Below are 140,804 nucleotides of genomic sequence, written 5' to 3'. Positions count from 1 at the left end.
TGCCCCCGTGCTCAGCACTGCTCAGGCCACCCCTGCAGTGCTGTGTCCAGTTCTGGGCTCCTCCATTGCAGAGAGATGTTGAGGTGCTGGAAGGTGTTTGGAGAAGGGCAGCAAGGCTGGGGAGGGGCCTGGAGCACAGCCCTGTGAGGAGAGGCTGAGGGAGCTGGGGGTGTGCAGCCTGCAGCAGAGGAGGCTCAGGGCAGAGCTCATTGCTGCCTGCAGCTGCCTGCAGGGAGGCTGTAGCCAGGTGGGGTTGGGCTCTGCTGCCAGGCAGCCAGCAACAGAAGAAGGGGACACAGCCTGAAGCTGTGCCAGGGCAGGTCTAGGCTGGATGTTGTTAGGAAGCTGTTGTCAGAGAGAGTGATTGGCATTGGAATGGGCTGCCCAGGGAGGTGGTGGAGTGGCTGTGCCTGGAAGTGTTGAAGCCAAGCCTGGCTGGGGCACTTAGTGCCATGGTCTGGTCGGTTGGCCAGGGCTGGGTGCTAGGTTGGGCTGGCTGAGCTTGATTCTATGACTGTAGGCATGCCCCATGGTGCCCAGTGACAGGACAAGGGGCAGGTGGACACAAACTGGAACCCAGAAAGCTGCACCTCAATATGTGGAGAAACTTCTTTGCTGTGAGGGTGTTTGAAGCCTTGGAGGAGACTGCCCAGAGAGGTTATGGAGTCTCCTCCTCTGAAGACTTCCCAACCTGGCTGATTCTATGATTCTAGGAGTCCAATCTCCCTCCTCGAGCCCAACCTTCCTCATCACAGAGCTGTTCCAGTCCCCTGAGCATCTTTGTAGCCCTCTGCTGCACCCTCCCCAGCAAGCCTCTGTCCTTGTCCTGACCACAATGTCAAGCTGCTTGCATTTTAGCACCTAGTTGTTTGGATAGAGCTGGGTGCTACGTTGGACTGGATGATCTAAGAGGTTTCTTCCAACCTGGTTGATTCTATGATCCACTTCCATTTAGGACACTGGGAAAATGCTGAGTGTGCCACATCCCCTTTGACTTTGTTTATAGACTTTGTGGCTCTAAACACAGCCAGAGATACTCAGAGACATTTAGCACCACGCTGCAGGGCTCAGCTTTGTTCCAGCTCATTTGCAGCCAGGTGTCTGCTGGAGTCATTTTCCAAGCTAAACACATCCCCCCCTCCCCACTCCAGCTTCTATTTCTGCAGGGCCACAAGAAGGGAATTTCAGAGAGAGCTACTCCCCAGGGCAAGCTGGTGGGAAAAGTTGTCCTCAACTGGCTCCCACCATTGTATTGTCCAGCAGACTGAAGAGAAACCCCCAACCCCCCCTGCACAAACAGCAAGCACAAACAAATAAGTCTCTTCCTTTCTGTCTTAAAGAAGCAAGCAGCACTGCTGCTGCTGCTGCTCAATCTCCTGAGCAGCAGCAGAAGTGTCTGTGAAGCACAAAGAGAAGCATCTTATCTGTGGTGCTTGCAGCCTGACCTCACCATGAGGCTCCTTTCTCCAAGGAGGAATGGCACAGCACTGTCTCAGGCACACTGTGAAGGGGGCAACCACCTCAGCCCCAGGAAAGCTGTTTTTTGGGTGGCTTTCTGCTGCTTCTCTTAGCATCAGCCTTCTTTCATAAACCAATTCTCTTCCAAGATGCCCCCTTACTAACATGTTGCTCAGATCTGATGGCATTTTATTTCATAGGATCATAGGATCAAGCAGGTTGGGAGAGAGCTCCAAGCTTAGCCAGCCCAACCCAGCACCCAGCCCTGCCCAACCAACCAGACCATGGCACTAAGTGCCCCAGCCAGGCTTGGCTGCAACACCTCCAGCCATGGGCACTCCACCACCTCCCTGGGCAGCCCATTCCAATGCCAATCACTCTCTCTGACAACAACTTCCTCCTAACATCCAGCCTAGACCTCCCCTGGCACAGCTTGTTCTGTTACTGGTTGTCTGGGCAAAGAGCCCAACCTCACCTGGCTACAGCCACCCTTCAGGGGGTGCTGGCAGAGAGGAGCTGCAGAGGAGGCAGCAGTGCCCAGGTGGGCAGCAGAGCCAATGGCATCCTGGGCTGGCTCAGGAGCAGTGTGGGCAGCAGGACAAGGGAGGTTCTTGTGCCCCTGTGCTCAGCACTGCTCAGGCCACCCCTGCAGTGCTGTGCCCAGTTCTGGGCTCCTCCATTGCAGAGAGATGTTGAGGTGCTGGAAGGTGTTTGGAGAAGGGCAGCAAGGCTGGGGAGGGGCCTGGAGCACAGCCCTGTGAGGAGAGGCTGGGGATGTGCAGCCTGGAGGCTCCAGAGCTGGATGCAGCATCTGAACCTAGGGTGTCTAATTATTTAAGACCAGCCAAGACCTAGCAAGCATCAACCCTGCATTAATTGAGTCTAGATCGAGGCAAAGCAGAAAATCCTCCCACCAGAGCTTGCTGTGGTACAAAGGAGAGGCAGACAGAAAAAGGAGCAGTTAATTCTGATTGAACTAAATAAAGCCATGAGAGAGAGAGAGAATTTTGTCACTGAAATACATCCCATAGGCTGCAGTGAATAATTGCATTCAATACTCACATCCCCAGGCATTAATGACATGGATTTGGGCCAAGCTGTCCTCTCTCCCTTCCCCTCTCATTCTCAGCACCAGTGATGATGAAGTTAATCTTCTCAAACTGCTGTGGTTGTCCCAGCTTTAACTCAGCCTGTCTGTAGATGTCAGATGGGAGTCTTGAGTTTTCCTATCATGAGGAGGGAATTATTTCCACCTGGCATCCCTAAAATAATAGCCAACATCTCACATCTCAAAGGCAGAATTAAGCAATGAGCCAAAGGCTGCTAACTTCCCAGGCTGGGTTACTCTCTGAGGGCATTTTGGGATGCTGCTCCATCACTTTAGGATGAGGTGGAAGTGATTTCTTTTAGTCATAGAATTTTTTGGGTTGGAAATGAGCCCAACCATCAACCCAACCCCACCATGGCCATCAAACTCCATTCCAGTGTCACAGAGATCTGTGTTGGTTGGAGATGACCTCTTAAGATCCAGTCCAGCTATCAACCCACCTCATCATGGCCATCAAACTCCATTCTGGTATCACAGAGAACTGTGTTGGTTGGAGAAGACCTCTTAAGATCCAGTCCAGCTACCAACCCAACCCCACCATGGCCATCAAACTCCATTCTAGTATCAAAGAGAACTGTGTTGGTTGGAGAAGACCTCTTAAGATCCAGTCCAGCTACCAACCCAACCCCACCATGGCCATCAAACTCCATTCTGGTATCACAGAGAACTATGTTGGTTGGAGATGACCTCTTAAGATCCAGTCCAGCTATCAACCCACCCCCACCATGGCCATCCAAGTGCCACAGGCACAGGTCTCTTGGACACCTCCAGGGATGGGAACTCCATCACCTCCCTGGGCAGCCTGGCCATAAACACCTCCAGCCATGGGGCTTCAACCACCTCTTCCTGGGCAATCCATTCCAGCCTCTCACCACTCTCATGCCCAACAACTTCCTCCTCAAAAGCAGTTACTTTGAGATATAATTATTTTTAGCTCCTCTACACTCTGACTTTTTATAGCTTCATTCACTCAGCTCTTCAAGGGGGTGGGAGTAGGAAGGTGGGAAGAGTGTAGTAGCAACTCCATACTCATTCGTGGGCTTCCTTCCCCGCTGAGTAAGAGATCTACACACTCAGGCTCTGTCAGTTGAACACATTATGGAGCCATGGAGCAGTTTTGTTCCTTTCAAAAAGCTCCAGTTCTGAAAAACAGGCAAATTAAGTGGTTTGTAAGTAAAAGAAATTGGGGGGGGGGGGGGGGGGGGGGGGGGGAAGGGTTTTATTGTGTTAACTTCATCTTTAAGTTGAGCAAGGGGAAAAGGAGCCAACCAGCTAAAAATAGCTGAAGTGGCTACTGCTGCCTTTTCCTCACAGTATCCCAGAGATGTTCCATATGGGAGGAAGCAGAGCTGATACTTTTCCTTCTTTGAGAGGGAACAAAAAACTAGGAGGAGAAGCTTCTGTTAAAATTAGAAGCATTTGGCCCCTCAGGTCAGAGAACTAAAGTTTGCCAAGAGGATCCTAGAAGCAAACAGGTTGGAAGAGAGCTAAATATATGAATCATAGAATCAGGCAGGTTGGAAGAGAGCTCTAAGCTCCTGCAGCCCAACCTAGCACCCAGCCCTGGCCAACCAACCAGGCCATGGCACTAAGTGCCCCAGCCAGGCTTGGCTTCAACACCTCCAGGGACGGGCACTGCACCACCTCCCTGGGCAGCCCATTCCAATGCCAATCACTCTCTCTGCCAAGAACAAGCAAGAACATGTGGAGACCAAGCAAGGGCATCTAGGGAACAAGCAAGGACATGCAGGGCATAAGCAAGAGCATCTAGGGGACAAGCAAGGGCATGTAGGGAACAAGCAAGGGCACCTAGGGAACAAGAAAGGGCATCCAGGACACAAGCAAGAGCATCTAGGGAACAAGCAAGGGCATGTAGGGAACAAGCAAGGGCATGTAGGGAACAAGCAAAACATCCAGGGAACAAGCCTGTGAGGAGCAGCTGAGGGAGCAGTGTGGAGAAGAAGAGGCTGAGGGCAGACCTCACTGCTCTCTACAGCTCCCTGCCTTTCAGGGAGGTGGGGGTTGGACTCTGCTCCTTAGTCTTAGGTGATAAAAGGAGAGGAAATGGCCTGAAGTTGTGCCAGAGGAGGGTTAGGTTGGAGATGAGGGAAATGTCTTTGCTGCAAGAGTGGTCAGGGATTGGCACAGGGAGGTGTTGGAGTCCCCATCCCTGGAGATGCTCAAGAAACCTGTGGCCATGGCACTCTGGGATGTGTTTTAATGGCCATGGTGGTGTTGGGTTGCTGGCTGGACTGGGTGATCTTGGAGCTCTTTTCCAACTGAAATAATGCTATCACCCTGTGATAGGTGTTGCCCCTTGAGTAAGCTTCTTGCTGATAAAAACCCCCAACCTTTGGCTTCTTTCCCTCTTCCTAACCTCATCTTTTAAACTCCATTTGCCCCCTTTGCCCTCTCAGAAACCTACAGCTGGTGCTGATGCTGCCACCCCTCCTAGAGAAGCTCCTAGATGAAAGCTCAGCATTAGATGCCTGAACAGTAGCCCTCATTTCCCCCCTCCCCCCCTTTAATCTGAGGTTTATTTTCTGCCAGGCTTGTTGTGCAGTGATGATGGAATACCAAACTAAATGGAGATTAATGACACCCCCCCACCCCCTCAGCTGACTGTTAGCATCCAGCATCTCAGTGCTCTGGCATTTCCTTCCACATCAGTTGTTGCTGTAATAGATCTGGAAGAGCTTAGTTGGGCTTTTGTTGTGCCTGGGAAACTTGAGTGGCTCTATGAGTTGTTGCTTTCTTTTCTGGTTGAAGGATTTGTGTCATCTTGCAGCCATCTCCAAAACAAGAGGTTGTGATGAAACAGAGGCTTGGACTCAGAATGGTTTGGTAGGACAGGAAAATTAATCAGGATGAGCTCTTCCTTGGTGGGTGTCCTAAAGAGGTTTCTGTATAAATTAACTCTCTTTGAAGATTGGAAACTGAAGATTGGAAAGTGAATATTGGAAACTGAATATTTGAAACAGAATATTGGAAAGTGAATATTGGAAACTGAAGATTGGAAAGTGAATATTGGAAACTGAATATTTGAAACAGAATATTGGAAAGTGAATATTGGAAAGTGAATATTGGAAACTGAATATTGGAAAGTGAATATTGGAAAGTGAATATTGGAAAGTGAATATTGGAAACTAAATATTGGAAACAGAATATTGGAAAGTGAATATTGGAAAGTGAATATTGGAAACAGAATATTGGAAACAGAATATTGGAAACTGAATATTGGAAACTAAATATTGGAAAGTGAATATTGGAAACTAAATATTGGAAACAGAATATTGGAAAGTGAAGATTGGAAACAGAATATTGGAAAGTGAAGATTGGAAACTGAATATTGGAAAGTGAAGATTGGAAACTGAATATTGGAAAGTAAATATTGAAAACTGAATATTGGAAACTGAAGATTGGAAAGTGAAGTTTGGAAACTGAATATTGGAAACTGAAGACTGGAAAGTGAAGACTGGAAACTGAAGACAGGAAAGTGAAGATTGGAAACTGAAGACTGGAAAGTGAAGATTGGAAAGTGAAGATTGGAAACTGAAGACAGGAAAGTGAAGACTGGAAACTGAAGATTGGAAAGTGAAGAATGGAAACTGAATATTGGAAACTGAATATTGGAAAGTGAATATTGGAAACTGAACATTGGAAACTGAAGACTGGAAAGTGAAGATTGGAAAGTGAAGTTTGGAAAGTGAATATTGGAAACTGAAGATTGGAAACTGAAGATTGGAAAGTGAATATTGGAAACTGAATATTGGAAACTAAAGACTGGAAAGTGAAGACTAGAAAGTGAATATTGGAAAGTGAATATTGGAAACTGAATATTGGAAACTGAAGATTGGAAACTGAAGACAGGAAAATGAAGACTGGAAAGTGAAGACTGGAAAGTGAAGATTGGAAACTGAATATTGGAAACTGAAGATTGGAAAGTGAAGACTGGAAACTGAAGACTGGAAACTGAAGACTGGAAACTGAAGACTGGAAAGTGAAGATTGGAAAGTGAAGACTGGAAACTGAAGACTGGAAAGTGAAGACTGGAAAGTGAAGATTGGAAAGTGAAGATTGGAAAGTGAAGACTGGAAAGTGAAGATTGGAAAGTGAAGATTGGAAAGTGAAGATTGGAAAGTGAAGAATGGAAACTGAATATTGGAAACTGAATATTGGAAACTGAACATTGGAAACTGAAGACTGGAAAGTGAAGATTGGAAAGTGAAGTTTGGAAAGTGAATATTGGAAACTGAAGATTGGAAACTGAAGATTGGAAAGTGAATATTGGAAACTGAATATTGGAAACTAAAGACTGGAAAGTGAAGACTAGAAAGTGAATATTGGAAAGTGAATATTGGAAACTGAAGACTGGAAAGTGAAGATTGGAAAGTGAAGATTGGAAACTGAAGATTGGAAAGTGAAGATTGGAAAGTGAAGATTGGAAACTGAAGACAGGAAAGTGAAGACTGGAAACTGAAGATTGGAAACTGAAGATTGGAAAGTGAAGATTGGAAAGTGAAGATTGGAAACTGCAAGAGTCAGAGAGTCAGGAGCAGTTTGGTCTGGTGGAGCTGCCTCTGCCCAAGGCGGGGGAGTTGGAACTCGATGGTCTTTAAGGTCCACTCCAGCACAAACCATTCTCTGAATCTATGAACCTGGCATGGATTTGTTTACAGAAGGAGTCTCCTCCCTCTCAAAAATGCTTACTGAACTCATCAGCAAAAAAACATCCTAGAATCACAGCATCACAGAATGGCAGGGGCTGGAAGGGAGCTCCAAAGCTTATCCAGTCCACCCCCCCCCCCCCCCCCCCCCCCCCGCCAGAGCAGCATCACCTAAAGCAGATCACACAGCAACACAGCCAGGTGGGGGTTGAATATCTCCAGAGAGGAAGACTCCACAACCCCCCTGGGCAGCCTGTGCCAGGGTTCTGTCACCCTCACAGGGAAAAGATTACTCCTCAGAGGTGAATTCACTTTCAGCTGGGAGATGTAGAATTGCTGCTATGGCTAAGGTCATTTCCCAGGGATTAGGAAAGTTCCACATCAAATAAACCCAGGAAATCTGAGAGTTTTGTGCCACTTGGAAAGCAGCAAACAATTCCACTCAGCTTCTGCTTTCCCTTCCACATCACCCAGCTGGGTGTTTGGTTTCAATTTTCCTGTGGTTTTGTGTGTGTTTGTTTTGTTTTCATTGTCCAGTAACCAATATCCAATGGGAACTGAAATCCAGGGATCAAACTCAGCCATTGAGAGGCAGTGGATTGAAGCTGGAAGAGGAGAGATTTAGACTGGGGATGAGGAAGAAATTCTTTCCAGTGAGGGTAGTGAGACACTGGCACAGGTTGTGGATGAACACCTCCAGAAAGGAACCAAGGGTAGGTTGGATGAGACCTTGGGCAACCTGGGCTGGATGGAGATGTCCCTGCCCATGGCAGAGGGGGTTGTAATTGGATGGTCTTTAAGGTCCCTTCCAACCCAACCCAACCCATTCTATAAATCTATGATTGAAAGCTTAGAATCATAGAAGCAACCAGGTTGGAAGAGACCTCCAAGCTCATCCAGTCCAGCCTAGCACCCAACCAGACCATGGCACTAAGTGCCTCATCCAAATTCTTGAACATCTCCAGGGACAGTGACTCCACCACCTCCCTGGGCAGCCCATTCCAATGCCAATCACTCTCTCTGCCAACAACTTCATAGAATCATAGAATCAAGCAGGTTGGAAGAGAGCTCCAAGCTCAGCCAGCCCAACCTAGCACCCAGCCCCAGCCAATCAACCAGACCATGGTATGAAGTGCCTCAACTAGTCCTTTCTTGACCACCTTCAGGGATGGTGACTCCACAACCTCACAGCACATGAGTAGGTGTGGAGGAACATATTTATCTTGTGAAGATAAACCTTCCTATGCTTTCTTAGTGCCATGGTCTGGTTGATTGGGTAGAGCTGGGTGCCAGGTTGGACTGGATGAACTTGGAGGTCTCTCCCAACCTGGTTGATTCTATGATTCTGCACTGCAATAGGTCAAATTTTCCCTGGAAAGAGTAAGATGCCTGGAAAAAGAAAACAGAGACTGCCCTGACTTAGGTGTTTGCTTCATTGTGTGTCCACTCATTGGTCATGCATGCAGCAGAAGGCTTTGCCATGATGCCACATTCCTTCCAGCTCATCACAGATGGAGAAGCCTTTTCTTTCCCACTCTTCAGAGATGGAGAAGCCTTTTCTTTCCCACTCTTCAGAGATGGACAGGACTTTTCTTTCCCACTCTTCAGAGTGAAGAAGCCTTTTCTTTCCCACTCTTCAGAGATGGACAGGACTTTTCTTTCCCACTCTTCAGAGTGAAGAAGCCTTTTCTTTCCCACTCTTCAGAGTGAAGAAGCCTTTTCTTTCCCACTCTTCAGAGATGGAGAAGCCTTTTCTTTCCCACTCTTCAGAGATGGACAGGACTTTTCTTTCCCACTCTTCAGAGTGAAGAAGCCTTTTCTTTCCCACTCTTTGGAGAGTGAAGAAGCCTTTTCTTTCCCACTCTTCAGAGATGGAGAAGCCTTTTCTTTCCCACTCTTCAGAGATGGACAGGACTTTTCTTTCCCACTCTTCAGAGTGAAGAAGCCTTTTCTTTCCCACTCTTCAGAGTGAAGAAGCCTTTTCTTTCCCACTCTTTAGAGATGGAGAAGCCTTTTCTTTCCCACTCTTTGGAGATGGAGAAGCCTTTTCTTTCCTACTCTTTCGAGATGGAGAAGCCTTTTCTTTCCCACTCTTCAGAGTGAAGAAGCCTTTTCTTTCCCACTCTTTGGAGATGGAGAAGCCTTTTCTTTCCCCACTCTTCAGAGTGAAGAAGCCTTTTCTTTCCCACTCTTCAGAGTGAAGAAGCCTTTTCTTTCCCACTCTTCAGAGTGAAGAAGCCTTTTCTTTCCCACTCTTTGGAGATGGAGAAGCCTTTTCTTTCCCACTCTTCAGAGTGAAGAAGCCTTTTCTTTCCCACTCTTCAGAGTGAAGAAGCCTTTTCTTTCCCACTCTTTGGAGATGGAGAAGCCTTTTCTTTCCCACTCTTTGGAGATGGAGAAGCCTTTTCTTTCCCACTCTTCAGAGTGAAGAAGCCTTTTCTTTCCCACTCTTCAGAGTGAAGAAGCCTTTTCTTTCCCACTCTTTAGAGATGGAGAAGCCTTTTCTTTCCCAGTCTTCAGAGTGAAGAAGCCTTTTCTTTCCCAGTCTTCAGAGATGGAGAAGCCTTTTCTTTCCCACTCTTCAGAGTGAAGAAGCCTTTTCTTTCCCCTCTCCTCAGAGATGGAGAAGCCTTTTCTTTCCCCACTCTTCAGAGTGAAGAAGCCTTTTCTTTCCCCTCTCCTCAGAGATGGAGAAGCCTTTTCTTTCCCCACTCTTCAGAGTGAAGAAGCCTTTTCTTTCCCAGTCTTCAGAGATGGAGAAGCCTTTTCTTTCCCACTCTTCAGAGTGAAGAAGCCTTTTCTTTCCCACTCTTTGGAGATGGAGAAGCCTTTTCTTTCCCCACTCTTCAGAGGTGGAGAAGCCTTTTCTTTCCCCTCTCCTCAGAGATGGAGAAGCCCTTTCTTGTCTCAGTCTCCTTAGTAAATTCTTTGCCAGGCTTTGGAAGAGGCTGCTCAGGGAGTTGGTGGAGTCCCCATCCCTGGAGCCATTCAAGAAACCTGTGGCCATGGCACTTTGGGACGTGGTGTAATGGCCATGGTGGTGCTGGGTTGCTGGTTGGACTGGATGATATCAGAGGTCTTTTCCAGCTGTAATGATTTTATGGTCCCACTTCCCACTCCAGAAAGCACTCAAGTCTTCTCTGACAGGTTAGATTGCTTTCCACCACTGTGCTCCCAGAGCTGTTAAATGGCCCCGGGGGCTGGATCAGGCAGACTCCAGGAATCCCTTCCAACCTGCATTCTTATCCTATGACTTGGATTTGGATCTGTGGTTTAAGCATGGACAAGCAGGTAGCTGTCAGGCTGAGGAGGCTGAGAGAGTTGAGGCTGTTCATCCTGGAGAAGAGGAACCTCCAGGGAGACCTCAGAGCAGCCTTCCAGCACCTTGAAGGGAGTTTCAAGACCTTTAGGGAGTGAAGTGCAGCTTTTATGGGTCAGGCAGTGGGTCTGGGTTTCTGTGTGGTTACACATGCCTGAGAAAACAGATGTTCATCTGCTTCCCTGCTAATCCTTTAGCTTTCCTAATGCAAGGAGGGGGAAGGCAACAAAAAGCCAGCAAAATAATCCACAGCCCCCAAGCATTCTGCAGTGTCTCTGCCAACAATGCAGAGCTTGTTCCTTCATCCTTCCCTCCAAGCCTTTAGATGAGACTCTTGGCTCTGCTTTGCTGGCCTTCAGCTGAGGCTGGCCTGTGGTGTTCCAGCCCCTGCAAGCTGGCATCTGCACAAGAATGCTCGTTGGGGCTCTGCATCTGCAGATGAAATATGCTCCAGTGCTCTCTGCTGCGCTCGTGTGTGTGCCAGGGCAGGAGGAAGGGAGCAAGCTGGCACCTACCTGATGCTGGAATGGTGGGAAGTGTCTACAGGTGGCTGTGGAAACAGCTTGAAGCTTGAGTTTGCTCTTTTTCATCCTAGAGGTTGGACTACTGTGACCTTAAAGGGCCTTTTCCAACCAAGGCGAGGCTGTGGTGCTGCACAGGATGGCAACCTGCAAGTGAGTGACAGCTGCTGAACGCCTCCTGCCTTCCTGTCAGTCAACCTGTCCTGTCCTTGCTGTCAGTCAACCTCCCACTCCCCAACTCACAGAAGCCTGGAATGGTTTGTGTTGGATGAGACCTTAAAGATCATCCAGTTCCAACCCTCTTGCCGTGGGCAGGGACACCTCCTGCTAGCCCAGGTTGTTCAGGGCTCCATCCAAGCTGACCTTGGACAACTCCAGAGAGGGAGCATCCACAGCCTGCCTGTGTCCTTCTTGCACTGCAGTTAACAACAGCTGGAACATCTGCCCTGTGGGGACAGGCTGAGAGAGTTGGGGGCTGCTCAGCTTGCAGAAGAGAAGGCTCCAGAGAGACCTTAGTGCAGCCTTCCAGTACGTGAAGGGGGTCCACAAGAAAGCTGGGGAGGGACTTTTGACAAGGGCTTGTAGTGATAGGATGGGAGGGAATGGATTGAAGGCAGAAGAGAGGAGACTGAGACTGGGGATTAGGAAGGAATTCTTTGCAGTAAGGGTGCTGAGACACTGGCACAGGTGGAGGGTGGTGAGACACTGGCACAGGTTGCTCAGGAAGGTTGTGGAGCACAGAAGCACAGAATGTGATCTCCTTGAGCAATCTGAAAGCTGTCCCTGATGTCTTTCAGGTCCCTTCCAACCCAACCCATTCTATGACCCCATTGATTGTTCTTGGAATACACAGCAAAGGAGCAGGACCAGTGGAGTAGTACAACTGGTGTTGGAGCTCATGGTTCCTCTGTTCCCTACACCTCCTCCCTGGAGGGATAAAACATGTGGAGGAGTAAAGCTAAGTGCCCCAGCCAGGCTTGGCTTGGACACCTCCAGGGATGGGCACTCCACCACCTCCCTGGGCAGCCCATTCCAATGCCAATCACTCTCTCTGACAACAACTTCCTCCTAACATCCAGCCTAGACCTCCCCTGGCACAACTTGAGCCTGGGTCCTCTTCTTCTGTTGCTGGCTGCCTGGCAGCAGAGCCCAACCCCACCTGGCTACAGCCTCCCTGCAGGTAGCTGCAGACAGCAATGAGCTCTGCCCTGAGCCTCCTCTGCTGCAGGCTGCACCCCCCCAGCTCCCTCAGCCTCTCCTCACAGGGCTGTGCTCCAGGCCCCTCCCCAGCCTTGCTGCCCTTCTCCAAACACCTTCCAGCACCTCAGCATCTCTCTGCAGTGGAGGAGCCCAGAACTGGACACAGCACTCCAGGGGTGGCCTGAGCAGTGCTGAGCACAGGGGCAGAAGAACCTCCCTGCACCTCCATCTGAGAGCTCTGAACAAAACCCATTGGGTTGGAACTGGATGATCTTTAAGGTCCACTCCAACCCTGATTCTTCCATGAAAAGACTGGATAGGGAACTTAGTGCCATGGTCTAGTTGACTGGGTGCTAGGTTGGGCTGGCTGAGCTTGGAGCTGTCTTCCAACCTGCTGGATTCTTTGATTCTGTGAATCTTTCAGAAGCAGCACTTTGAAGCCCCTTTGTCAGCTCTCAGGTTAGCATCTTTTTTTTTGCCCCACTGATGTTCTGAGCTCCAGGCTGTGGCTGAGAAATGCTGCTTGGAAGGCACCCAGAACTCCTCAGCTAACTGGAAATGAGGCAGGCAGGGAGGGACTCAGCTCCCTGATTATCATCACTCCAGTTCCTAGGGAATCACTTCAGCACTGGAGACATTGCTGGGCTAGTTCTGAAGATCATATGGCGTGGCCAAGGCTCAGCTTTTAGGCTGCTAGGGTTCAGTCAACATCCAGTTGCTTGCAGCAGTGAGTTGCCAGCTCACTCTGCTGGCATGTTGGGCTGGCAGGCTGCTCCCCAACGGCTGCCACAGGCTGGCATGGGCATTTGGCACCCAGTCAGGTGGCTTCCTTTGTGTGCTGGATGTTGGGAGCTGGCAGGATGGTGAGAGAGATGGACCCTCAAGCCCTGGTATCACCTTTCTGAGGCAGCAGTGGTTGGTTTTGGTTTCCTTTTTAAAGCCTTTCCACTTGGCCTGGTTGATTTTGTAAGCAAATGGGTGAGAAATGCTGACCTGAGCTGTTACCTGCAGAGCTGCCAAGGTTGCTCTGAGAGCAGTAACCTCAGGCAGAGGAGCTGTGATAAATGCTGGGAAACTCTCTCACACACACACACAAAGCCTCTGGAGTCTTCTTTGCAGATCACTGCTTTGCTTTTATGTTCTTTCCTCCCTCCCCCCCCTTCTCCCTAGAGCTGTAGTTCTGGTTGGTTTCCAGCAGCTCTGAGGGTTCCAAACATGTGTTGAAATAGAGAGAACCTTGTAATGAGGCTGGAATCAATTAATGAAGATACAGCCCTGAATTAAGCTCTGGCCAGAAATGTGCTTGGTGGATTTGGAAGCAAGTTAAGGCTACCTGCCTCATTGAACTGCTCAAGGTGAGGACGGACAGGGCTCTGGGCAACCTGCTCTAGTTGAGGATGGCTCTGCTGGCTGTGGGGAGGGGGTTGGACTGGATGACCTTTGGAGGTCACTTCCAGCCTGGACCATTCTATCAATCTCTGGTTGTATGAGGAGGGGCTGAGGGAGCTGGGGGTGTGCAGCCTGCAGCAGAGGAGGCTCAGGGCAGAGCTCATTGCTGTCTGCAGCTGCCTGCAGGGAGGCTGTAGCCAGGTGGGGTTGGGCTCTGCTGCCAGGCAAGCAGCAATAGAAGAAGAGGACACAGCCTCAAGCTGTGCCAGGGCAGGTCTAGGCTCTATGACTCTATGGTTCTATGATAGGTAAATAAATATAATGAAATATATTAGCATTCCATGTAACTGAGTATATGAACTGCAATCAATCTACTAAAAATAGCAGAATGTATAAAAGGGATGGAATGAAACACAATACAATGAACCATAACTGCCTATATATCAAATAGAGCTAAGTATATGAATCCTAGAATCATAGAATCCAGCAGGTTGTAAGAGAGCTCCAATCTCACCCAGCCCAACCTAGCACCCAGCCCTGCCCAACCAACCAGACCATGGCACTAAGTGCCCCAGTCAGGCTTGGCCTCAACACCTCCAGGGATGGTGACTCCACCACCTCCCTGGGCAGCCCATTCCAATGCCAATCACTCTCTCTGACAACAACTTCCTAACAACATCCAGCCTAGACCTGCCCTGGCACAGCTTGAGGCTGGGTCCCCTTCTTCTGTTGCTGGTTACCTGGCAGCAGAGCCCAACCCCACCTGGCTACAGCCTCCCTGCAGGCAGCTGCAGGCAGCAATGAGCTCTGCCCTGAGCCTCCTCTGCTGCAGGCTCCTGCACACCCCCAGCTCCCTCAGCCTCTCCTCACAGGGCTGTGCTCCAGGCCCCTCCCCAGCCTTGCTGCCCTTCTCCAAACACCTTCCAGCACCTCAGCATCTCTCTGCAATGGAGGAGCCCAGAACTGGACACAGCACTGCAGGGGTGGCCTGAGCAGTGCTGAGCACAGGGGCACAAGAACCTCCCTTGTCCTGCTGCCCACACTGCTCCTGAGCCAGCCCAGGATGCCATTGGCTCTGCTGCCCACCTGGGCACTGCTGCCTCCTCTGCAGCTCCTCTCTCCCAGCACCCCCAGCTCCCTCTCTGCCTGCCTGCTCTCAGCCACTCTGGCCCCAGCCTGCAGTGCTGCTTGGGGCTGTTGTGGCCAAAGTGCAGAACCCTGCCCTTGGCCTTGTTCAATCTCATCCCAGAAATATGATGAGCCATGAAATCTGGGAGGTGCAACCAACTGAAGATCAGGAAATTCATTATACATACCCAAACCCCTAAACCCATCACGAAATCCACTTGAAACCAGCCAAACCTATGTAAAACAACGAGAGAGCTGAAATGCAGTTCACCTAATTAACACCTAAGCCTCAGCCTTTCACACAGGGGATGCCTGAATTCAAGGTGGCAAGTTATAATGGGCCCTCTGTGCATTGCAAATATCCCTTTGATCTGAGCTGGAAAGAGGTAAGGAAGCAAATTGAAGCTGCAGAAAACTGTCATTATGCAAAGTAAAGAAAACCCCAAACCCTGACAATATTCATTTCATTGTCAGCTTCAGCTTTGCTGCATCCTTCACAAAGACCCTATCAGTGCTTTAAGAAGGGCAGAGTTCAGCTGCAGCAGGCAGAGGCAACCATCATAGCATTTTGGCACTGAAAGCAAGCAGCTGAGGTATCAGGATGTGCCATCTACTTGCTAAGAGGGTTACACCTCTTGGAGATGCATAAATCATAGAATTGTAGAATCAACCAGGCTGGCAGAGAGCTCCAAGCTCACCCAGCCCAACCTAGCACCCAGCCCTGCCCAACCAACCAGACCATGGCACTAAGTGCCCCAGCCAGGCTTGGCTTCAACACCTCCAGGTACAGCAACTCCACCACCTCCCTGGGCAGCCCATTCCAATGCCAATCACTCTCTCTGACAACAACTTCCTCCTAACATCCAGCCTAGACCTGCCCTGGCACAGCTTCAGGCTGTGTCCCCTTCTTCTGGCAGCAGAGCCCAACCCCACCTGGCTACAGCCTCCCTGCAGGCAGCTGCAGGCAGCAATGAGCTCTGCCCTGAGCCTCCTCTGCTGCAGGCTCCTGCACACCCCCAGCTCCCTCAGCCTCTCCTCACAGGGCTGTGCTCCAGGCCCCTCCCCAGCCTTGCTGCCCTTCTCCAAACACCTTCCAGCACCTCAGCATCTCTCTGCAATGGAGGAGCCCAGAACTGGACACAGCACTGCAGGGGTGGCCTGAGCAGTGCTGAGCACAGGGGCACAAGAACCTCCCTTGTCCTGCTGCCCACACTGCCCCTGAGCCAGCCCAGGATGCCATTGGCTCTGCTGCCCACCTGGGCACTGCTGCCTCCTCTGCAGCTCCTCTCTGCCAGCACCCCCAGCTCCCTCTCTGCCTGCCTGCTCTCAGCCACTCTGGCCCCAGCCTGTAGCACTGCTTGGGGTTGTTGTGGCCAAAGTGCAGAACCCTGCCCTTGGCCTTGTTCAGTCTCATCCCCTTGGCCTCTGCCCACCCATGCAGCCTGGCCAGGTCCCTCTGCAGGGCTCTGCTACCCTCCAACAGCTCCACAGCTGCTCCTAGCTTGGTGTCCTCTGCAAACTCACTGCTGCTGGACTCAATCCCCTGCTCCAGATCACCAATAAAGATATTGAACAGGAGTGGGCCCAGCACTGATCCTTGGGGAATGCCACTGGTGACAGCTGCTCAGTGGAGTTGTAGGCAGCAATGAGCTCCATGCAAGCCCTTGTAAAGGTCCCTCCCCAGCTTGCTTTTAGTCCCCTTCATGTCCCCCTCAGTGAGAGGCACAGCAGCTATTGAGATGAAGCCATCTGGGCCAGTTTCAGAAGCCCAATCTTTTCCTAAACAATCTGAAGTGTTTTCTTCCTAACCACTCACTCAGATGTTTACTGCCTGCAGGAGAAGTGCTCACGCCAAGGGCACAGCCAGGAGCCATCAGCCTGCCACTGCAGAGCATGACTCAGAACATCAGAAGCCAAGGTGGGGGCTGGAAGAGTGTCAGGACACAAAGGTTTAGGTGTGCAAGAAGGAAACCTGAGGCTTTTGGGGATTTTCCAGCACTGGTCCAGGTTGGAGTGCAAAAGATTTGCTTGACTCATGCATCCTGGAGCCAGAGTTATGCTCAGTGGAGGATGAAACCTCCTTGGTGGCCTGTATGGAAATCTAGGTGGATTGATGGAAATCCAGATGGATTCATCCTAGGTGCCCCCAGGGATGTGGTAGGGGCGTGGGTGTGGGTCTGGCACACGCTGCCAGGGAGCAGGAAAGGTGACAGTGCTGAGCTGCTGGTGACTGGGGCAGCTCAGTGCATAGGTGGAGCTGCCAGCAGAAGCTTTTCATCCCTACTTCTTTTTGGCAATCCTCAGGCTCAGCCTTGCCAGGGGTTGGCTTTGTGAAGAGTTTCTCTGCTGTTCCTGCAGGGGGGAGGATGATTGAAGTTCATTGAAGGTCTGAGGTTTGATAAATGCAAGCACTGCCTCCTTCTCCAGCCCCCACCCTCCATTCCACCCTCCCACAAACACCACTTGGCATGGACACTGAGTGCCCCTGCTGAGAGCTTCCCTGCGTGGCATTGAGGCTATTTCAAGTGAAGGGAAGATGGAGCCAGTTCTGGGCTTCCCAGTTCAAGAGGGACAGGAAACTACTGGAGAGAGAGTCCAAGAGAGCCTGTGAGGATGATGAAGGGCCTGGAAGCTCTGAGTGGTGAGGAAAGGATGAGAGCCCTGGGGCTGGGTAGCCTGGAGGAGACTGAGAGGGGAATCTGAGCATTGCTTACAACTATCTGCAGGGTGGGTGGCAAGCAGGGGCCAGGCTCTTCTCAGTGATGTCCTGTGATGGGACAAGAGGCAATGGACACAAGCTGGAAGCCAGGAAGCTCCACCTCATCATAGAGTCAGAGTCACAGAATCAAGCAGGTTACCATGAGGAGAAACTCTGCTGCCAGGGTGCTGCAGCCAGTGCTGCCTGGAGTGGCTGTGCAGCCCCTTCCCTAGAGACCTTCCAAACCCACTCAGGCCTGGATGTGCTCTTGTGTGACCATCCCTAGGTGCTGCTGTGTTGGCAGGCACGTTGGACTGGATGATCTTCAGAGATCCCTTCCCTCTCCTACCATCCTGTGATCCTAGGACAGCACACAGCAGGATTCCTCTGAGACAGTACAAACCAAGACTCAGCAATAACCTCCTGAGCAGTACTCACCACACCAAGGGGATCACAGAATCAACTCATTGATCTGGTTGCAAAAGAGCTCTAAGGTCATCCAGTCCAACCACCAACCCAACCCCACTATGGCCATCAAACCATGTCTCCAAGTGCCACAGCCATAGGTTTCATGGGATCCAGCAGGTTGGAAGAGAGCTCCAAGCTCAGCCAGCCCAACCTAGCACCCAGCCCTGGCCAAGCAACCAGACCATGCACTAAGTGCCCCACTCCACCACCTCCCTGGGCAGCCTCTTCCAATCCCTGACCACTCTTGCAGCAAAGACATTTTCCTTCATCTCCAACCTAATCCTCCCCTGCCACAATTTCAGGCCATTTCCTCTCCTTCCATCACCTGATGCTAGGGAGCAGAGCCCAACTCCCACCTCGCTGCAGCCTCCTCTCAGGGAGCTGTAGAGAGCAATGAGGTCTGCCCTCAGCCTCCTCTTCTCCACACTAACCACCCCCAGCTCCTTCAGCTGCTCCTCCCCAGCTGTTCTCCAGACCCTTCCCCAGCTTAGTTGCCCTTCTCTGGCCACACCCCAGCCCCTCAATGTCCTTCTTGGAGTCAAATGCCCAAACCTGAACCCAGTCTCAAGCAGCAATTGCCTCCCAGACCTCACCCCTTACCCTCCCAGCTGCAGTTCCAGTGCTGTGGGTGCCATGTGGCTGCCTTCACTGCTGCTGCTAATTGGCTTTGAGGCACATCCCCACTTCTGTCACTTCTGAAGGTGAAGGCTGTGCTGTGTTTTGTTCCCAATGACAGCATGGCTGAGGGAAAAAAAGGCAGGTCTGAAGCAGTTAACTTTCAGTACATGACAGATTAAATAACCTGTGGGGGTCCTTAATAATCATCAATCACAGGGGAGGAGATGACAAGGTGAAATTTCCCAGCTGACATTCTGTCACTTGGGGTAGTCACTTCAGCTGACAGGAGCTATACATTTCTTGCTCTACAGCTTCTTTAACTCTAATTGGGCCAATTTCACTCTCTTGCTCTTCCCCTGTGCAGCAGAACTGGAGACAAACAAAGAGGCTTTGATTTTTCTCCCCTTTCTTTTTTTCCTTTGTGATCTCAAAATGATTTTTTTTCCCCTTTATGAGCTCAAGAAAAGGAAAAAAAAAATCTCTTCTATGCCAAAAGGAGGATGAAAGTTGTCCCCATGCTCTGTGACTGACCAAAAGCCCAAGGCTCCAATCAGTCTGCAAGGAGTCAAAGCTGTACTTACAGCTCCTGCTCATCGTGGGGTCTGCAGAAAGGGTCACAAGGCAGGGGGAATTAGGATCAGAGAACCAAGAAGGTTGGAAGAGAGCTCCAAGCTCACCCAGCCCAACCTAGCACCCAGCCCTGCCCAACCAACCAGACCATGGGCACTAAGTGCCCCAGCCAGGCTTGGCTGCAACACCTCCAGGCATGGGCACTCCACCACCTCCCTGGGCAGCCCATTCCAATGCCAATCACTCTCTCTGACAACTTCCTAACAACATCCAGCCTAGACCTCCCCTGGCACAGCTTGAGCCTGGGTCCCTTTGTTCTGTCCCTGGCTGCCTGGCAGCAGAGCCCAACCCCACCTGGCTACAGCCTCCCTGCAGGCAGCTGCAGGCAGCAATGAGCTCTGCCCTGAGCCTCCTCTGCTGCAGGCTCCTGCACACCCCCAGCTCCCTCAGCCTCTCCTCACAGGGCTGTGCTCCAGGCCCCTCCCCAGCCTTGCTGCCCTTCTCCAAACACCTTCCAGCACCTCAGCATCTCTCTGCAGTGGAGGAGCCCAGAACTGGACACAGCACTCAAGGTGCTCCACATTCTCTCCGGGCAGTCTGTTCCAGTGCTCTGGGACCCTTCCAGTCAAGAAGTTCCCCCCTATGTTGACCCTGCCCAGGTCCCTCTGGCTGGATCCCTGCCCTCCAGCCTGGCTGCTGCACCACACAGCTTGGTGTGGGCAGCAACCTTGCCGAGGGTGCACTCAGTGCAACTGTCTATGGCACCCACAAAGAGTTGATGTTTGCAAGCACTGCTCAGATCCCTTTTCAGCCTTCTCTCCTCCACACTAACCAGCCCCAGGGCTCTCAGCCTTCCCTCACTACACAGAGGTTCCAGACCCTTCAGCATCCTTACAGCCTCTGTTGGACTCCCTCCAGTAGTTCCATGTCCCTCTTGAACTGAGGAACCCAAAACTGGACACAATACTCCAGAGGTGACCTCACCAAGACAGAGTAGAGGGGGAAGAGAACCAACCCTGACCTTCTGGCCACACTCTTCTTGATGCCTCCCAGGATACCCTTGGCCTTCTTGGCCAGAAGGGCACATTGCTGTGCCATGGAGGACTTCTTGCCCAGGAGGAACCCCAGGGCAGTCTGGCAGGCCAAAAGAAGGTCTTAGCTGGGACTGACAGAAGACAAGCTGTGAGTTCTTTAGCAGTGCATAATATCTTTATTTAGAACAATAAAGTATATGTAGATAATGTAAATTCCAAATCTGAACTGGTATAAAAAAAGGATCTGGGAGAGAGAAGAGAGAGAAAAGAGCCAAAACAACAACCAAGAAAAACAAACAACAAACCAAGAACAAAACAAAACCAATGAGCTAAAAAAAAAAAACCCAAAACCCAAACCACCAAACAAACAAACCCCAAGCAAACCAAACATCTACCTTTGAAGAGGACACATATTTACAGCCACATCACATTTCTTGATCACCTTTGTTGATTACCTTCGAGCCAGAATGGTTAACTGTGCAAGACAGTGCTTGGTGTTGACACAGAAACCAAAGGGATTTTGCCAACCAGCAGAGAATCAGAGAACCAATCAGGTTGGAAGAGCCTTCCAAGCTCATCCAGTCCAACCTAGCACTCACCTACCACCTATCCAACCAACCAGACCATGGCACTAAGTGCCTCATCCAGGCTTTGCTTCAACACCTCCAGGCAACTCCACCACCTCCCTGGGCAGCCCATTCCAATGGCAGAGGTTTGGGTCTCCATCACTAGAGTCTGAGCTTTGGTTTTCCATCAACTCCACAAGGGAATAGCAATGTGCCACCATTGCTGGAGGGCTGCACTGAGGAGGGAATTGGGATTGCTGATTGGAAGGTTGGGGCATTATTAAAGGTTAAATTGGCTCCAGAATATCATCATGCAATCATAGAATGGGCTGGGTTGGAAGTGACCTCCAGAGGTCATCCAGTCCAACCCCCTCTGCAGTCAGCAGGAGCATCCTCTCAACTAGGGCAGAATGGGCTGGGATGGAAGAGACCTCCAAAAGTCATTCAGTCCAGATCACTCTGCAGTCAGCAGGAGCATCCTCAGCTAGGGCAGAATGGGCTGGGTTGGAAGGGACCTCCAAAGGTGATCCAGTCCAACTCCCTCTGCAGTCAGCAGGAGCATCCTCAGCTAGGGCAGAATGGTACTGGGTTGGAAGGGACCTCCAGAGGTCATCCAGTCCAACTCCCTCTGCAGTCAGCAGGAGCATCCTCAACTAGGGCAGAATGGCACTGGGTTGGAAGGGACCTCCAGAGGTCATCCAGTCCAACTCCTTCTGCAGTCAGCAGAAGCATCCTCAGCTAGGGCAGGTTGCCCAGAGCCCTGTTGAGCCTCAGCTTGAACATGGGCCCCTCAACCACCTCCCTGGGCAACCTGTTCCAGTGTTCCACTACCCTCATGGTGCAGAACTTGTTCCTTGGTTTTCCATGTAATAGTTGTGGGGACTGAACAATTCCAGCCTATGACAAAGAAGGAGCAACAGAGCTGGTAGCAAACAAACGTGGAGGTTGACCATAAAACTCCATAGAACAGCACCATGGAGAAGCTGACTCAGAAAACGACCTTCTGGTGAGATCAGTACCATGAACTACTTCAAGTAAACACACACCCAAAATTGAGTTCCTCTGGGGGTCTCCAGCTGCTTTTTGATCCTCACCAGCCCACTACTGACTGCATGCAAGGTTCAACCACTCCAAAAGAAACCCAAACACCAAACCATGGGGTGCTGGGAAGCAGATTTGGTTGGCTTTTGGATTCAAGAACATCAGACTGGCAATGGCCCACTGTAAGAAGCCAAAGGTGTTCCTGTGGCCTGGTAATGCAGGGGCTCTGCCTACCTAAAAAGAAGGCAAAGAAACTGATGACTCTTCAGATGTTGAATTGCTTCCATCTGGGTAGAGCAGCAGCACTTCAGGACCATTTCTGCTATCCCTACTCCCATGGAAAAGTCACTTATTGCACTTCCATTGATTGCAAAGCTGGCTCACAGGTGCTGCATAGAATGGTTTGGGTTGGAAGGGACCTTGGAGATCATCCAGTCCCAATGCCCTGCCCATGTGCAAGGTGACCTCCTGCTAGCCCAGGTTGCTCAAGGCTTCATCCAAGCTGACCCTGAACACCTCCAGAGAGAGGAGATCCACAATCTCCTGCTGCAGCATTTGGGAATCTTGGAATCACAGAATCAGAGAATGGTTTGGGTTGGAAGGGACCTTTGAGATCATCTAGGTCCAAATCCCCTGCCAAGGGCAGGGATACCTCATTCTAGCCCAGGTTGCTCAAGGCTTCATCCAACCTGGTCCTGAACACCTCCAGTCAGGTTGTGGAGCACAGAATGTGATCAAAGCTTTCTGGCAGCCCCCTTCAGGTACTGGAAGGCTTCTCTAAGGTCTCCCTGGAGCCTTCTCTTCTCCAGGCTGAACAGCCCCAACTCCTCAGCCTGTCCCCATAGGGGAGGTGCTCCAGCTGTTGTTAGCTGCACTGCAAGGAGCAGATGTGGAGCAAGGAAGCGCAGGGTTGAATGACAGCACAGGACAGAGGGAGGTGCTCAGCTGCCACCATTCATTTGTAGGTTGCCAGCCTGTGCTGAACCACAGCATTGCTTAGGTTGGGGAAAACCCTTTTAAAGCTCATCAAGTCCAAGCATTAGAATGAAAACCTCACAAGTTCTGCAAGTGAAACTCTTGCTGCCCTGGGCAGTTTAATGGCAGATGACAGTCGGCCACCGATAGGTCGGGAGATGCAAACCTCCTAAGACACCAACAACTCATTATCTGCAGATGAAAAGATGCAGCACTCCACTGGCAGCTTTTGCCAGGCTCATTTTTAAGGGTTCAGTGGAAAATACATCTCTGTCCATCAGTCCTGTCCAGATCCCAGGGATGCTACAATGCAAGCGGGCAAAGAAAAGCGGGAAGGGAGGCTTCTCCCTTTTGTTCCAACAGAATTCGCTTCCAAAGTGGGGAGTGCCAGGACATGAAAGCTTACTAATCACTTAAAACACAAGGCAAGCACTAATTACAGCTGATGTAAGTCAAAGCTAAATACACTCTCAACACCTCTCAGGTTTCCTAAGCTCTACATTTACAGACAAGGTTTCGCTGGCATGCGCCGGCAGCACTGACGGCTCCGTCTTCACCCAACCCTGCTTCGATGCAGTTCAGACTCTTTACTTCCCCTTCCCTTGGCACAGCTGGCAAGCTACCAGTCCCCACACACCCAGCAGCTCGTGCTTCAGAGCCCCAGCAGATACAGTCACCACTTTGGTGGTGGTGAACTTGTTCACAGGTCCACTTGGTCGCCTTTTGAGCTTTGCTCCCCTGTTGACTTTGCCACCTGTTGAACTTTGTTGGCCTGTTCACTTTGTCACCTCTTGAACTGTGTTGGCCTGTTCACTTTGTCACCTCTTGAACTGTGTTGGCCTGTCCACTTTGTCACCTCCTGAACTGTGTTCACAGGATCACTTTGTGTCACCTGTTGGCCTTTATTCCCATGTTCACTTTGTCACCTGTTGAACTCTGTTCACCTCTTCACTTGATCACCTCCTGAACTGTGTTCACAGGATCACTTTGTGTCACCTGTTGGCCTTTATTCCCATGTTCACTTTGTCACCTGTTGAACTCTGTTCACCTCTTCACTTGATCACCTCCTGAACTGTGTTCACAGGATCACTTTGTGTCACCTATTGGCCTTTATTCCCATGTTCACTTTGTCACCTGTTGAACTCTGTTCACCTCTTCACTTGATCACCTCCTGAACTGTGTTCACAGGATCACTTTGTGTCACCTATTGGCCTTTATTCCCATGTTCACTTTGTCACCTGTTGAACTCTGTTCACCTCTTCACTTGATCACCTCCTGAACTGTGTTCACAGGATCACTTTGCGTCACCTGTTGGCCTTTATTCCCATGTTCACTTTGTCACCTGTTGAACTTTGTTGGCCTCTTCACTTTGTCACCTCTTGAACTCTGTTCACAGGTCCATTTTGTGTCACCTGTTGACCTTTATTCCCATGTTCACTTTGTCACCTGCTGAACTTTGTTCATCTGTTGACTTTGCCACTTGCTGACCTTTGTTCACAGGTCCAATCTGTCACCTCTTGAACTTTGATGACTTGTTCACTTTGTCACCTCTTGAACTTTATTCATGTGCTCACTTTTTGTCACCTGTTGACCTTTATTCATGTGTTCACTTTGTCACCTATTGAACTTTGTTGACACTGTCTTCAGCCAGCAGTTTGCTTCTTCTTGAGTGGAGGCTACCAACACCCATGAATTCTGGAGGCTGTCTGTTGGACTTTGCTCACCTCTTCACTTTATCTTCATCTTTAGCTCCTCCTGAGTGGAGGCCACCAACACCCATGAATTCTGGAGGCTGTCTGTTGGACTTTGCTCACCTCTTCACTTTGTCTTCATCTTTAGCTCCTCCTGAGTGGAGGCCACCAACACCCATGAGGCTGTCTGTTGGACTTTGCTCATCTGTTCACTTAGTCTTCATCTTTAGCTCCTCCTGAGTGGGGGCCACCAACACTCATGAGTTCTTGAGGCTGTCTGGGATGGGCAACCATCCACCTGGCACTCAACAGAGACCACCCATTGCTGGGCATATATCTTTTGCCAAGCATAAGCACAGCTCCTTGTAAGTAAAAGGCCAGGGCCTGGCATGGCTTGGCATGCCCTCCATGGCATGAGTTGGCTTTCAAGTTTTATATACAGCATGGAAGAGCACAATCTCTGTAACCACTTCTGCATCTCTGTCAGTTCAGGGGACTCCATCTGAAGACACCAAGGCAAAGGGAGAGGACACAGAACTTAAATTAAGGATGCAAAGGTATTTGGATGGTTCCACGTGGCTGGAGGCATTTCAAGGATGGGATTTTACATCCAGGATGGTTTCTTTTCCTTTGCTAGCCAGAGTCAGCTGCAAGTCTCAATGCCCAATCTCCAGCTGCCTCCCCCTCTCAGGTCCATATTGAACAGGAGATCCAGTCCTGCTATGTGCACACTCCTCTTGTTGGTGTTGAATTCAGTGTTGGTTTCACAGTAACAAACACAAATTGTTCTGGTTTCTATAGCATGTCTAAGGAGTCCTGGGCAGCAACAACAGATGCAGACTCAGTCTGTCACTCCAGAAGGAATACCAATGTGCTTAAAGCTGCTTCAGTTATGAAGCGAACATGGAACTGTTACCTGCCTGCAGAGAGAGAGGAAAAACAAACAGGAAGGACAATTTCACTCAGCAGCTTCTCCTCCCTGTGCCACCAAGGAGCAGAGCTCCCCCCAGACACACAGCATGGGCACATTTCTTCTCAGTCTGCAAAGGTCTACAGCCAGTGACACTTAACCAGACAATCAGAGAATCATGAAGGTTGGAAAAGACCTCTAAGATCATCCAGTCCAACCTTCAACCCAACACCAACCATCAAACCATGGCCCCAAGTGCCATGGCCACACATTCCTTGAACACCTTTGAATGAGGTGGAAATAGGAAAGGGGAAACTGTGTCAGGGTGAGCAAGCAGAGCTGCTTGGGAGGGCAGTGGAGTGTGCACATGCAGGGGGGAAGGTTTGCTCATCAAATCATGGCATGGCTGGAGATGGAAGGGACCTGAAAGAGCCTAGAATCATACAATTGTTACAGTTGCAAAAGACCTTCAAGATCATGGAGTCCAACTGACCACCAGGGCCATCAAACCATGGCCCCAGGTGCCATGCCCACAGGCTTCTTCAACACCTCCAGGGATGGGCACTCCACCACCTTCCTGGGCAGCCTCTTCCAATCCCTAACCACTCTTGCAGCAAAGACATTTTTCCTCCTCTCCAACCTAACCCTCCCCTGGCACAATTTCAGGCCATTTCCTCTCCTTCCATCACCTGAGACTAGAGAGCAGAGCCCAACCCTCACCTCACTGCAACCTCCTTTCAGGGAGCTGTAGAGAGCAATGAGGTCTCCTCAGCCTCCTCTTGCCTAGACCAAACCACCCCAGCTCCCTCAGCCACTCCTCATACAAAATGCTCTCCAAACCCCTCAGCAGCCTCTTCTCTGCACATGCTCCAGGACCTCAGTGTTTCTCTTATACTGTGCTGCCAGAATTGAACTCAGGAAGATGGTGTTGGAGTCCCCAGCCCTGGAGGCGTTCAAGAAGGTGCAGATGTGATGCTTTAGGGTATAGTTTAGTGCTCCTGGCAGCTGAGTTATGGTCAGAATTAATAACCTTAAAGGCCTTTTCCAACCTGAATGGTTCCATGATGACTGATACCAAACTCTGCTTTGTTGTTTTGGTTCTTACCATCATGGAAACTGAAATCCCCCCCAAAGAAAAGTTCATCCTGGCTGTGGTGAAGCTACAGAGGGGAAGGAGGTATTAAAATTATGAAGCCATGAAGCTTATGGTAAGACTCTTAAGCCTCCACCATAACATCCTATGGGGCTGGAATCAGTTGATCTTTAAAGCCCCTTCCAACCCAACCCCTTCTGAGGATCTAAGAGCTTCTGAACTTACCAGTACACGAATCAGTAACAGTGTTGAGGGAGAGAAAGCAACAGCTACACCTGTAGATGTTCCTTTTCTTTTTGCTGCAACATACTGGGGAACAAAAAACAGCCAAAAAGCAGCTTCATTACTCCCATGGTGGTGTTTCAAGGACAGGGAAGGGAAGGGTTGATCAATAGGGTACAACACAAAGGGATTCAAAGCATCAGAACTTCTCTTTGCTCTTAGCTCTTCTTATTGAAGCTGAATTTTGCAAGTTCCTCAAGGAGGAAGGAGAAACAACAAGAGGATTTCAGGAGATGTCTGATGGAGGATGCAGCCTCCCCTGTTAAGGTCATCTCCTGCATCTAACTCGTTGTTTCTTCTTTCCCCTTGGTTGGATTACTTCCTGTGAAGTTGAAGGAAGATGCCTGCTCCATTTCACAAGTGTTAAGAATCCTACAGTGGCTCAGGATGGGAAGGACCTCAGAGATCAGCTACTCCAACCTGCCCTGCAGGGGCACCTCTCACCTAGACTTGGCTGCCCAAGGCCTCATCTAACCTGGCTTTGAACATCTCAAGGGACACAGTCTCAAGTTGTGCCAGGAAAGGCATAGGCTGGATGTAATGAGGGTTAAGTTGCAGCACAAGGAGCAATGGGTGTAAGCTGCAGCACAGGAGGTTCCAGCTCAACACAAGGGGCAACTTCTTGAATGGGAGGGTCCCAGAGCCCTGGCACAGGCTGCCCAGAGAGGTTGTGGAGTCTCCTTCTGTGGAGCCTTTCCAGGCCTGTCTGGATGTGCTGTTGTGTGCCCTGAGCTGGATTGTGTGCTCCTGCTGTGGCAAGGGGGTTGGATATGATGATCTCCTTGGGCCCCTTCCAACCCCTCACATCCTGTGGATGTTAGGAGGAAGTTGTTGGCAGAGAGAGTGATTGGCATTGGAATGGGCTGCCCAGGGAGGTGGTGGAGCTGCTGTCCCAGGAGCTGTTGCAGCCAAGCCTGGCTGGGGCACTTAGTGCCATGGTCTGGTTGGTTGGGCAGGGCTGGGTGTTAGGTTGGGCTGGAGGAGCTTGGAGGTCTCTTCCAACCTGCTGCATTCTATGATTCTATCTCCAGGGAGGAGGCAGCCACAGCCTCCCTGGGCAGCCTGTTCCAGAGTCTCACCACCCTCCTGTTGAAGAACTTCTTCCTGAGCTCCAGTCTAAACCTACTCTTCCCCAACCTTCAAACCATTCCCTCCTGTCCTGTCTCTAGACACCCTCAGGAAATGTCCCTCTGTAGCCTTCCTGTAGGATCCCTTCAGCTACTGGCTGGTAGCTCTAAGGACCCCCTGGGTCCAAGTAACCTTGACCAAGGTCTTCATCTGTGATTTCCAAGGTGTATTTCATTCACTGAGTGGCACAGAATTCCCTTCAGCTTAAAACTCAGATGAAGTAGGGATTAAGCATGAAAAGAGGCAGGGTTTTAACATGAAAAGAAGACCCATGGATTAACATGAAAGGAGACAAGGTTTAATATGGAAAGAACAGCCACAGTTTAATATGAAGAGAGCCATGGTTTAATATAAGGGAGCCAGGCTTTAATATGCAAGGAGCCATGGTTTAATATGAAGTGAGACATTAATACTTTCAGAAGGCTCTCAGGAAGTTATTAGGCTTTGAAGGAGCTCTCAGTAATGATTTGTTCATCAACAGAGCTGATAACCTGGGGGTTATCATGATGGCAACACAAGGAGCCATGCTTTAATATGAAAGGAGACAGGGTTTAATATGAAAGGAGCCATGGTTTAATATCAAGACAGCTGTGGTTTAATATGAAAAGAGCAATGTTTTAATATGAAAAGAGCCATGGTTTAATAGGAAAGGAGCCATGGTTTGGTATGAAAGGAGCCATGGTTTAATAGGAAAGGAGCCATGGTTTGGTATGAAAGGAGCCATGGTTTGGTATGAAAGAGCCATGGTTTGGTATGGAGTGAGCCATGGTTTAGTATAGAGAGCCATGGTTTGGTATGGAGAGAGCCATGGTGTGGTATGAAAGAGCCATAGTTTGGTGCAGAGAGCCATGGTGTGGTGCAGAGAGCCATGGTTTGGTGCTGAGAGCTATGGTTTGGTACAGAGAGCCATGGTTTGGTATGAAAGAGCCATGGTTTGGTGCAGAGAGCCATGGTTTAGTATAGAGAGCCATGGTTTGGTATGAAAGAGCCATGGTTTGGTGCAGAGAGCCATGGTTTGGTATGAAAGAGCCATGGTTTGGTCCAGAGAGCCATGGTTTGGTATGATAGAGCCATAGTTTGGTGCAGAGAGCCATGGTTTGGTATGAAAGAGCCATGGTTTGGTGCAGAGAGCCATGGTTTGGTATGAAAGAGCCATGGTTTGGTGCAGAGAGCCATGGTTTAGTATAGAGAGCCATGGTTTGGTGCAGAGAGCCATGGTTTAGTATAGAGAGCCATGGTTTGGTATGAAAGAGCCATGGCTAGGTGCAGAGAGCCATGGTTTGGTATGAAAGAGCCATGGTTTGGTATGAAAGAGCCATGGTTTGGTATGAAAGAGCCATGGTTTGGTGCAGAGAGAGCCCTTAATACTTTCAGAAGGCTGTTGGGAAGTTATCAGGCTTTGAACGAGTCCTCAGTAACTTTTTCTTTGTCAACAGAGCTGATAAGCTGGAGGTTGTCAGGAAGACTCAGGAGCCCAGCCAGGAACACTTAGAATCACAGAATGGTTTAGGTTGGAAGGGACCTCAAAGCTCATCCAGTTCCAATCCCCCCCTGCCATAGGCAGGGACACCTCCCACAAGAACAGGTTGCTCAAGACCTCATCCAATTTGGTCCTGAACACCTCCAGGGAGGGAGCTACAACAAAACAACAACAAAAAGCAAAGCTCACTTTGGTTTTGGGTGGCTTCTCCTATAGGTTCTGACCTGTTCTAGTGGGAGGTGTCCTTGTCTGTGGCAGGGGGTGGGGTTGGAACTAGATGACTTTTGAGGTCCCTTCCAACCTAAACCATTCTATGGTTCTGTGCATCCTTCCTCAGAGTGATAGATGAAGACACCAGAATAAAACCACTGCATGCAGAAATCTCCTCCATATGGATTTTTGTGTTTAAAGCAGCAAGGGAAAGGCTTTTTCCTTTAAGGGAAGTGTTCTGAGCACACATTTTGCCTTTCCAGCAAGAGCCTGTGGGGTTTTTTTTTGTGCCTGGCTTAGAGCCTCAAGCTCTAAACCTTCAAGAAGCAGCTCTGAAGTGGAACTTGTCTATTCCAGATGAATATAAAGTGAGCCAAAGATACCTTATCTCGTTTTCCTCTTGACACTGGTGACACTGTGTGCTTTCATCGCTCTCTGGTCTGGATTTGGGATGTGTTTTCTAGGAGGAAAATGCATGGAATACATCAAACACAGAGCAGTGCCTCTAACAGCTCCCCAGATGAACCGAAGAGGTTGCAGCCGGCCTCAGGGGGTCGTTATCAAGGGCTTGGGACAGCAGGGAGGGACCGGGAAGGAGTTCAGAAAGAAGGAAGGAGTTTGGAAGGAGGGGATTTGAAAGGAGTCTGGAAGGAAGGGAAGAAGGATGGAAGGAATTTTGAAAGAAGGGATTTGGAAGGGAGGAAGTTGGAAGAAATAGGAAGGAAGGAAGGAAGGAAGGAAGGAAGGAAGGAAGGAAGGAAGGAAGGAAGGAAGGAAGGAAGGAAAGAGAGAGAAAGAGAGAGAGAGAAAGAGAGAAAGAGAGAGAGAGAAAGAAAGAAAGAAAGAAAGAAAGAAAGAAAGAAAGAAAGAAAGAAAGAAAGAAAGAAAGAAAGAAAGAAAGAAAGAAAGAAAGAAAGAAAGAAAGAAAGAAAGAAAGAGGAAAGAAGGAAATAAGAAAGGAAAGAAGGAAGGAAGGAAGGAAGGAAGGAAGGAAGGAAGGAAGGAAGGAAGGAAGGAAGGAAGGAAGGAAGGAAGGAAGGAAGGAAGGAAGGAAGGGAGAAAGAATGGAAGGAATGAAAGAAGGAAGGGATTCAGGAAGGAAGAGATTCAAAAGGAAGAACTTGAAAGGAAGGGAACAGAAGGGAATTTGGAAAGAAGGAAGGAGTTTGGAAGGAAGGAATTTGGAAGGAGTTTGGAATGAAAGGCAGAAGGATGGAAGGAAAGAATTTTGCAAGAAGAGATTTAGAAGGAAGGGAGGAAAGGAGGAAGGGAGGAAGGGAGGGAGGAAGGAAGGAAGGAAGGAAGGAAGGAAGGAAGGAAGGAAGGAAGGAAGGAAGGAAGGAAGGAAGGAAGGAAGGAAGGAAGGAAGGAAGGAAGGAAGGAAGGAAGGAAGGAACAAAAGCAAAAGTGTGTTGAGGGCACAAGGGGCAAAGGCAAAAGAATCTTCTGGAGAGAGCTGGGAAGCTGGGAGAATCCCGTGCTTTGCCTCTGCAGCCAGACAGCTCTGTTGACAAGACAGGCTCGGCGGTGGAGCTGAGTCTGCCAACACAGCTCCCCTTTGCCTGTCACAGCTGAGCGAGGCTGAAAAGAGATGGCTCTGGCGGGCAGCCTGGGAACGGGGCTGCTCTTCCCACCTCCTCCCAGCTCCCAGCTCCGCGATCAGCAGGAAAGCAACAGGAGGGAATGGGGAACGCTTCTTACCTTCCAGTACACGGCTCCCAAAAGAAAGCCACCCAGAAGCGAGAGCAGCGAGGTCAGGGCTATGCTGATCCCCTGCAGGCTGGAGCTGCTGATGAAGCCCAGGGCCTCTGCTGGAAGCGCAGATGAAGGCAGAGTTAGGGCGCAGAACTCTCCGGAGGGCAGCTCTGGCAGCAACACCTAGGCAGGGGCAGCTCACACAGTGCCTGCCAAGTGCCGTGGGCATCAGCTGAGCTTCACGCACCGCTCTGCACCGCAGCGATGCTCTGCCAGCGCTCTGCACCGCAGTGATGCTCTGCCAGTGCTCAGGACCGCAGCGATGCTCTGCCAGCGCTCTGCACGGCAGCGATGCTCTGCCAGCGCTCTGCACCGCAGCGATGCTCTGCCAGCGCTCTGCACGGCAGCGATGCTCTGCCAGCGCTCTGGACCGCAGCGATGCTCTGCCAGCGCTCTGCACCGCAGCGATGCTCTGCCACCGCTCAGGACTGCAGCGATGCTCTGCCAGCGCTCTGCATGGCAGCGATGCTCTGCCAGCGCTCTGCACCGCAGCGATGCTGTGCCACCGCTCTGCACCGCAGCGATGCTCTGCCACCGCTCTGCACCGCAGCGATGCTCTGCCAGCGCTCTGCACCGCAGCGATGCTCTGCCACCGCTCCGCACCGCAGCGATGCTCTGCCAGCGCTCTGCACCGCAGCGATGCTCTGCCACCGCTCTGCACCGCAGCGATGCTCTGCCAGCGCTCTGCACGGCAGCGATGCTCTGCCACCGCTCTGCACCGCAGCGATGCTGTGCCACCGCTCTGCACCGCAGCGATGCTCTGCCACCGCTCTGCACCGCAGCGATGCTCTGCCAGCGCTCAGGCAGCGGCGCGGAGCGAGGCCAGCTCGGACCTGCGCTCACTTCGCTACAGCATTTCCCCGTCCTCTTTTTGCAGAGGATTTTCTCTTTCTTGGTTGCAGAGGATTTTCTCTTGCTCTTTTTGCAGAGAATTTTCTCTTATTGCAGAGAATTTTCCCTTTCTTATTGCAAAGAATTTTATTTTTGCAGAGAATTTTCTCTTTTTTTGCAGAGAATTTTCTCCTTTTTTTTGCAGAGAATTTTCCCTTTCTTTTTTTTCTGAGAATTTTCTCTTATTGCAGAGAATTTTCCCTTTCTCTTTCTGCAGAGAATTTTCTCTTTCTCTTATTGCAGAGAATTTTCTCTTTCTTTTTGCAGAGAATTTTCTCTTATTGCAGAGAATTTTCCCTTTCTCATTGCAAAGAATTTTCTTTTTGCAGAGAATTTTCTCTTTTTATTGCAGAGAATTTTCCCTTTCTTTTTGCAGAGATTTTTCTCTTTCTTTTTTTTTTCAGAGAATTTTCTCTTTCTTTTTGCAGGGAATTTTCTCTTTATGCAGAGAATTTTCTATTTTTGCAGAGGATTTTCCCTTTCTGCAGAGAATTTTCTTTTTGCAGAGAATTTTCTCTTATTGCAGAGAATTTTCCCTTTCTTTTTGCAGAGAATTTTCTCTTTCTCTTTCTGCAGAGAATTTTCTTTCTTTTTGCTGAGAATTTTCTCTTTTTGCAGAGAATTTTCTCATTCTTTCTTTTTTTTGCAGAGAATTTTCCCTTTCTCTTTTTGCAGAGAATTTTCTCATTCTTTCTTTTTTTTCAGAGAATTTTCCCTTTCTTTTTTTTGCAGAGAATTTTCCCTTTCTTTCTTTTTTTTGCAGAGAATTTTCCCTTTCTTTTTTTTTTTTTTTTTTTTCAGAGAATTTTCTCTCTCTTTTCTGCAGGGAATTTTCTCTTTCTTTTTTGTACAGAACCTCCTCCTGCTGTCCAACCTAACTCTACCCTGCTCCAGTTTCAAACCATTGCCCTTCATCCTATCACCACAAGCTCCTCCAAACAGTCCCTCCCCAGCTTTCCTCTAGCTCATAGAACCATAGAACCAAGCAGGTTGGAAGAGAGCTCCAAGCTCATCCAGTCCAACCTAGCACCCAGCCCTGGCCAATCAACCAGACCATGGCACTAAGTGCCTCATTCGCTCCCCTTCAGGCACTGAAATGCAGCCCTAAGGTGTCCCTGAAGCCTTCTCTCCTCCAGGCTAAGCAGCCCCAATTCTCTCAGCCTGTCCCCACAGCAGAGGTGCTCCAGCCTCTGACCATCTTTTTGGCCTGCTATGGACCTGTTCCACCAGTTCTATGTCCTTCTTGTGCTGGGGGGTCCCACAGCTGGACACAGCACTCCAAGAAGGGTATCACCACCAGAGCCCCATCCACTTAGTTTTAACTCTCATCAAGGTTATCATAGAATCAATCAGGGTTGGAAGGGACCACAAGGAGCAGCCTGTTCCAATCCCCCTGCCATGCCCTGGGACACCTCACACCAGAGCAGGCTGCACACAGCCTCAGCCAGCCTGGCCTTGAACACCTCCAGCCATGGGGTCTCAACCACCTCATGCTGAACAGCTTCTTCCTAACATCCAGGCTGACTGTCCCCATCTCCAGCTTTGCTTCATTCCCCCCAGTCCTATCACTACCTGATAGCCTAAAAAGTCCCTCCCCAGCTTTTTTGTAGCCCCCTTCAGATCCTGCAAGGCCACAAGAAGGTCCCCTGGGAGCCTTCTCCTCTCCACACTGCACAGCCCCAACTCCCTCAGTCTCTCCTCACAGCAGAGCAGCTCCAGCCCTCTGCTCATCCTCATGGCCCTTCTCTGGACACCTTCCAGCACCTCCACATCCCTCTTGTCATAGAGGCTCCAGACCTGGATGCAGCACTCCAGGTGGAGTCTCACTAGAAATGAGCTCATCTGCTGTGGGCTTCTGTGTAGCCTTCCTGGGCACTGGGATTGGGATGCCAAGCAGTGAAGAGAAACCACTCAAGCTCCACCATGAAGCCCTGGAGCTGCTCTCTACCTTGAGCCATGGCTGCAGGCTTAGCAAACAACCACTCCAAGCCCTGCCTGGATTTTTTTGGGGGGGTTGTTTTTTTTTTTGCTGTGTATATCCCAAAGGGAATTTTCAGTTGACTTCTGCTCAGCCCCACCACAATTACCACACAAGATCCTATCTCCAAAACAAAACCCAAAAGAGCAGAGCAGCTCTCACCTGTTCATTAGGGGTTTTGCCTCCTCCACTCTAAAAGTTGGAACACAGCAGCTAGAAGGCAGCACCAACTTCATTCAGCCATGGGTGAACCTTTCCAAGTGGTGCAATTAACTGAATTAAATGCTGCTATTCTTTGCTTAATTATAAAAGCAGGACTTCTTCCCCCCAAAAAAACCCCAGCTCTACAGCTCTGGCTCTTTACCACCTCCTTTGAGCTGCTCAGTGCTGAATAATGAAGATAAATGATTGGGAGGGACTGGTAGAAGAAAGCAGCCCTGAGCTTGCCATGCACACACAGATGAGATTGTGGAACTGAACTGAGTGAGGACTGTGAGGAACAACTCCCTTCAGCTCAAGCTTTAGTCATGGCTGATTTCCTCTAGGTGATCCTGATCTAGCAGGGGAGGGGATGGATTTGATGGTGCCTCTCAGCATGCTGCTCTCCTCAGAGCCCACTGAAGCTCCCAGAGCCCTGTGCTGGGCTGCAGCAGGAGCAGTGTGGGCAGCAGGGCAAGGGAAGGATTCTGCCTCTGCTCTGCTCTCTTCAGACCCCACTGAAGCTCCCAGAGCCCTGTGCTGGGCTGCAGCAGGAGCAGTGTGGGCAGCAGGGCAAGGGAAGGATTCTGCCTCTGCTCTCCTCTCTTCAGACCCCACTGAAGCTCCCAGAGCCCTGTGCTGGGCTGCAGCAGGAGCAGTGTGGGCAGCAGGGCAAGGGAAGGATTCTGCCTCTGCTCTGCTCTCTTCAAACCCCACTGAAGCTCCCAGAGCCCTGTGCTGGGCTGCAGCAGGAGCAGTGTGGGCAGCAGGGCAAGGGAAGGATTCTGCCTCTTTATTCTGCTGTCCTCAGATCTTGGAGGTCTCTTCCAGCCTGCTTGATTCTATGATTCTAAGGTAAATAAAAATTAAAGAGGTCAAATTAAAGAGGGTAAATAAAATGGAAGGGGGGAGGTGACCTTCTTGCTGGAGAGTGTCCAGAGCAGGGCCAGGAGGATGCTCAGAGGCTGCAGCAGCTCTGCTGTGAGCACAGACTGAAAGAGTTGGGGCTGTGCAGGCTGGAGCAGAGGAGGCTCCCAGGGGACCTTCTTGTGGCCTGCCAGGATCTGAAGGGGGCTACAAAAAAGCTGGGGAGAGACTTTTGAGGCTGTCAGGGAGTGGCAGGAGTGGGGGGAATGGAGCAAAGCTGGAGGTGGGGAGAGTGAGGCTGGAGGTGAGGAGGAAGTTGTTGAGCAGGAGAGTGGCGAGAGGCTGGCAGGGGCTGCCCAGGGAGGTGGTTGAGGCCCCATGGCTGGAGGTGTTTGAGGCCAGGCTGGCTGAGGCTGTGTGCAGCCTGCTCTAGGGTAGGGTGTTCAAGAGAACATGAAAATCAGCACTGAAAGCCCCCTTCAGGGAGTGACAGAGATGCCAATAAACACACCACAGGTCCCTCTCAGCAAGAAAAACCCCAAACCCAACCCATGACCCTCCAAACAAATAACTGAAGCGTAACCAAGTCAGCACCCAGTGTCCAAATTAAGGTCATTTAAGCTGCTTAATGAGCCCAGGCTGTCCCCCAGCCCCAGACAAGGCAGCCCTGGTGGCATATCTACAGAAGGCTGCTGCCTGCTATCCCATTTTCCAATCAATTGCTTAGGAGAATGCTCAATTAAAACACACCTGTACAGCATATGGCAGCCAAGCTCCTGCTCTCATTTACTGCATTATTTTAATTAGCCTCCCCCCTCCTCCCCAAACCTTCATTATCAGTTCCCATTAAAAAACAAGATTAATAAACCTCCTTCTGTACTCCCCTCCACAGCAGCCCTCCTCTTACTGTCCTGGGTCAAACTCTTTTCATCTCAGCTGCTCCTCTAATCATTCTGTCTTCTTTTTCACTCCTAGATTCCAGTGGGAGGTGTCCCTGCCTATGGCAGGGGGTTGGAACTGGATGTTGTTTGCAAGCCCTTTCCCAACCTAAACCATTCTAGTCTCTGATTCTATCCACTCCCCTCTGCTCCAGGCTGCAAGGTGAAAACTCTTCCTCTGGCAGTGGCAGCAGCAGAAGAAATGATCACAAGTGCGGACCTGAGAATGCTCCTCAGGCCCCTCCTGGTGCCTCATAATTGGCCCTGGGCTCATCAGCTTCTTTGCAGCCAGCTCTGTGACCTCTTGGCAAGGAATTTCTGGCAGGGAGAGTTCTCTTTTGCAGGGCCAGGCTGGCAGCCAGGAGCCAGAGGTGGTTTGGTTTTCCCCCCTTCCTCTCCCCCCTTCCAATCTTCTACTGAGAGGGTTCTGGGGAATGATGACTTAAGACCTTCTCTTAATTAGAAAGCAATCAGGAAAGGCTTCAAATCTGACAGCAGCTGTGAGCCAACTAAGAGGTGGCAAGCATGGGGATAAAAACCTCCAGAGCATAACCAGGCCACACATTCCCCAGAGAAGCAGCATGAGAAGCAGCCCAGGCACGCTGCCAGAAGCTGCTGCTGTGCCCACCAGGCTGCAGCAGGCTGTCCTCTTGCCCATGTCTGCTGAGGCACAAAGCCTGCCTGCCAGCCACACAGCAACACAAGAAGGGCATGGACCTGCTGCAGAGGGTCCAGAGGTGCCACAAAGAGGAGCAGAGGGCTGGAGCACCTCTGTGATCTGTGCTAGATTGTGTGGTCCTGCCCTGGCAGCACCTGCAGTGCTGTGTCCAGCTCTGGGCTTCTCCATTGCAGAGAGATGCTGAGGTGCTGGAAGGTGTTTGGAGAAGGGCAGCAAGGCTGGGGAGGGGTCTGGAGCAGAGCCCTGTGAGGAGAGGCTGAGGGAGCTGGGGGGGTGCAGCCTGCAGCAGAGGAGGCTCAGGCTTGGACTGGATGATCTCTGGAGGTCCCTTCCAAGCTCTAAAGTTCTGTGATTCTGTGAGTGATGAGACACTGGTACAGGTTGCCAGGGCCAGGGCCAGGGTGCATCTGGTCCAGCAGGAGGTGTCTCTGCCCATGGCAGGGGGTCAGAGCTGGATGGCCTTTGAGGTCCCTCCCAACCCAAACCATTCTCTGCATCACTGAGCAATCACTTCCATCTGATAGATGGATCCTTGACAGTGCTTAGGTAGGGAGCTGTGTGAGACCCTTCCAGCCCAACTCATTCTGTGCTGTTTTGTCCCTCTGGAGTGACTTCTTCCCCTGAGAGCTTAAATAGGCAAGGAGCTGTGTGAGACCCTTCCAGCCCGACTCACTCTATGCTGTTTTGTCCCTCTGGAGTAACTTCCTCCTCTGAGAGCTAACATGAGTAGGGAGCTGTGTGAGACCCTTCCAGCCCAACTCATTCCATGCTATGCTATTTTGTCCTTTTGGAGTAACTTCTTGCTCTGAGAGCTAAAATAGGCAAGGAGCTGAGTGAGACCCTTCCAGCCCAATCCATTCTATGCTGTTTTGTCCCTCTGGAGTAACTTCCTCCTCTGAGAGCTAACATAAGTAGGGAGCTGTGTGAGACCCTTCCAGCCTGACTCACTCTATGCTGTTTTGTCCCTTTGGAGCTAACTTCTTCCTCTGAGAGCTACAATGAGGTGGCTGTGCCAGCCTGGTCTGCCCACGCCACGCCACCACCGAGCCCTCTTGCCAGCCACAAGGCAGAGCCCTGCCCTCTGCAAGCTGGAGAGAGCTGTCACATCCTTGTAAGTGGATAGGCTCTCTCCCCTCTGATTAGCTGAGCTGATTGCCTTTGCTGAAGGGCAGCTGAGGAACACATGGCACACCATCAGGCACAAGTTAACTTCCCATTAATTGGCACAATTAACGACATTCCTCCCCCTGGGAGCTCGCAGAGCCAGCCAGCTACCAGGCACAGAAGTGGAGACACATCCCCTTCATGCAAGCAGTTGGTACTTACTGTGAGTGCCAGTGCCAGTGCCAATGCTGTCGTTCCTGAGGGAGCTGGCAGCAACAGGAGGAAACAAGAATGGGTTTGTGACGGCGACGCTGGAATCTGCACAGAGAAGGAGAGTGTCAGCATTATGCCACTTCAGACCCACTTCCCTCCACATAAGGCTACTCTTGCCTCTACTGTGGGGCTACTCCTCCAGTGGTTAGCCTGGAGAAGGCTCAGGGGAGACCTTACTGCTCTCTACAACTACCTGAAAGAAGGTCGTAGCCAGGTGGGGTTGGGCTCTTCGCCAAGGGACAAAACAAGAGGACACAGGCTCAAGCTGTGCCAGGGCAGGCTCAGGCTGGATGTTAGGAGGAAGTTGTTGGCAGAGAGAGTGATTGGCATTGGAATGGGCTTCCCAGGGAGGTGGTGGAGTGCCCATGGCTGGAGGTGTTGAAGCCAAGCCTGGCTGGGGCACTTAGTGCCATGGTCTGGTTGGTTGGGCAGGGCTGGGTGCTAGGTTGGGCTGGCTGAGCTTGGAGGCCTCTTCCAACCTGGCTGCCTGGGCAGATGGTGGAGTCCCCATGCCTGGAGGTGTTTAAGAGGAGGCTGGATGAGGCACTCAGTGCCATGGGTTAGCTGATGAGAAGGGTTAGGTGCTAGGCTGGACTGGATGATCCTAGAGGTCGCTGCCAAGCTGGTTAGTTCTGTGGTACTCTGCAGGAGCCAGAGGGCTGTGTTACAAACCTGGCTACAGAGCTATTTATAAAGTGAATTAAGCCCAAAAAAACCCAACCCCAAACAAATCCAAAAACCCAACCCCAACAAGCCCCAAGCAGTCTCATTAAGAGGCAGATGTGCCAACACTCTGAGCTGCCTCTGAAGAGCTGCTCTGGACAAGGAATTGCTTTCAACAAGTTCTTGGGTGATGGCACTGAGCTGCTCCTACTTACTACTGGTGTAGCTGTGCCCTGAGGAACAGCTCAGAGCTGTGGCTAAAGGGAGTGTGACACAAGGGAGTACAACAGCATCACCTACTAGAAGGAAGAGAATGAGCTGCAGGAGCCTGACTGGAGCTTGCTAATGGGTTTTGAACTAAGTAAACCCAAGGGGTGGCTCTCTGCAACTCCCTGACAGGAGGCTGCAGTGAGGTGGGGGTTGGGCTCTGCTCCCTAGGATCAGGCGATAGAAGGAGAGGAAATGGCCTGGAAGTTTGCCAGGGGAGGGTTAGGTTGGAGATGAGGAAGAATTTCTTTGCTGCAAGAGTGGTCAGGGACTACAAGAGGATGCCCAGGAAGGTGGTGGAGTGCCCATGCCTGGAGGTGGTTAAAAGCTATGCAGATGCAGTGCTTGAGGATGTGGCTCACTGATGTCCTGCGTAGAGGAGGGTTGGTGGTTGGAGTTGATGCCCTTTAAGGTCTTTTGAAGCCTAAATGATTCTCTGACTCTTATGATTTTACCTCTTCTACCAACAGTCACCTCCTGGAGTGACTTCCCAGCACAAAGGGAAGTTTCTAGCCTGGGAACCTTCTTTATGTGCATCCACAGCTTCAACAGAATCATGGAATCACAGAATGGTTTAGGCTGGAAGGGACCTCAAAGCTGCCCAGGGAGGTGGTGGAGTCCCCATGCCTGGAGGTGTTGCAGAAACCTGTGGGCATGACACCTTGGGACATGGTTTGGTGGCCATGGTGGTGTTGGGTTGATGGTTGGAGCTGATGACCTTGGAGGGCTTTTCCAACCCAAACAGTCCTCTGGTTCTGTCACTCCAGGACTCTCTGATTCTCTGAGTAAGGAGGTGACTTGAGGCTGCTGCAACTTACAACCTGACCTAATTTCCTGCCCTTTCAGCAGCTGCACAACCTTCAGCTCCTTTACTGCCTCGGGTAAATGACACAGGGCATCAACAGAAGATAAGGAGAACAATGCAAAGAAGACAATCCAGGATGTACTTGAGAGGAAAGGGAAACAGAGCAGAGGGCTGTGAGGTTATGTGGATTACATTAAGGAATGATGGCAGTGGCTTCACTGCCAGAGAGGGCTCAACACAGGATGAGCTCTGGTGTTGGCAGTGATTTGAGCTGGCACTAAAAAGGAGACTTTGGAGGTCCAGTGTCAGAGCTTTAGCATCTCTGATCACAGGGAAATCACCCACTGATGCCTCCTCAGGTTCTCAAAGTCATAGAATCATAGAATCAAGCAGGTTGGAAGAGAGCTCCAAGCTCATCCAGTTCAAGCTAGCACCCAGCCCTGGCCAATCAACATAGAATCATAGAATCAAGCAGGCTGGAAGAGAGCTCCAAGCTCATCCAGCCCAACCTAGCACCCAGCCCTGGCCAGTCAACTAGACATTGTGCCAATATCATTTAGAAGCCTATGAGCTGCTGGAGGGACTTTAGGCTCCCACATGGAAGCACACTACAGTGAGAGAAGGAGCACAGACTCCTTCTGGAAAGCCCTTTCCAGGCTGCAAATAACTCTAATCACAACAATGATAGACTCATAGAAGCAATAGGTTGGAAGAGAGCTCTGAGCTCATCCAGGCCAACCCAGCACCCAGCCCTGCCCAACCAACCAGACCATGGCACTAAGTGCCCCAGCCAGGCTTGGCTTCAACACCTCTGGGGATGGCAACTCCACCACCTCCTTGGGCAGCCCATTCCAATGCCAATCACTCTCTCTGCCAACAACTTCCTCCTAACATCCAGCCTGAGCCTACCCTGGCACAGCTTGAGGCTGTGTCCCCTTCTTCTGTCCCTGGCTGCCTGGCAGCAGAGCCCAACCCCACCTGGCTACAGCCTCCCTGCAGGCAGCTGCAGACAGCAATGAGCTCTGCCCTGAGCCTCCTCCTTCACCTTACCATTCTCTGGTGTTCCCACTGTGGAAGGCAGGATGCAGTCATTCTGATCCAGTGTGTCTGCAAACTCCTTGTAGACCTCAATGGTGCTATTAAAGTGCCTAAAGAACTCCTCAGGAATGAAGTGACCTTCTTCATAAAGGTGACCATTTTCTTTGACAAAATCCTAGGGTAAAAGAGAGAATTCAGCTGGAAAGGAGGTCAAGAGAGCTGCTCCCTCCCCACACCTCAACAGACAGAAACAGCCAAAGCCCACAGGGGAAGAGTCTAAATATTCAACCTGCAGGAGACCAAGTTTGCTGCCTGACAATCTTCACAAACCATCCAAGCCCTCTGATCTGAGGGGCTGCAGATCAGCTTTGCAAAGAGGAATGAATCATTCATCCAGTGGTAGGGAATTGGCAAGAAATGAAAAGCAGACTCCCAGCTCAGGCTGAAAAGGAGGAGAAGCTTTTCCTTCCCCATTTCCCTCATCCAAAAGCCTCACTGATACAAAAGAAAACATCTTCTGTCTCAGGTAATCAGCCCAGTACTGGGAAGCCTTCTGGACAAAGTACTGCAGGAGATTGTGGATTGTGGCAGCATCTCCCTCTTCATCTCCTTCCTCATCTCCCTGCTTGGCACCTTCCCCAGATGATGCCTTGAAGTTGTGCAGGGAAGGTTTAGGTTGGAGATGAGGAAGAATTTCTTTGCTGCATGAGTGGTCAGAGATTGGAAGAGGCTGCCCAGGGAGGTGGTGGAGTGCCCATGCCTGGAGGTGTTGAAGAAACTGTGGCCATGGCACTTGGGGCCATGGTTTGATGGGCATGGTGGTGCCAGGTTGAAGGTTGGACTCAGTGACCTATTCCAACCCAATCAATTCTGTGATTCTATGAGGAAGGCCACGGAAAAGATCAAGGGGCTGCAGCAGCTCTGCTCTGAGCACAGGCTGAGAGAGTTGGGGCTCTGCAGGCTGGAGAGGAGAAGGCTTCCAGGAGACCTTGGAGTGGCCTTGCAGGATCTGAAGGAGCCTCCAGGAGGGCTGGGGAGGGACTATTGAGAAGGTCTGGTAATGAGAGGAGGAGGAGGAATGGGTTTGAAGTGTCAGAGGGGAGACTGAAACTGGATGTTAGGGAGAAGTTGTTTGCAGGGAGGGTGGTGAGACACTGGCACAGGTGGAGGGAGGTGAGACACCGGCACAGGTTGAGGGTGGTGAGACACTGGCACAGGTGGAGGGAGGTGAGACACTGGCACAGGTTGAGAGTGGTGAGACACTGGCACAGGTTGCCCAAGGACGTTGTGGCTGCTCCCTCCCTAGAGCTGCTGAAGAAACCTGTGGCCATGGCACTTGGGGGCAGGTTTCAGTGGCCATGGTGGGGTTGGGTTGATGCTTGGAGTTGATGCTCTTAGAGGTCTTCTCCAAGCTGAATGCTAGCTGGTATTTGGCTTAGGTTAGAAGGTTATGCCACTCTAAATGAGACTGCTTTAATACATTTGATTCTTTCTGGATCTCCCAAAGGTGCAATTAAAGCAGCTGAGGCCTTAACTTGACAACAATAAACACATGGAAGGTGAAATATTTGCCCTCAAGGACATGAGGGATTTTGTCAGTTGTCCTCAGTGGGACAAAACCTTTGGCTACAGAATTTGCTTGTAATTACTGATAGACTGCTTAGAGCTGGGGGAAGGGATTAGAAAGTTAATTTAGCTTTATTTTCCCCTCCCCCCCCCATCATTTTTACACAAGAGGATCAAATGTCCCTAGAGTGAGACTCCTTGGCACCCTTCCAGCTGCTGCTCAGCCCCAGACACACATGGAAATGAGCTGATATGATGGAAAGGAGCTGATATGATGGAAAGGAGCTGATAGGATGGAAATGAGTTGATGTCATGGAAATGAGTTGTCATGGAAATGAGTTGATGTCATGGAAAGGAGTTGATGTCATGGAAAGGAATTGATGCCATGGAAAGGAGTTGATGTGATGGAAAGGAGTTGATGTCATGGAAATGAGTTGATGTCATGGAAATGAGTTGATGTCATGGAAAGGAGTTGATGTGATGGAAAGGAGTTGATGTCATGGAAATGAGTTGATGTCATGGAAAGGAGTTGATGTGATGGAAAGGAGTTGATGTCATGGAAATGAGTTGATGTCATGGAAAGGAGTTGATGTCATGGAAATGAGTTGATGTCATGGAAATGAGTTGTCATGGAAAGGAGTTGATGTGATGGAAATGAGTTGATGTCATGGAATGAAGTTGATGTCATGTTAATGAGTTGATGTCATGGAAAGGAGTTGTCATGGAAATGAGTTGATATGATGGAAAGGAGTTGATGTCATGGAAATGAGTTGATGTCATGGAAATGAGTTGTCATGGAAAGGAGTTGATGTGATGGAAATGAGTTGATGTCATGGAATGAAGTTGATGTCATGTTAATGAGTTGATGTCATGGAAAGGAGTTGTCATGGAAATGAGTTGATATGATGGAAATGAGCTGATGTGATGGAAATGAGTTGATGTCATGGAATGAAGTTGATGTCATGTTAATGAGTTGATGTCATGGAAAGGAGTTGATGTCATGGAAATGAGTTGTCATGGAAAGGAGTTGATGTGATGGAAATGAGCTGATGTGATGGAAATGAGTTGATGTCATGGAATGAAGTTGATGTCATGTTAATGAGTTGATGTCATGGAAAGGAGTTGATGTCATGGAAATGAGTTGATATGATGGAAATGAGCTGATGTGATGGAAATGAGTTGATGTGATGGAAATGAGCTGATGTGATGGAAATGAGTTGATATCCTCTAGCCTCTGCCTCCAAATTGATTAAACCAGGGCAAAGCTTTCAGCGCTTCACACCCTGCAACACACACTCAGGGTGCACTAATAGCTGCAGCTCCATCATCTTGAATTTCACATCAGGATCACCAGCAGGATGAATAATTGAAGCTGGGTGCAGAAGGAAGGCTTCTGCCACGTTCAAACATATCAGAGGGAGTTAATTAGCTTGGAGATGAAGGGTACACATTTCTGACGCCTTTCAGCTGCGTGCAGGGCACTGTAGCAACTCTAATTCCTTGTAGCTGTAAGCAGGGCATTGTAGCAACTCTAATCCCTTTGAAAGGGGAAGGCAATGACAAGCCAACGTGAGCAGAGTGTGCTCAGTGCCTTGCTAAATGAAGCAGGGGGGGTTCAGATGTGCAGGCAGAGAACTGAGAGCAAACCTACTGCAGCAGCAGCAGCAGCAGCAGCAGCAAGGTGAAATCAACCCAGCCCAGCAAGAAACCCTGGAGGTGATTACCTTGTTTTTATCAAAAGCTAGGCAGGCCATCAGGTCATTAATTATCCTGGTGAGGTTATTGATGATGGAATAGTTGCTCAAAACATCAGACATGTCTGGGATATCTGAAAACTTCTGGAGAAGGTTATGCAGGCTCTTGGAAAACTCAGGCACCATCAAGTGCAACCAACAGTGATTAGGCTGGCAGGGGAGAAAACAAAACCAACAAAAAGAGAGGGAGAGAAAGAGGAGAGAGGAGATTAAATATCAAGAGTTTTGCAAAGGAAAAAACTGGTTAAGCAGCTCAGTGTGCAAGCAGCAGATCAGACTGCTCCTGCCCACTGAAATTACCTTGAAAGTCTGCATTAAAATGCCTCTTCTTTAGTGTGGCCAACTTTCTCTTCAGCCCTTTTGGTGGTAAGCTTCTCTTTCTCACTGATACTGACATAATTTATGGCTGGCTGTGAAATGCTCATCCCTTCATTAAATCCTTAATGAATGCTAAGCATCAGTCTGCTGAGCAGTTGAGCCTTGGGACATAGAGCTCTGAACCCCTAACCCATGCTCTCATTAACCTCTTTATTTCTGTGTTTTTCTTTACATAACTACTCCTTTCACAACTTTCTCCAGACTTTCTTCAAGCCACTCTCACTTTTCATTTCATTGCTCTTACCCTACATGACCCAGTGAACCCCCAGAGAGATCTGATTTAAATGCCTCCTGTGAAGGTTTTGCATGCAAGCCGTGTGTGCTTTTAGCCATGTTTAAACTAGTTGGCTTCTTTAACAACCCCCCCACACACACACACTCAATACCCCCCCTCCTTTTCAGCTTTTCCACTAACTGCCACTCCTGAAAAGAGTTTCTGGAACTGAAAAGTCTTTTTCCCTTTCTCCCAGGGGTGCTGCTGTGGTACCTGCCACATCTGTGCCACTGGAATAAGGTTCACATCCTCTCGTGTCGTAGAATCACAGAAGTGCAGAAGCACAGAAGCACAGAATCACAGAAGCACAGAACATGGAATCATAGAAGCAGAGAATCACAGAAGCACAGAACATGGAATCATAGAAGCAGAGAATCACAGAAGCAGAGAATCACAGAAGCACAGAACATGGAATCATAGAAGCAGAGAAGCACAGAAGCAGAGAATCACAGAAGCACAGAACATGGAATCATAGAAGCAGAGAAGCACAGAAGCACAGAATCACAGAAGCAAAGAACATGGAATCATAGAAGCAGAGAAGCACAGAAGCACAGAATCACAGAAGCAAAGAACATGGAATCATAGAAGCAGAGAAGCACAGAAGCACAGAATCACAGAAGCACAGAACATGGAATCATAGAAGCAGAGAAGCACAGAAGCACAGAACATGGAATCACAGAAGCAGAGAAGCACAGAAGCAGAGAATCACAGAAGCACAGAACATGGAATCATAGAAGCAGGGAAGCACAGAAGCAGAGAAGCAGAGAAGCACAGAACATGGAATCAGAGAAGCAGAGAAGCAGAGAAGCACAAATCACAGTACAGAAGCACAGAATCATAGAATAACAGAAGCAGAGAATCATAGAAGCAGAGAAGCACAGATTACAGCACAGAAGGACAGAATCATGAAAGCACAGAATCATGGAATCATAGAAGTAGAGAAGCACAGAATCAGAGAAGCACAGAAGTACAGAAACACAGATCACAACAGCACAGAAACAGAATTATAGAAGCACAGAATCACAGAAGCACAGAATCATGGAATCATAGAAGTAGAGAAGCACAGAAGCAGAGAAGCAGAGAATCACAGAAGCACAAATCACAGTACAGAAGCACAGAATCACAGAAGCACAGAATCATAGAATCACAGAATCATAGAATCACAGAATCTCAGAAGCAGAGAATCATAGAAGCAGAGAATCACAGAATCATAGAAGCAGAGATTCACAGAAGCAGAGAAGCAGAGATTCACAGAAGCAGAGAATCACAGAAGCAGAGATTCACAGAAGCAGAGAAGCAGAGATTCACAGAAGCAGAGAATCACAGAAGCAGAGATTCACAGAAGCAGAGAATCACAGAAGCAGAGATTCACAGAAGCAGAGATTCACAGAAGCAGAGAATCACAGAAGCAGAGAATCACAGAAGCAGAATCACAGAAACACAGAATCATAAATTACAGAATGGTACTGGGTTGGAAGGGACCTCCAGAGGTCATCCAGTCCAACCCTCTCTGCAGTCAGCAGGAGCATCCTCAACTAGGGCAGAATGGCCTGGGATGGAAGGGATGCCCAAAGGTCATCCAGTCCAACCCTCTCTGCAGTCAGAAGGAGCTTCCTCAACCAGATCCTGCTGCCCAGAGCTACCTATGCCATTAGTCTGCAGATAAAGTGGGGGCCATTAAGCAGAGTGTGTCCAGCAGATCAAGGTAGGTTCTCCTTCCCCTCTACTCTGCCCTGCTGAGACCTCATCTTGAGTTCTGCCTTCAGTTTTGGGCTCCCCAGTTGAAGAGGGACAGAGATCTGCTGGAGAGGGTCCAGAGGAGGGCTGTGAGGATGCTGAGGGGACTGGAGCAGTGCCTGGTGAGGAGAGGCTGAGGGCCCTGGGGCTGCTTAGCCTGGAGAAGAGAAGACTGAGAGGGGATTGAATCAATGTTTATCAATCTCTGAGGGCTGGGGGTCAGGAGAGGGGGGGCAGGCTCTGCTCACTGCTCCCTGTGCTGCTGCTCTCCCTGCTCTGGATGCAGCAGGCACACAGCTGCCTGCTGGGCTGCCAGCCACCTGAGCTGGCTCAGGTTGACTCTGTCACCAACTGACAGCCCCAAGTCCTCCTCCTTGATACTGCTCTCAAGCCACTCCTTGCCCAGCTTGGATTTGTGCTTGAGGCTGCAGGTGCAGGACCTTGCACTTCTCCCTGTTGAACTTGATGAGGTTGGCTTGGATCACCTCTCAAGCCTGTCCAAGTGCCTTTGGATGCCATCCCTTCCCTCCTGCCTGTTAGTCAGACCACACAGCTCAGTGTCACCCCTAGATATGCTGGGGGTGCCTCAATCTCCCTGCCCATGCTGCCAACAAAGATGTCAAACAACACTGGGGCCCTAAATGTTACATGTCTAATGGGATGTTCAAGGAACTCGTTCCACATGTGAAGCCACTTTCTTCAGTGGTTGAAAATGCCTCAGGATCATTAGAGCCTGCCAGAGATGAAGCTCTTGGCTCAACAACCCCTAAGTACTCTCAGTATCACACAAACCCATTTCCAAACCCCTTCCAGTGCCACAAACCCCAACAACTGCTGCTCAGGGGATGGGCAGCTCCCACTGGATCCCAACTGTCCCAATGCAGCTTCCCTTTCATAGAATCACAGAACCAAGCAGGCTGGCAGAGAGCTCCAAGCTCACCCAGCCCAGCCTAGCACCCAGCCCTGCCCAACCAACCAGACCATGGCACTAAGTGCCCCAGCCAGGCTTGGCTTCAACACCTCCAGCCATGGGCACTGCACCACCTCCCTGGGCAGCCCATTCCAATGCCAATCACTCTCTCTGCCAGGAACTTCCTCCTAACATCCAGCCTAGACCTGCCCTGCCACAGCTTGAGGCTGTGTCCCCTTCTTCTGTTGCTGGGTGCCTGGCAGCAGAGCCCAACCCCACCTGGCTACAGCCTCCCTGCAGGCAGCTGCAGGCAGCAATGAGCTCTGCCCTGAGCCTCCTCTGCTGCAGGCTCCTGCACACCCCCAGCTCCCTCAGCCTCTCCTCACAGGGCTGTGCTCCAGGCCCCTCCCCAGCCTTGCTGCCCTTCTCCAAACACCTTCCAGCACCTCAGCAGCTCTCTGCAACGGAGGAGCCCAGAACTGGACACAGCACTGCAGGGGTGGCCTGAGCAGTGCTGAGCACAGGGGCACAAGAACCTCCCTTGTCCTGCTGCCCACACTGCTCCTGAGCCAGCCCAGGATGCCATTGGCTCTGCTGGCCACAAGGGCACACTGCTGACCAAGCAGACGTGGAGCAGAACCTCCCCCACCCAACCCATTTTTGGTGTAGAAACAGGGCCAGAGAAGTTCTGGTTTACCCTGAACTGCAAACCTGGCAACTCTTCCCCTGCCAGCTCCTGTGGGTGTGCATTCCTCTCTGCAAGGAGCCAGCAGAAGCTCTGCCACTTCTCCTCGAGGAGCAGCTGGCAATTCCAGCAGGGAATCTGCTTCGCCGCTCCGGTGGTTGAGCACAGGCGTGGGAGGCTCCTCGCAGGGAACCATCCTGACCTACAAAGCTGTGCTCCAGCAGAGCTCCAGGCTTGCTCTTCAGCAGCAGCAAGCTGTGCCATCCCTTCAGCGAGCTCACTGCCTACCCCAGTGCTGGAGCTGAGGGATGTGAGGCTGCTTGCAAGGGGCCGTGGAAGCTTAGCTCTGCGTTGGGTCTGGCTCTGATCCTGGTGGTCCTTTCCAACCGTAGCGGTCAGAGGTTGTGCTGAGGGATTTGGGTTAGTCAAGGACTTGCCAGTGTGAAAGTAATGGTTGGGCTCCATCACCTTGAAGGTCTTTGCCCATCTAAGAAATCCTGTGAGTCTGTGATGCTGTAAAATTTGGAAGTCCACAGAAGGCTTTTGGCTGGAAAAGACCTCTAAGGCCACTGAGTCCAAGCGTGGCCATGAAAGCATGGCCCACAGTGCCATGGCCACATGGTTCTTCAGCACCTCCAGGGATGGTGAAGCAGCAAGCAAACTCTTCCTCATCTCCCTCCCCAGCCCTCCCCTGGCACAATTTCATGCCTTTTCCTCTCCTTCTATCTCCTGAGACGAGGGAAAAGAGCCCAACCTCTACCTCACTGCAACCTCCTTTCAGAGAGCAGTGAGGTTTGCCCTCAGCCTCCTCCTCTCCACACTAATCAGCCCCAGCTCCCTCAGCTGCTCCTCCCCAGCCCTGTTCTCCAGACTCATCACCAGCTTTGCTCTTTACTGTGAGAGTGGTGGAACACAGGAACAGGTTTCCCTCAGCCCTCAAGACATTCAAGCTCTGCTTTGATGGAGCTCTGAGCAACCTGACCCAGAAGGAGATGTCCCTGCTGACTGCAGGGGAGTTGGACTTGATGATCTTTAAAGGTCCCTTTCAATCCAAACCAATTCCATGAGTCTAAGCCAGTTGCAAACCTGACTTCCATGAGGCATCCAGGTAGTCACCATCATCATCATCATCATCAAATCGTCAATAGAATGGATTAGGCTGGAAGGGACCTTGGAGATGAAAGGCTCACAGTATGATAGGGATTGGAAGGGACCTTCATGGATCACAGAATCATAGAATTAACCAGGTTGGAAAAGACCTCTAAGATCATCCAGTCCAACCTAGCACTTAACCCTTCTAATTAAGCAGACCATGGCACTAAGTGCCCCAGCCAGCCTCTTCTAAACACCTCCAGCCATGGGCACTCCACCACCTCCCTGGGCAGCCCATTCCAATGCCAATCACTCTCTCTGACAACAACATCCTAACAACAGCCAGCCTAGACCTGCCCTGACACAGCTTGAGGCTGTGTCCCCTTCTTCTGTCCCTGGCTGCCTGGCAGCAGAGCCCAACCCCACCTGGCTACAGCCTCCCTTCAGGTGGTTGTAGAGAGCAAAAAGGCCTCTCCTGAGCCTCCTCTCATCATTAAGTGCAACTCCCCTGCCGCAGCAGGATCATAGAATCTATGATCATCTACTTCCAAACCCCCTGCCATGGGCAGGGACACCTCTCAACTAGACTTGGCTGCTCAAAGCCTCATCCAGTTTGGCCTAGAACACCTCCAGGGAGGGAGCATCCACAGCCTCCCTGGGCAACCCACTCCAGAGCCTCACCACCCTTGTACTGAAGAGCTTCTTCCAAAGGCGCAATCCGAACCTACTCTCCCATCAGCTTCTAACCACCCCCACCTTGTCCTATCACACAACTCTATGGCACCCTCACAACAATCATAGACTCATAGAAGCAATAGGTTTGAAGAAAGCTCCAAGCTCATCCAGCCCAACCTAGCACCCAGCCCAACCAACCAGACCATGGCACTAAGTGCCCCAGCCAGGCTTGGCTTCAACACCTCCAGGCACGGTGGCGACTCCACCACCTCCCTGGGCAGCCCATTCCAATGCCTTTCTCTCTGGCAAGAACTTAACTTTCAAGTCCTTACTTAGCTTTTTCTTCCTACAACTGCCTAAAAGTTTGATGCTCTGTGTCCTCTTCTGAGCTCATCCCTGGCTGCTGTCAGCTTTGCCTTTTAACCTTGGGGCTCCACCACACAGCTCGGTCTGCACGAGACCACTCTGCAAACCACTCAGCTGCCTCCAGCTAGTGCATAATGCAAGAACCCTTCTGCTTAATGGACTGGGTCAGTCTGCTCCTGTTAGGTGCACTACACTGCCTTCCCATCTGCTTTGCATTCACCCTCCTACCTTTAACCATCTACAGCTGAGACCTTGGGTCCCTTTCCCATCTCACGCAACAAAGGTTGGAATCCACTGGTAAAAGTAAACTGCAGGCTGCAGAGAGACAGCATCAGGTCCTGAGGAAAAGGATCTGGGGGTCTGGGGTGATGAAAAGCTCAACATGAGCTGGAGAGCAGCCCTGAGGAAAAGGACCTGGGGGTCTGGGCTGATGCAAAGCTCCACAGGAGCCTGCAGGGTGAGTGCAGCCCAGACACAACCCTGTGCTGGGCTGCAGCCAGAGCAGTGTGGGCACAGGGCAAGGGAGGGGATTGTGCCCCTTGGCTCTGCTCTCCTCACACCCCATCTGCAGTCCTGGGGGCAGTTCTGGAGCCCCCAGCACAAGCAGGACATGGAAGTGTTGGAGGCAGTGCAGAGGAGGCCACCAAGATGCTGAGAGGGCTGCAGCAGCTCTGCTCTGAGCACAGGCTGAGAGAGTTGGGGCTCTGCAGCCTGGAGAGGAGAAGGCTTGGAGGAGAGCTTGGAGTGGCCTTGCAGGAGCTGAAGGGGGCTCCAGAAGGGCTGGGGAGGGACTACTGACAAGATCTGGGAATGAGAGGAGGAAGAGGAGGAATGGGTTTGAAGTGGCAGAGGGGAGACTGAAAGCGGATGTGAGGAAGAAGTTGTTGGTGGTGAGAAACTGGCACAGGTTTCCCAGGTTGGAAGAGAGCTCCAAGCTCACTCAGCCCAACCTAGCACCCAGCCCTGCCCAACCAACCAGACCATGGCACTAAGTGCCCCAGCCAGGCTTGGCTGCAACACCTCCAGGGATGGTGACTCCACCACCTCCCTGGGCAGCCCATTCCAATGCCAATCACTCTCTCTGCCAACAACTTCCTCCTAACATCCAACCTAGACCTGCCCTGGCAAAGCTTCAGCCTGGGTCCCCTTCTTCTGTTGCTGGGTGCCTGGCAGCAGAGCCCAACCCCACCTGGCTACAGCCTCCCTGCAGGCAGCTGCAGGCAGCAATGAGCTCTGCCCTGAGCCTCCTCTGCTGCAGGCTGCACCCCCCCAGCTCCCTCAGCCTCTCCTCATAGGCTTTGTGTTCCAAGGCTTTCAGCAGCTTCATCACCCTTCTCTGGGCACCTTCCAGCACCTCAACATCTCTCCATGGCTCCTTTGAATGAAGCACAAAAATCAAAGGCAAATAACCACTCTTTTAAGTCACTAAGCCTCAGGTAGAAACTATGAGGGCCAGCCTTTAGCTCCTCCTGACTGGGTTTCTTTTAGCAGTGGGATGAAGTGGAAGTGGTTGTACCTACCAGGCTGTCCATCTTCGGGACATATTTCAGGGTTATCAGATAATCATTTGGGAGATTTCCAACCTGCAAGAAAGAGAGAAGCAAAATGGGATTATACAAAACTTTCAACAGCCAAAAAAGTGAAGAAAAAAAAAAAAGGGTGCCACCACTGCCTCCCACAGCATTCCAGCAAAGAGGAAACAGCAACTGATCAGGAGCAAAAAGGTTTCCATGCTCAAAGAGTCTGCGGAGCAACCTCGGGCATCAGGACAGCTTAGAACCAGAGAATAGAAGCATGGAATCAGGCAGGGTTGGGAGGGAGCACAAGGAGCAGCCAGTTCCAACCCCCTGCCATGCCCAGGGACACCCTACCCTAGAGCAGGCTGCACACAGCCTCAGCCAGCCTGGCCTCAAACACCTCCAGCCATGGGGCCTCAACCACCTCCCTGGGCAACCCATTCCAGCCTCTCACCACTCTCATGCTCAACAACTTCCTCCTCACCTCCAGCCTCACTCTCCCCACCTCCACCTTTGCTCCATCCCCCCCAGTTCTGGCACTCCCTCACAGCCTCAAAAGTCCCTCCCCAGCTTTCTTGGAGCCCCCTTCAGATCCTGGCAGGCCACAAGAAGGTCAACTCCCAGCACAAGAGCTCCTGCCTGCATCAAGCAAAGCCTGGATGAGGCACTTAGTGCCATGGTTTGAAACCCACGGAGGCAGGAGACAAAAAGAACACCTTCAGGTGAACCAGCATCTCCACTCTGCTCAGCAAAGCATTTCCACTTCTTCAGGGTAAAGATCATTCTCTCCTGGCTGCTTTTGGTCCTGCTGCTATAGCAACCAGCAGAAGGATCTCTGGATTTGATTTTCTGTGCAGTTCTTCAGGCAGCAATTTCTGTTTGGTGCAGGAGGAAGCCTCCTTTGTTACTCCAAATGGAGTTTCAATTCCCAATGAACCCAGCAGTTTGTTAGGATCCTAGAAATGATGATGAAGGACAACACTCAGCCCTTGGTGAAGTCCATTCATGAAGTCAGAAGGTGGCTTGAACCATGAGGTTTCAGTCCAATGGCATCTTCCTCTTCCTACAGCTTTCAAATACAAGTTTCAACACAAATGACTCTGGAAAATTCCTTCCCAGGGGGATTTTTGGTGGTGTTTTGCTTTCAGATCCACACATTCCCCAAGCAGCAGTTGCTGAGATGCCACCAAAATGGTCCACATCCATTTCTGTGCCACCAAATTGATCCACATCCATTTCTGTGCCACCAAAAAGGGTCCACATCCACTTCTGTGCCACCAAAAATAGTCTACGTCCACTTCTGTGACACCAAAAAGGGTCCACATCCACTTCTGTGCCACCAAAATGATCCACAGCCATTTCTGTCCCACAAAAAAAGGGTCCACATCCACTTCTGTGCCACCAAAAATGGTCTACATCCATTTCTGTGCCACCAAAAATGGTCCACATCCATTTCTGTGCCACTAAAATGGTCCAGATTCATTTCTGTGATACCAAAATGATCCACATCCATTTCTGTGCCACCAAAAAGGGTCCACATCCACTCTGTGACACCAAAAAGGGTCCACATCCATTTCTGTGCCACCAAAATGATCCACAGCCATTTCTGTCCCACAAAAAAAGGGTCCACATCCACTTCTGTGCCACCAAAAATGGTCTACATCCATTTCTGTGCCACCAAAAAGGGTCCATATCCACTTTTGTGCCACCAAAAGTGGTCTACATCCATTTCTGTGCCACCAAAAAGGGTCCATATCCACTTTTGTGCCACCAAAAGTGGTCTACATCTATTTCTGTGCCACCAAAAAGGGTCCACATCTATTTCTGTGCCACCAAAAAGGGTCCACATCCATTTCTGTGCCACCAAAATGATCCACATCCATTTCTGTGTCACCAAAAAGGGTCCACATTGATTTCTGTGATACCAAAAATGGTCTACATCAGCATCTCTCTGCAATGGAGGAGCCCAGAACTGGACACAGCACTGCAGGGGTGCCCTGAGCAGTGCTGAGCACAGGGGCAGAAGAACCTCCCTTGTCCTGCTGCCCACACTGCTCCTGAGCCAGCCCAGGATGCCAGTGGCTCTCTTGGCCAACAGGAGGTGTGAGGGTGGCAGAGCCCTGGCACAGGCTGCCCAGAGAGGCTGTGGAATCTCCTTCTCTGCAGACATTCAAGACCCACCTGGATGCATTCCTGTGTGTCCTACCCTAGGTGATCCTGCTTTAGCAGGAGGGACTGACCTGGATGATCTCCAAAGCTCCTTTCCAACCCCATTCTATGGTTCCATGGTTCTAAAAGCTTCTCAGCATCATGATAGGTCATCAGGTGCTCCAGTTTCTTCTCCAGCTTCTCAAGAAGCAGAACTAGCAGCACTTCAAAGCAGGCTAAAGCAGTGAAGTTGCTCCTTTCTGCTCCCATAAGTTTCCCATACTCAATCTAGAGGGATTCCAGACTCAGCAGAGTCAGCAAAAAGCACAGAAAGGTCACTGGAAGATTCAATTTGTTCCAAATCAATGAAGACTACAAGAATGGAGATGCATTATGTATACCATCAACTTTCCTGGCACCAGAGCCTGCCAAGCACTTCTCATGCACAGCCAGAGGGGGAAAATAAAGGGCAAATGTAGCTGCCCAAGAGCTTCTCAAACAACACAGGAGATTGCAGCTCAACCTCAAATGCTTTTCTCCTTGGCAAGACTGAGAATCAGAAAAGATAGTTGGGGTAGTTCAAGGATCAGTGCTGGGCACAGTCCTGTTCAATATCTGGACCAGGAGATTGAGTCCAGCATTAAAAAGTAGGACCAGTAATGTGGTCAAACAGCCAGAAAACTTCTGGGGGGAAGCATTTAATAGCACTTAAAAACCATCCTGTGCAGTGTCTTTATTGATGGTCTGGAGCAGGGGGTTGAGTCCAGCAGCAGTGAGTTTGCAGATGACACCAAGCTAGGAGCAGCTGTGGAGCTGCTGGAGGGTAGCAGAGCCCTGCAGAGGGACCTGGCCAGGCTGCATGGGTGGGCAGAGGCCAATGGGATGAGACTGAACAAGGCCAAGGGCAGGGTTCTGCACTTTGGCCACAACAACCCCAAGCAGCACTGCAGGCTGGGGCCAGAGTGGCTGAGAGCAGCCAGGCAGAGAGGGAGCTGGGGGTGCTGGCAGAGAGGAGCTGCAGAGGAGGCAGCAGTGCCCAGGTGGGCAGCAGAGCCAATGGCATCCTGGGCTGGCTCAGGAGCAGTGTGGGCAGCAGGACAAGGGAGGTTCTTGTGCCCCTGTGCTCAGCACTGCTCAGGCCACCCCTGCACTGCTGTGTCCAGTTCTGGGCTTCTCCATTGCAGAGAGATGCTGAGGTGCTGGAAGGTGTTTGGAGAAGGGCAGCAAGGCTGGGGAGGGGCCTGCAGCACAGCCCTGTGAGGAGAGGCTGAGGGAGCTGGGGGGGTGCAGCCTGCAGCAGAGGAGGCTCAGGGCAGAGCTCATTGCTGCCTGCAGCTGCCTGCAGGGAGGCTGTAGCCAGGTGGGGTTGGGCTCTGCTGCCAGGCAGCCAGCAACAGAAGAAGGGGACACAGCCTGAAGCTGTGCCAGGGCAGGTCTAGGCTGGATGTTAGGAGGAAGTTGTTGGCAGAGAGAGTGATTGGCATTGGAATGGGCTGCCCAGGGAGGTGGTGCAGTGCCCATGGCTGGAGGTGTTGAAGCCAAGCCTGGCTGGGGCACTTAGTGCCATGGTCTGGTTGGTTGGGCAGGGCTGGGTGCTAGGTTGGGCTGGCTGAGCTTGGAGCTCTCTTCCAACCTGCTTGATTCAATGAAAGAACAACTGAACCATCCCAGCTTTGTTCACTTATTTTTTCTATCCCCAGGGTGAGCAAAGAGCAGAATTTCACACCTATAGAGCACAAAAGTGAGTGGAGAGAGTTCATTCTGCACTGCTAATCACTTGCACTCCTACTTCTTCTCTCTTCTTTTTAAATGAAGATGTCTGGAGGCAAACACATTGCCTGATATAAGAAAAGAAAAGTTCTACATTATGAATGTAATTGCAGCAGCTGTCAATAGAGCCTGCCCCTATTGTTCTTTTCAGCACAGTAAGTCAGCAAAACGAGCTGCACTCCTGTCACTGTGGCTCTTAGCTGGCACAGAAATGAGGGATCTGCTGGAGATGTGGTTAGGAACTAACAGCAGCAAGCCCAGGGTGGGCAGGAGGGCTGGAAACTAACCAGCAGAAAGTGCCACCAAGATGCTCAGGGGGTTTGGAGCAGCTCTGCTCTGAGGACAGGCTGCAAGAGTTAAGGCTCTGCAGCCTGGAGAAGAAAAGGTATCCTGGAGACCTTGGAGTGGCCTTGCAGGATCTGAATGGGGCTAGAGGAGGGCTGGGGAGGGACTATTGAGAAGGTCTGGTAATGAGAGGAGGAGGAGGAATGGGTTTGAAGTGACAGAGGGGAGATTGAAAGTGGATGTTAGGAAGAAGTTGTTTGCAGGGAGGGTGGTGAGAGACTGGCACAGGTTGAGGGTGGTAAGACACTGGCACAGGTTGAGGGTGGTGAGACACTGGCACAGGTTGAGGGTGGTGAGAGACTGGCACAGGTTGAGGGTGGTAAGACACTGGCACAGGTTGAGGGTGGTGAGACACTGGCACAGCTTGCCCAGGGAGGTTGTGGAGCACAGAAGCACAGAATGTGCAGATATTTATGACCATTAACAGTAAGATTTCTCAGCCTCCTGCTTTCCAGTCTCAGAAGCCCTCTGCTTGTCCTGATGAAAGAGAAGTTCCAGTCCCTTCAGCTGTGTTTGCCACCAGTCTGCACCACACAAAGGCAATCATCTCTTCTCCTCATGGCAAGCAAGCTGTGCCCAGGCACTATTTCACAGGCTCAGAGGATGTCAGGAGTTGGAAGGGACCCAAAGAGCTCATCCAGTCCAACCCTCCTGCCACAGCAGGACCACACAATCCAGCTCAGGGCACACAGGAACACATCCAGACAGGCCTGCAAAGGCTCCACAGAAGGAGACTCCAGAACCTCTCTGAGCAGCCTGTGCCAGGGCTCTGGGACCCTTCCAGGCAAGAAGTTGTCCCTTGTGCTGAGCTGGAACCTCCTGTGCTGCAGCTTCCATCCACTGCTGCTTGTCCTGTGCCAGGCAGCAGTGAGCAGAGCCTGTCCCCCCCTCCTGACCCCCAGCCCTCAGAGATTGATAAACATTGATTCAATCCCCTCTCAGTCTTCTCTTCTCCAGACTAAGCAGCCCCAGGGCCCTCAGCCTCTCCTCACCAGGCACTGCTCCAGTCCCCTCAGCATCCTCACTGCCCTCCCTTGGACTCTCTCCAGCAGATCTCTGTCCCTCTGCAGCTGGGGAGCCCCAAACTGAAGGCAGGACTCAAGATGAGGTCTCAGCAGGGCAGAGTAGAGGGGGAGGAGAACCTCCCTTGATCTGCTGGACACACCCCAGGATCCCATTGGCCCTCTTGGCCACAAGGGCACGTTGCTGTGCCATGGATGTTAACCATCAGCACTAACAGGAGTACTTGATGAAATCAAGACTCCCAGACAAGTTTTAGGGGGTCTGCTGGACACACTCTTCTGGATCAGCCGGACAGAGTCTTCTGGATGTGCTGGACCCACAGTTCAGGATCTGCTGGACACACTCTGCTTAATACACCCCAGGCTCCCATTGGCCTCCTTGGCCACAAGGGCACATTGCTGTGTCGTGGATGTTCTCCACCAGCACTCCCAGGACTGTTTGATGAAATCAAGACTCTTACAAGCTTCAGGGGAGCCTGCAGGGAGGAAAACACAAATGCACTTCCAGCCCAGCTTGCTGAAGGAGATGCTGACTCCAGTGACCTATCCTCCTGGCTCTGCAATGAAGGTTTTGGGTTTGATCCAGGGCCACTGATGGATTTCTGTTTATTTTTAGCACTTCCCAGGGTCCCAGCAGAGGTTTGCTTCAAAATGGAGCCCCATTAGCCATCGATTGTGGCTGGGCAGCAGGAAGAGCTCCACCTAGAAGCTACTCACCAGTTTTGCAATGTCATTCACATCATCTGTCACCGGATTCCCGCAGGAGCTCTGGGCTTTGACAAGAGGATTCAGCAGGAGGAGTTGGAGACAAAAGCAAGCGATAATCCAAGTCTGCTGAGTGGAGACACAGCCACAAAACACAGAGAGAGAAAGAGAGAGAGAATCAGTGATCAACCAACAGAGTCCCCAAGAGAGCAGTCTCCTAAAGAGCGCCTGCGGTGATGTCTTGGAATCAGAGAATGATCAGGCAGGGCTGGAAGGGAGCACAAGGAGCAGCCAGTTCCAACCCCCTGCCATGCCCAGGGACACCCTACCCTAGAGCAGGCTGCACACAGCCTCAGCCAGCCTGGCCTCAAACACCTCCAGCCATGGGGCCTCAACCACCTCCCTGGGCAACCCATTCCAGCCTCTCACCACTCTCCTGCTCAACAACTTCCTCCTCACCTCCAGCCTCACTCTCCCCACCTCCACCTTTGCTCCATTTCCCCCTAGTCCTATCATTCCCTAACAGCCTCAAAAGTCCCTCCCCAGCTGTTTTGTAGCCCACTTGAGATCCTGGAAGGCCATAAGAAGGTCACCTGGGAGCCTCCTCTGCTCCAGCCTGCACAGCCCCAACTCTTTCAGGCTGTGCTCACAGCAGAGCTGCTGCAGCCTCTGAGCATCCTCCTGGCCCTGCTCTGGACACCTGCAGCTTTACTCCATGGGTCCTGCCTAGGTGAGTTCCTGCAAGCTGTAGTAGAGATGCCAATGGAGAAAGACAAACCTGGCAAAACTCCTGCAGCAGCAGGAACCACAGAATGGGTTGGGTTGGAAAGGACCTTGAACATCATCCAGTTCCAAACCCACTGCCATAGGCAGGGACACCTCTCACCAGCCCAGGTTGCTCAAGGTATCATCCAACCTGGTCCTGGACACCTCCAGGGAGGTTGTGGAGCACAGAAGAATGGTCTAGGCTGGATGTTAGGAAGAAGCTGTTGGCAGAGAGAGTGATTGGCATTGGAATGGGCTGCCCAGGGAGGTGGTGGAGTGGCTGTGCCTGGAGGTGTTGAAGCCAAGCCTGGCTGGGGCACTTAGTGCCATGGTCTGGTTGGTTGGGCAGGGCTGGGTGCTAGGCTGGGCTGGCTGAGCTTGGAGCTCTCTTCCAGCTTGGTTGATTCTATGATTGCTGGCTGGTGGTGAGTTTGCCATCAACTGACACCCCCAAAGCCCTTCTCCTCAAGAGTGCTCTCGATCCACTCCCCACCCAGCCTGGATCTGTGCTTGTATTTAGCTGCTGAAACATCCAATGTTCACCTGAGAGAGGGTTTGATAAGGCTGTGCCTCTAGCAGAGCCCTGGATGATAGGGACCATAATTACCCCAGCCCACAGCAAGCTAAAAGGAGCAAGTTCATCATCACAGCCTCTGCATTTGGGTACTCAAACCTCCACGTTGGCCTCTGCCCAAAACCTGCAATCTCAAGCCACAACCAGCATCTATCTTCTCTTAAGTGACATGTCCTGGCTTCTCAGGAGCAGCAGCTTGGCTTTGGCACTACACCCACCTCCACACCCCCTCCTAGATGCCATTAGGAAGAGCAAAGCAATGTGCTCCAAGAGGCTGGGGAGCCCCAGCCAGCAGAGAAGTGGCTGAGATGCACCTGGGTGTCTCCTTGGCTACACCGCCTGAACTCCCCTCGCCTTCTGCTGTGCCTTGTGCTTTGCTGCTTTCCCACACAGCCCCGTGCCAAGTTGGAGCTGCAGATCTTCATTTCCAGAATGCTAAAGCATTTAAGTTATGGATAATCAAAAGTTGCCTCGGGTTGTGAAGCTTCTTGTGCCAGCTGACTGAAGCTGTCAGCAGGAGCCGATGATGGTGTACACGTCCTGCAAGTATGGAATCTGTCTGTGCAGGCTCCTGAGCTTCCAAGAGGGCAGGACTTGAGACCAGGATCTGCCTTCTGCACGATGCAGCTCAGCCCTCTGTGCTCCTTCTGACAGGCAGAGAGCTCCTGCCCCCAGCCCTGCCTGCAAAAGCTCTGCAGCCTTTCCATTTGAGCCCAAAACAACAGGCTCAGAGAGTCACAGATCCACAGAATGCTTTGGGTAGGAAGGGACCTTCAAGATCATCCATTTATAAACCACCTACCATGGGCATGGACACCTCCATCCAGCCCAGGTTGCTCAATGCCTCATCCAACCTGGCCTTGAACACTTCCAGGGAGGTTGTGGAGCACAGAAGCACAGAATGTGATCTTTGATCACATTCTGTGCTTCTGTGCTCCACAACCTCCCTGGGCAACCTGTGCCTGTGTCTCAGCACCCTCAGCCTCTGCCAGTGTCTCACAACCTCCCTGGGCAACCTGTGCCAGTGTCTCAGCACCCTCAGCCTCTGCCAGTGTCTCACAACCTCCCTGGGCAACCTGTGCCAGTGTCTCAGCACTCTCCCTGCAAACAACTTCTTCCTCACATCCACTTTCAATTTCCCCTCTTCTACTTCAAACCCATTCCTCCTCCTCCTCTCATCACCAGACCTTGTCAATAGTCCCTCCCCAGCCTTCCTGTAGCCTCCTTCAGGTCCTGCAAGGCCACTCCAAGGTCTCCTGGGAGCCTTCTCTTCTCCAGGCTGCAGAGCCCCAACTCTCATTCCTAATCTCCGGTCTAAATCTCCTCTCTTGCAGCTCCAATCCATCTCCCCTTCCCTACAAGCCTTTTAAAAAGTCCCTCCCCAGCTTTTTCACAGCCCACTTCAGGTGCTGGATGGATGCCCTAAGGTCTCTTCCAGAGCCAGGTAGGGTTGGGCTCTGCTGCCAGGCAGCCAGCAACAGAAGAAGGGGACACAGCCTCAAGCTGTGCCAGGGCAGGTCTAGGCTGGACGTTAGGAAGAAGCTGTTGGCAGAGAGTGATTGGCATTGGAATGGGCTGCCCAGGGAGGTGGTGCAGTGCCCATGGCTGGAGGTGTTGAAGCCAAGCCTGGCTGGGGCACTTAGTGCCATGGTCTGGTTGGTTGGGCAGGGCTGGGTGCTAGGTTGGGCTGGCTGAGCTTGGAGCTCTCTTCCAACCTACTGCATTCTATGATTCTTTTTTCCAGGCTGAACAGAGCCAGGATGAAGCTGTCTGGGAACACAAGAGAGAGGCAATCACAGCTTTAGGTTAAGTATCATGACAGGAACCCAGAGGGATGGCAACGATCACTGGGGAGCTACATCAGCTTGCTGGAGCAGTGCCAGGTGCTCTGCCCACAGCTGTTATGCTGCAAGTCAATCTCCCTCTTGTAGCTGACACCTCTTAAATCCTGTATGGATCTCACATGTCAAACAAAACTCACAGAAACACAGAATCAGAGAATCAAGCAGGCTGGCAGAGAGCTCCAAGCTCACCCAGCCCAACCTAGCACCCAGCCCTGCCCAACCAACCAGACCATGGCACTAAGTGCCCCAGCCAGCCTTGGCTGCAACACCTCCAGCCATGGCCACTCCACCACCTCCCTGGGCAGCCCATTCCAATGCCAATCACTCTCTCTGGCAGGAACTTCCTAACAACAGCCAGCCTGAACCTGCCCTGGCACAGCTTGAGCCTGTGTCCCCTTCTTCTGTTGCTGGCTGCCTGGCAGTACAGCCCAACCCCACCTGGCTACAGCCTCCCTGCAGGCAGCTGCAGACAGCAATGAGCTGCTCAGGGGATGGGCAGCTCCCACTGGATCCCAACTGTCCCAATGCAGCTTCCCTTTCACTGAACCACAGAATCAAGCAGGTTGGAAGAGAGCTCCAAGCTCACCCAGGCCAACCTAGCACTCAGCCCTGTCCCATCAACCAGACCTCTTCCAGCCTGGTTGATTCTATCATAAAGGGACACAGTCTCAAGTTGTGCCAGGGGAGATGCAGTCTGGATACTGAACATGGAAGAGGGAAGATTGAGACTGGAGGTGAGGAAGAAATTCTTTGCAGTGAGGCTGGTGAGACACTGGCACAGGTTGCCCAGGGAGGCTGTGGATGAACACCTCCAGACAGGAACCAAGGGCAGGTTGGATGAATCCTTGAGCAACCTGGGCTAGGGGGGAAGTGTCCCTGCCCATAGCAGGGAGGCTGGAACTGGATGCCCTTTAAAGTCCCTTCCAACTCAACCCCTCCTATGACTCTATGACCAAAGGCAACCCATAATGAAGCTTAAAACCACTATGGTTTCTCTAACCAGAGAAACCAACAAGAACACAGCTTTGTGGGGATTTTTTCCTCCTTATACCTTTAAAATCAGTCCTGTTTCTTTCTAAACTGCTACTGATCCCTCAAAGCTTTGGAAACTTGGAGACTATTACCTGGAGAGCAGCCCCAAGGAGAGGGAGCTGGGGGTGCTGGTGGCTAACAAGTTCCCCATGGCACAGCAATGTGCCCTGCTGGCCAAGAAGGCCAATGGGAGCCTGGGGTGTATTAGGGGGAGTGTGGCCAGCAGATCAAGGGAGGTTCTTCTCTCCCTCTACTCTGCTCTGCTGAGACCTCATCTTGAATACTGTGTTCAGTTTGGGGCTCCCCAGTTGCAGAGGGGCAGGGATCTGCTGGAGAGGGTCCAAGGGAGGGCTGTGAGGATGCTGAGGGCACTGGAGCAGTGCCTGGTGAGCAGAGGCTGAGGGTCCAGGGGAGGGCTGTGAGGATGCTGAGGGGACTGGAGGGCATGGCTGATGAGGAGAGGCTGAGGGCCCTGGGGCTGCTTAGTCTGGAGAAGAGAAGACTGAGAGGGGATTTGATAAATGTTTATTAGTATCTGAGGGCTGCCAGGAGGAGGGGACAGGCTCTGCTCACTGCTGCCTGGCACAGGACAAGCAGCAATGGATGGAAGCTGCAGCACAGGAGGTTCCAGCTCAACACAAGGGGCAAGTTCTTGCCTGGAAGGGTCCCAGACCCTGGCACAGGCTGCCCAGAGAGGTTCTGGAGTCTCCTTCTCTGGAGCCTTCCAGGCCTGTCTGGATGTGTTCCTCTGTGCCCTGTGTTAGCATTGCCCTGCTCTGGCAGGGGTTTGGACTGGATGATGATGATCTCCTTGGGTCCCTTCCAACCCCTCACATCCTGGGAGCCTGTGACCATTGCAGCTTTCCCTTGCTGATTTTTCTTCCCATGTTTTATCCACCAGGCACCAAAAACCCTGCCCCAGTCCTGCTGGTTTTGGCATGCCTATTTACCCCCAAATCTGGTAATTATTTGCACCTATCAAATCTTTTAATTATCTGCACTTAGCAAATCTTCATATTGCAGATGCCTCCAGGCAGGTTGTGTATAAGGACTGCTTAGATCAAAGAGCTAAGCTATTTTTGGGGCTACTTACTCAATGGCCCAAACCTGCTGGTTCTGCAGAACTCAAGACTGAATTCAAAGCAAGGGACAGAACAAAGAAGGCAAAAGCTTAACCCAAAGGGGAACAACAACAACAACAACAACAAGAAAAAAAGAGGTTTATAAATAGAGATTCCAGGTTTAACACTTTCCTAAGCAGAAATGAAAGGACTCAACCCACATTTCCATACCTAAGGACTCAAAAGAGGATCTCACAAAGCTGGTCCATGGGGTTTAATCACACATCAGCTGCTGGGATTAAAGTGAAGAGAGATGGAAGCCAAGAGGGGATCTGGATAGCAAAGAGGCTCTCTCTGGAGGTGTTCAAGGCCAGGCTGGATGAAGCCTTGAGCAACCTGTTCTAGTGGGAGGTGGTTGAGGCCACATCCTTGGAGGTGTTTAAGGCCAGGCTAGATGAGGCTGTGAGCAGCCTGATCTAGGGTAGGGTGTCCCTGCCTATGGCAGGGAGGTTGGAGCTGGATGATACTTGAGGCCCTTTCCAACCTAAACCATTCTATGATTCTTCTGATTTCAGCCCCCCAAAAAAGGCACTGTAGAATTACAGAGGTGGTGTTAATGGGTGGAAGCACAATATGAAGCACAGAACTATTTGGGTTGGAAAAGACCTCCAAGATCATCCAGTCCAACCATCACCCCAGCACCACCATGGCCATTAAACCATGGCCCCAAGTTTCTTGCACACCTCCAGGCATGGGGACTCCACCACCAACCTGGGCAGCCTCCTCCAATCCCTGATCATTCTTCCAGGAGAGAAACTTTTCCTCATCTCCAACCTAACCCTGCCCTGGCACAATTTCAGGCCATTTCCTCTCCTTCTATCACCTGGTTCTTTAACCTGGAGAAGAGGAGGCTCAGGGCAGAGCTCATTGCTGCCTGCAGCTGCCTGCAGGGAGGCTGTAGCCAGGTGGGGTTGGGGTCTGCTGCCAGGCACCCAGGGACAGAACAAGGGGACACAGGCTCAAGCTGTGCCCGGGAAGGTCTAGGCTGGATGTTAGGAGGAAGTTGTTGGCAGAGTGATTGGCATTGGAATGGGCTGCCCAGGGAGGTGGTGGAGTGCCCATGGCTGGAGGTGTTGAAGCCAAGCCTGGCTGGGGCACTTAGTGCCATGGTCTGGTTGGTTGGGCAGGGCTGGGTGCTAGGTTGGGCTGGCTGAGCTTGGAGCTCTCTGCCAACCTGCTGGATTCTATGATTCTATGTTGGTTGGGCAGGGCTGGGTGCTAGGTTGGCCTGGATGAGCTTGGAGCTCTCTTCCAACCTGCTTGATCCTATGATTCTCTGATGCTAGGGAGCAGAGCCCAACCTCCACCTCACTGCAATCTCCTCTCAGGGAGCTGTAGAGAGCAATGAGGTCTCCCTTCAGCCTCCTCTTCTCCACACTGAGCACCCCCAGCTCCCTCAGGTGCTCCTCCCCAGCCCTCTTCTCCAGACCCCAGCTTGGTTGCCCTTCACACACTGCTCCACTGCAGGATCCAAGAGTGACATTACACATTCAGGTCATTGCTTTCCAGAGTGCAAACACCTCCAGGGATGGGCACTCCCTGGGCAGCCTCTTCCAGTCCCTGACCACTCTTGCACCAAACACTTTCCTGCTCACCTCCTAACCAAACCTCCCCTGGCAGAGTTTCAGGCCATTAAATTGATGTGATGTTCTGAAACCTCTTTGAATTTGACTGTTTGAGGTGGGAAAGGTTCTCAGGCCAGCAACTTTTTGTTCCTGGGAACTCATTACAGCAGCTGACTGTTGGTAGAGGAGGCTATGGAAGAGAGAGATAAAATCACAGAATAACAGAAACATTTAGGTTGGAGGAGGCTTGCAAAACGCTTGAGCCTAACCACTAACCCTCCTCTGCCAAGCCCACCACTTAGCACCACATCTACATGGCTTTTAAACACCTCCAGGGCTGGTGTTAACTCCACCACCTCCCTGGGCAGCCTGTTCCAGTGCCTGACCACTCTTACAGCCAAGGAATTGTTCCTAATTTCCAACCTAAACCACACCTGGCACAATTTCAGCCTGTTTAAATTAGGTTTAGCATTCAGAAAAGCTTTTAAACACTGAATATTTAAGCTGCTTTTATGGAAGGGGGGAGGGGGGAGGGAAGGGGAAGCCAAAATGAAACCCATTAGACTGGAAAGGATAATTCAAATGAGAAGAAGATTTCAAGCAGACACTTGCAGTCATTCTGCAAATGATTTTAATCATGGCTTAGAAGCCCAAACCTATCAGTTCAGCTAGCAGCATGTTTGAGGCTTAAAGGAGGGATGCAATGTGTCAAGGATGTAGTCTCAGCTGTAAATCAACAGCATCCTCCTTGGTGTTCTCCATGTGCACCCTGAAGTGTTGACAAAGGCTGCTGAGTGAGGGCTTCAGCATTCCTCTTCACACTCTGCTGTCAAAGGCAAACATGTTCAGCAGTGCTCAGCTCATTTCCTGAGCTGGGAAGCAGCCAGGGGAGTAGCAGGCTGCTAAGCAAGGTGAAGGTTGGGAAGTCTGGATGAGCTTTGAGGGTTCCTTCCAACCTAAGCCATTCTGTGGTTCTATGACTGAGGGGTGCTGGTTGTTCATCAGGCAGCAGTGTGCTCAGGTGGCCACCAGCACAGTGCAGAATTGCCCATCCAGCTCTGCAGCCACTACTGCAAGAGGCGATGTGGAGATGCTGGAAGGGGTCCAGAGCAGGGCCAGGAGGATGCTCAGAGGCTGCAGCAGCTCTGCTGTGAGCACAGACTGAAAGAGTTGGGGCTGTGCAGGTTGGAGAGGAGGAGGCTCCCAGGGGACCTTCTTGTGGCCTGCCAGGATCTGAAGGGGGCTACAAAACAGCTGGGAAGGGACTTTTGAGGCTGTCAGAGAGTGATAGGACTGAGGGGAATGGAGCAAAGGTGGGAATGGGGAGATCCAGCCTGGATGTGAGGAAGAAGTTGATCAGCACGAAAGTGATGAGAGCCTGGCAGGGGTTGCCCAGGGAGGTGGTGGAAGCCTCATCCCTGAAGGTGTTTAAGGCCAGGTTTATAGATTCATTGAATGGGTTGGGAGAGACCTTCAAGATCATCCAGTTCCTACCCCACTGCCATGGGCAGGGACACCTCCCACCAGCCCAGCTTGCTCAAGGTCTCATCCAGCCATCCAAGATCACATTCTGTGCTCCACAACCTCCCTGGAGGTACTCAGGACCAGGCTGGATGAGGCCTTGAGTGACCTGTGCTAGTGGGAGGTGTCCCTGCCAATGGCAGGGGGATGGCACTGGCTGAGCTTTGGGGTCCCTTCCAACCTAAACCATTCTATGAGCCTATGAGTCTGTGAGATGGAACTGCTGGAGTGGGTCCATGAAGATGATCAGAGGGTGGAGAATCTCCCCTGTGGGGACAGGCTGTGACTTGGGGCTGTCCAACCTGCAGAAGAGAAGGCTCCAGGGAGAACTCAGAGCAGACTTCCAGTACCTGAAGGAGCTACAGGAGAGCTGGGGAGGGACTTCTGACAAGGGCTGGGAGTGACAGACAGGACAAGAGGAAATGGATTGAAGCTGGAAGAGAGGAGATGTAGACTGGAGAGTAGGAAGACTGAAAGGGGCTGCAGGAGAGGTGGGGGAGGGACTTTGCACAAGGGCATGTAGTGATAGGATGAGAGGGAAAGGATTGAAGCTGGAAGAGGAGAGACAGAGCCTGGAGATTAGGAAGGAATTCTTTGTAGGGAGGGTGGTGAGACACTGGCACAGGTGGAGGGTGGTGAGACACTGGCACAGGAGGAGGGTGGTGAAACACTGGCACAGGTGGAGGGTGGTGAAACACTGGCACAGGTGGAGGGTGGTGAAAGACTGGCCCAGGCTGCCCAAGGAGGCTGTGGACATCCCCTCCCTGGAGGTGTTCAAGGCCAGGTTGGATGATGCCTTGAGCAACCTGTGCTGGTGGGAGGTGTCCTATGGCAGGCAGATTGGAGCTGGGTGATCTTGTGGGGGTCCCTTCCAACCTAAACCACTCTATCATTCTGTGATCTAATCAGCAATGGGGGAGGGGAAAAACCCCACACACAGAGGAAAAAGGGCAACTAATAAGAGATAAAACCCAATGCAGCCCAGGGAAGGCAGGATGGGTTCTGCCTTGCACTCAAATCCTATTAGCCATGGAATTTTTCAGCCCAGTTTCTTGAAGCAAATCATCCAATTAACCACAACCCCAAGCCACAGCTCCAGTAGGCTTAGCTAACAACATGGAACAACATTCACCCAGGGCCAGGCTTCCTGAAGTCATTTTTCACCTCCTGCTAATCCTGAGGTAGAAAAACATCTCCCAGCGTTGGCTCCTCAGGCAGTTCTTTGCATGCAGCTTGGGAACTCCTGCTGCAGACAGCACAGCTTGGGCAGCCATGGAGAGCTGAATTAAGGGTCAGGCTTAAGCCTTAAAGTAAGAGCAGTCACCCAAATGAAGAGGACAAGGAAAATGCTTCTTGCAGCTCTGGACTGCTTTGAGCAGCAACTTCAAATCACAACAGTGCCTCTGCACGGCTGCTGCTCTGCTCAGCCATGAGCTGGGGCAGACACAGCTGCCCCTCTGCTTGGCACTGCTGCAGGCACACCTTGGCTGCTGGGGTCTGCCTTGGGAACCTGGGCTGCAGCAGCAGCAGTGTGGCCAGCAGGGCCAGGGAGGTGACTCTCCCCCTCTGCTCTGCTCTGCTCTGCTCTGCTGAGACCCCAGCTGGAGTCCTGCATCCAGCTCTGGAGCCCCTGGGACAAGAGGGCTGTGGAGATGCTGGAGAGTGTCCAGAGCAGGGCCAGGAGGATGCTGAGAGGCTGCAGCAGCTCTGCTGTGAGCACAGCCTGAAAGAGTTGGGGCTGTGCAGGCTGGAGCAGAGGAGGCTCCCAGGGGACCTTCTTGTGGCCTTCCAGCATCTGAAGGGGGCTGCAAAAAGCTGGGGAGGGACTTTTGAGGCTGTGAGGGAGTGATAGGAGTGGGGGGGATGGAGCAAAGCTGGAGGTGGGGAGAGTGAGGCTGGAGGTGAGGAGGAAGTTGTTGAGCAGGAGAGTGGTGAGAGGCTGGCATGGGTTGCCCAGGGAGGTGGTTGAGGCCCCATGGCTGGAGGTGTTTGAGGCCAGGCTGGCTGAGGCTGTGTGCAGCCTGCTCTAGGGTAGGGTGTCCCTGGGCATGGCAGGACCTGGCTGCTCCTTGTGGTCACTTCCAGCCCTGACTGATTCTATTCTATGATTACTTGAGCAGCCTTCTGGCAGCTCATTGAGGCCAACACCAGCTCAGTGCTCACACCCTGGGAGCTTTGTTATGATTACACAAAGCAGATGCATACTTTTGTAGTGACTGCTGATATTCTCCTTTTCGGTGGTTGTGGGTTTCATAATGATGAGCAGAAGGGAGAATGATGACAAATGCAAGCAAAATTCATCTGAATATGAGTGACTGACTTTGAATTCTGATTTAAGGATGTGGTGCAGAACTGCTGGGAACCCTTTAGAATCAGGTTTTGGAGTGGTTCAGATGTAGAAGCTAAGAATCACAGAATCAAAGAATTAAATAATCACAGAATCAAAGAATTAAATAATCACAGAATCAAAGAATCACAGACTCACAGAATTAAAGAATCAAAGGTCCAGTGCAGGGTTCTGCACTTTGGCCACAACAACCCCAAGCAGCACTGCAGGCTGGGGCCAGAGTGGCTGAGAGCAGTCAGGCAGAGAGGGAGCTGGGGGTGCTGGCAGAGAGGAGCTGCAGAGGAGGCAGCAGTGCCCAGGTGGGCAGCAGAGCCAATGGCATCCTGGGCTGGCTCAGGAGCAGTGTGGGCAGCAGGACAAGGGAGGTTCTTGTGCCCCTGTGCTCAGCACTGCTCAGGCCACCCCTGCAGTGCTGTGTCCAGGTCTGGGCTCCTGAATTGCAGAGAGATGCTGAGGTGCTGGAAGGTGTTTGGAGAAGGGCAGCAAGGCTGGGGAGGGGCCTGGAGCAGAGCCCTGTGAGGAGAGGCTGAGGGAGCTGGGGGGGTGCAGCCTGCAGCAGAGGAGGCTCAGGGCAGAGCTCGTTGCTGTCTGCAACTAACTGAAGGGAGGCTGTAGCCAGGTGGGGTTGGGCTCTGCTGCCAGGCAGCCAGGGATAGAAGAAGGGGACACAGCCTCAAGCTGTGCCAGGGCAGGTTCAGGCTGGATGTTAGGAGGAAGTTGTTCCCAGCAAGCATGACTGGCATTGGAATGGGCTGCCCAGGGAGGTGGTGGAGTCACTACCCCTGGAGGTGTTTGAAAGGCTGCATGAGGCACTCGGTGCCATGGGTTAGTTAATCAGAAGGGTTAGGTGCTAGGTTGGACTGGATGATCCTAGAGGTCTTTTCCAACCTGGCAAGTTCTGTGACTCTGTGAATGAAGGAGTTGCTGTCACAAACAGAAGCAGGGAAAGGAGCTGTTGCCCCCACATCCAGGTGAGCTCCAGGGCAACCTGCTGGCACAGCCCTTTGGAGCTGTGGTGACCATTCTCTAGTTCTCTTTCCAGGATGTGCAGTTGTGGTGCTGAGGGGCATGGGGTCATGGTGACCTGGAGAGCCTGAGGGAGCTGGGGCTGTGTGCTGGGAGAGGAGGAGCTGAGAGGGGACCTCAGCAATGGTTCTCAATGTGTGCAGGTGAGTGCCAGGAGCTGCAGCCAGGCTCTGCTGGGGGATGCCAGTGCCAGGAGCTGCAGCCAGGCTCTGCTGGGGGATGCCAGTGCCAAGAGCTGCAGCCAGGCTCTGCTGGGTGATGCCAGTGCCAGGAGCTGCAGCCAGGCTCTGCTGGGTGATGCCAGTGCCAGCACAAGGGGCACTGGGTGGGAGCTGAGGCAGAGGAAGTTGCATGGAAACATGAGGAGGAATTTTTCCCTGTGAGGGTGCCAGAGCCCTGGCACAGGCTGCCATGGGGGGCTGTGGAGTCTCCCTCTCTGCAGATATCCCAACCCCCCCTGGCTGTGTTGCTGTGTGACCTGCTCTGGGTGCTCCTGCTCTGGCAGGGGGCTTGGACTGGCTGAGCTTTGGAGCTCCCTCCAGCCCCTGACCTTCTGTGACTCTGTGATTAACAGTTGGACTTGATGACTTTTCAAGTCTTCCAAGTAAAAGGATCCCATGATTCACAGAATCATAGAACCAAGCAGGTTGGAAGAGAGCTCCAAGCTCAGCCAGCCCAACCTAGCACCTAGCCCATGCCAGTCAACCAGACCATGGCACTAAGTGCCCCAGCCAGGCTTGGCTTCAACACCTCCAGGGACAGCCACTCCACCACCTCCCTGGGCAGCCCATTCCAATGCCAATCACTCTCTCTGACAACAACTTCCTAACAACATCCAGCCTAGACCTGCCCTGGCACAGCTTGAGGCTGTGTCCCCTTCTTCTGTCCCTGGGTACCTGGCAGCAGAGCCCAACCCCACCTGGCTACAGCCTCCCTGCAGGCAGCTGCAGGCAGCAATGAGGTCAGTGTCCAGTGTCCATCCAGTGTCAGTGTCCAGTTCTGGGCTCCCCAGTTCAAGAGGGATAAGGATCCACTGGAGACAGTCCAAGAGAGGCTATGAGCACGCTGCAGGACAGGATCCTGTGTGTGATGAGGAGAAGCTGAGAGCCCTGGGGCTGGTTAATCCTGAGAAGAGAAGGCTGAGAGGGGATCTCAGCAGTACCTGCCAATACCTGCAGGGAGAGTGGCAAGCAGAAGGGGCCAGGCTCTTCCAGTGCTGTCCTGTGCTAGGACAAGAGGCAGTGGACACCAACTGGAACCCAGGAACCTCCACCTGGAGCTTTCTCCATGAGCAGAAACTTTGCTGTGAGGGTGCTGGAGCCCTGGAACAGGCTGCCCAGAGAGGTTGTGGAGTTTCCTTCTCTGGATACATTCCAAACCCCCCTGGATGCATTCCCACATGTCCTAAGTGATCCTGCTTGGGACTGGATGATTTCCAGAGGTCCCTTACCATAGCATCATAGAATCAGGCAGGGTTGGAAGGGATCACCTGGTTCCAAACCCCCCTGCCATGGGCATTACATGATGCTCCCAAGCACAAATCCTCTTCCCTCTAAGCATTTCAGACTCACTTGGGTTTTTTTTTCCCCATGGGACGCTTCTGGAGTGCCTTAAGACCACTGCCAAGAGCAGGATTTTAAAGCTCATCCCCCCCTTTGCTACCAGAATGGCTAAAGGAGCACTTAGTGGACCCCATCAAAACCAAGTGGAAAGGAAAAGCCAACTGCTGTGTGCAGCTGCTTCCAAACCTTGCTGCCTCCTGAGGTAGGCTCTCAGTGAACCAGAAATGACTATTCAGGCCAACAGATAAAAATAGTCCCCAACCTGTTAAATGTTAATGCAGAACCACTTTGGGGCTTGGGGTTTTTCTTTCATCTTCACTGCTTTCTCTTCAGCTGGAAGGAGAAACCATTCTAACTTCTGCCAAGGGATGGGGGTGGTTTTTCTTCCCTCCCCCCCTAAAAGACAGCCAAATTTAAGGTGCATGGTGCTGAGAAGAGGATGAATCACACCATCCTTTCCCACCATCCAGATCCTGGGAAAACTAGGAAGCTGCTTTAGACTCGATGCCAGCTTAATTTTGTGCAACCTCAGGCTAATTGCTATCATGGAATCATAGAATGCTTTGGGTTGGAAGGGACCTCAAGGACCAGCCAGCTCCAACCCCCTGCCGCAGGCAGGGACACCTCCCACTAGAGCAGGCTGCTCAAGGCTTCATCCAACCTGGTCCTGAACACCTCCAGGGAGGAAGCAGCCACAACCTCCCTGGGCAGCCTGTGCCAGTGTCTCAGCAGCCTCAACCTGTGCCAGTCTCTCACCACCCTCAATGCAAACAACTTCTTCCTAACATCCACTTTCAGTCTCCCCTCTGCCACTTCAAACCCATTCCTCCTCCTCCTCCTCTCATTACCAGACCTTGTCAATAGTCCCTCCCCAGCCCTCCTGCAGCCCCCTGCAGATCCTGCAAGGCCACTCCAAGCTCTCCTGGAAGCCTTCTCCTCTCCAGGGTGCACAGCCCCAACTCTCTCAGCCTGTGCTCAGAGCAGAGCTGCTGCAGCCCTCTCAGCATCTTGGTGGCCTCCTCTGCACTGCCTCCAACACTTCCATGTCCTGCTTGTGCTGGGGGCTCCAGAACTGCCCCCAGGACTGCAGGTGGGGTCTGAGGAGTGCAGAGCCAAGGGGCAGAATCCCCTCCCTTGCCCTGTGCCCACACTGCTCTTGCTGCAGCCCAGCACAGGGTTGTGTCTGGGCTGCACTCACACTGCAGGCTCCTGTGGAGCTTTGCATCAGCCCAGACCCCCAGGGCCTGTTCCTCAGGGCTGCTCTCAGCCATTCCCAACCCAGCCTGGAGCTGTGCCTGGGATTGCAATCATCCTCTACCCCTTAACAGCTCTCCCTGACAGATGCAGAAGCAGCAGGCTGCTCCAGCAAGGTGGCTACCAAAAATCCCTGCTGGGTTGAGGCTGTGTGCTTCAGCTGGAACCAGGATGGACATGACAAGCAAGAAGCAGTATAAATTGCCTTGCAAATCCATGCAATCCAAGGATGAGCACAGACTGAAAGAGTTGGGGCTGTGCAGGCTGGAGCAGAGGAGGCTCCCAGGTGACCTTCCTGTGGCCTTCCAGGATCTGCAGGGGGCTACAAAAGATCTGGGGAGGGACTTTTGAGGCTGTGAGGGAGTGGCAGGAGTGGGGGGAATGGAGCAAAGCTGGAGGTGGGGAGAGTGAGGCTGGAGGTGAGGAGGAAGTTGTTGAGCAGGAGAGTGGTGAGAGGCTGGAATGGGCTGCCCAGGGAGGTGGTTGGGGCCCCATGGCTGGAGGTGTTGAAGCCAAGCCTGGATGAGGCACTTAGTGCCATGGTTTGGTTGCTTGGCCAGGGCTGGGTTGGCCTGGATGAGCTTGGAGCTCTCTTTCAACCTGCTTGATTCTATGACTCTATGAATCTCACTCGAGGAGCAGGGACTGAAGCAGCTTCCATGCATCTTAAATCCCTCCTGGATGCCAGCCAGTTGCTCAAACCCTGGCCAGTGAAGTTACCAAGAGACAGGTAATTATCCCAGTTGCCTCTGGAGCTTGTGCTAACAGCATCCAGATCAATATTGACTCATCCTCATCCATCAGGTGGCCTGCAAAGAATCAGGGCTGGGAGCAGACAAAAAAAGGCTTTGACTGGAAGAAAGGTTAAAACCCAAACCTAAAGCAAACAAAACCCACAGATAGGTTTTGTTAGGTCACAGTCACAGTACCACAGAATTGGTTTAGTTGGATAATACCTCCTAGGAGTCCAAGCACCAACCCAGCACCACCAGGGCCATCAAACCATGGCCCCAAGTGCCATGACCACAGGCTTCTTCAACATCTCCAAGGGTGGGGACTCCATCACCTCCCTGGGCAGCCTCTTCCAGCCCCTGACTGTGCTGGTTTGTGCCTAGCTGGGATATTCTGGTGAGAGGAACTGGACTATAGGCTGTGAAAAGGAACCAGTGGTGATGTCTGCTGCACTCATAGGCTTGCTGAGGTCGATAAGAACAAGAACACAAATAGAGAGAAGGGAGTCTCTCTCTGGGCTTTTTGGGCTACACTTCTCTCTCTAACCTGCCTGAATGATCCATCTGCTTCCCAACCCCCCTGGCCAGCCCTCCAAACTACCTTGAGCATAAGGCAAAGTCTGGGGTAAGGTAGAGGGGTGGGGAGAAGGTGGAAGGGTGGCTGGGAGCCCCTCCTGGGGACTCTGGGTTCTGTTGTGCTGCTGTATTACTTTTTACCTTGTCTCTGTCTGCCCACAGCTGTAGATATTGCAGCTCTCTGCTTGGATATTGTGCTGGGCTGTCAGCATCAAGGTTCATTCTCCAATCTCCAGATCCACTCAGTCTAGGCTGGGTGGTTTTCCAAAGTGTGTGGGGGCAGGTAACACCCAAAAACATCACTCTGACCACTCTTGTAGCAAAGAAAGCTTTCCTCATCTCCAACCTGACCCTCCCCTGGCACAATTTCAGGCCATTTCCTCTCTTGCCATCACCTGAGACCAGGGAGCAGAGCCCAACCCTCACCTCACTGCAGCTTCCTTTCAGGGAAAAGAGAGCAATGAGGTCTCAGCCTCCTCTTCTCCACACTGGACCCTCCCAGCTCCCTCAGCAGCTCCTCACAAAGTCTCTTCTCCAGACCCTTCACCAGCTTTGCTCTTTGCTATGAGAGTGGTGGAACACAGGAACAGGTTTCCCAGGGAGGTGATGTCTAGTTTCCCAGGGAGGCCATGGTCTGGTTGACTGGCTAGGGCTGGGTGCTAGGTTGGACTGGATGATCTTGGAGGTCTCTTCCAACCTGCTTGATTCTGTGATTCTATGTTGGCCTCATCCCTGAAGACATCCAAGATCTGGCTTGATGGGGCTCTGAGCAACCTGATCTGGCAGGGGCTTGGACTAGCTGAACTGTAAAGGTCTCTTTCAACCCAATCAATTGGATGATTCTAAACCAGATGCACTAACCACCCCCCAGCCCCCAGAGCTGCTCCTCCCCAGCCCTGTTCTCCAGCCCCTTTCCCAGCTTGCTTGCCCTTCTCTGGCCATACTCCAGCCCCTCAATGCCCCATTTGAGGCCATTTCCTTTTGCTCTATCTCCTCACACCAAAGCTAGAACCAGGCAAGAAATGAGGTCAATCAATCCCAGTGAAGTTTCTGAGCAGCAATTCACCTAAGAGCAAAGCAGAGCAGCACCTCCTGACCCAAAACTGAAACTGCCTTTCCTGCAAGACCACATTTCAGCACATTGCCCTCTGAAGGATGTGCCCTAAGCCACCTCATTTTAGGAAGCAAAGAACAAACTGAACCATCACAGCTTTGTTCCACTTCTTTCATGCTCTTCCCTGGACACTAAGCAGTCCCTCAATGTCCTTTTCAGCATGAGGGGTTCAGTGCTCATTGGTCACCTGGACAATGGGATGAGACTGAACAAGGCCAAGGGCAGGGTTCTGCACTTTGGCCACAACAACCCCAAGCAGCACTGCAGGCTGGGGCCAGAGTGGCTGAGAGCAGGCAGGCAGAGAGGGAGCTGGGGGTGCTGGCAGAGAGGAGCTGCAGAGGAGGCAGCAGTGCCCAGGTGGGCAGCAGAGCCAATGGCATCCTGGGCTGGCTCAGGAGCAGTGTGGGCAGCAGGACAAGGGAGGTTCTTGTGCCCCTGTGCTCAGCACTGCTCAGGCCACCCCTGCAGTGCTGTGTCCAGTTCTGGGCTTCTCCATTGCAGAGAGATGCTGAGGTGCTGGAAGGTGTTTGCAGAAGGGCAGCAAGGCTGGGGAGGGGCCTGGAGCACAGCCCTGTGAGGAGAGGCTGAGGGAGCTGGGGGTGTGCAGCCTGCAGCAGAGGAGGCTCAGGGCAGAGCTCATTGCTGTCTGCAGCTGCCTGCAGGGAGGCTGTAGCCAGGTGGGGTTGGGCTCTGCTGCCAGGCAGCCAGCAACGGAAGAAGGGGACCCAGGCTCAAGCTGTGCCAGGGCAGGTCTAGGCTGGATGTTAGGAGGAAGTTGTTGTCAGAGAGAGTGATTGGCATTGGAATGGGCTGCCCAGGGAGGTGGTGCAGTGCCCATGGCTGGAGGTGTTGAAGCCAAGCCTGGCTGGGGCACTTAGTGCCATGGTCTGGTTGGTTGGGCAGGGCTGGGTGCTAGGTTGGGCTGGATGAGCTTGGAGCTCTCTTCCCACCTGCTTGATTCTGTGATTATCTCAGCAGAGAGAAGAAGATTCTCACAGTGCATGGAGGATGATTTGACTTCCTGAGGGACTGAAAAGCCATTCTCTTAAGTCAACTACTTAATTAAAGATTGCTTTCCAAGATCTGTTTCAGATGTCCTGCTTGTCTGCCAAGTTTCTACAAGGGAAAAAAAAGAAATCAAACTCCTCTCTCTTGAATATTCTTCTGCATTAGCATGAAGATGCACCCAGAGCCACCCTGCTGCATAGGGAACCTTCAAGCAGCAGGCAGAGAAATGGAGTAGGAGCTGCCAGAGGAATTCTCTACTGGAGCTTGAGCTTTTCACCATCCTGCCATAAAGGACATGGGAATTGGGTTGGGAGAAGGATTCAACTGATCAAATGTAAACTGCAACAAGCCAGCAACAGCACAACCTGGCACTCAGTGACCTTCATGGACAAGATGAGGATGTTTCTGGAGCAGTTCAAGGCAGGATTGGACGTGGCACTTGGTGCCATGGTCCAGCCTTGAGCTCTGTGGTAAAGGGTTGGACTTGATGATCTGTGAGGTCTCTGCCAACCTTGGTGACACTGTGATACTGTGGTACTGTGATACTGTGGTACTGTGGTACTGTGATACTGTGGTACTGTGATACTGTGGTACTGTGGTACTGTGATGTTTCATCTCCCTTGTGAGGAAAGGCTGAGAGATTTGGAGGTTTTTAGTCTGAAGAGACCAAGAGGGGATCTCAGCAAGGCTGATTAATGCTTCTGGATGTCAGGAGACTTTTTTCAGTAGTGCCCAGTGACAGGAGGGGGCAGAAACTTGATCATTAAGAGCTGCATCTAAATGTGGAGGAGGAACTTCTTTAATTGAAGGATGCTGGAGCACTGGAACAGGCTGCCCAAGGAGGTGGTGGAGTCCCCATGCCTGGAGGTGTTGAAGAAACCTGTGGCTATGGCACTTGGGGACATGGTCCTGGGGTGGGTTGAAGGTTGGACTCAGTCATCTTAGAGGTCTCTTTCAACTGAAACAATTCCATGATTCTATGGAGAGGAGGCTATGGAGCTGAGCACAGACTACACCTGGGAGTCGGTGCAGCCAAGGTTGTGTTTCATCCACCTACCTTACTCATGTTACATCCCTACAATTACAGGCTTAGATGTGATTAACCAGCACTGTTTGGATCTCTTTGCCATGCCAGCACCAGGAGAAGCCTTGATAGCACTGAGGGATAATAGGTTTTCATGCCATTATTGCAATCTATTATTGCTGGAGGATGAGAGGCTCAGCAGGAGCCAGCAGTGTGCACTTGCAGCCCAGACAGCAACCAGAGCCTGGGCTGCAGCAGCAGCAGTGTGGCCAGCAGGGCCAGGGAGGGGATTCTCCCCCTCTGCTCTGCTCTGCTGAGACCCCACCTGGAGTACTGCATCCAGCTCTGGAGCCCCTGGGACAAGAGGGCTGTGGAGATGCTGGAGAGTGTCCAGAGCAGGGCCAGGAGGATGCTCAGAGGCTGCAGCAGCTCTGCTGTGAGCACAGCCTGAAAGAGCTGGGGCTGTGCAGGCTGGAGCAGAGGAGGCTCCCAGGGGACCTTCTTGTGGCCTTTCAGCATCTGAAGGGGGCTACAAAAAAGCTGGGGAGGGACTTTTGAGGCTGTGAGGGAGTGGCAGGAGTGGGGGGAATGGAGCAAAGCTGGAGGTTGGGAGAGTCAGATTGGAGGTGAGGAGGAAGTTGTTGAGCAGGAGAGTGGTGAGAGGCTGGAATCAGTCCGGGTTGGAAGGGACCACAAGGATCAGCCAGTTCCAAACCCCCTGCCATGGGCAAGGACATCCTACCCTAGATAAGGCTGCCCAGAGCCTCATCCAGCCTGGCCTTAAACACTTACAGTTTCATTCCCCCTGCCATAGGCAGGGACACATCACACTAGATCAGGCTGCCCACAGACTTATCCAGCCTGCCCTTAAACACCTCTGTCCTCAAGCTCTGGAGCAGGCTGCCCAGAGAGGTTGTGCAGTCTCCTTTCCTGGAAGCTTTCCAAACCCACCTGGATTCTTTCCTGTGTGACCTGCCCTGGGTGATGCTGCCTTGGCAGGGGGCTTGGACTGGATGACCTCTGGAGGTCCTTCCCAACCTCTAAGGCTCTGTGGCTGTAACTGTGGTGGCTCTCCCAGGGGAGGCAGCACCCAGCAAGGTGGCTAACTCCAAAGGGAGTGGAGCAAACAAACCTAAACCCACCTCTTGAAGCCATTCAGCTTTCAAAAGGAATTGCTCCTCCTTAGTCAGAGCAGTTTCTCCCTTTGATAAGTTAACAGCTGACATGCAAGCTATTCCCAACTTCACTCAACACAAAAGGCAGCTTCTCTGGAGCTCTTCCAGACAGCAGCACCTGCAGGAACTTAAAAAGGCTTGGAACAGGAAATTTAACAATGCAGCAGGACTCAGAAGCTTTCACTTTGATCTGCCCCCCCCAAAAAAAAACCAAACCCAAAAAGCCCAGTTGGTAACATTTTAAATGATCACAGAATCAGGCAGGGTTGGAGGGGAGCACAAGGAGCAGCCAGTTCCAACCCCCTGCCATGCCCAGGGACACCCTACCCTAGAGCAGGCTGCACACAGCCTCAGCCAGCCTGGCCTCAAACACCTCCAGCCATGGGGCCTCAACCACCTCCCTGGGCAACCCATTCCAGCCTCTCAACACTCTCATCACCAACAACTTCCTCCTCACCTCCAGCCTCACTCTCCCCACCTCCAGCTTTGCTTCATTCCCACCACTCCTGCCACTCCCTCACAGCCTCAAAAGTCTCTCTCCAGCTTTCTTGCAGCCCCCTTTAAGATACCAAAAGATTCTTGCAGCCCCCCTTAAGATACCAAAATATTCTTGCAGTCCCCTTTAAGACACCAAAAGATTCTTGCAGCCTCCTTTAAGACACCAAAAGATTCTTGCAGGCCCCCTTAAGATACCAAAAGATTCTTGCAGCCCCCTTAAGATACCAAAAGATTCTTGCAGCTCCCTTAAGATACCAAAAGATTCTTGCAGCCTCCTTAAGATACCAAAAGATTCTTGCAGCCTCCCTTAAGATACCAAAAGATTCTTGCAGCCCCCTTAAGATACCAAAAGATTCTTGCAGCCTCCCTTAAGATACCAAAAGATTCTTGCAGCCTCCTTAAGATACCAAAAGATTCTTGCAGCCTCCTTAAAGACACCAAAAGATTCTTGCAGCCTCCTTAAAGACACCAAAAGATTCTTGCAGCCCCCTTAAGATACCAAAAGATTCTTGCAGCCTCCCTTAAGATACCAAAAGATTCTTGCAGCCCCCTTAAGATACCAAAAGATTCTTGCAGCCTCCCTTAAGATACCAAAAGATTCTTGCAGCCTCCCTTAAGACACCAAAAGATTCTTGCAGCCCCCTTAAGATACCAAAAGATTCTTGCAGCCTCCTTAAAGACACCAAAAGATTCTTGCAGCTCCCTTAAGATACCAAAAGATTCTTGCAGCTCCCTTAAAGATACCAAAGGATTCTTGCAGCCTCCCTTAGATACCAAAAGATTCTTGCAGGCCCTCTTAAGATACCAAAAGATTCTTGCAGCCCCCTTAAAGACACCAAAAGATTCTTGCAGTCCCCTTAAAGACACCAAAAGATTCTTGCAGCCTCCTTAAAGACACCAAAAGATTCTTGCAGCCTCCCTTAAGATACCAAAAGATTCTTGCAGCCCCCTTAAGATACCAAAAGATTCTTGCAGCCTCCCTTAAGATACCAAAAGATTCTTGCAGCCCCCTTAAAGACACCAAAAGATTCTTGCAGCCTCCTTAAAGACACCAAAAGATTCTTGCAGCCTCCCTTAAGATACCAAAAGATTCTTGCAGCCCCCTTAAGATACCAAAAGATTCTTGCAGCCTCCCTTAAGATACCAAAAGATTCTTGCAGTCCCCTTTAAGACACCAAAAGATTCTTGCAGCCTCCTTAAAGACACCAAAAGATTCTTGCAGCCCCCTTAAGATACCAAAAGATTCTTGCAGCCTCCCTTAAAGACACCAAAAGATTCTTGCAGCCTCCTTAAAGACACCAAAAGATTCTTGCAGCCCCCTTAAGATACCAAAAGATTCTTGCAGCCTCCCTTAAAGACACCAAAAGATTCTTGCAGCCTCCTTAAAGACACCAAAAGATTCTTGCAGCCTCCCTTAAGATACCAAAAGATTCTTGCAGCCTCCCTTAGATACCAAAAGATTCTTGCAGCCTCCCTTAAAGACACCAAAAGATTCTTGCAGCCTCCCTTAGATACCAAAAGATTCTTGCAGCCTCCTTAAGACACCAAAAGATTCTTGCAGCCTCCCTTAAAGACACCAAAAGATTCTTGCAGCCTCCCTTAAGATACCAAAAGATTCTTGCAGCCTCCTTTAAGATACCAAAAGATTCTTGCAGCCTCCCATAAGATACCAAAAGATCCTTGCAGCCCCCTTAAGATACCAAAAGATTCTTGCAGCCTCCCTTAGGATACCAAAAGATCCTTGCAGCCCCCTTAAGATACCAAAAGATTCTTGCAGCCTCCCTTAAGATACCAAAAGATTCTTGCAGCCTCCTTAAAGACACCAAAAGATTCTTGCAGCCCCCTTAAGACACCAAAAGATTCTTGCAGCCTCCTTAAAGACACCAAAAGATTCTTGCAGCCTCCCTTAAGATACCAAAAGATTCTTGCAGCCCCCTTAAGACACCAAAAGATTCTTGCAGCCTCCTTAAAGACACCAAAAGATTCTTGCAGCCTCCTTAAAGACACCAAAAGATTCTTGCAGCCTCCCTTAAGATACCAAAAGATTCTTGCAGCCTCCTTAAAGACACCAAAAGATTCTTGCAGCCTCCCTTAAAGACACCAAAAGATTCTTGCAGCCTCCTTAAAGACACCAAAAGATTCTTGCAGCCTCCCTTAAGATACCAAAAGATTCTTGCAGCCTCCTTTAAGACACCAAAAGATTCTTGCAGCCCCCTTAAGACACCAAAAGATTCTTGCAGCTCCCTTAAGATACCAAAAGATTCTTGCAGCCTCCTTTAAGACACCAAAAGATTCTTGCAGCCTCCTTAAAGACACCAAAAGATTCTTGCAGCCTCCCTTAAGATACCAAAAGATTCTTGCAGCCTCCTTAAAGACACCAAAAGATTCTTGCAGCTCCCTTAAGATACCAAAAGATTCTTGCAGCCTCCCTTAGATACCAAAAGATTCTTGCAGCCTCCCTTAAAGACACCAAAAGATTCTTGCAGCCTCCCTTAGATACCAAAAGATTCTTGCAGCCTCCCTTAAAGACACCAAAAGATTCTTGCAGCCTCCCTTAGATACCAAAAGATTCTTGCAGCCTCCTTTAAGATACCAAAAGATCTTTGCAGCCCCCTTTAAGACACCAAAAGATCTTCCAGCAGAAAGCTCTCAGCTGCCACTACTCTCCCAAGCAAGTGAAGCTCAGCTCCAATCTCTTCCCAAGTGCTTTTCCCTTCTCCTGCAGCTCAGAGGCTGAACTGTTCCAGATGGTTCATTTTGGCAGATGGCTGCACACGAAACTGAGTTTATAATTAGGCCAAAGCTGACTTGTGCAATTAAGGCAATGAAGATCTGCAAAACAAGAAGTGTCAGCTCAGTGCATAATCAGTCTGGGTGGCCACACTAAAAACTGATCATTCACACTCAGAGGCTGCACTGCCTAGAGGAGGATGTCTTCCTAATTGCTTGATTCAGAAGCTAAGCAACCTTCCATGCTCCCAGTGGAGCCTCCAAGCCTCCCCCATGGCTTTTTTTACCTACTTCAATCTCTAAGCTTTTATTGTTGGTATTATTCATCTGAGATGAATGAGTGTCTGAAGCAATCTTAACAGCTCCCCTGATGCTCAGAGAGGGCTCCCAGTGTCTCCTTCTCCACTGCTTCCCTCCCTCTGACATTCACCTGACCCCCTCAATAAGTCACTGAATTCACAGACAGTGCCCAGCCAGTCCAGCTCTGAGGCAGCAAACTAATCCCTGAGGAATGAGTGGAGGGGGAGAGGAGAACTGCAAGGATGACAGGACTGAGGCTACTCCTTTCAGTGGAAGTGACCTCCTGAGTTCACCCTAGCATCTATCAAGCTCCATTTCAAGTCATATTATACCTAAGGTCAAAACCCCTTTCCAAACAGGCAATTATGTGTGAAGGTAGCTGTGCCTCTTCCAGCATCTTCTGACTCCCAGCTGTGTTAAATGTTGGATCAGAGAATGCTTTGGGTTGGAGGGGACCTTTAAAGGGCATCTCAGCAAGGACATCTTCCACTAGAGCAGGCTGTGCAGAGCCCATCCAACCTCAGCTGAACTGCCTCCAGTTTGGGGGTCCCCAGTTGAAAAGGGGCAGGGATCTGATGGAGAGAGTGCAAGGGAGGGCTGTGAGGATGCTGAGGGGACTGGAGCAGTGCCTGGTGAGGAGATGCTGAGGGCCCTGGGGCTGCTCAGTCTGGAGAAGAGAAGGCTGAGAGGGGATTGAATCAATGTCTCTAAATCTCTGAGGGCTGGGGGTCAGGAGGGGGGGACAGGCTCTGCTCACTGCTGCCTGGCACAGGACAAGCAGCAATGGATGGAAGCTGCAGCACAGGAGGCTCCAGCTCAGCACAAGGGACAACTTCTTGCCTGGCAGGGTCCCAGAGCCCTGGCACAGGCTGCACAGAGAGGCTGTGGAGTCTCCTTCTGTGGAGCCTTTGCAGGCCTGTCTGGATGTGTTGCTGTGTGCCCTGAGCTGGATTGTGTGGTCCTGCTCTGGCAGGGGGCTTGGACTGGATGAGCTCTTTGGGTCCCTTCCAACCCTTAACACCCTGTGACCTCTCCAGAGATGGGCATCTACCTTCTCTCTAGGCAACCCAGGCCAGTGTCTCACCTCCCTCAGCACAAAACATTTTCTCTCTAGTCTAAAGCTCCTCTCTTTCAGTTTAAAACCATCCCCCTTTGTGCTGTCACAACAGGCCCTCCTAAGAAGATTGTCCCCACAAATCTCAGGCTAAGGTGAGCTCTGCCTGCTGCAGCAGTGGCACTGCAGGAGATCCTCACCAGCTCCTGCCATGGAAGGTGGATTCTCTGCTAGGAGAAGCTGCCTCTGGTCCATGTGTGCACCATGCTTCTCGTCACACCTGGGAGTCAGAGCTGGAGCAACTCACAGGGTGTCAGGGGTTGGAAAGGACCCAAAGAGCTCATTGAGTTCCAACCCCCCTGCCATGCCCAGGGACACCCTACCCTAGAGCAGGCTGTCCACAGCCTCAGCCAGCCTGGCCTCAAACACCTCCAGGGATCAGGCTTCCACCACCTCCCTGGGCAACCCATTCCAGCCTCTCACCACTCTCCTGCTCAACAACTTCTTCCTCACATCCAGGCTGGATCTCCCCATTCCCACCTTTGCTCCATTCCCCTCAGTCCTATCACTCCCTGACAGCCTCAAAAGTCCCTCCCCAGGTTTTCTGTAGCCCACTTCATATCCTGGAAGGCCACAAGAAGGTCACCTGGGAGCCTCCTCTGTTCCAGCCTGCACAGCCTAAACTCCCTCAGTCTCTCCTCATAGCAGAGCAGCTCCAGCACCTTAGCTGAGAAGTTTCCCAGAATTTAGGGTGCCTGAGCTGAAGGAGCAGCTCCAGCCCTTTGCCCACCCTTCTGGCCCTGCTCTGGACACCTTCCAGCACATCCACATCCCTCTTGTCCCAGGGACTCCAGAGCTGGATGCAGCACTCCAGGTGGGCTCTCAGCAGAGCAGAGCAGAGCAGAGCAGAGCAGAGGGGCAGGATCACTTCCCTCGCTCTGCTGCCCACACTTCTCTTGCTGCAGCCCAGGCTCTGGTTGCTCTCTGGGCTGCAAGATCACACTGACACCTCAGATTGAGCTTCTCCTCCACCAGCACCCCCAAATCCCTCTCCTCAGGGCTGCTCTCAAGCCACTCACTGCCCAGCCTGTATCAGTGCTTGGGATTGCCTCAACCCAGCTGCATGGCAAAGCCAGGGCAGGATCTCTGCTAGGGATTATAAACCAGGAGATGAAAGCAGCTCCAGTGGCAGTATTTCAGCCTAACACTTTGTAAGTAAGGTTCACATTTCCTTGCAAAGGAAAGGCTTACACAAGAGAAACACGGATCAACTGGAGGCAAGCAGGGTGGTGATCTTAGAACCACAGAATCCAGCAGGTTGGAAGAGAGCTCCAAGTTCAGCCAGGCCAACCTAGCACCCAGCCCTGGCCAAGCAACATAGAATCCTAGAGTCAAGCAGGTTGGAAGAGAGTTCCAAGCTCACCCAGGCCAACCTAGCACCCAGCCCTGGCCAAGCAACCAGACCATGGTGCTAAGTGCCCCAGCCAGGCTTGGCTTCAACACCTGATCTTTGCTATCAGAAGAGAAACCAATCTGCACAGTGCAGAACCACACACGTGGGGGAAAAAAATGGGGGGAGAAAGGAGGGGAGATGGGGTGGGGGGAAATGGGGAGGGGAAAAGGAGGGGGGAAAAGGAGGGGGGAAAAGGAGGGGGGAAAAGGAGGGGGGAAAAGGAGGGGGGAAAAGGAGGGGGGAAAAGGAGGGGGGAAAAGGAGGGGGGAAAAGGAGGGGGGAAAAGGAGGGGGGAAAAGGAGGGGGGAAAAGGAGGGGGGAAAAGGAGGGGGGAAAAGGAGGGGGGAAAAGGAGGGGGGAAAAGGAGGGGGGAAAAGGAGGGGGGAAAAGGAGGGGGGAAAAGGAGGGGGGAAAAGGAGGGGGGAAAAGGAGGGGGGAAAAGGAGGGGGGAAAAGGAGGGGGGAAAAGGAGGGGGGAAAAGGAGGGGGGAAAAGGAGGGGGGAAAAGGAGGGGGGAAAAGGAGGGGGAAAAGGAGGGGGGGAAAAGGAGGGGGAAAAGGAGGGGGGAAAAGGAGGGGAAAAGGGAGAAAAGGAGGGGGAAAAGGAGGGGGAAAAGGGGGAAAAGGAGGGGAAAAGGAGGGAAAGGAGGGGGGAAAGGAGGGGGAAAAGGAGGGGGAAAAGGAGGGGGAAAAGGAGGGGGGAAAAGGAGGGGGAAAAGGAGGGGGGAAAAGGAGGGGGGAAAAGGAGGGGGAAAAGGAGGGGACAAAAGACAATAATGATGGCCATATGAGAGGCATTTTTTTGCCCTCTCCTTTTCAAAACAACAATCAGAGAGAGAGAGCAAGAGCTCTGTTTAGCCAGGAACATGCTCCCTAACCCAAAGCAAAGAGGCTGCCAGGCGGCGTTACACAAGCTTCCTCGGTCCCTCTGGCTGACTAACACTCCCATTCCTGCCTGCTTCCAAGTTGGAAAAGAAGGGGGGGGGGGGGGGTGTGTTTAAACATCAATCAGCCCCCAAAATCTCAGCCACTAACATCCAACATCAGCCCCAAAGCTCAGCAGCTCTCATTCAGCTCTCAGGTTCAAACAGAACCTCCCTCCCCCGTGCACTGCTTGAACGCCAAGGACAAATCTTGCTGGGCTCAGTTGACAGCAAGCAAAAGGGCCAAGAGGCTGGGAATGAGTGAAGGCTGAAGGCCAGAGCTTCTTTACAAGAAATCATTAGCATGTTTTAATTGCACCCTCCTGAAATTTCCAAGCACTTCTTTTAATTCAGGGAATGATTCTGCCTGGATGCAGCCTATGGAACGGACCGGGGCTGACTCCGCGCTTAAGTCCCTTCCTTCAGTTAAGTCAGCACCTTGATATCCTCCTCTTTTTTTTTAGGCCCAATTATGACATCTCCATAAAGAGAAAGGATTTTTTTTTGTTGTTGGTGGTGGGGATTGGGTTGTTTTTGGATCAAACTATCAAGTGGAAGAGCAAACTTCCAGCCACAAACTTCCCTCCACGCTCTAAACTCTCCACCTTCGCAGGCAGCATCCAAGCCCCCACGCTTTAAATCAATGAGGTCTGCACACCATAGAATCACACAAGCAGGCAGGGTTGGAAGGCACCACAAGGAGCAGCCAGTTCCAACCCCCTGCCATGCCCAGGGATACCCTACCCTAGAGCAGGCTGCACACAGCCTCAGCCAGCCTGGCCTCAAACACCTCCAGCCATGGGGCCTCAACCACCTCCCTGGGCAACCCATTCCAGCCTCTCACCGCTCTCCTGCTCAACAACTTCCTCCTCACCTCCAGCCTCACTCTCCCCACCTCCAGCTTGGCTCAATTCCTCCCCTCACAGCCTCAAAAGTCCCTCCCCAGCTCTTTTGTAGCCCCTTTAGATCCTGGCAGGCCACAAGAAGGTCCCCTGGGAGCCTCCTCTGCTCCAGCCTGCACAGCCCCAACTCTTTCAGGCTGTGCTCACAGCAGAGCTGCTGCAGCCTCTCAGCATCCTCCTGGCCCTGCTCTGGACACTCTCCAGCATCTCCACAGCCCTCTTGTCCCAGGGGCTCCAGAACTGGATGCAGGACTCCAGGTGGAGTCTCAGCAGGGCAAAGCAGAGGGGGAGAATCCCCTCCCTGGCCCTGCTGGCCACACTGCTGCTGCTGCAGCCCAGGCTCTGCTTGGCTTTCTGGGCTGCAAGTGCACACTGCTGGCTCCTGCTGAGCTTCTCCTCCAGCAGCACCCCCAAGTCCCTCTCCTCAGGGCTGCTCTCCAGCATCAATGTTCTACTCCCAAGTTTTCAGCATGTAGAAAATTCTCTATGCAGAAAGCTTTTATTTACTTAATTCGCTTAAAAGCATTTAGACATCTTTAAGTTCTTTTCTCCTCTTTGCCCAGGAGCAAACTCTCACAACCCTGCATCATTTACAGAGTTTCTTTTCTGTTCCAAAAGGAAATAGATTGTCAGGACATGAACAGCTTAAGTTTAACAGCCCAACTTATATTGACAAGCTGACATCTTTCCTGCTGTTCCCACATATAATTAGAGGTCAGGTCTTATGAAACAGACCAAAGAATCCATCCAGTGATGATGCATCATCATGCTGCAAGCAGAAGTGGTAGGCAGAGATGGGTCTGTTGCTACCAAGCATGCAGGAGGTAGCATGGGAAAATTCAGGGTTCTCCTCTTGTTTTCTCATTCATATTCATAACAAGGCCAAGGGCAGGGTTCTGCATTTTGGCCACAACAACCCCAAGCAGCACTGCAGGCTGGGGCCAGAGTGGCTGAGAGCAGCCAGGCAGAGAGGGAGCTGGGGGTGCTGGCAGAGAGGAGCTGCAGAGGAGGCAGCAGTGTGCCCAGGTGGGCAGCAGAGCCAATGGCATCCTGGGCTGGCTCAGGAGCAGTGTGGGCAGCAGGAGCAGGGAGGTTCTTGTGCCCCTGTGCTCAGCACTGCTCAGGCCACCCCTGCAGTGCTGTGTCCAGTTCTGGGCTCCTCCATTGCAGAGAGATGCTGAGGTGCTGGAAGGTGTTTGGAGCAGGGCAGCAAGGCTGGGGAGGGGCCTGGAGCACAGCCCTGTGAGGAGAGGCTGAGGGAGCTGGGGGTGTGCAGCCTGCAGCAGAGGAGGCTCAGGGCAGAGCTCATTGCTGTCTGCAACTAACTGAAGGGAGGCTGTAGCCAGGTGGGGTTGGGCTCTTCTCCTGACTGATTCTATGATCCTTGAGGTCCCTTCCAACCTGTTGTTCTATGAATCCCTGAATTAGTTTGATCCTGTTAAGCCATTCCCTAAAACAGAACATTAATTTTGCCTGACACTGTGGAGTTCAAAACTGTGCAAAGGAAAAGCTACAAATCACAGATGCAGGCAGGGTTGGAAGGGAGCACAAGGAGCAGCCAGTTCCAACCCCCTGCCATGCCCAGGGACACCCTACCCTAGAGCAGGCTGCACACAGCCTCAGCCAGCCTGGCCTCAAACACCTCCAGCCATGGGGCCTCAACCACCTCCCTGGGCAACCCATTCCAGCCTCTCACCACTCTCCTGCTCAACAACTTCCTCCTCACCTCCAGCCTCACTCTCCCCACCTCCAGCTTCGCTCCATTCCCCCCACTCCTGCCACTCCCTGAGAGCCTAAAAAGTCCCTCCCCAGCTTTTCTGTAGCCCACTTGAGATCCTGGAAGGCCACAAGAAGGTCCCCTGGGAGCTGAATCCTTTGACAAGTAGAGTTTTAAGTTTATTCTGTGCAGATCTCTGAGAAGTTTTCACTCCAAGGAGGTTCTGCTGAGCTGTTCTCTGCCTTCCTTGTGTAAAAGCAAGGTGTGAATTACACAAGAGCTTATTCATTGATTCACTGAATAGGTTGGGTTGGAAGAGACCTTGAAGATCATCCAAATCCAACCCCCTGGCATGGGCAGAGACACTTTCCACTGGCTCAGGTTGCTGAAGGCTTCATCCAACCTGGCTTTGAACACCTCCAGGCATGAGCAATCCACAATCTCCCTGGGCAACCTGTTCCAGTGTCTCACCACCCTCTGACAGTCTGCACTGTCAGGGAGCTGCACACCCCTGGCAGGCTTTTCTGCACAGGTGGTTCAACAGGGTAGGATGATGCCTGCCTTCCCTCCTGCCATTCAGCACTTGTGAGGTTAAAACAATGCTAAACAGTGCTGCTCATTTAGGAGAGCAGACACAGGCAAACTCATAGAATCAGGCAGGGTTGGAAGAGACCACAAGGAGCAGCCACTGCCAACCCCCTGCCATGCCCAGGGACACCCTACCCTAGAGCAGGCTGCACACAGCCTCAGCCAGCCTGGCCTCAAACACCTCCAGACATGGGGCCTCAACCACCTCCCTGGGCAACCCATTCCAGCCTCTCACCACTCTCCTGCTCAACAACTTCTCCCTAACATCCACTCAATCTCCCCATTCCCAGCTTTGCTCCACTCCCCCCAGTCCTATCACTCCCTGACAGCCTCAAAAATCCCTCCCCAGCTTTCTTGTAGCCCCCTTCAGATCCTGAAAGGCCACAAGAAGGTCAACTCCCAGCACAAGAGCTCCTGCCTGCATCAAGCCAAGCCTGGCTGGGGCACTTAGTGCCATGGTCTGGTTGGTTGGGCAGGGCTGGGTGCTAGGTTGGGCTGGATGAGCTTGGAGCTCTCTTCCAACCTGCCTGATTCCATGTTTCTATGGTCTGGTTGATTGCACAGGACTGGCTGCTAGTTGGGACTGGATGAGCTTGGAGCTCTCTTCCAACCTGCTTGATTCTATGATCAAGCAGAGAGATCCAACCAAGGGCGCTGCAGAATGTGGATCCTACAGCACTAAAAGCAAACTGCATGCACTTAACTTACTCCTAAAGGTGTTTTTAAGGTGCTTCTAAAACTTCTCAAGGTACTTCTCAAGAGGAGGTGGTAGACCAAACTGGATGACTTCTCGACTGAAATGCTTCTCAGGCACTGGAACAGGCTCCCCAGGGAGGCAGTTGGGTCCCCATCCCTGGAGCTGTTTGCATGATGTGGAGATGTGGTGCTGGGGGACACAGCTTGGCACCAGACTGGGTGGAGCTGGATTAATGCTTGGGTTTGATCTTAGAAGTCTTTTCCAACATCACATTCTGTGATGAATGATGCTGGGAGTGCTGGAGGCTAACAAGTTGTCCATGGCACAGCAATGTGCCCTTGTGGCCAAGAGAGCCAATGGGGTCCTGGGGGGCATTAAGCAGAGTGTGTCCAGCAGATCAAGGGAGGTTCTCCTCCCCCTCTACTCTCCCCTGGTGGGACCTCATCTTGAGTCCTGCCTTCAGTTTGGAGCTCCCCAGTTGAACATGGACAGGGATCTGGTGGAGAGGGTCCAAGGGAGGGCTATGAGGATGCTGAGGGGACTGGAGCAGTGCCTGGTGAGGAGAGGCTGAGGGCCCTGGGACATTTTAGTCTAGAGAAAAGAAGACTGTCTCTAAATCTCTGAGGGCTGGGGGTCAGGAGGGGGGGACAGGCTCTGCTCACTGCTGCCTGGCACAGGACAAGCAGCAATGGATGGAAGCTGCAGCACAGGAGGTTCCAGCTCAGCACAAGGGGCAGCTTCTTGACTGGAAGGGTCCCAGAGTCCTGGCACAGGCTGCACAGAGAGGTTGAGTCTCCTTCTCTGGAGCCTTCCAAGACCTGTCTGGATGTGTTGCTGTGTGCCCTGAGCTGGATTGTGTGGTCCTGCTCTGGCAGGGGGCTTGGACTGGATGAGCTCCTTGGGTCCCTTCCAACCGCTCACATCCTTTGAGCCTGTGCTCCTCCGATCCACTTATCCTTGCCCTTAACTGCCTCCACCTTTCTGAAGGGATGTTCAGAGCTTGGCACTGATTTGCAACCTGGGATTTTGGACTTGTGGCCTGAAATAGAGCTCTCCCCCTGCATTCCCAGGGCAGCTGTCAGCCACCTCTAGGTTAGACAAATAAACCCAGCAGCTCAGTTCATTTGGGCTTAAACTCTGACGGAGGAGAGTTCCAATCTTAATCCCCATGGCTCCAGTTCAGGTTTGGAGCAACACTGAAGCTGCACTTCAGATTCAGAGTCTGAACTTGATTTTCTCTCTCTCTTTTTTTTTTTCTTTTCCCTCTTTTCTTCCCTCTGGCACAATGCATAATTGCTTACACAAGGTAGAACAGCTTCAGCAAGACAGACTGGATGGTCAGATCCTTCCTGCAGACTTAAGTTCCTTCATAAGAAAAGATCCTAGAATTTGCCAGGGTTGGAATCACAGAAGGTCAGGGGCTGGAAGGGAGCTCCAAAGCTCAGCCAGTCCAAGCCCCCTGCCAGAGCAGGAGCACCCAGAGCAGCTCATACAGCAACACAGCCAGGTGGGGTTGGGATATCTGCAGAGAGGGAGACTCCACAATCCCCCTGGGCAGCCTGTGCCAGGGCTCTGGCACCCTCACAGGGAAAAATTCCTCCTCATGTTTCCATGCAACTTCCTCTGCCTCAGCTTCCACCCAGTGCCATTTGTCCTGGCATTGGCATCACCCAGCAGAGCCTGGCTGCAGCTCCTGGCATTGGGCATCACCCAGCAGAGCCTGGCTGCAGCTCCTGGCACTCACCTGCACACATTGAGAACCACTGCTGAGGTCCCCTCTCAGCTTCTCCTCTTCAAACTAAAAGGGACCACCAGGATTGCCCAGTTCCAACTCCCCCTACCATGGGCAGGGAGACCTCACACCCTTCAATTCAAGAGAGATGCTGAGGTGCTGGAAGGTGTTTGGAGAAGGGCAGCAAGGCTGGGGAGGGGCCTGCAGCACAGCCCTGTGAGGAGAGGCTGAGGGAGCTGGGGGGGTGCAGGAGCTCTCTGCCAGCCTGCTTGATTCTAGATCAGGTTGCTCAGAGACACATCCAGCCTGGCCTAAAAAATCCCAGGGATGAGGCTTCCACCACTCCCTCAGGTGACCCATTCCAGGCTCTCAAGACCCTCATACTGAAGAACTTCTTCCTAACATCCAATCTGAATCTGCCCACTTCTTTTGCTCCATTCCCCCCAGTTCTCTCACTACCTGACAGCCTAAAAAATCCCTTCCCAGCTTTTCTGTACCCCCCTTCAGACACTGGAAGGGCACAGTAAGGTCTCCTTGGAGTGAGAACCTGCCCCTCTCTCATCACTCCAATGAGCATGCTCAGGGAAATCCTTCTACATTAGCTCTTGTGTATTTTTCTCCTTGTCTGGATTCACTCCAGGTGGTTCAGAATCCCAGGGGTGATTTCTGTAGACCATACAGACTCATCCTCTCCTGACAGCCCAGCCTAAACCTGCAGGCTTTGCAGGTGAAGCCGAAGCGTGCAGCCCAGCTCTGCCAGGGCCCCAGGGCTGCAGCACACACCCTGCACAGCTCTGCTGCCCAAACCCAGGGAGAACTCAGGGAAGGTGGAGGAGTGCCCAGCCTGCCTTCCATAGAGCCATAGAAACAACCAGGATGAAGAGAGCTCCAAGCTCAGCCAGCCCAACCTAGCACCCAGCCCTGGCCAGTCAACCAGACCATGGCACTAAGTGCCCCAGCCAGGCTTGGCTTCAACACCTCCAGCCATGGGCACTCCACCACCTCCCTGGGCAGCCCATTCCAATGCCAATCACTCTCTCTGACAACAACTTTCTCCTAACAGCCACCTAGACCTGCCCTGGCACAGCTTGAGGCTGTGTCCCCTTGTTCTGCTAGTGTATCCCCGCCCATGGCGGGGGGGTGGAACTAGATGATCCTTGTGGTCCCTTCCAACCCTGACTGATTCCATTCCATTCTGTTCTGTTCTATTCTATGATCTTGGAGTCTCTTCCAACCTGGCTAATTCTATGATTCTATGTTGGTTGGCCAGAGCTGGGTGCTAGGTTGGCCTGGATGATCTTGGAGTCTCTTCCAACCTGGCTAATTCTATGATTCTTGAACCTGATCTTCCCCTGGAGTCACTGTGGCTAGCAAAGAACTTTAAGATGTAGTGAAAGGTGTCCCTGTCTGTGGCAGGGGAGTTGAAAGTAGATGATCTTCAAGGTCCCTTCCAACCCAAACCATTTCATTGTTCTATGATCATCAAGTCCATCTCTTACCTATCTGTACCAGAGCCACTACTACACCATATCCATATCCAACATTCTCCATCCAATCTGCTCTAGGGTAGGGTGTCCCTGCCCATGGCAGAGGGGTTGGAACTAGATATCTTTGTGGTCCCTTCCAACCCTGACTGATTCTATGATTCAGTGAAGCAAAATAACCCAAGGATGCAGTCCCTGTGCTGCTTACAAGTGCACTGTGACAGCAGTGAAGGTTTGGGGCTAGCAGCTACAGGAAAAGAGCAAGTGCAGGGTGCTGCACCTGGGACAGAGCAATTCTCACTCTCACTACAGGCTGGGGGATGAGGAGATAGAGAGCAGCCCTATGGAAAGGGACTTGGGGGTGCTGGTGGGTGAGAAGCTGGACATGAGCAGAAAATGTAAGCTTGCAGCCCAGAAAGCAAATCATATCCTGGGCTGCAGCAGAGCCAGAGAGGGGATTCTGCCACTTTGCTCTGCTGAGACCTCACCTGCAGCACTGCATCCAGCTCTGGAGCCCTCAACATAGGAAGGACATGGACCTGATGGAGCAGGTCCAGAGGAGGACAGGAAAATGCTCAGAGGGTTGGAGCAGCTCTGCTGTGAGGACAGGCTGAGGGAGCTGGGGGTGTTCAGCCTGGAGAGGAGGAGGCTCTGGGGGGACCTAAGAGCAGCCTGCCAGTGCCTGAGGGGTGCTACAGGAAGGATGGAGAGAAGCTGTTTACAAAGGCCTGCAGTGACAGGACAAGGGGCAATGGGTTCAAGCTTGAGAAGAGCAGATTTAGATTGGATGTTGGGAACAACTTTACTATGAGGAACAACTTTACTATGAGGATGGTGGAGCACTGGAACAGGTTGCCCAGGGAGGTGGTTGAGTCCCCTGCCCTGGAGACATTCAAGGTGACCTGGTCTAGTGGGGATGTCCCTGAGGGGCTGGACTAGATGACCTCTAGAGGTCTCTTCCAACCCAGACCACTCTGACTCTATGCTAGGTCCACAGCAGACCTGCTTGAGACAGCCCTCCAGGAGCCACAACCACTGGCACTGAGCACCACTGCCCACGCAGGAAGGTCCTGCACGTGTCCCAGAGTGCCATGGCCACAGGCTTCTTGAACCATCCAGGGATGGGGACTCCACCACCTCCCTGGGCAGCCTCTTCCAATCCCTGACCACTCTTCACAGAATCACAGAATTAACCAGGTTGGGAAAGACCTCCAAGTTCATGGAGTCCAACCTATCCCCTAACCCTTCTAATTAACTGACTCATGGCTCCACCACCTCCCCAGGTAACCCATTCCAATGCCAATCACTCTTGCTGTGAAGAACTTCTTCCTAACATCCAGCCTGAACCTGCCCTGGCACAGCTTGAGACCTGGTCCCCAATTCTAGCATCAGTTCTAGGCACTTTCACAGATGCACAGAATGGTTTGGGTTGGAAGGGGCCTTGAAGAATCCAAACCCTCCTGCCCACGGGCAGGGACACCACCCACCAGTCCCAGGCTGCTCAAAGCCTCACCCAACCCACCCTTGAGCACCTCCAGGGAGGGAACATCCCCAACCTCCCTGGGTAACCTGTTCCAGTGCCTCACCACCCTCACTGGAAACAGTTTCTTCCTAATCTCCAGTCTGAATCTGCTCTCCCAAGCACAGCCACAAAGCAGTGAGCACCACAAGGGTGTCCTTCAGGCCATGCCTGCTGGGCTATCTTACAGCAGCTGATGCTGTCACCTCACACCTCAGCTTCTCTCTGCCCCTCACAGCCATCACCAGGCACAGAACCCCATGCATAAAGCAGAAAGCTCCTCATCAGCTTTCCAATGGCTGCTGCAGCCACCTCCATCTGTGTGCCTGGAACACTGCTCCAACAGAAGCAGCACCCAGCAGTTATTAGATGGCAACAGGAACTTAGAGGGTGTCTTTTCAGGGCTTACTGTCAGCCAAAGTGTCCACCAACAGCAGCTCCTAAAGTGGTATTGGTTAGGGCTACGTCTAAATAAAAGATGTGCAGCAGAAATCAGTGTTGGGGGTTGGAAGGGACCCCTGAGGAGCACTGAGCCCAAACCCCCCTGCCAAAGCAGCACCACCCAGGGCAGGGCACACAGGAATGCACCCAGGTGCGTTTGGAAAGCCTCCAGAGGAGACTCCACAACCTCTCTTGGGCAGCCTGCTCCAGGGGTCTGTCACCTTCACAGTAAAGAGGTTTTTCCTCACGCTGGGATGGAGCTTTCTTGGTTCCAGTTTGTGTCCAGTGCCTCTTGTCCTATCACAGGGCAGCACCAAAACAAACCTGGCGCCTTCTTCTTGACACCCATCCCTCAGATCCTTACATTAACAAGATCCCCTCTCAGCCTTCTCTTCTGCAGGCACAGGACAGCATCAAAATTAACCTGGCCCCTTCTTCTTGACACCCATCCCTTAGATCCTTACATTAACAAGATCCCCTCTCAGCCTTCTCTTCTGCAGGCACAGGACAGCACCAAAATGAACCTGGCCCCTTCTTCTTGACACCCATCCCTCAGATCCTTACATTAACAAGATCCCCTCTCAGCCTTCTCTTCTGCAGGCACAGGACAGCATCAAAATGAACCTGGCCCCTTCTTCTTGACACCCATCCCTCAGATCCTTACATTAACAAGATCCCCTCTCAGCCTTCTCTTCTGCAGGCACAGGACAGCACCAAAATGAACCTGGCCCCTTCTTCTTGACACCCATCCCTCAGATCCTTACATTAACAAGATCCCCTCTCAGCCTTCTCTTCTCCAGGCTAACCAGCCCCAGGGCTCTCAGCCTTTCTTCATAAGAGAGATGTTCAAGTCCCATCATCATCCTCATAGCTAGGTTGGTGCTAGGTTGGGCTGGATGAGCTTGGAGCTCTCTCCCATCCTGGCTGATCCGATGATTCTCCCACACCACTCAGGCAGAAGTGTGCAGGGCAAAGGGCTTGGTTTGGGTATGTTTTTTTTCCCCCTTTCCCATGCCTTGCTGGAAATAAAAGGGTGCTGTGTTTACATACTGCATACTGAGCATTGCCTACCCCAAGCCAAGGGGCTGTGCCTTGCCAACTCTTCCCTTGCCTACAATATGGCCATTAGAGGAGCCGGCATAGCATTAAGTCACAGAACAACACTTGGGAGAGTGGCAGTGGCTGCTTGCAGAGCTCCACCTGAAGGAGTGAGATGCAGTGCAGGAAAAACAAAGAGAGCAACTTGATGTCAGTGTGGTGGCAGAAGGGTGGTAAGAAGCACTCTGGGTTCATGGCCTCTCTCTAAACTACAGAACCAAGCACTGCACAGCTCACAAGAGAAGAAAACTTACAGGCAGGGAAGAAATGAAATCAAACCCAAAAATGATCTAAACCTGCCTTAAAATTGCTCTTCCCAACCTAGAGTCCTTGCAGGTCATCTGCTGTTTATTCTACATAGGACACTTGATTCCAGGATGTTCTTTCCAGCTGCAGCAGCTGCAAAATTGGCCTCCCCTCTGATTCAGAGTCTGTTGCTCTGCATGAACAGCACAACATCTTCCTGGCTCCAGCAAGCCCTCTTTTCCCCTCTTAGGAGCAGCAGATCTCACTTACCCCCAGCTCCAACTATCTTCCTGCACCTCATGTTTGTGATCTGGCAGAATGAGCAAGAAAGGTTGGAGAGAAGAGCTCACCACATCCTCTGAAGTAATGACTCTGCAAGCTCACACCGAGGTAGCAGAGAGCTGGTTTGTGTCTCTGACACTAGACTCGAGCAAGCCAATTTGTGTTCCCATTCTTCTTCTGCTTACTCTTCCACAACAGCTTCTACAGAGGCTCCCAACCTCAGGAACACTTCACAACACTTCCAGCCACAAGAATCACTGAGGTTGGAAAAGACCTTTAAGATCATTGATTCAAACCATTAACCCAGCACTGTCAAGCCCCACTAAACCATGTCCTAAACCACCCCAGGCTTGGTGCCACAAAGATACCAAGGGCAGGGCAACCAAAGGATGACAGGATAACAGGGGGTGCAAGGGACCCTAGGGTAACAGGGGGTGGAAGGGACCCTAGGGCAACAGGGGGTGCAAGGGACCCTAGGGCAACAGGGGGTGCAAGGGACCCTAGGAGATCACCGAGTCCAACCCCCCCCCTGCCAGAGCAGGGCCACACAATCTAGCCCAGATCACAGAGCAACACATCCAGACAGGCCTTGGAAGCCTCCAGAGAAGGAGGTCATTTAGCTATCAGCAATAAGCTATCAAGCAAGAGGTAAAAAGGCAGGTTGAGATCTAAAGCACTTTTAACACTGAGGTTTCCAAGAGGTTGTGCTGCTGAAGATCCCAAAAGCCTCCAGAGAAGGAGGTCATTTAGCTGTCAGCAAAGCAAAATCAGAGGTAAAAAGGCAGGCAGAGCTCTAAAGCACTTTTAACACTGAGGTTTCCAAGAGGTTGTGCTGATGATGATCTGCTGCTGATGATCTCAAATGCCTGGACCAAATACCTGTGACACCTATCAACATCAGCAGCCTTCTGAGCCAGCCCCAGGGGTGACCTCCCTCCTCGTAGCACGTTTCTGAGTAGCTTAATCCTATCGAGGTTGCCCTCAAATCGAACAAAGAGCAGGCAAAGCAGAAACCTGCTCCATGTTTTGTGCAAGGCTGGGCCAGGCTAGCACCTCTCAAGCACTTTTTGATCAGCACTCAGCAAGATTTGCTGCCCAAATTACCAGGGATGCTTTATTTGTTGTAACATAAGCATGTGAAAAGGAAGGGGGGAAAAAAAAGTAATAGATGGCAGAAACTCACTTCTGGTTAATAGTTTTAATTACTAAGTATATAAGCCTGCAAATCCTCTCATGGAAGTAATCTTTCAATAAGATTAATTCATGGAAATAGTCTCATTGAAAAAGGATTTGTATGACTGGACCCTAAAAAGCTTAATCACTTCTTCTTTTCTTTATTAAAGGCATTATTAGAACCATCCAAGAGGCACATTTAAAGCAGGGGATTATGCATTTACCAACCTGGTTAGCTTCAGAAAGCATCCTTCTAGGACTGACAAGTGCTTGGGGAACATGCTTCTGCAGTTCCTGTGGTTTCTCAGGTTAAGGCTGATTTGAATAAACTGAACAACCTGCTCCCTTCAAGCCCTGCACTTGGGCACGACTCCTCTTTCAGCACTTTTGGTTCCACTGATGGATGACTCAGCTGCTCCCTTCAGCTTCTACATAACAGCCTTGTGCAACACTGACTTCAAACAGCCAAACCCCTGCTTGCTTTTCACTGCTGTCCAGGTATGGCTAAGTGCTTTCAAGGCTCAGTGGTGCAGTGGTTCTCACTTTCTGTGCTACGTCTACACACCACAGAATTGTCAGGGTTGGGAGGGACCTCAAGGACCATCTAGTTCCAGCCTCCCTGCCACGGGCAAGGACACTTCTCCACTAGATCAAACTGCCCAGAATCACATCCAGCCTGGCCTTCAAAACTTCTTTCACAGAACCACAGAATCAACCAGGTTGGAAGAGAGCTCCAAGCTCATCCAGCCCAACCTAGCACCCAGCCCTGCCCAACCAACCAGACCATGGCACTAAGTGCCCCAGCCAGGCTTGGCTGCAACACCTCCAGGCACAGCAACTCCACCACCTCCCTGGGCAGCCCATTCCAATGCCAATCACTCTCTCTGGCAACAACTTCCTCCTAACATCCATCCTGAACCTGCCCTGGCACAGCTTGAGGCTGTGTCCCCTTGTTCTGTTGCTGGTTGTCTTCTTTCCTGGCATCCCAGTTTTTATTCTTTTCACCATTCCAGACAAAGCCAGAAGTAGCCACAGGAGGGCAAAAAGACTAAAAGTGGAAAAATGTCCAAAGAGAAGCAGTGGATTCCTTTACATCAGTTTTAAGACTCAACCTGACAGGGTGCTGGGGCATCTCATTTCTGCTACAGCATCCCTAGAAAGGTTGGACCTTTCTTACTCTTTTCACCACTCTAGACAAAGCCAGAAGTAGCCACAGGAGAGCAAAAAGATTTAAAGTGCAATAATCTCCCAAGAGAAGCAGTGGATTCCTCTACATCACTTTTGAGACTCAGCTTGACAGGGTGCTGGGGCATCTCATTTCTGCTCCAGCATCACCTAGAAAGGTTGGACCTTTCTTATGCTTTTCACCATTCCAGACAAAGCCAGAAGTAGCCACAGGAGAGCAAAAGGATTTAAAGTGGAATAATCTCCCAAGTGAAGCAGTGGATTCCCCTACATCAGTTTTAAGACTTGGCTTGACAGGGTGCTGGGGCATCTCATTTCAGCTACAGCATCACCTAGAAAGGTTGGACCTTGGGGCCCTTTCTAACCTGTCATTCTGTGAACTTAAGCCTGTGAGCTTAAGTTCTCCTCTTGGTATCTGCTCCTCTTTGCACAAGGGTCTTTATGCCCTTCTCCAATTGTCCCCTGCTCTGATGCCCTTGGAATGGTTAATGGTCTGGTATCACATTTGTTTGCTAATCCTTAAAATGCAGGAAACAGTCCTTTGGAGAGCTGGGAGTCTGTCACTGCCTCCAAAAAGCAGGAAGCATAACCGCTTGAAGGCTGACAGATGCTTCACCACCATGACAAGAAGCTGTTCCACAGGCTACAGCTCATGGAGCCCCTGAGTCAAGCCATATGGTCCTGAATGCCAAGACTGCCTGTCTTTCCCAGTCTATTGGGAGACACGGAGAGAGAGAGAGGGGGTGGGGGGGAGATGGTTTCTGCTCTGCTCTGCATTTGCAACAGCACTCTCTTGGCTTTAGAAGTTTACAGTTCTCATGAAACAAAACACTTGACCGCTTGCACTCATAAATCCTCATCTGTTTGCTGAAGAGGCTTTGCTTTAGGTTTCTGTTTCCCCTCTCCCCTGCAGAAACAGCTCTGCATGTCTGCTTCTGTGGGCTGCGATCACATCTTGTGACTTCGACGGCTGTCCACCCCGAGAGCAAATGAAGGCACATAACGAAGCACCGCGCATAAATGCAGCCCTTACGCTTTAAGAGGCTCTTCCCAGCTAATAAACTCCTCAGCATAGTTGACCAAGTTCGTCCAGAGGGTCTGAAACAACAGCTTGGAGGAGCACAAGGCATCTTTAGTCATCTAAAAGGGAGTAGCAGCAAGGGGTACACACTGTGAGGATTGAGAACTGGCTTCAGATAAATGCCAGCACGAAAATTAAGGCTCCAAGTTACCGCTCCTTAGCCGTGGGTACATCCTCCAGCGCTTTGGCTCGCTGAAACGTAAAGGTTCCCTTTCCCTCTCCCCCTCCTCACCCCAAGGAAAATTAAATCACCTCCTGAAAAACTACCGAACTGCCCAAAAGCCTTCAGAAAGGTATTTGAAAGGATGTTTTATGTCTTTTCTAACGACTGCGATGAAATGGCTTCAGGCTACCGGTGCGTGGACGACCCCAGCCGCCAAGAAATAGAAGGTAAAAATTATCTTGCTCCTTCCCAATCGAGAAGCGGAGGTGGAAGACAACCTCCCCCCCGCACCCCAGAGCAGGACCAAAGACCTCAAGTCTCAGCACCCAGAGCTTCCCCTAAGTCGACCAGCGCCTTGCAAAAGTCCAACCTTAAACTTTTCCTCTCTTGAGTCTCCCTCCTGGGCTTTTTCCTCTTGCAAAGTGACTTTATCCCACCACCACCACCCCCCAACTCTGTCCCCGTTCTTCCTTTCTGCTTTTAACGCACAACACATCGATTGCAAAGCGGAGAGATCACGGTGGGGACGCTCAGGACGGTACCGAGCGGCTCTCCTCGGCGGGGTGCGGGGAGGAACACGGGAGGGAGCCGCAGCCCCCGACGCGGTGCCGCTTGAACGGAGCCCCCCGAGCACAGCAGCCGCGGCCACCGCTGCCTCCCTCGGTTTCCCCTTGTCGCTCTCAGCTCGCCTGGTACAAAGCAGCAAGCGATTCGGTGAGGGCGATTTTCTTGCCTTCCGAGCTCTCCCCACCGCTCATCCAGCCGCTCGCTGCAACTTTTCCACGGGCTGCGGGCGCCGAGGGCAACACCGGCGGGGGGTTGGAACTAGGGGATCGCTAAGATCCCTTCCAACTTAAACCGATCCCTTCCAACCTGAACCATTCTACGACTCTGTTTGGTACTTTTTTTCTCCCGTCGTCACCGTGCCCCCCTCAAAATCGCTCATCAAGAGCGGCAGCTCCCAGCCTCGGAGCCTCTCACGTCCAGGGGCAGACCGGGAGCCATTATCACCTCCCTGCCGCGGGCACTGCTCCCTGCCCGCCGGGCTGCCCCGGCCCGCGGCCTCTCCCGTCCGCACCCGACCTTCTCCCGTCAGCGATCACCGAACTGCTTCGGTTGGAAAAGAACCTCTACGTTCATCGAGTTCAACCTACGACCCAGCACCCACATGGCCATTAAACACCACCTCCCGATGCTGTGTCCACGCGTTTCTTGAACACCTCCAGGGATGGGGACTCCGCCGTCTCCCTGGGCAGCCTCTTCCATCCCTGACCACTCTTGCACCAAATTATTGTTCCTCATCTCCAACATAGCCCTCCCCTGGCACACTTTCAGGCCGTTCCCACTCCTTCTAATCACCTGAGACTGGGCAGAAGAGACCCCAAAGGACATGAGACCGACCCCGCTTCACTCCAACCCTCCTTTCAGAAACTCGCAGAGAGCAACGAGGGTCTCCCCTTCAGCCTCCACGCTGAACAGCCCCCGTGCCCCCCCCCCGCCGCCGCCCGGCCTCACTCACTTGTGCCTTCTTCATAAGGAACAGCAGCGCTGCAGTCCAGCCCAGCCGGCCGTGTGCACACTCCCTTCAGCGGAACCGTAGCTCCAGCATAATGCACCAGCGGATAGTCCCCGCATTGGGGTTGCCCACGGCGAGCCCCGCGTTGCCTCCGCCTGCCGGATTCTTCTCTCTCCCCCCCACCCCCCCCCCCCCGCTGCCGCTGCCGCCGCCCTGCGTCCCACCTCGCCCCCGCTCCCCGCGGCCAGAAGCGCCCGCACTGAGCTGGAGCCGCCGCCGCAGCCCGGCCAGGGCTTTTATAGCTCGATCTGCCTTCAGCGGCGGCGGCGGCGGCAGCCCAGGCAGGGACACGCCTTTTGCCTTTGCCTTTGCCTTTGCCTTTCCCCTCCCTCCTTCCCTCCCTCCCTCCCTCCCTGCTGCCTGCCTGCCTGCCGCCGGGAGAAGCGCAGCCCAGGGAGACCCTACCGGGAGGGGGAAACCCGAGTGAACTTCGGGGAAGTTGGAGGCAGGGTCAGGCCGAGCCTCCTCCTTCCCCGCCCGGAGACCGGCTCGGAGCGTGGGGGGTGGGGGAAGGGCAGGTCGGTGCCTCCCTCCGGGGTTGTCTCCCTCACGATGCCCAGCGGCGACTCGGAGAGGCGACCCCAGCCCCCGCCGTGCGCTCTGGCAGTTCCCAGGGCAGCCTCCTGCCCCCGGCTCTGAGTTGTGTTGCCCTCCAGCCGCTGCCGGGAGAAGCCGGAGTCCCGGGGGGGAGTCCCCACGCTGCCCCCGCCGCGGGTGGGCTCGGACAGCTGGCAAGGGAGCTCGGAGGGCTGGCAGAGCGCTCAGAAGGCTGGCAGTGGAGGGCTGGCACTGGAGAGATGGCCGTGGGCTCAAAGGAGTAGCAGTGGGCTGGAGGGTTGGCAGGAAGGTTGGCACTGGAGAGATGGCCATGGGCACAAAGGAGTAGCAGTGGGCTGGAGGATTGGCAGGAAGGTTGGCACTGGAGAGATGGCCGTGGGCTCAAAGGAGTAGCAGTGGGCTGGAGGGTTGGCAGGAAGGCTGGCACTGGAGGACTGGCACTGGAGAATTGGCCGTGGGCTCAAAGGAGTAGCAGTGGGCTGGAGGGTTGGCATGAAGGCTGGAGCTGAAGGGCTGGCACTGGAGAATTGGCCATGGGCTCAAAGGAGTAGCAGTGGGCTGGAGGGTTGGCAGGAAGGCTGGCAGTGGAGGGCTGGCACTGGGAGAGATGGCCGTGGGCTCAAAGGAGTAGCAGTGGGGTGGAGGGTTGGCAGGAAGGCTGGCACTGGAGAGATGGCCGTGGGCTCAAAGGAGTAGCAGTGGGGTGGAGGGTTGGCAGGAAGGCTGGCACTGGAGAATTGGCCATGGGCTCAAAGAAGTAGCAGTGGGCTGGAGGGGTTGGCAGGAAGGCTGGCACTGGAGAATTGGCCATGGGCACAAAGGAGTAGCAGTGGGCTGGAAGGTTGGCCGGAAGGCTGGCACTGGAGGGCTGGCACTGGAGAATTGGCCGTGGGCTCAAAGGAGTAGCAGTGGGCTGGAGGGTTGGCAGGAAGGCTGGCACTGGAGAATTGGCCATGGGCATAAAGGAGTAGCAGTGGGCTGGAGGGTTGGCAGGAAGGCTGGCACTGGAGGACTGGCACTGGATAGATGGCCATGGGCTCAAAGGAGTAGCAGTGGGATGGAGAGTTGTCATGAAGGCTGGAGCTGAAGGACTGGCACTGGAGAGCTGGCAGTAGGCTCAAAGGAATAGCAGTGGGCTGTAGGGTTGGCAGGAAGGCTGGCACTGGAGGACTGTCATTAGGATGGAAGTTTGGCAGGAGGACTGGCAATGGGCTAGAAGGACTGGCAGAGCTCCTGGCGAGTGCCCAGTGTTCGCAGTGCAGCACACAGCAGCAGCAGCAGAGGTGGTGTCAGCATCCAGCAGGCAGCTCTGGGTTTGCCATGTCCCTTTCAGTGCTGCCTCCCTGCAGCTGCTGAGCAGGGAGTTAGGCACTGGAATAAACGTTTCACCTGGAGCTGGAGAACTTCTTTTACCTGCTGCAGCCACGGAAAAGTAGCTGAGCAGTGCCTCCTAATGCTTGTGTAAAGGTGATCCTGCAGCTCTTGTCACCCTTTGCATCCTCTCTGAAGGCTCTGTGCTTGGGAAAACTGACTGCTTGGAGTCCATCCCAGCAGCACTGACAGGGTTTGGGTCCTTTTCAGAGGGCACAGCTGTCGAGTTTGCACAGGCTCAGCCTTGGAGCTGAAAGGAGAGGGAATGGTGGAGGTAGCATTTCCTGAGACAGCAGTCCTGGGTGCTGATTGAAAGGCACGCTTAAAGCAGCGTGGGAGGGGAAGGTCTGCCCAAGTCATTTCCTAAGGGAATCGTAGCATCAGCCAGGTTGGAAGAGACCTCCAAGCTCATCCAGGCCAACCTAGCACCCAGTCCTGCCCAACCAACCAGACCATGGCACTAAGTGCCTCATCCAGGCTTGGCCTCAACACCTCCAAGGCACAGCCACTCCACCACCTCCCTGGCAGCCAATTCCAATGCCAAACACTCTCTCTGAGAACAACTTCCTCCTAACATCCAGCCTAGACCTGCCCCTGGCACAGCTTGAGGCTGTGTCCCTTCTTCTGTTGCTGGCTGCCTGGCAGCAGAGCCCAACCCCACCTGACTACAGCCTCCCTGCAGGCAGCTGCAGGCAGCAATCAGCTCTGCCCTGAGCCTCCTCTGCTGCAGGCTGCACCCCCCAGCTCCCTCAGCCTCTCCTCACAGGGCTGTGCTCCAGATTACATATGCTCAGAGTGCACAGAAGGGTATTTCATTGGAGAACTCAGGATAGTTGTAATCTAGGATTAGAGGTTTAGTTTTTAAAAGATAGGTTCCTGCCAAAGCAAAGGCACAGAAATAAGTTTGCATCCATCCCCAACTCTGTTCTAGTATCACGGAGTCAGAGTTGTGTTGGTTGGAGACCTCTTAAGTTCCAGTCCAGCTATCAGCCCAACCCCACCATGGCCACTAAACCATGTCCTCAGGTGCTATGTCCACAGGTTTCCTGAACACCTCCAGGCATGGGCACTCCACCACCTCCCTGTGCAGCCTCTTCCAATCCCTGACCACTCTTGCAGCAAAGAATTTTTTCCTCACCTCCAACCTCACCCTCCCCTGGCACAATTTCAGGCCATTTCCTCTCCTATCACCTGATGCTAGGGAGCAGAGCCCAACTCTCACCTCACTGCAGCCTCCTTTCGGGGAACTGTAGAGAGCAATGAGGTCTCCCTCAAGCTCTGTATCCCCACACTAACCACCCCCAGCTCCTTCAGCTGCTCCTTCTCAACCTTGCTCTGCAGACCCTTCCCCAGTTTGCTTACCACTTCTCTAGGCACTCCCCTCAATGTCCTTCTTGGAGTGAGTGGCTCCAGACTGAACCCAGGATTTGAGGTGTAGCCTCACCTGTGCTGTCATTTGAACGTCAGTGGAGGACAGAGAAGCATCTTTTGTCCTCCAATCCAGAAAAAAAAAACAACCACTGGGCTGATAATTTTTCTCTTACAGCATGAGAGTGGTGAGAGTTTTGTTCACTTCTTGCTTACCACCATGCTCAGAGTGAGGCTGGAGTGCTCAGCCAGCCCTTTGCCAGGCTGTTGGCTGTGCACATTGTCAGCCAGTCTTTGACAAGGCTCTTTCTCAAGCAGTGAAAGAAGCCTGCAAGAAGAAAAAGCTGAAGGACCACGCTCCTTGAAGCATATTTTGTGTGTCACCTCGTGGTGATCAAGCACAGCTGCTGCAGAGTCGACTCATGCAGCAAAGGGCCAGGAAATGAATGTCTTGTGGCATCCTTCCTCCTTGCAACAGTTTGGTCTCCTGGGGAGAAGCCCTGGAACATGGCAAAGAGCAACCTGACAGAGGAGTTACCTACCTTATGGAAAGCACTTCTGGCCTTTCTCCACCTTCAGCTCTGTCACAGTCTACCTTGTAATGACAGCAAGAGTTGGGGTTGTGCAGCCTGGAGAGGAGAAGGCTTGGAGGAGACCTTGGAGTGGCCTTCCAGGATCTGAAGGGGGCTATAGGAGGGCTGGGGAGGGAGAGCAGCCCTAAGGAAAAGCACCTGGGGGTCTGGGTGAATGAAAAGCTCAACAGGAGCTGGAGAGCAACCCTAAGGAGAAGGACTTGGGGGTCTGGGATGATGAAAAGCTCAACATGAGCTGGAGAGCAGCCCTGAGGAACAGCACCTGGGGGTCTGGGCTGATGCAAAGCTCCACAGGAGCCTGCAGTGTGAGTGCAGCCCAGACACAACCCTGTGCTGGGCTGCAGCAAGAGCAGTGTGGGCACAGGGCAAGGGAGGGGATTCTGCCCCTTGGCTCTGCCCTCCTCAGACCCCACCTGCAGTCCTGGGGGCAGTTCTGGAGCCCCCAGCACAAGCAGCACATGAAAGTGTTGGAGGCAGTGCAGAGGAGGCCACCAAGATGCTGAGAGGGCTGCAGCAGCTCTGCTCTGAGCACAGGCTGAGAGAGTTGGGTCTGTGCAGCCTGGAGAGGAGAAGGCTTCCAGGAGAGCTTGGAGTGGCCTTGCAGGATCTGCAGGGGGCTGCAGGAGGGCTGGGGAGGGAATACTGACAAGGTATTGGAATGAGAGGAGGAGGAGGAATGGGTTTGAAGTTGGCAAGAGGGGAGATTGAAAGTGGATGTTAGGAAAGGGTTCTTTGCAGTGAGGGTGCTGAGACACTGGCACGGGTTGAGGGTGCTGAGACACTGGCACAGGTTGAGGGTGGTGAGACACTGGCACAGGTTTCCCAGGGAGGTGGTGGAGCACAGAAGCACCCAATGTGATCAAAGATCACATTGGGTGCATCTGTGCTCCACCACCTCCCTGGAGATGTTCAGGACCAGGTTGGATGAGGCCTTGAGTGACCTATTCTAGTGGGAGATGTCACTGCCTATGACAGGGATTTGGAACTGGCTGATCCTTGAGGTCCCTTCCAACCTAAACCATTCTATGATTCTATAACATCAGAAGACAGCAGCAACTCACCCTCTTCATTTTTTTCTTTGGGGGGGAGGGTGTTAACTGATGAAGGTTTTCATCCCATGTGTGCCAAGAGGGGTCTGATTCATCTGGGGTTGCACTCCAAGACACTACATCAGCTTCCATGTGTGATCTGGAAAGTGGTGCAGTTTGTTCAGGCCAGGGAGACCTGCTGGAGAGGGACTGATGGCATGCCTCTGCTTCCTTCTATGGTGAGGGAGGTTGCAGGGATGAATGATGCCCATCCAACTGTTCCTGGCATTCAGTCAGGAAGAGACCAGAGTATATATTGGAACAGGCAAACTGGCTTGGTTCCAATCCTCCAGTTTGCATGTAACCATGGTACACCCTGCTGTGGTGGTTGCTAATGGGTTGTCTTCAGTAGTGGTAAGCTCAATTTACCCAAGTCCTCTGTGCTCTGTCTGAACTGGTGGAATTCTCAGCTCAGGAGGACAATTTAAGCTCATTAACAGAGGTTTCTCTGCTTGCTTTGGTTGGAGGATCAGCAGTTGGAGGATCAGCAGCTGGAGGATCAGGAGTTGGAGGATCAGTAGCTGGAGGATCAGCAGCTGGAGGATCAGCAGCTGGAGGATCTGCGGCTGGAGGATCAGCAGTTGGAGGATCAGCAGTTGGAGGATCAACAGTTGGAGGATCAGCAGTTGGAGGATCAACAGTTGGAGGATCAGCAGTTGGAGGATCAGGAGTTGGAGGATCAGTAGCTGGAGGATCAGCAGTTGGAGGATCAGCTGCTGGAGGATCAGCTGCTGGAGGATCAGGAGTTGGAGGATCAGTAGCTGGAGGATCTGCGGCTGGAGGATCAGCAGTTGGAGGATCAGCAGCTGGAGGATCAGCAACTGGAGGATCAGCAACTGGAGGATCAGCTGCTGGAGGATCAGGAGTTGGAGGATCAGGAGTTGGAGGATCAGCAGCTGGAGGATCAGCAGCTGGAGGATCTGCGGCTGGAGGATCAGCAGCTGGAGGACCAACAGCTGGAGGATCAGCAGTTGGAGGATCAGGAGTTGGAGGATCAGGAGTTGGAGGATCAGGAGTTGGAGGATCAGCTGCTGGAGGATCAGGAGTTGGAGGATCAGGAGTTGGAGGATCAGCAACTGGAGGATCAGGAGTTGGAGGATCAGGAGTTGGAGGATCAGCAGCTGGAGGATCAGCAGCTGGAGGATCAGCAGCTGGAGGATCTGTGGCTGGAGGATCAGCAGCTGGAGGATCAGGAGTTGGAGGATCAGCAGCTGGAGGAACAGAGTGCAACTCTGATCAGCAATTGCACTAAGCAGTCCTAACTGGGAAGAATTCTCTCTTCCCTAATGCCTGCTGTGGAGTACTGGAATTAAAGAGTGGTTGAACTTATCATAGATTCAAGCAGGTTGGAAGAGACCTTCAAATTCATCCAGTCCAACCTAGCACCCAGCCCTGGCCAATCAACCAGACCATGGCACCTTCCAGCACCTCAGCATCTCTCTGCGATGGAGGAGCCCAGACCTGGACACAGCACTGCAGGGGTGGCCTGAGCAGTGCTGAGCACAGGGGCACAAGAACCTCCCCTTGTCCTGCTGCCCACACTGCTCCTGAGCCAGCCCAGGATGCCATTGGCTCTGCTGCCCACCTGGGCACTGCTGCTCCTCTGCAGCTTCTCTCTCCCACCACCCCCAGCTCCCTCTCTGCCTGGCTGCTCTCAGCCACTCTGTCCCCAGCCTGCAGTGCTGCTTGGGGTTGTTGTGGCCAAGGTGCAGAACCCTGCACTTGTCCTTGTTCAATCTCATCCCCTTGGCCTCTGCCCACCCATGCAGCCTGGCCAGGTCCCTCTGCAGGGCTCTGCTACCCTCCAACAGCTCCACAGATGCTCCTAGCCTTGGTGTCACCTGCAAACTCACTGCTGCTGGACTCAATCCCCTGCTCCAGATCATCAATAAAGACATTGAACAGGCCTGTGCCCAGCACTGATCCTTGGGACACACCACCAGTGCCAGCTGCCAACTGCATGTGGCACCATTCACCACCACTCCAGCCAGTTCTTGACCCATTTCAGATGTCCTTAGATCTTAGACCTTGCTGTCCTTAGAGGGCTTTTCCATCCCAAACCATTCTATGCTTCTAGCATCTTTGTGTGATGAAGTCTGATTCCATTAGGAGTGCAGGAAAGAAGCTTAGGTAAGAAAGCAAAGGACTTCCTAGGCTGAGCAAGAGAAACTGCATCATCAGGATAAAATGAGTTAAGTTCCTGACCCCCTCCCTGCTCCTCTGGGGATTGTTGGGTTAGACTTTGACTCACCTCCTGGTTGGAAACCTTCTTTTCATTTGAAGCCCAGTGCCTTCCTTGTTAATTTATGCATCTTTGTTCCTGGGCCAGAGCTATCCTTTACCATAAATAGTTCTTTCCATTCCCTACCACTTTTTGATCCTCTTGCCCAAAACTACTGGCAATATGTGCATTCATAAATAAAAAAGGGAGACAGAGCATGGGCTCAAGCCCTGGCATGTAGTTGTCTCTGGAGTTTCAGTTTTATCACTCCTTTTTGGCATGGTTTTTGGTCTGGCCAAATGATGCTCTCCAAAGCCTGAGGAAGACTACACGCCAGGACCTGTTTCTCTAGCTCTTGCTTCCCTCCCCTCTCCTCCCCATCCAGGCATGGATGCAAACCACTCTCTGCCACTTAACCCTTGGGGCCAGAGAATAGGTCAAGGCTTAAAGCTGTGGTTTTTGATTGCCTCGTTTAAGGCACACACTAAAATAGTGCTTGCAAATTAAGCTTGGAGGGGAGGGAGGGAGGGGAGAGGAGAGGGGAGAGGAACAAAATTTGGTGGAAGAGGTATTCAGGAAAAGCCCAGCCACAGCACCTGTGAAGTAGAAGTCAGCTTTCATTCTGGAATTTGCTCCTTTTTGAGGTTTGGAAATGCCATCAAAGCATTCTCTTAACACAAAGAGGAGGAGGGGGGTGGGGAAAAAGTGATCATGAAGGAATTACCTCATGATGAAATATTCTGCCCTTTGCTAGGAGGGTTTCTGCTGCTTGTTGGAGCTCACCAAGGGAGTGAGATCCTTTCCAGTGAGGGTAGTGAGACACAGGAACAAGTTGCCAAGGGAAGTTGTGGATGCTCCCTCCTTGGAGGTGTTCAAGGCCAGGTTGGATGAGGCTTGAGCAGCCTGATCCAGTGGAAGGTGTCCTAGGGGGGTTGGAATTAGGTGATCTTCAGGGTTCACAGAATCAGTCAGGGTTGGAAGGGACCACAAGAATCATCTAGTTCCAACTCCCTGCCCTGAGCAGGGACACCTCACACTAGATCAGGCTGGCCAGAGCCCGTCCCTGGAAGTGTTGCAGCCAAGCCTGGCTGGGGCACTGAGTGCCATGGTCTGGTTGGTTGGGCAGGGCTGGGTGCTAGGTTGGGCTGGCTGAGCTTGGAGCTCTCTTCCAACCTGCTGGATTCTTCTCTTCTCTTCTCTTCTCTTCTCTTCTCTTCTCTTCTCTTCTCTTCTCTTCTCTTCTCTTCTCTTCTCTTCTCTTCTCTTCTCTTCTCTTCTCTTCTCTTCTCTTCTCTTCTCTTCTCTTCTCTTCTCTTCTCTTCTCTTCTCTTCTCTTCTCTTCCTCTTCTCTTCTCCCTGGCTTGCTGCTGCTGACCACCACAAAGAGCTTGGCCCCCTCCACTTGGCACTCACCCCTCAGATATTTGCACACATCGATCAGATCCTCTCTCAGCTTCTCCCTCTCCAGACTACACAGGCTCGTGCTCTATCCATGGAGGAGAAGATTCTCAAATCCCCTACTCATCCTCATGTCTCTCCCCTAGACTCTCTCCAGCAGGTCCCTCTCTCTCCTGACCTGGGGAGCCCAAATCTGGACACAGTATTCCAGGTGTGGTCTCATCAAGGTGGAGTAGAGGGAGAGAACCTCCCTAGCCCTGCTGGCCACATGTTTCCTGATGCCCCCTAGGGTGCCCTTGGCTCTCTTGCCCACAAAGGCACGTTGCTGGCCCATGCAGAACTTGCTGACCAGCAACACTCCAAGGGCTTTCTCTGTGGAGCTGCTTTCCAGGCACATCAGAAAACTGAGATTGTGGCCAAACTAAAACTGCTTGTTAAAGAAGAGTGAAAAGGAGCAGCAGCTCAAGTTTCACTCTGGAAAACAGTGACCTGGATCTGTTTCTGCAACTGGGTTGTGTAATGTCACTCTGGATGGGGCACTTAGTGCCATGGTCTAGTTGACTTGGGTAGGGCTGGGTGCTAGGAAAGAAATCCAAGAGCATCCAGGTCCAACCATCAGCCCAACACCCCCCATGGCCACTAAACTCTGTCCCAGGTGCCATGGCCCATGCATTCCTTGAACACCTGCGGGATGAAAACCCCCCACCACCCCTGGCCAGCCATGTGCCAATCCCTGACCACTCTTGCAGCAGAGAAATTCCTTTCCTCATCTCCAACCTAACCCTCCCCTGGCACAATTTGAGGCCATTTCCTCCCTTCTATCACCTGAGACTAGGCAGAAGAGCCAGCTCACTGCAACCTCCCCTGGAGGTGTTGAAGCCAAGCCTGGTTGAGGCACTTAGTGCCATGGTCTGGTTGGTAGGGCAGGACTGGGTGCTAGGTTGGGCTGGCTGAGCTTGGAGCTCTCTTCCAACCTGCTTGGTTCTGTGACTGTGTGATTCTAAGAAGGCATGTTTGTTCTGATGGCCCAGGCACCAAGTTTATGCAGTGATGCAGACAGCACACTTCAGGCTGGTCCTGGCAACCATGTGGTTAAATCTGACAGGAGCCAGCTGCTACAGAACTGCCATCCACGACTTCTGCCAACCCCTCATGCCAGCCTTTCCCTGCAAGCTTGGCTTCCAGTGCTCCTGCAGCCCTTTCCCCTCCTCTGCTAGCCTGAGCCCTGGCTGTCCTCCCTTCCCTGTCCATCTCTTTGTCCCTACAGGAGAAGGAGGAGTTTATCCTTGCCAACTTGCCAACTCTTGGCCCAGAAGCTGGTTGCTGTTCCCTTGGCAGCTTGTGATCCTGGCAGCTCCCCAGTTGTATGCTGCAGCTAGTGACAGACAGCTTTGAGCTGCCTGCTTCAGCTTCTCCAACACATTTCCTTTCTTGACTCATTCATTTTCTTTTGTCAAATGAAACATTCAGTCCAGCAACTGAAGGCAGAAGAAAGCACAGTGTGGGAACAGTCATTTTCTTGGGCACTCCAAGAAACTTTCTCAATGCAAAGAAGCTTCATCAACTGATAGAATGGGTTGGGTTGGAGGGGACCTTGAAGATCAACCAGTTCCAACCCTCCTGCCATGGGCAGGGACACCCCTCACTAGCCCATGTTGTTCAAAGTCACATCCAACATGGCCTTGAGCATGTCCAGGAGGGAGCAGCCACAGCCTCCCTGGGCAACCTGTGCCAGTGTCTCCACCACCCTCACTGCAAACAACTTCTCTCTACTGGCTGAGACCCCACCTGCAGTACTGCATCCATTCTGGAGCCCCTGGGACAAGAGGGATGTGGATGTGCTGGAAGGTGTCCAGAGAAGGGCCATGAGGATGAGCGAGGGCTGGAGCTGCTCTGCTGTGAGGAGAGCCTGAGGCAGTTGGGGCTGTGCAGGATGGAGAGGAGAAGGCTCCCAGGGGACCTTTTTGTGGCCTTGCAGTGTCTGAAGTGGGCTACAAGAAAGCTGGGGAGGGACTTTTTAGGCTATAAAGGGAGTGATAGGGACTGGGGGGGATGGAGCAAAGCTGGAAATGGGGAGATTGAGACTGGATGTTAGAAAGAAGTTGATGAGCATGAAGGTAGTGAGAGCCTGGAATGGGTTTGCCCAGGGAGGTGGTGGAAGCCTGATCCCTGGAGGTGTTTCAGGCCAGGATAGATGAGGCTCTGGCCAGGCTGATTGTAGGGTAGGTGTCCCTGGGCATGGTAGGGGCTTGGAACTGGCTGATCCTTGTGGTCCCCTTCCAACCCTGTCTGATTCCATGATTCTATGATTCTGCTCTCCAGCCTGTATGTCCCCTCCTCCAGCCATAATCCATTCCCTCTCATCCTATCTCCTCTTCAACTTGGAGAGGAGAAGGCATCCAGAAGACCTTGGAGCGGCCTTCCAGGATCTGAAAAGGGCTCCAAGAGGGCTGGGGAGGGACTATTGACAACGTCTTGTGATGACAGGAGGAGAGGAATGAGTTTTGAGTGGCAGAGGGGAGATTGCAAGTGGATGTTAGGAAAGGGTTCTTTGCAGTGAGGGGGGGGGAGACACTGGCAGAGGGGAGGTTGTGGAGCATCCAATGTGATCAAAGATAGGTTGACTTGATGCTCTCAGAGCTCTCTCCAACCTGCTTCATGCTATGATTGGAAGCTGTTAGGGGCTAGGTTGGACTTGATGCTCTCAGAGCTTCTCTTCCAACCTGCTTCATGCTATGATTGGAAGCTGTTAGGGGCTAGGTTGGACTGATGCTCTCAAAGCTCTCTTCCAACCTGCTTCATCCTCTGATTGGAAGCTCTTAGGGGGTTAGGTTGGACTTGATGCTCTCTGAGCTCTCTTCCAACCTGCTTCATGCTATGATTGGAAGCTATTAGGTGATAGGTTGGACTTGATGCTCTCAAAGCTCTCTTCATCCTGCTTCATTGTCTGATTGGGAAGCTGTTAGGTGATAGGTTGGACTGATGCTCTCAAAGCTCTCTTCCAACCTGCTTCATTCTCTGATTGGAAACTGTTAGGTGATAGTTGACTTGACGCTCTCAAAGCTCTCTTCCAACCTGCTTCATTCTCTGATTGGTAAGCTGTTAGGTGATAGGTAGGACTTGGTGCTCTCAGAGCTCTCTTCCATCCTGCTTCATTCTCTGATTGGAAGCTGTTAGGGGGTAGGTTGGACTTGATGCTCTCAAAGCTCTCTTCCAACCTGCTTCATTCTCTGATTGGTAAGCTGTTAGGTGATAGGTTGGACTGGATGCTCTCAAAGCTCTCTTCCAACCTGCTTCATTCTCTGATGGTAGCTGTTAGGTGATAGATTGGAACTGATGCTCTCAAAGCTCTCTTCCAACCTGCATCATGCTATGATTGGGTAGCTGTTAGGTGATAGGTTGGAACTGATGCTCTCAAAGCTCTCTTCCAACCTGCTTCATTCTCTGATTGGAAGCTGTTAGGTGATAGGTTGGAACTGATGCTCTCAAAGCTCTCTTCCATCCTGCTTCATTCTCTGATTGGTAGCTGTTATTGTGATAGGTTGGAACTTGATGCTCTCAGAGCTCTCTTCCAACCTGCTTCATTCTCTGATTGGAAGCTGTTAGGTGATAGGTTGGAACTGATGCTCTCAGAGCTCTCTTCCAACCTGCTTCATACTGTGATTGGAAGCTGTTATGTGACAGGTTGGAACTGATGCTCTCAGAGCTCTCTTCCAACCTGCTTCATTCTCTGATTGGAAGCTGTTAGGTGATAGGTTGGACTTGATGCTCTCAAAGCTCTCTTCCCATCCCGCTTCATCCTGCTATCCGTGCCCACCTATTCCCTTCCCATCGCTATTTCCCTGGCTGCCAGGAGAAGAGAGGAGGTCTTTGGGCAGCTATTCAACCCTTCCAGTTTTGCTCAGTGGAAATCTGCTTGATTTATGCCCACAGTCAGGAGGATGAAGAATTTGCCCTTCTGTTTAGACTCTCGTTCCGCCCGCGCGTACAATAACAGGACCAGGAAGCGGTGCCAGGGCCATGGCAGTGCTGACAGTAACAGATGGGCCTGGAACACAGCAAAGATTCCTCAGCAAGATAAGACCCCATAAATTTAGCTACTAGAGCCCTGTGAGGGACCACTGCTGAGGTTGGAGTTTTAAACAGAGGAGCTGCCCTAATCCAATCTAGGTTTGAATGCACAAAGGAAGAATTCATGTCATTAGGAGGAGACAAATGGCAGCATTCACTGCTGGAATTCTGGGCCCATGGAAGCATCCAGTAACCACTTTAGGTCTTTGGGTTTCTTGCTTGGCAGAAAAGGAATTATATACAAGGGGAGCTTGCATGCTGGAAGGAGGCTCCACTCTGTCTCCAGGCACACAGAACATCCAGGAGAGGAGTGGAAAGAGGTTATAATAATTATACAGGGAGCTGGAAGCAGCCTTCTTGCTTCATGTGTTCTGTTTTCAGTCTGCATTTTTTCTGCTATCTGTGTTAAAGGTTCTAATACCTCCTCTGAGGCTGCTACACATCAACAAATCAGCCCAGGGGGGGAAAAAAAAACCCCAAACCCAAACCCACCCAACTTTGCTTTCGCCTCCTGAAATTCTTTTTGAGTTGTTCTAAAGGAGAGAAATGTAAATTAACCAAAATGAGACACTTTCTTTTTCTGGCACTTGGGTATTTGTGGAAAGCTTCAACAATCTGAACATAAATGACCTCAGAGTCCTTCTGTGCTGCTCTGCAGAGGGACATGGACTAGTGGTAAATGTCCTGCAGCATCTGGAACCATGATCATGGAATCATAGAATCATAGAATCAAGCAGGTTGGAAGAGACAGTGGAAGGGGAGGCTGAAGGAGAAAGATATAATCATGGCACCATAGAATCCTGGAATCATAGAATCCTGGCATCATAGAATCCTGGCATCATAGAATCTTGGCATCACAGAATCCTGGCACCATAGAATCCTGGAATCATAGAATCCTGGCATCATAGAATCTTGGTACCATAGAATCCTGGCATCATAGAATCCTGCATCATAGAATCCTGCATCATAGAATCCTGTATCACAAAATCACAGAGCTCATTGCTGTCTGCAGCTCCCTGCAGGGAGCTGTAGCCAGGTGGGGTTGGGCTCTTGCTGCCAGGCACACAGCAACAGAAGAAGGGGACACAGCCTGAGGCTGTGCCAGGGCAGGTCTAGGCTGGATGTTGTTAGGAAGTTGTTGTCAGAGAGAGTGATTGGCATTGGAATGGGCTGCCCAGGGAGGTGGTGGAGTTGCCATCCCTGGAGTGTTGCAGCCAAGCCTGGCTGGGACACTTAGTGCCATGGTCTGGTTGGTTGGGCAGGGCTGGGTGCTAGGTTGGACTGGCTGAGCTTGGAGCTCTCTTCCAACCTGCTGGATTCTATGATTCTATAGGAGAGGTTCCCCAGACCTCTGATCCTCTTTGTGGCCTCTTCTGGATCTTCTCCAGCACTTCCACATCCTTCTTGCGCTCAGGCAGGGGTACTCCAGGTGGAGTCCCAGCAGAGCAGAGGGGAGGGGAAGAATCACCTCCCTCATTCTTCTGGTCACAAACAGGTATAGTGCTCTGTTTCTCCTGACTCAGCAAAGCCTGAACTGCTAACGATGGGAAAGGGAAGGGAACAGGATGGACTTGGCTTCAGGAAATAGTGGTGGTGGCTCATTTTGTGCTCTGGAAGAGCAGCTAGGCCTTAGCTGCTGGCTATTCAAAGGAGACTGCAACTCCAGCTCCAGCCTGCTTGTATGCTGAAGAACTTAGCTCAGGGATTTTCCCAGGCCATGTCACTTCATTTACAAGTCAGAAAGTTCTCCACCCTCTCCTTTCTTGAAAAGAGAAAAAGGAAAAGGAAGGAATTTTTCTGCAGAAAGTGTAGGAAAAGCCACAGAGATGCTGCAGGGAATGGGACAGCTCTGTCAGGAGCAGAGCCTGAGGGAGCTGGGGCTGTGTGCTGGGAAGAGGAGGAGCTGAGAGGTGACCTCAGCAATGGTTCTCAGTGTGTGCAAGTGAGTGGCAGGAGCTGGAGCCAGGCTTTGCTGGGTGATGCCAGTGCCAGGCTCTGCTGGGTGATGCCCCAATGCCAGTGCCTGATGACAGCACTGGGTGGGAGCTGAGCAGAGGAAGCTTCATTTAAACACAAGAAGGATTTTTTAGCCTGTGAAGGTGCCAAGAGCCCTGGCACAGGCTGCCCAGGGGGCTGTGGAGTCTCCCTCTCTGCAGATATCCCAACCCCACCTGGCTGTGTTGCTGTGTGATCTGCTCTGGGTGCTCCTGCTCTGGGCAGGGGGTTTGGACTGGCTGAGCTTGGGAGGTCTCTTCCAGCCCCTGACACTCTGTGGTTGTGCTTCTGTGCTTCTGGGAATTGCAGCCCATCCTATGGAGGGTTCAGAACTTAAGCCCTGCTTCTTCTGCTGCCTGCTGGAGCCACACTCAGGTGGCTTTGATGTGTTTGCTGTGCTGATTGCTTGGTGATGTCTCCATCTACCATTTTTCCTTTCATTTAATGCTTGGGATGGATGCATAAGGAAGGAGATAAAATGTCTTAGAACCACAGAATGATCATAGAACCACAGGATGATTTAGGTTGGGAGGACCTCAAAGCTCAGCCAGTCCCAACCCCCACCATAGGCAGGGACACTTCCCACTAGAACAGGTTGCTCAAGGTCTCATGCAACCTGGTCCTGGACACCTCCAGGGAGGTTGTGGAGCACAGAAGCACAGAATGTGATCACATTCTGTGCATCTGTGCTCCACCACCTCCCTGGGCACCTGTGCCAGTGTCTCATCAACCTCAACCTGTGCCACTGTCTCACCACCCTCAAGCTGTGCCAGCATCTCACCACCCTCACTGCAAACAACTTCATCCTAGCATCCACTTTCAATCTCCCCTCTGCCACTCCTGGAGCTCCCTTCAAATCCTGCAAGGCCACTCCAAGGTCTCCTGGAAGCCTTCTCCTCTCCAGGCTGCAGAGCCCCAACTCACTCAGCCTGTCCTCAATGATTGGTTTGTCTGAGTTAGGAAAGCCCTCTAAGATCATGAAGTCCAACCAGCAACACCACTACAACCACTAAACCATGTCCCAAAGTGCCATGACCACAGGTTTTGCCTGCCCCTATAGCAAAAGTCATCTTTGTGGCCCTCCTCTGGACCCACTCCAGCAGCTCCATGTCCTCCTTGTCTTGGGTTTCCTTATATATATAACTCATGGCATATGAGAATACTTCTTGAGGGAGCAGAAATGATTAAGATGCTTCCCCCAGAGCAGAGTTTCCCTCCCTCTTATGCCGGTTTGTCAGGTAGTTACTCGCAGTCCCTCAGTGCCAAGTATGTTAATTATCACACAGAGTTTATTAGGCAGGTTGGAAGAGAGGAAAACAGAGAGTGAGGGGAAGAGTCACCTTGCAACAGGAATCCCCAGGATGCCAAGCTAGGACCTTGGCATCCAACATGTTCTGAGGGCAGCATTTTTACAGCTGGGGTGTCACAGAGCTGAATTTGAGAGAGTAATAGGAGAAGGTAGGCCAGGTTGGATGAGACCCTGAGCAATATGGGCTAGCAGAGGTGTCCCTGCCCAAGCTGGGGGGAGGGGGGGTTGGAACTGGATGATCTTCAAGGTCCCTTCCAACTCAATGTATCTACGAGTTATCTTGTGTGCCAAAATCAGTTTGAAGTGTCTCCTGGTTGTGGAAAGAGGCCTGGTTTTGCCAGAGAGCCAATAAACTGATGCACCCTGGGTCTTAGAATCATAGAATCAAGCAGGTTTGGAAGAGAGCTCCAAGCTCATCCAGTCACAGAATCATAGAATCAAGCAGGTTGGAAGAGACTTTCCAAGCTCATCTAGTCATGGAATCATAGAATGAAGCAGGTGGAAGAGAGCTCCAAGCTCATCCAGTCATGGAATCATAGAATGAAGCAGGGTTGGAAGAGAGCTCCAAGCTCATCCAGTCATGGAATCATAGAATGAAGCAGGTTGGAAGAGACCTCTAAGCTCATCCAGGTGGAAGAGAGCTCCAAGCTCATCCAGGTTGGAAGAGAGCTCCAAGCTCATCCAGTCACAGAATCATAGAATCAAGCAGGTTGGAAGAGACTTCCAATCTCCATCTAGTCATGGAATCATAGAATCAAGCAGGTTGGAAGAGAGCTCCAAGCTCATCCAGGTTGGAAAGAGAGGTCCAAGCTCATCCAGTCATGGAATCATAGAATGAAGCAGGTTGGAAGAGACCTCTAAGCTCATCCAGTTGGAAGAGAGCTCCAAGCTCATCCAGTGACAGAATCATAGAATCAAGCAGGTTGGAAGAGACTTCCAAGTTCATCTAGCCTTGAATCATAGAATCAAGCAGGTTTGGAAGAGAGCTTTTATTTTCTTTTTTCTTTTTTTTTGTCTTTTCTTTTTTCCCTTTTCCCCTTTATTGTTTCCTATCTTTTTCCTCTCTTTTTTCCTTTCCTTTTTTACTTTCTTTCCACCCCCTTTCTATACCCTTTGTTTTTTCCTTTCTTTTTTCCTTTTTTTCCTTCTTTTTTTCCTTTCTATTTTTCCTTTCCCTTTTCCTTTCTTTTTTCCTTTCTTTTTCCTTTCTTTTTTTCTTTCCTTTTTTCCTTCGGTTTTCTTTCTTTTTTTCCCCTTTTTCCTCCTTTTTTTTTATCTTTTTTCTTTCTTTTTTCCCTTTCTTTTTTTCCTTTCATTTTTTCCTTTCATATTTCCTTTATTTTTTTCTACTTTTCCTTTTTTCCTTTCTTTTTCTTTCTTTTTTCCTTTTTCTTTTTCTTGTCTTTTTCCTTTCTTTTTCCTTTTCTTTTTCTTTCTTTTTTCCTTTCTTTGTTTCCTTCTTTTTTCCTTCTTTTTTGTCCTTTTCTATTTTTCCTTTCCTTTTTTCCTTTCTTTTTTCATTCTATGTTTCCTTTCCTTTTTCCTTTCTTTTTTCCTTTCTTTTTTTCCTTTCTTTTTTTCCTTGTATTTTTTCCTTTATTTTTTTCTTTATTTTTCTTTTTTCCCCCTTTCTTTTTTCTCTCTTTTTTCTTTCTTTTTTTTTTTCCCTTTCTTTTTTTCCTTTCCTTCTTCCTTTCTTTTTTTTTTCCTTTCAATTTTGTCCTCTTTTTTGGTCGCTTTCTTTATTTTTTCCTTTCTTTTTTTCCTTTTTCTTTCTTCTTTTATTTCCTTTATTTTTTCCCTTCCACTTTTTCCCTTTTTTTTTCCTTTCATTTCTTTTTTCCTTTTTTTTATCCTGTTCTTTTTTCTTTCCTTTTTCCCCCCTTTCTTTTTTTGGCCTTTATTTTTTCCTTTCTTTCTTTTTCTTTCTTTTTTTCCCCCTCTTTCCCCCTGCCCCTTCTTATCTTTTTCCCTCTTCCCTCCCCAATTCTTTTTTTTTCCCCCATTTTTTTCCTTTATTTTTCCCCCTCATGAAATTCCTACCAAGAGCAGCCAGAACCTCAGCCAGTGTAGATTGGCCTTTGCACTGACTGTGTCTGAGCTTTGCTGACTTACATTAATGATTCTTTAGTCTCCTTTTTCACCTTTGAAGAATGCAGAGGGGTATTTTTTTGATTTCTTTTTTTTCCCCAGGGACCAGAAAAGCTCTGCTTGACCTTTAAAATTCCTTGCACACAAGGGAGAGGAGATATGCCTGTGTTGTTCCTAATCCCTCAGGGCTTTCAGATTTAAACAAGTGCTTTAAAAATAGTTAAGCACCTCAGTGGCACTGGCAACATTTGCCCTGTTTTTCTCCTCTTCTGTTCAGGGGTTTGGTTTTGTGAGACCTTCTGCAAATGCATCTGAGCCAAGGTTAGGTCCCTAAGTGCTAAATTGACTTTGCAATGGGAACTAAAAGAAGTTTAGACTGAGGGTAGGTTTAGACTGGAGATTAGGAAGAAGTTGTTTGCAGGGAGGGTGATGAGACACTGGCACAGGTTGCCCAGAAGGTTGTGGAGGAGAGGAGAGGGAGAGGAGAGTAGAGGAGGAGGAGGGAGGAGAGAGAGGGAGAGGAGAGGAGAGGAGAGGAGAAGAGAAGGAAGAAGAGAAGAGAAGATAAGAGAAGAGAAGAGAAGAAGAGACAGAGAAGAGAAGAGAAGAGAAAGAGATAGAAGAGAAGAGAAGAGAAGAGAAGAGAAAAGAGAAGAGAAGAGAGAAGAGAGAAGAGAGAAGAGAGAAGAGAGAAAGAGAGAAGAGAGAAGAAGAAGAGAGAAGAGAGAAGAGAGAAGAGAGAAGAGAGAAGAGAGAAGAGAGAAGAGAGAGAGAGAAGAGAGAAGAGAGAAGAGAGAAGAGAGAAGAGAGAAGAGAGAAGAGAGAAGAGAGAAGAGAGAAGAGAGAAGAGAGAAGAGAGAAGAGAGAAGAGAGAATCAAGCAGGTTGGAAGAGACCTTCAAGCTCAGCCAGCCCAACCTAGCACCCAGCCCTGGCCAAGCACCCAGACCATGGCACTAAGTGCCCCAGCCAGGCTTGCTTCAACTCCTCCAGGCACAGCCACTGCACCACTTTCCCTGGGCAGCCCATTCCAATGCCAATCACTCTCTCTGACAACAACTTCCTCCTCACATCCAGCCTAGACCTGCCCCGGTCTAAGTAAATAAAGATATTGGCCTAAAACTTCTTCTCTTGGATGTTCTGTCCCATAGAAGTCTTCACATTCATCACTATGAGCTCAACCAATAACCTCCTCTCCTCCCCCCCCCCAGATTCAAAAGGTGCCTAAACTCTGCCTCCAAGCTCTTCATGCCCACTGGCAAGGGGAAGAAGTGATCAAAGTTATAGGAGAGTGGTCCTAAAACAATGCATGTTTGGTGGAGTGCTTTGTGCTTCCCAGGAAATGATGGCATGAAGCAGCAATTCCCACCAAGCAGCTCTATAAAGTGTGAGCCTCTAAGGTGTTCCCATGGACATCATCTGCCAGAGCCTGCTCAGCCTTCCTTTCCTCCTGGCTCTGGGCTGCTGCCGTGGCAAGTCTTTAAAGCCTAACAACCTCTCTCAGAGTCAGAAACACTCCAACATCAAGTCCAAGCTTCCACCCAACATCACTGTGGGCCATTATAACCACAGATTGGTTTGTGTATAACCTAAACAGTTCTGTGGTGGCCTGTGACTCTATACTCAGCTTTTACAGGCCTGAGAGTGGCTGAGGAGCCAGCCAGCTGAGTAGGGAGCTGGGGGTGGTGGAAGAGAGGAGCTGCAGAGGAGGCAGCAGTGCCCAGGTGGCACAAGCCAATGGCATCCGGGCGGCTCCTGGAGCAGTGGGCAGCAGGACAGGAGGTTCTTGTGCCCCTGTGCTCAGCACAGCTCAGGCCACCCCTGCAGAGCTGTGTCCAGATTCTGGCTGGCTCCTCCATTGCAGAGAGATGCTGGGGAGTTCTGGAAAGGTGTTTGGAGAAGGGCAGCAAGGCTGGGGAGGGGCCTGGAGCACAGCCCTGTGAGGAGGCTGAGGGAGCTGGGGTGCAGGAGCCTGCAGCAGAGGAGGCTCAGGCAGAGCTGATTGCTGCCTGCAGCTGCCTGCAGGGAGGCTGTAGCCAGGTGGGGTTGGGCTCTGCTGCCAGGCAGCCAGCAACAGAAGAAGGGGACAGAGCCTGAAGCTGTGCCAGGGCAGGTCTAGTCTGGATACTGTTAGGAAGTTGTTGTCAGAGAGAGTGATTGGCATTGAATGGGCTGCCCAGGGAGGTGGTGAGTGGCTGTGCCTGGAGGTGTTGAAGCCAAACACAGTTGCTTTTTACCTTGTTAAGGACAGAATCATACTGCTAAGACCAAAACCCACCTTCAGAAGTAGATTTCAATGGGAATAAAATGAGTTTTGCCTCTCAGACATCCTCAGATGTCTGGGTGAGTATTTAACAGCTTCTGTCCTCAGCTTTCTTTTGAGGAGGGAGAGTAAGAGCCCTGATGTTGTCAGTGCAGGAGATTGCTTCACTTCCTTCCTCCTAAGACAGGCATGACAAAAACTCTTATATATAACCTCCTTATATCAGAGGAGGAGGAAGTTACACCTATTAGTGGTGTGAAGAATAATATCATCATCCTTGGCTTTTCCTCCCTGGAAATGACTTCAGGGCAGAAGACTGTGAAAGTAGTTCTGAGCCTGGGGAACTCTCCCTGGGCCACCTGAGAGAATAAACCCAGTGGTTAGTTCTGCCCCTGTTACCATACTGCTGACAGAGCCATGTCTTGGGGAGCAAAACTTGTCCCCCTGTCCAGTTCAAGAGGGATATAGAACTGCTTGGATTAGAAGGGCTGTGGTTAGTAGGTCAAGAAAGGTTCTCCTGCTCCTCTGCTCTGCCCTGCTGAGGCCACATCTGGAGCGCTGTGTCCAGTTCTGGGCCCCCCCAGGTCAAGAGGGACAGAGAACTGCTGGAGAGAGCCCAGCACAGAGCCACAGAGATGCTGCAGGGAATGGCACAGCTCTGGTCAGGAGCAGAGGCCTGAGGGAGCTGGGGCTGTGTGCTGGAAGAGGAGGAGCTGAGAGGGGGACCTCCAGCTAATGGTTTCTCAATGTGTAGCAGGTGAGTGTTTTGGGCTTGATGATCTCAAAGGTCTCTTTTAGGACAACAATTCAATGGTTTGGTGGTTCAGTGGCAGAGTTGTGAGCTCTGGGAGAGTGGTTTGGCTTAGTGATGTCAAAGAGGTCTCTTCCAGGCGGAACAATTCAATGATTCAGTGGTTCAGTGACAGTGGCTGAGCAGCAGTGGTGGAGTTGTGAGCTCTGGGAGAGTGGTTGGGCTTGGTGGTCTCAAAGATGTCTCTTCCAGCCTGAACAGCTCAAAGATTCAGTGGTTCAGTGATTCAGTGGCAGTGGCTGAGACAGCAGAGGTGGGGTTGTGAGCTCTGGGAGAGTGTTTTGGCTGGTGATCTGAAAGAGGTCTCTTCCAGCCTGAACAATTCAATGGTTTGGTGGTTCAGTGGCAGAGTTAGTGAGCTCTGGGTGAGTGGTTTGTCTTGGTGATCTCAAAGAGGTCTCTTCCAGCATGAACAATTCAGTGATTTGGTGGTTCAGTGGCAGAGTTGTGAGCTCTGGGAGAGTGATTTGGCTTGGTGATCTCAAAGAGGTCTCTTCCAGGCTGAACAATTCAATGATTCAGTGGTTCAGTGGCAGTGGTTCAGCAGCAGAGGTGGGGTTGTGAGCTCTGGGTGGGTGTCTGGGCTTGGTGATCTCAAAGAGGTCTCTTCTAGACTGAACAACTCAATGATTTGGTGGTTCAGTGGCAGTGGCTGAGCAGCAGGAGTTGAGGTTATGAGCTCAGGGTGAGTGTTTTGGGCTTGTGATCTCAAGAGGTCTCTCTTAGACTGAACAATTCAACGAGTTTGGTGGTTCAGTGGCAGTGGGCTGAGGCAGCAGAGTTGAGGTTATGAGCTCAGGGTGAGTGTCTGGACTTGGTGATCTCAAAGAGGTCTCTTCTAGACTGAACAATTCAACGATTTGGTGGTTCAGTGGCAGAGTTGTGTGCTCTGAAAGAGTGATTTGGCTTGGGTGGTCTCAAAGAGGTCTCTTCCAGCCCATACCAATTCAATGATTCTGTGATTCCTGAGCATGCAGAGCATCATTTTACTGCAGAGCCACCAGAGCTGTGCTGCTAGAACTGAACCGCTTCATCTCGAGGCATGATTTAACTCTGGCCAAGAGCAGAGCGAGGCCAGATTGTGCAGCATTCTGGTTTTTATGGTGTCTGTGGTAAACACATTAAAGAGGTTTTGCATCAGAACTTCACAATACAGCCATTTTATTAGTAACAAACAGAGAATTTATACAGCTGCCTCGTCAGGGACTTGGGAGGAAGCCCGATTATGGTAAGCTTGCAAGAGTAAACCTAAACATTCTAATTCTAACACTTTATGAGGATTAAGTGGAGTGAGGCTTAGGCTGTGCCAGCTCCACTGCAGGCTTGCAGAGAAGCCTCTTGTGGATTCCTGTGGCTTCTGCCCATTCAGTCAAAGCCTGCTCTCTCTTCTGTTTGCTGTGCCTCTAATTTGAAGCCAGGGCCATTCCTCTGCCTTTCCTCCCCTTGATTTTCCTTCCCAGTCCTGTTTCTGTTTCTGGCAGAAAGAACTCACTTTTCCTTCCTTCTGACTTTTCTTCACTTCCCTACCACTGCCTCCATTTGAAGTCTTTCACTGACTCCCACATTCCTCCTCTTAACCCTTCCTTGACTCCTCAGATGACTTTTTGTAGTCTTGAAGAAGGCTGAGAGCCTCGGGGCTGGTTAGTCTTGGGAAGAGAAGGCTGAGAGGGGTATCTTATGAATGTCTATAAGTAGCTGTAGGGGGTGGGTGTTCAAGGTGAAGGGTGCCAGGCTCTTGTCAGTGTGCCCAGTGAAAGGGCAAGGAACAAAGGGGTGGAAGCTGGAACACAGACAGTTTCTACTTCTACGTGAGGAGAAATCCTCTGGAGTGAGGCTGCTGCAGCCTGGAGCAGGCCTGCCCAGAGAGGTGTGTGGAGTCTCTTCTCTGGAGGCTTTCCCAACCCACTTAGAGGGTTTCCTGTGGGGCTTGCCCTGGCTGTGCTACGCTGGCAGGGGATATTGGATTTGATGTTGGAGGTCTAACCTCTTGGTTACGTTGTCCACAGTGGTGTGAAGTTGAAGTCTTGGACTCGATGTTGGAGGTCTAATCTCTTGGTTATGTTGGCACAGTTGGTGTGAGGTTGATACTTGGACTCGATGTTGGAGGGTCATTTCCATCTAAGCAATTCCATGATGCTCTGAAAGGAGGTCCAAGGTCAACACAAAGCTCATAGCAAAAGGAAGAGCAAAAAAGCTATTCCAGAGGGGGGCAGTTAAGTGTTTGCTGAACAACATACTACACAAAGTGGGGGGGGGAGGAGGAGAAAAATGATGACCCAAATCCCTGAGCCTTGTTTGCAATAATCAACTTGGCTGTCATTTTATGATCATTAAATGAGAGAGAGGGTGGAAAAAAAAGAGAGAAAGCTTTAAAGTATATTAATCCCAACCCTCATTTTGGAACAAGTTCTTGCAACAACCTTTGATAAAGGAAGTCAATAAACCTGGAGGAGCCTCTGGACATCTACAAATTAGCTAAAATTGAAGGAGATGAAATAACTAATGAGGGACAAACCAGTGCAGGCATTTTTATGTGTTGGGAAATTAACTCAGTGTTTGGTTAGCATAGACTTTTGATGCTAGACTATTACTGTTATCATATATCTAAGGCTTAACCAAGCAGAAAACATTCAAGCACAACAGCATTTCTTAGCTGGAGTGAGGAGCAGCTGAACCAATTTTTACCTCCACTTCTTTGGCTTCAACAGCTCAAGAGTTGTCACCATGAGTTGCATTGAAGCAGGCTGAGAATAAGCACAACTAAAGTTTCACCTCCCATATTTCATCCAACTCAGTCTCTGCCCTGACCTGAAGCAAACCTGATTTTGTTTCTTAACTGCCTCAACAAATGGCATTGGGTTGGAAGGAGCCATCATAGGTCATCTGCCTCACAGTGAGTGGGGGGACATCTCCAATTCATAGAATGATCAAATCATAGAATGATAGAATCATAGAATCAATCAAGGCCAAGCAAGGAGGGGCAGGTGCTGAGCACCAGGAGAAAGGAAAAAAATACCTGAAGGCTGAAAAGAGAAGGTGTTGAAGGAAAAAGATATTTGGTGCTCCCTCCCACCTTTCTCCTCTGGTTGTCACCTTCAGGAGGAGAGCAGATCGTTTGCTGGGTTAATGACCTGGTGCTAAATTGAGGCTGAATTCAGCTTTAAAGCTTTGCCCCTCAGAGGGCAATGCCCTCAAGGTGCTTTTTTGCTCAGCAGTTGTTGTCACTGGGAAGTCATTCAACATGTTTTAAAGCAAATAAAATCACAGAATCATAGAACCAAGCAGTTGGAAGAGAGCTCCAAGCTCAGCCAGCCCAACCCAGCACCCAGCCCTGCCCAACCAACCAGACCATGGCACTAAGTGCCCCAGCCAGGCTTGGCTTCAACAACTCCCAGGCACAGCCACTCCACCACCTCCCTGGGCAGCCCCATTCCAATGCCAATCACTCTCTCTGCCAACAACTTCCTCCCAACATCCAGCCTAGACCTGCCCTGGCACAGCTTGAGCCTGGGACCCCTTCTTCTGGTGCTGCTTGCCTGGCAGCAGAGCCCAACCCCACCTAGCTACAGCCTCCCTGCAGGCAGCTGCAGGCAGCAATCAGCTCTGCCCCTGAGCCTCCTCTGCTGCAGGCTGCACCCCCCCAGCTCCCTCAGCCTCTCCTCACAGGGCTGTGCTCCAGGCCCCTCCCCAGCCTTGCTGCCCTTCTCCAAGCACCTTCCAGCACCTCAGCATCTCTCTGCAATGGAGGAGCCCAGACCTGGACATAGCACTGCAGGGGTGGCCTGAGCAGTGCTGAGCACAGGGGCACAAGAACCTCCCTTGTCCTGCTGCCCACACTGCTCCAGGCCCCTCCCCAGCCTGTCCAAGGTCACTTCTTCCTTATCTGAAGAGAGGCAAAACCCCCACCCAAAATCACTAAACCCAGGAGCATAGCTCTGCACACTGGACAGAGGAGCTGTAAAGCAAGAGGGGCTCTGTGTGCCATGCTGAGTACAGACAGAGGGAGCTTTCACCTGGGAAGCTCAGACATAAGAATTGAGCCTCAGATCTAGAGCCTGCAAGGTTCTCCCTTAGATCATTTGGGGATGTCTTTTGCATATTTCCCTGTGAGGGCATTTCTTAGTCTGTAGCTAGCAGCAAGCATATGGTAAAAGGCATCTTTAATGTTCTCCCCGACGCTGAGAAACGACTTGGAAGGAGACATGGCCAGAGGTGGAAAAGCTCTTGGATGTGTGGAGCTGGTGAGCATGGCAGAAGGAGAAGGGTTTGGAATCTAAGGAAGGGCTGAATTTGAATTCAAAAGGTTCTCTCTAGCTGCAAGTCTGAACAGTGCTCACAGATATGCACTTGAAATAAGACCCTCGACTATACATATTAATGCGTTCGACTGCTGCGGTGTCTGCTGCTCTGCCAAGGGGCATGGGAACGATGGGGAGTGAATGGTTCTCCTTCTGCCAGGAGCAGCCCAAAGCAGAGAGCTTCAGCTCCACTGGCACACTCAGAAGGAGCTTGCAACTCCAATAGGGGCAGCTCTTTTTCCTGTCCCACTGAGCACAGCTCAGCTCAGCTCAGCGATGACTTATACATTCCAGGAACCTCTTAGATTGCTGCTGCTGTGCTGTGCTGTGCTTCCAACACTGACTGCATTGCTGGGTCAGGGTGCCCAGGTGGGCAGCAGAGCCATGGCAGTCTGGGCTGGCTCAGGAGCAGTGTGGGCCAGCAGGACAAGGGAGGTTCTTGTGCCCCCTGTTGCTCAGCACTGCTCAGGCCACCCCTGCAGTGCTGTGTCCAGGTCTGGGCTCCTCCATTGCAGAGAGATGCCTGAGGTGCTGGAAAGGTGTTTGGAGAAGGGGCAGCAAGGCTGGGGAGGGGCCTGGAGCAGAGCCCTGTGAGGAGAGGCTGAGGGAGCTGGGGGTGTGCAGCCTGCAGCAGAGGAGCCTCAGGGCAGAGCTCATTGCTGCCTGCAGCTGCCTGCAGGGAGGCTGTAGCCAGGTGGGGTTGGGCTCTGCTTCCAGGCAGCCAGGGACAGAAGAAGGGGACCCAGGCTCAAGCTGTGCCAGGGAAGGTCTAGGCTGGATGCTGTTGTTAGGAAGTTGTTGTCAGAGAGAGTGATTGGCATTGGAATGGGCTGCCCAGGGAGGTGGTGGAGTGCCCATGGCTGGAGGTGTTGCAGCCTAGCCCGGCTGGGGCACTCAGAGTGCCATGGTCCTGGTTGGTTGGGCAGGGCTGGGTGCTAGGTTGGGCTGGCTGAGCTTGGAGCTCTCTTCAGCCTGCTGGATTCTCTGATTCTAAGCTAAATTCAGCCTCAGTTTTAGCCCATGGGCCTAACCCAGCAAATGATCTGCTCTCCTCCTGGAGGCGACAACCAGATGAGAGATGTGGGCAGAGAGCACCAAATACCTTTTTCTTCAACACCTTTTCCTTTCCTGCCTTCAGGTATCTTTCCCTTTTCCCTGGTGCTCAGCACCTGCCCCTCCTTGCTTGGCCTCATCCAGAAGCCAATTTGATCTCTGGGGAGCACAACAGATGCTCAGTGAATTGCATTTGCTGTCTGCTGCTAATTTGATTGGGGAGCTGGACCCAAAGAAATAGGGAAGAAGGAAAATTATTTGCTTTAAAGCAGAAAAGCACTGATCCAGCTCCCTCCCCCCTCCCCAACCTCCCTCCCCCACCTTTTTATTCTGTTCTCACAGGTAAAAAAAACACTTCCCCCCCCCAAAAAAAACCCTTAGGAACAGATCAGATTGTCCTGGAGGTTCATTGAGCTTTCATATTCTGCTGGGAGCCTTCCCCCTCTTTTCATTCCAGTGCCACAGAACAGTTTCCCCCCTAGAGAAAAAAAAAACAGCAACCAAAAATGATAAAAAATTCAGGTTTGAAGTTTTGTTCTTTATTTTCTTTTTTCTTCTTCTTTTTTCTTACTTTTTTCTTCTTTTTGTTTTCTTTAATTTTTCCTTTCTTTTTTCCTTTATTTTCATTTTCCCTTTTACCCTTTTTTTATTTTTTTAAATTTTTTTCTCTTTCCTTTTATTTTCTTTTTTTCCTTTATTTTCTTTTTTCCCTTTTTTCCTTATTTTTTTTCTTCTTTTTCTTTTTTCCTTTAAATTTTCCTTTATTTTTTCCTTGTTTTTTTTTCCCTTTCCCCTTATTTTTCTTTTTTTTCCCCTTTATTTTCTCTTTCCTTTTATTTCCTTTTCCCTTTATTTTCTTTTTTCCTTTTTTCCCTTTTCTTTTCCCTTTATTTTATTTTTTCTTTTTTTCCCCTTATTTTTCTTTTCCCTTTATTTTCTTTTTTCCCTTTTTCCCCTTAATTTCCTTTTCCCTTTATTTTCTTTTTCCTTTTTTTCCCTTTATTTTTTCCTTTATTTTCTTTTTTTTCCTTTTTTCTCTTCCCCCCACCTTATTTTCTCTTTCCCTTTATTTTCTTTTCCCTTTATTATCTTTTTTCCTTTTTTCCTTTATTTTTTCTTTATATTTTTTCTTTATTTTTGCCTTTATTTTCATTTTTTCCTTATTTTTTCCTTTATTTTCTTTTTTTCATTTTTCTTTTTACTTTATTTTCATTTTTCCTTTTCCCCCTTTTTTTTCTTTTTTCTTTTTTTTCTCTTTCCTTTGATTTCTTTTTCCCTTTATTTTCTTTCTTTTCCTTTTTTCCTTATTTTTCTTTTTTCTTTATTTTCCCTTTATTTTCTTTTTTCTATTTCCTTTTTTCTCCTTTCTCCCCCTTATTTTCTTTCCCTTTGTTTCCTTTTTCCTTTATTATCTTTTTTCCTTTTTTTCCCTTATTTTTCTTTTTTCTTTAATTTTTTCCTTCATTTCATTTTCTACTATTTTCCTTTTTTCATTTTTCCTTTCCCCCCTTATTTTTCCTTTTTCTTTTTTCTTTCTTTTCTTTTTTTTTTATTTCCTTTTTCTTTCTTTTTTCTTTTTTTCTTTATTTCCCTTTCTCTTTTCTTTCTTTTTCTTGACTTTCTCTTTTCCTTTATTTCCCTTTCTCTTTTCTTTCTTTTTCTTTATTTTCTCTTTTCCTTTATTTCCCTTTCTCTTTTCGTTTCTTTTTCTTTATTTTCTCTTTTCCCTTATTTCCCTTTCTCTTTTCATTTCTTTTTCTTTATTTTCTCTTTTCCTTTATTTCCCTTTCTCTTTTCTTTCTTTTTCTTTATTTTCTCTTTTCCTTTATTTCCCTTTCTCTTTTCATTTCTTTTCTTTATTTTCTCTTTTCTTTTATTTCCTTTTCTCTTTTCTTTCTTTTTTATTTATTTTCTCTTTTCCTTTACTTCTTTTTTTCATTATTTTTTTTTTATTTTTCCTCTATTTTCTTTTTTCTTTACTTTCTGGTTTTATTTTTTCTTTATTTTCTTTTGTTCTATTTTCTTTTGTTCTATTTTCTTTTCTCTTTTTTTTAATTTCCCCTCTTATTTTCCTTTTTTCTTCATTTTATTTTTCTTTACTTTCTTTTTCCATTACGTTCTTTTTTCATTTTCTTTTTTCTTCACTTTGTTTTTTCTTCATTTTTTTTCTTTACTTCCTTTTTTCTTTACTTTCTTTTTTCGTTTTCTTTTTTCTTCATTTTCTTTTTTCTTCATTTTATTTTTTCTTCACTTCCTTTTTTCTTCATTTTCTTTTTTCTTCATTTCCTTTTTTCTTCACTTTCTTTTTTCTTCATTTTCTCTTTTCTTTACTTCTTTTTTTCTTTACTTTCTTTCTTTCATTTTCTTTTTTCTTCATTTTCTTTTTTCTTCATTTTCTTTTTTCATTTTCTTTTTTCTTTACTTTCTTTTTCCTTCATTTTCTTTTTTCTGCATTTTCTTTGCCTTATTTTTTCCCTATGACACCACAACAGCTCAGTGCCTGTATTTAAAGACCTAAACAATTAAAAAGCTCAGGGAAAAAATAAATGGCAGGAAAAAAACCCCAAGCTAAGATTAATAGGGAAATGATTTATTAAAGGTTTTGCCTTTGAATGAAATGAAAGGAACCTGGAGAGCATCTCCTTACTGTTCTGATGAAATAAGCTTTCCCATTCATCTTGGTGGTTTCCTCTCACTAAATGCTTAGCCCCTGAGTTCCACTGCTTTGAGATGGACAGAACAAATTCCCCAGGCCCCTTTCAAGCCCATTAGTGACTGCCAGACTCTCAGCCCTGGAGGAAATGTTGCTTCTCCAGAGCTAGAGAAGGAAAGCAAAAAGACAAAGTCAATTATCTCTCTGAGCTCAGCTCGTACTTACAGAGGCTGAATTCATGGAGGGAGCATAATTAAAAGTAGGCTTAAAGAGTAAGTAGGTTGCAGAAATCACTGTGCTGGGGGCTCTAATGGACAGGCAGCTCAATGTGAGCCAGCAGTGTGCCCAGGTGGCAAAGAGAGCCAAAGGCATCCTGGCTTGGATGAGAAATGCCAGGCAGAGCAGGCTGCAAAGGCATTCCCAGAAAGCTGGATGCAGTGGTGAGAAGGGTGAGCTTGTGCCAAGGGAGGTCTAGGCTGGCTGTTAGGAGGAAGTTGTTGTCAGAGAGAGTGATTGGCATTGGAATGGGCTGCCCAGGGAGGTGGTGGAGTGCCCCTGGCTGGAGGTGTTGCAGCCAAGCCTGGCTGGGGCACTTAGTGCCATGGTCTGGTTGGTTGGGCAGGGCTGGGTGCTAGGCTGGGCTGGCTGAGCTTGGAGCTCTCTGCCAACTTGCTTGATTCTATCATTCTAAACATGATTGAGGTCTCTCAGCCTTTCATCACAAGAAAGATGTTCTGGACCCCTCAGCATCTTCATAGCTGTTTGCTGCCCAGAGAGGTTGTGGAGTCTCCTTCTCTGCAGACTTTCCAAACCCACCTGGATGCATTCCTGTGTGCCCTGCCCTGGGCTCTCCTGCTTTGGCAGGGGGCTTGGACTCAGTGATCTCCACAAGCCCTTTCCAACACCCACTCTTCTGTGCTCCTCTGATTCTATCTCTCTTCTCCCTAGAAATAATGAGTTCAAGATCTGACTCCACCTTCTCAGCCACACCATGGTCCTTGTGAAGTGGGAGGCTGTGCTAGGACTGCCTGAGGGGGGAGCTTCATTATCTTCAGAGGTGTTAGTGTGGGATTATCTTTTGGATGTGTGCTGGAAACACTATGGGTAGTGCTGGGGTGATTCAGTTCTTACTGCTCTGCTATTCTGGGGGCCTCAGGACGGAATGGGATGGTTCCAGCTGGGTCTCACTGGAGCAGTGTAGAGGAGGAGAGGTTTTGGTTGGGTTTGTGTGCAGGCTTGTAGGCTAAGTACCATAACTGTGACTCAGATCAGTGAGTCCAATCATTGCCTTCACCCCACCATGGCCACTAAATCATGTCCCCAGGTGTCATGGCCACAGGTTTCTTGTACATGTCCAGGGATAGGGACTCCACCACCTCCCTGGGCAGCCTCTTCCAATCCCTGTTCCCTATATCCAACCCAATCCTCTCCTGGCACAACTTGAGGCCATTTCTTCTCCTTCTTTCACCGGAGACTAGGAAAAGGAGCTCAATCCCCACTCCCTTTGAGCCAGCACTGACAGAGCACCACTCAATTTACCCAAGAGGTTCAGCAGGTGGGTCACAAAGAGCATGGAGTGATGCTTTTGGCCACAGAATGATGGAATTGCTTGGGCTGGAGAAGAGCTCCGAGATCATCCAGTCCAACCATCAGCCCAACACCACCAGGGACACTAAACCCTGTCCCCAAGTGCCATGGCCACAGGTTTCTTGCATACCTCCAGGCATGGGGACTCTACCACTTCCCTGGGCAGCCTCTTCCAATCCTGGTTCCCAATATCTAACCTAACCCTCACCTGGCACAACTTGAGGCCATTTCTTCTCCTTCCATCATCTGATCCTAGGGAGCAGAACCCAACCCCCACCTCACTGCAGCCTCCTCTCAGGGAGATGTGGAGAGCAATGAGATCTCCCTCAGCCTCCTCTTCTCCACCCTAACCACCCCCAGCTCCCTCAGCTGCTCCTCCCCAGCCCTGTTCTGCAGACCCTTCCCCAGCTTGGATACCCTTCTCTGGACAAGCCCCAGCACCTCAATGTCCTAGTAAGAAAAAATCACCTTTCCTTCCCCCCCTCCTTTGACAGGCAAACTGCAGTCCTGGCTTGCACATCTCCAGGGATGGGCACTCCACCACCTCCCTGGGCAGCCTGTGCCAATCCCTGACCACTCTTGCAGCAAGGCAATCTGTCCTCATCTCCAACCTAACCCTCCCCTGGCACAGTTTCAGGCCATCCTCCCTGCTGTGAGCAGTGTATTTGAGGCTTGAATGCTAAGAATATGAGTGGGCTTAATTTTTTCCCCCCTCTCTTCTCATTTCTTTGTTGGTAAGTGAGCCAAATATTCTACTTTCCAGCCAGGCTTCTCCACACAAGCAGCCTGCAGCTCCTCTGTGGAAACATGAGGGAGCACATCCTGCTGAGGGAGAGGAATAACCTCCTTAGCAGTTAGCAGCATGTGCCTGAGGGGAAGAACATTGCAGATGGGTAGTTCCTGAAGAGAAAGTGATGTGGCAGAGATTCAAACCTTGGTGTGCCTTGACATAACTTGTTTGTCTGCTCATGCCTTTCATTTTCTCATTTCAGGAATATTTTCCAAGGCTCACAACCAATGTGATGGCTGCAAGGACACTGAGGAGAATGAGGAGCATGCAGTAGTCACAGGATCAGAGAGCAGTGAGGGGTTGGAAGGCACTTCAAAAGGTCATCCAGTCCAACCCCCCCCCGCCAGAGCAGGATTGCTTAGAGGAGGTAACAGAGAAACACATAGAATGGATCAGGTTGGAAGGGACCTCAAAAGGTCATCCAGTCCAACCCCCCCTGCAGGAGCAGGAGCACACAATCTAGCTAAGGTCACACAGGAACACATCCAGACAGGCCTGCAAAGGCTCCACAGAAGGAGACTCCACAACCTCTCTGGGCAGCCTGTGCCAGGGCTCTGGGACCCTTCCAGGCAAGAAGTTGTCCCTTGTGCTGAGCTGGAACCTCCTGTGCTGCAGCTTCCATCCACTGCTGCTTGTCCTGTGCCAGGCAGCAGTGAGCAGAGCCTGTCCCCCCCTCCTGACCCCCAGCCCTCAGAGATTTAGAGACATTGATTCAATCCCCTCTCAGTCTTCTCTTCTCCAGACTAAGCAGCCTCAGGGCCCTCAGCCTCTCCTCACCAGGCACTGGTCCAGGACCCTCAGCATCCTCACTGCCCTCCCTTGCACTCTCTCCAGCAGATTCCCTTCTGCTCCAGTCTGCTGAGACCCCACCTGGAGTACTGCATCCAGTTCTGGAGCCCCTGGGACAAGAGGGCTGTGGAGATGCTGGAGAGTGTCCAGAGCAGGGCCAGGAGGATGCTCAGAGGCTGCAGCAGCTCTGCTGTGAGCACAGCCTGAAAGAGTTGGGGCTGTGCAGGCTGGAGCAGAGGAGGCTCCCAGGGGACCTTCTTGTGGCCTTCCAGGATCTGAAGTGGGCTCCAAAAAAGCTGGGGAGGGACTTTTGAGGCTGGGAGGGAGTGGCAGGAGTGGGGGGAATGGAGCAAAGCTGGAGGTGGGGAGAGTGAGGCTGGAGGTGAGGAGGAAGTTGCTGAGCAGGAGAGTGGTGAGAGGCTGGGATGGGTTGCCCAGGGAGGGGGTTGAGGCCCCATGGCTGGAGGTGTTTGAGGCCAGGCTGGCTGAGGCTGTGTGCAGCCTGCTCTAGGGTAGGGTGTCCCTGGGCATGGCAGGGGCTTGGAAGTGGCTGCTCCTTGTGCTGCCTTCCAGCCCTGTCTGGCTCTCAGCCACTCTGGCCCCAGCCTGCAGTGCTGCTTGGGATTGCTGTGGCCGAAGTGCAGAACCCTGCACTTGGCCTTGTTCAATCTCATCCCCTTGGCCTCTGCCCACCCATGCAGCCTGGCCAGGTCCCTCTGCAGGGCTCTGCTACCCTCCAACAGCTCCACAGCTGCTCCTAGCTTGGTGTCATCTGCAAACTCACTGCTGCTGGACTCAATCCCCTGCTCCAGATCACCAATAAAGATGTTGAACAGGCCTGTGCCCAGCACTGATCCCTGGGGCACACCACTGGTGCCAGCTGCCAGCTGGATACTTCACACTGTCTGCATCAGCTCCATCTGTGGAGACCTAATAGTGGCCTTCCAGTACCTGAAGTGGGGCTCCAGGAGAGCTGAGGAGGGAATTTCACAAGAGGTTAGACAAGTACATGTGTAGAAGGGGCTTACAAATGATATATATGACATATCAGTGCATCCTGTTTGGACTCCATTTCCCCTGCACAACTCAATTTTAGGCATTTCATCTGTCTGCCTAATTAGCTCCTTTTGATTTGTGAGTTTTTGTCTGTTGGGCTTTTTTTTTTCCCCTCTATCCCCAAGCCAGAGACTCTTACAACCTTCTGGTAGTGCTCTGCAATCTCCTGCAGGCTTTTTTCTTCCCCTTTTAATGGACCTCCACAGGTCCATGTTAAGTGAATCTTTGTTTTAAAAGGTGGCCAAGGCTGTGCTTTTAGGTAGCATTAAGGTCTTCCCTGCAGTCCCTTCTATCATTCAGCTCAACATTTTCACTCATTAACCTCCAGGAGATTTCCAGTCCTGTCTGCCAGAGAACTTCTAATCTCTCTGCTTTCTGATGTTGATCCATTTGCACAGCAGCCTGGAGAGCTCAGGGCTGTTTTCAGGCACTTGAGTAGATAAACATGATGTAGGAACCATCATTTCCTACAGTTTGTTCCAAACCACCTCATTGTTTGCACAGGTTTCAGCCCAATACAATAATGCTGTTGCCAGCTCTAATGCCAGTGGTGCTTCTGCAGTGTTAAGCAAGGGAACAGCAGTGGTCTGCTTTGGAAGAGCATGGTTTGGGCTCTTAAATAAACTTGGGTTAGGTTTGGCTACAACAACCCCAAGCAGTGCTACAGGCTGGAGCCAGAGTGGCTGAGAGCAGGCAGGCAGAGAGGGAGCTGGGGGTGCTGGCAGAGAGGAGCTGCAGAGGAGGCAGCAGTGCCCAGGTGGGCAGCAGAGCCAATGGCATCCTGGGCTGGCTCAGGAGCAGTGTGGGCAGCAGGACAAGGGAGGTTCTTGTGCCCCTGTGCTCAGCACTGCTCAGGCCACCCCTGCAGTGCTGTGTCCAGTTCTGGGCTCCTCCATTGCAGAGAGATGCTGAGGTGCTGGAAGGTGTTTGGAGCAGGGCAGCAAGGCTGGGGAGGGGCCTGGAGCAGAGCCCTGTGAGGAGAGGCTGAGGGAGCTGGGGGGGTGCAGCCTGCAGCAGAGGAGGCCCAGGACAGAGCTCATTGCTGCCTGCAGCTGCCTGCAGGGAGGCTGTAGCCAGGTGGGGTTGGGCTCTGCTGCCAGGCAAGCAGCAACAGAAGAAGGGGACCCAGGCTCAAGCTGTGCCAGGGCAGGTCTAGGCTAGATGTTAGGAAGTTGTTGTCAGAGAGAGTGATTGGCATTGGAATGGGCTGCCCAGGGAGGTGGTGGAGTTGCCATCCCTGGAGGTGTTGAAGCCAAGCCTGGCTGGGGCACTTAGTGCCATGGTCTGGTTGGTTGGGCAGGGCTGGGTGCTAGGTTGGGCTGGCTGAGCTTGGAGCTCTCTTCCAGCCTGCTGGATTCTATGATTCTCTCTAAGAAGCTCTGTGTCTCTGTGATAAAGAGGTTTTCCTTTCTTTTTGCTGCTGGAATCCCTGTTTCTGGGTAAGCAATGCAAGCAAGCTGTGATGCCAGCAATTGTTGCCAACTAAGCAACTCCAAAAGCCACTCAGAGGCTTTTCCTCTGCTCTGAAAGAGAACATTTGCTCAGTCAAGGCCATCCAAGCTTAGCTCCTCTCATTAAGAAAGAAAAAACTCAACAAATAAAGGCTTTGTTAAGCTCCTATGAACAACTTCATAGTTCACAAGAAACATATTGGATAGTTCAGGAGAGATATTCAAGGTCAGGCTCAATGTGGCCCTGAGCAACCTGCTCTAGTTGGAGACATCCCTGCTGACTGCAGCAAGGGGGGGGTGGGTTGGCCAAGATGACCTTCCAGGATCCTTTCCAGCTTGATGCTATCTTAGAAGCAGCATTTTTGTGGCAGTATTGGTGTTGAAAAGGTTCTCTGCTAACCCCCAAATGGATACTGCCTCATTTTTCTGTGCTTCTTAATCTAGGTTTTCTTTTCTTTGCATGCAGTTAACAACTCTGCCCTCATGTGTGAGCCTTTCAGTGTCAGCTGTTTAAATGCCTAAAAGGATTCCAGCTCCTTTTATGGGGGCAGCTTTCAAGTGGTTCCTATGCAAAGAGTCTCCTCCTTGCTGTGGGCATTGCTGTGGGAGCAGCACTTTTATCTACCAGAGCTGTAGGACATCAGCTCACCCCTGGGTAACTGTCCAGGGGTTTGGAATGGATGAACAGTTCAGATGAGCAGCTCAAAAGCCCCACCTGGGCATCTCAGCTGCAAAATCTATCCTCTGTGGCTAAGATGGCACCGAGATGTGGGTGTTCTGCCTATCATCAACTGAGAACAGGCTGGATGAGGCACTTAGTGCCATGGGCTAGTGGATTGGCTAGGGCTGGGGGCTAGGTTGGACTGGGTGAGCTTGGAGGGCTCTTCCAACCTGCTTCATTCTATGATTCTATAATGATTCTGGGATTCTATGGTTCCATGGTTCTGTGATTCTGTGGATTCCATGATCCTGTGATTCTTTGGTTCTATGATTCTGGGATTCTATGGTTCTATGGTTCTGTTACTCTGTGGTTCTATGATTCTGTGATTCTTTGGTTCTGTGATTCTTTGATTCTATGATTCTGTGGTCCTATGATTCTATGGTTCTATGATTCTGTGGTTCTGTGACTGATTCTATGATTCTCTGGTGCTATGGTTCTGTGGTTCTGTGATTCTCTGGTTCTGTGATTCTGTGGTTCTGTGGTTCTGTGGTTCTGTGGTTCTGTGGTTATGTGGTTCTGTGGTTCTGTGATTCTGTGGTTCTGTGGTTCTGTGGTTCATTGGTTCTGTGGTTATGTGGTTCTGTGATTCTGTGGTTCTGTGATTCTGTGGTTGTGTGGTTCTGTGGTTCTGTGGTTCTGTGATTCTGTGGTTCTGTGGTTCTGTGGTTCTGTGGTTCTGTGATTCTGTGGTTCTGTGATTCTGTGGTTCATTGGTTCTGTGGTTCTGTGATTCTTTGGTTCTGTGGTTCTGTGATACTGTGGTTCTTTGGTTCTGTGGTTCAGTGATTCTTTGGTTCTGTGATTCAGTGATTATTTGATTCTCTGATTCTCTGATTCTCTGGTTTTGTGATTCTTTGATTCTATGATTCTTTGATTCTATGACTCTTTGATTCTATGGATCTGTGATTCTATGGTTCTGTGATTCTGTGATTTTTCTGTTTCTGTAATTCTATGAATCTATGATTCTGTGATTCTGTGGTTCTGTGATTCTATGGTTCTATGATTCCATGAATATAGGGCAAATTCCCTACAATGTTTGTTTTACTGGGCAGTAAAGAAGAAATGGTTGGATTTGAGATGCTTGTGGAAACATGAGAAGTCACAGAGTGGGTTAGGTTGGAAGGGACCTCAAAGCTCAGCCAGTTCCAAACCCCCTGCCACCATAGGCAGGGACACCTCCCACTAGAACAGGTCACTCAAGGCTTCATCCAACCTGGTCCTGAACACCTTCAGGGAGGTGGTGGAGCACAGAAGCACCCAATGTGATCTTTGATCACATTGGGTGCTTCTGTGCTCCACCACCTCCCTGGGAAACCTGTGCCAGTGTCTCAGCACCCTCAACCTGTGCCAGTCTCTCACCACCCTCACTGCAAACAACTTCTTCCTCACATCCACTTTCAATCTCCCCTCTGCCACTTCAAACCCATTTCTCCTCCTCCTCTCATTCCAAGACCTTGTCAAGAGTCCTTCCCCAGCCCTCCTGTAGCTCCTTTCAGATCCTGCAAGGCCACTCCAAGGTCTCCTGGAAGCCTTCTCCAGGCTGCAGAGCCCCAACTCTGCTCTTACAGCAGAGCTGCTGCAGCCCTCTGATCATTTTCATCACCTTCCTCATAGAATTGTTTGGGTTGGAATAGGTCACTGAGTCCAATCTTCAACCTGACACCACCATGGCCATCAAAACATGGCCTGAAGTGCTATGGCCACAGTTTCTTGAACACCTCCTGGTGTGGGTACTCCACCACCTCCCTGGGCAGCCTCTTTCAGTGCCTGACTGCTCTTGCAGCAGATAAGTTTGTCCTCATCTCCAACCTGACCCTCCCCTGGCACAATTTCAGGCCATTTCCTCTCCTTCTATCACTGGAGACTGGGGAGCAGAGCTCAACCCTCACCTCAACCTCCTCTCAGGGAGCTTGTAAAGAGCAATGAGGTCTCCTCTTGTTGAGGTTAAACACCTCCAGCTCCCCCAGCTGCTCCTCCCCAGCCCTGTTCTCCAGAGACCCTTCCCCAGCTTGCTTACCCTTCACACACTGCTCCACTGCAGTGTCATTACACAACTCCCCTGGCACAACTTCAGACCATTTCCTCTAGTTCTACCACCTGACATTAGGGAGAAGAGCCCAACCCCCACCTCCACCTCCCTCCAATCTCCTTTCCTGCCTCCAGGGTATTGAAATCCATTCCAAAAAAGACCAAGCAGCTGAATCCTAATGAGATAGCTGTGGGAAAGGCACCGATACCACGAGCCTGGGCATCTTCCTGTGCCATCCAAGAAAACTCAGCCCAGTCAGCCTGCAAGGGAGCAGCAAATAGTTCCTCTTATCAGTCCTCCTCAAGCCATTCATTTCCTGGAGGGACAGGAAAAAGCACTAGAACCTGCCAAAACACTTTTGGAGCATCCTGGAGAGAAAATTAGCTCTCTAGGGTACAGATGCAAACTCTCAGCCTCTTTCAACCAAATGAAGAGTGCAGACTGGCAGAGCAATGCACAGCTGCCTGTGACTATGTTGATTGCCCAGGTGGGCAGCAGAGCCAATGGCATCCTGGGCTGACTCAGGAGCAGTGTGGGCAGCAGCACAAGGGAGGTTCTTGTGCCCCTGTGCTCAGCACTGCTCAGGCCACCCCTGCAGTGCTGTGTCCAGTTCTGGGCTCCTCCATTGCAGAGAGATGTTGAGGTGCTGGAAGGTGTTTGGAGAAGGGCAGCAAGGCTGGGGAGGGGCCTGGAGCACAGCCCTGTGAGGAGAGGCTGAGGGAGCTGGGGGTGTGCAGGAGCCTGCAGCAGAGGAGGCTCAGGGCAGAGCTCATTGCTGCCTGCAGCTGCCTGCAGGGAGGCTGTAGCCAGGTGGGGTTGGGCTCTGCTGCCAGGCAAGCAGCAACAGAAGAAGGGGACCCAGGCTCAAGCTGTGCCAGGGGAGGTCTAGGCTGGCTGTTGTTAGGAAGTTGTTGTCAGAGAGAGTGATTGGCATTGGAATGGGCTGCCCAGGGAGGTGGTGGAGTGCCCATGTCTGGAGGTGTTCTTGCCAAGCCTGGCTGGGGCACTTAGTGCCATGGTCTGGTTGGTTGGGCAGGGCTGGGTGCTAGGTTGGGCTGGCTGAGCTTGGAGCTCTCTTCCCACCTGCTTGGTTCTATGATTCTCAGTAGTCTTTCACTGACCAAGCCATGCTGAAGAGAAAGAAGGGGAAAGCACCACAAAACTGGCTCCACAAGCGGGACGGGATCAGATCAGGAATCATCAGCTCCGGGAGCAGGGATCAAAAAGCACCCTAGGGGATTCTAATCTGAGATCAAAGGAGTGTTTCAAATTGCTGAGGAAACTGAGAGAAGGGAAAACATGTAGGTGTTTTTATCTCCACTTGTATCCTCAGCCTAATGGCAAAGGTGCAGGGATTTGATAGCCTCACGGAGCCTGTTTGCTGCAGTTAGGATCTGCCCTGAAGAAGGCAACCTCTTGGGTTTGCTTTGCTTTCTCTGGCTTCTCTTGATTTGAGTTTGGGTTGGGTTTTGTTTTTTGCTGTGGGTAGTCAAACTTAGCCTAATGATGGCAGTGCTGTGAGACTGTGTGCTCTGGGAAGGGTAATGGTGAAGGCAGACAAAGAGTCATCAGGCTTGGCTTTGGGAAAGGAACTTTAAACAGCAGCGTGGCAGGACCTGGGAAGAGCAGCTTGATGAATGCACTCAGTCTCAGAGATCATCTTTGTGGTAGTCACAGGCTCAGGGCAGAGCTCATTGCTGCCTGCAGCTGCCTGCAGGGAGGCTGTAGCCAGGTGGGGTTGGGCTCTGCTGCCAGGCAAGCAACAAGAGAACAAGGGGACACAGTCTCAAGCTGTGCCAGGACAGGTCTAGGCTGGATGTGAGGAGGAAGTTGTTGTCAGAGAGAGTGATTGGCATTGGAATGGGCTGCCCAGGGAGGTGGTGCAGTGCCCATGGCTGGAGGTGTTGCAGCCAAGGCTGGCTGGGGCACTTAGTGCCATGGTCTGGTTGGTTGGGCAGGGCTGGGTGCTAGGTTGGGCTGGCTGAGCTTGGAGCTCTCTTCCAACCTGCTTGACTCTATGGTTCTATGAAAGGAAAAATAAAAATCAGAGAGATGAAATTGAAAGGAAAAAGAAATCAAAGAGGTCAGATTGAAAGGAAAAAGAAACAGAGATGAGACTGAAAGAAAAAAATCAGAGAGGTCAGATTCAAAGGAAAAAAAATCAGAGAGGCCAAGATGAAAGGGAAAAAAATCAGAGAGATGAGACTG

General features: G+C 51.2%; 1 protein-coding gene across 1 annotated transcript; it reads right to left on the bottom strand.

Annotated features, from left to right (window-relative positions):
* Positions 1 to 20,331: 20,331 nt before the first annotated feature.
* Positions 20,332 to 101,112, bottom strand: KITLG (KIT ligand). The gene is made up of 10 exons (XM_064154937.1): positions 100,977 to 101,112; positions 57,967 to 58,080; positions 51,968 to 52,030; positions 44,301 to 44,480; positions 41,023 to 41,185; positions 38,187 to 38,282; positions 31,256 to 31,365; positions 29,938 to 30,014; positions 26,680 to 26,763; positions 20,332 to 25,371 (listed from the first exon to the last, which is right to left on the bottom strand). Exons 1-9 carry the CDS (start codon positions 100,989 to 100,991, stop codon positions 26,724 to 26,726), a joined length of 858 nt encoding a protein of 285 aa, XP_064011007.1. The 5' UTR covers positions 100,992 to 101,112; the 3' UTR covers positions 20,332 to 25,371; positions 26,680 to 26,723.
* Between the last annotated feature and the right edge of the window lie 39,692 nt (positions 101,113 to 140,804).

This window comes from Pogoniulus pusillus, chromosome 15 (genome assembly GCF_015220805.1).
Source record: "Pogoniulus pusillus isolate bPogPus1 chromosome 15, bPogPus1.pri, whole genome shotgun sequence".
NCBI lineage: Eukaryota > Metazoa > Chordata > Aves > Piciformes > Lybiidae > Pogoniulus > Pogoniulus pusillus.
This window is presented reverse-complemented; position numbering and strand designations above follow the sequence as displayed.

Coding starts and splice junctions, on each gene's coding strand:
- KITLG (XM_064154937.1), bottom strand. Junction 52,031..57,966: donor TGAATGACATTGCAAAACTG/GTGAGTAGCTTC, acceptor TCTTTCTTGCAG/GTTGGAAATCTCCCAAATGA. Junction 30,015..31,255: donor TGGGAGCCGTGTACTGGAAG/GTAAGAAGCGTT, acceptor TTTTCCTCCTAG/AAAACACATCCCAAATCCAG.